This window comes from Herpailurus yagouaroundi, unplaced genomic scaffold, assembly GCF_014898765.1.
Source record: "Herpailurus yagouaroundi ecotype Mexico unplaced genomic scaffold, PumYag 142, whole genome shotgun sequence".
Taxonomy (NCBI): Eukaryota; Metazoa; Chordata; class Mammalia; order Carnivora; family Felidae; genus Herpailurus; species Herpailurus yagouaroundi.
The window spans coordinates 41,992,437-42,136,615 of NW_024412397.1; the positions used below are offsets into that span (position 1 = coordinate 41,992,437).

The following is a 144,179-nucleotide window of genomic DNA, read 5'->3' on the forward strand; positions in this document are numbered from 1 at the left end:
TTAAAGCACTGACCATGGCCTTGAAGTGAAACTCCTGAACTTGGGTATGAGTCCAGAGTTAGCCACGTTCAACTATGAGTGTGCAGCAGCTGGGAAGCTGGAGAGTTAGATTTAATTGGGGAGTCACTTTGACAAGGGATAATCAGCTTCTAATTTTGTCAGCTCAACAGGTATAGGAGTATGTTTTATGATTTTAATGTGTGCTTCCCTAATTTTTAAAAATATACTTCGCAGGCTTTGAGATTCCTCTGTTGTAAAGTACCTGGGCATACTCTGGCCATTTTTTCCTATTGAAGTTTCTGTCATGTTCCCATTGATGTGTAGGCATTCCTTGCATGTTCTAGATTATTCCCGTTTCTGTTTTAGTCATAGCTGATGTCTTTCCCAATCTATCATCTGCCTCTTAATTTTATTCACAATGTCCTTTGCTGAATAGAAAGCATGAATTTTAATCTAATCAAATATATCTTATTTTATTATTATTACTATATGATATATGCTTTTTAGGTATCATTTCAAAAATCTTTCTCCACCTGTGGATCATGTAGATATTCTCCTATATTGTCTTCTGTGGACTTTATGTCTTTGTCACTACAGGAAAGTTTAACCCATCTGGAGACCACTTTGTATGTGGTGCTAAGTAGGGAATCAGTTTTGTTTTTCTCCCATAATGATTCAGTTTTCCTAATGCCACCACTAATTAATTTCTCCTCTTCTCAGTGGTTTGTGCTGTTCACATTTTTATCAGATATACAGTTCCCACTTATGCACTGGTTTCTTTCTGAGTTCTAAGTTAAAATCTATTAGCACATTTGTCTGTTTTTGAGCAAAAAACACACTAGAAATCCTTGGCAGGCCCATCTCACATTTTAGCAACTATACTAATACATGTCCATCATGTATGAGATCAGATTAGGAACGCTCATCCTGCTAAATTTGACCCAAGGCATCACTTTAATAGCTCAATAAATATTAAAAACAGAGAAAGAATGACAAAGAATTACTTACCAAAAATATGCTCAGGTATCACTCATTTATTCATTCATTTACTCACACATTCAGCAAATACTTATTAGGTGTCTACTGTGGGCCAGGATTCATGATGGGTAGAGCTGGAGTTGGAAGGCTGAGCCATAAAAAGCAAGTCTCTGAAGTCAGGAAACTGTACAGTCTTCAATAAGAAACAAATATTAAGCAAATAATGATTCCAACAAATTTAACTTTGTGACAAGTGCTCTAAATAAGAGGCAGCTGTTTAATGAGGAAGACTTGACTTGATAGGATTTGACCTGGAAGAGGAGAAAATAAAAGGTGATATTTGCAGGCTGGACAGGATTGGTAACCAAGCTAGAGAGATGGAAGGAAGTTCCCGGTAGAGGAAAGAGCTTGCACAAAGCACCTACGGTAGAAAGGGCCTGAGTGCAAAGGTCTGAAAAAAAATGCAGATGTGTTTGTGTGTGTCAATATTTAGGAGTCAAAGCAGAAGGAGCTAGCCAACGAGAATGTGTGGGTGGAGTCTGCAAAGGAAGAAGAAAAAAGTATCCTCTAGGCTAGGTTATCTCACAGAACTGTGTATTTCTTGTCTCTTGGTCCATTTAACAGAAGGGTAACATTTCATAATCCATGAACAAACTTAACACACAATTTTCATACTGGTGATTTTTAAAATCACCAATCCTTGTAGAATGCTGTTTACGTACCATTTTGAACTTAACTCGATATTAACCTTTTCTTTTACAAAGGAGTCAGCAGGATGTAAATTTCAGATAGAGAGTGATTCTTGTCCTACCCAGTTATTTTATTTTTCCTTAGGGGTTTCCCTTGAGCATGTGGCTTGTCTTGTTCACCACAGCATTCCCAATGCTGAGAACAATGCCTGGGACATAGTAGGTTCTCAGTAAATACTTGTCATATGAGTCAATTATTAAAGCAAACAAATGAAAATTTTGTAGTTTTACGTTTTTATAAATTTGTTCATAGCATTCCTGGCACTCCATACATCAATGGCAGAGGTCACAAACCATCTCTAGTAATGTTCAACACAATTGCCTCAAAATTCTTTTATTGGATTGTTTTTATTGAGGGTGTGTTAAGTCAAAAGTACAGTAATAAGTGTTATGCCCAGAATTCGTGATCCCCAAAGACCACCAGGGAGCCGAGTCCAATGCAAAAGCAAAAGAGCCTTTATTCGAGCTAGCTCGAGCTCAATCCCCTACCTGCACCGAGGCAGCAGTGAGATACCAGGGAGAGCGAGTTTCAAAAGCACAAAGGTTTTATAGGGGTCTAGGGGCAGCCGATTGGCTGGGGAAGGGTCGTGGCCTCGGCCGATTGGCTGGGGAAGGGTCAGAGTCCTGTTACGCAGGTCGCTGGGCGTGTTTTGATCAGGAAGTTTGAATGGGTGAGCGGGAGGTTACTCAAGGGGAGGAGGCGCGATCTGAGGTTTCTGCGATTTTCCCGGAAGAGGGGTCATGTCGGGGACATAGTCACTCAAGGTGGAGGACACAGAACAAGATGGAGTCGGCCGGTGTAGGCCTGCCCTTTCAATAAGAATTGATTTGTAGTTTATTTCACACTCTATCCCTTACTAAGTTCAAAAATATACTTTGAAATGTCATGGAAATTGAGTTTGGTTAGTACATTATGCTTTATTGAGGCCAATTTTGAAAGGAGAACTTCCAAGAAACATGGACAGCATTGGAAAAATAAAAATTTTATTTATTGGAAAATGAACAGCATTCAAAAATGTTCTACCAGAAAAGGATTCTTTTAAAGAAAAAATTGTCTAAATTTTCAGAAAAGATACGACTAGCACGGACGGTGGCATCCCATATTAGTGTTGCATAGTCAATCCCTTTGTGTCAGACAAGGTGTGAGGGTCATGTTGAAGGGAAGGGGGGTTGAAGGATTTTGGTGTGGTGAGTGACTTAACCCTGGGGTTCAGCCCCAGGCCAGGAGCTGAGGTGGGTACTAGAAAAACAGGAAGTAGAGAGCTGGGGTGGGGATGAGGTGGGGTGGGGGTATGAATGGCTTGTAGACATACAGCAGCACAGGAGGGGGGATGCCCAAACTAACCAACGCTTAGGAAGCACTTAGAATATGCGAGGTCTTATTCTGTATGCCTTTCATACATCATGCTATTTAATTTTGCAACAATTCTGAGAGCACAAAATGTTCTGTGCTCATTTTGTTGTGGCTATGAGAGGCTTCCCTCTGTACATGCACCTCTAAAGTAACTAGGTGATGTCCTTTAGTTTTTCTTTTCCCTGTAAGTCTGTGCTTCCTTTGCTTTTCGGTTCCATTCTGTGCCCTACACCATGCGAGACAGATTTGCCCTGAGGATCTCCTGTGCCCACGGACCCTCCTCCCCAGGATCCAGCGGCGGGAGGATTGGCAGAAATCATGTCGGGAAGAGCTGTCTCCATGTACACCTCAGTGAGTAACTGGGCCTTCTGGTCGCCATTAATATGTTTACTTTCCGGTTTCTGAAATTAGGAAACTGGGAAGCCAGGCTGCATAGATGTGCCCCTGTGGACCTGGGGTTGCTGTTCATTCCTCTCCTTAAGGACCACTCTGATTCTGATTTTCTGCGTGTAAATAAACATCCATTTCTAGCTGGCCTTTTTAAAAAAAATCAGCCACCAGAAGTCTAAGTAGTTCAAGTTTAGAAGTGCAGGTTGACCATAGACCGCACCCAGTGTTAACTTTAATGATCTCACTTAACTGTGCGTGAGTGTTGAGTCCTGAGAGGTTCCTTGAACCATCCAAGACTTAAAGGAAGTTGCTCCTGACTTCTGGTCTGGTGCACTATTTACTATAGCACATTGGAAAACCAGTTCAAGTCAGCAGAGTCGTCTTCACAGGCAAAAGACAAGCCATTTTTTTTTAATGAGTATTTTTTATTTGTTTGTGTATTTATTTTGAGAGAGACAGTGTTGGGGGGGGCAGAGAGAAAGGGAGAAAGAAAATCCCCAACAGTCTCCATACTGGCACTGCCAGCTGTGGGGCCAGTGGTGGGTTTGAACCCACAAACCTTGAGATCATGATCTGAGCCGAAACCGAGTTGGACACTTAACCAACTGAGCCACCCAGGCGCCCCATAAGTATTTTTTTAATGTTTATTTATTTTGAGGGAGAGAGAGAGAAACAGTGCAAGCAGGGGAGGGACAGAGAGAGAGGGAGAGAGAGAGAAAAAATCCCAAGCAGCCTCCCCACTGCCTGTGCAGAGACAGAAGCAGAGTTCAAATTCAGAACCCCGTGAGATGATGACCTGAGCCAAAAGCAAGCGTTGGATGCCTAACCAACTGAGCCATCCAGGCACCCCAAAAGACATTCTTAAAAAAATTCTCCTACACCCATTTCATTGTCTCTTCAAATTTATACCTGTTATTTCAAAACTGTATTATAGAGGAATCCACTTCAGTGACCCTGTGGCCTAATCTAAACACACTGAATGAATTAGACTACTTCTTTCGGGTAAGTCCCTTATATTTCATTCTTTGTTTTAACAAAAGTCACAATACACCCCCTCCCATCACCATTTTAATAGCCTCAATTAGGTACTTCATGCGAAAGATGAAAATAAATATCTGAGATGAATTCTTTTCAGATTGCTCTTCCGCTCTTTTCTGGAATGAGGGAAGAAAACGTAAGCTACCCTTAGGGCATTAGGGGTTAAAGGGCAAGACAAGAGTTTGGAAATGTCCTATTGTCAAAGACTATGATGATAGCCTGAGTAGATTTCTAGAACCTGAAACTAGCTTGCTTCTCCGTCCTCTGGAAGGCTTCATGCTAGAGATCATGATGTCACTAATAGGATGAGGTGTGTTTATGAAATCATTGCTGGAAAAACACGAGGGTTAAAAAGTAGGGAAACAGAAGCATGTCAGCTATAGTCTCATGATGATGACCCAGGCTTATTTTACTAGCAAAGGTTCAATGACAAATTCTGTGGATATGGAAATAACAGAACAACTCATTATGTGTCATTCATGAACGAAACAGAGCATGGGACTAATGCATAGACTGTAAACCGTGTAGTGTTTGACATCACTTATGAGTTTAACTATATGGTCAGTATTATAATTTTGGCTCTGTGTATAATGGTATGGGATGGTTCATGTTCTCAGGAACTGAAATGCTGTAAGTGACGTGGTTGGCTTTTCAAACAGGTTTCTCCAAACATCCCAGAGGAGACAAACCAAATGAATTGGGACAGACAAGTTTCTCCTTTGTGGAGGGACTTCCTGGGTTTAAGTCTGCAGTTGAAAAGAGGTGCAGGAAGGAGTCAGAATGCCCTGTCCTTGTTTTCTGGAGATCTGCAAGCATAGTGCTTTTATATTTTAATTTTCCAGGTTGAGGCCTGCCATAATTCACCTAGTTGAAGTACGATGCAAGCCAAACATAAATTGCATCCCATTCTTTTTCTTGTCTTACTGCAAACTCTGGTTTCGGTGGTAGGAAAGGAAGAGAGAAATCTCCAGTAGATGTCCAGGAGTCCGCTTTAGGAGATCAGTTAGAAGAAGGTCGGTGGATGGCTTTAATTTGGGACAAGGGAGGGTCTTGGAGAACAGCAGGAGCTCACATTTAGTCAGCATCTAGGGCCTCAAGAGATCCGTTTTCTGTGTAACTTACCCTTGATTTTGTTATTATTATTATTCTGTAAACGGGATTCCCTTAATTAATTAATTAATCAATTAACGTCTTTAACTTCTGGTAATTTTGTTGCATCACTGCCATATTGGGTATGGAATTTCTAAAAACAAAAATAAGACCCCCCAAGAAAGGTGTGCCACAGATGAAAACCCTGTCTGAACGGCACTTGGATGTCTGCAGTAAATTTACTCCAGCAGAGGCCACCGAATCAACTCTCGGAACGACTTAGGCAGCCGTTCGCATAAAATCCGGGGCTCCAGCTCTTCTGGTGTCTGCGGGTCTGTGACTGACTTCCCAACAGCTGGCGGAGCAGGCAGCGCGCGGGGCGGAGTCGGGGCGCGGGAGCGCGCCCAGGTCCGCGCCCCCTTCCCGCGGCCCGGCGCGCCCCGGGAGTGAGTCTTTGTACAGTCAGGGCTTCTGCTGGGCAGGGCCAGCTGCTAATCCTCCAGGCGGCCACCGGCGCGGGAGGGGGGGGGGGGCGCATGGGGCATATAGGTGGCGTCCGCTGCTGAGAAACACCTAGCGCAGGTAAAAGGGTGGCGGCGAGAGGGAGTTCCCACCTGTTGCGCTCTTAAAGAAATGAAGACTTAAGAAAATCCCAAGGAGGAGCCGATCGGTGTCTTTCGGACGCGCCTGGAGCCCCACCCTGGGCCAGAGGAAAAGCCCCTTGAGTGCGAGGCAGGCGCTTCACCCAAAGCCAGAAAGGAAAGCGCCTCTCCCCGCGCGCCACCTCCTCCTGTGCCTCGCACTCCTCCTGCGCGGCCGGCCCTGCCTGACTCTCGCCGCGGCCTTTGGCCCCGCCGAGCCCGCTCGCCCCGGCCTCCCGGTGCAGCGCGGGTGACCTGTCCCCGAGTATTCCCATGGCGTCAGACCGCCCCACTCGCTCCCGGAGCGGAGCCCTCTGCCGGCAACTGCTGCTGACCCTCACGGTGAGTGGCCGCTCGGCTGCCGGCTCCCGCGAGAGGGCTCCTCCCGATGGGGGGGGGGGGGCGCTGGAAGCAGCGGTGCGTGGGGGTGGCGGGCAAAGCGGGGGTTAATGGGGCGCCGGCTGGTTGAACAAATGGAGCTGTTGGAATAGGGGAAGGTTGCCAGAAAGAGGCTGGCGACCTGGGCGCCGCGATCCCCGAGGGGAGGAGTAGTGTTGGCGGTAGATGTACTCAGCGCAGGCAGAGAGAGACGCAGGCGTGAGCTGCAAACGCCTTTCCAAAACCGTGGCCTCTGGGTACGAGCGGGGAGCGCTGCTCCTCCCGGTCTCTGCAATTCCCCGGGAAGGTACGGTCCACTTCTGCCCCGGTGCCCGGTTCCGGCCACGGCTGGGGCGAGCGCTGGGCGGACCGGACGGAAAGTGCGCGCCCTTGGGTCACAGAGTGCGCTCCTTTGCGGGGGTTGCTCTGAGTCTCTCTGAGCGTGTGTGTGTTGGGGGAGGGGGTGGGGGCCATCGGGAGAGAGAGTAGGGGAGTGGTCTCGACCCTCTGCACCCGGAAACGGTAGATGGGCGGGCCTTAGGAGACCCTTTGTATAGTTCCCTTTGCGTGTCTCCGAGTGCGGTTGCCAGCCCCTTAGTCTTTAGGGAAATATTCGCCCGGATCTCTTTCCCCAGAGGCATCTGGATTCCTCTACTCTAACTTCTTTCCCACTTTAAAGAACTGTAGCAACGACCCCACCCACCTAACCCTGGGAGCGAAAGGGGGTGGCCTTATTTGGGGAGGGACAGTAACCCTCCCAGGCAGAAAAGACTGGGATCACATGCGGGGGGGGGGGGGGGGCGGGGGGGATGGGTGGCAGATGCTTCAGGAATTTAGTGCGAGTGGACAGCCCCTGGGAGAGTTTGGGATCGGAGGTTTCCCAGATTGGGTTCCTAAATCCTCTACAAGGAGAAAAATTAAACAGACCAGGTGCCAAAGAGTACTCAACTCAGTAGTGTGGTTTCACGTTGAGCCCCAGGCATTGGAGCTCAAGTCCTCTGAAGGACAAGGGGACAAACCTGGAGAACAGGCAGCAGGAAGATTTCTTCTGGGAGTGCTGGAACTGGGGGGCTGAAATTTTCGGATAATTTCGCTTCTCAGTCGCTCTTAGCTTGCAGTGAATTCCTTAAAATTTTAGGTCGTGAAATTGTAGTTGTACTATCATTACAATGTCTTTCCCTAGGAATTCTATGGACTTTAAAACCCTTAATTAAATTCCCAGGGCACATTAGTATCATAGAAAGGGCCAGGTGCACAGCAGTTAATATTTTACTGTTGAGAAAACCAAGAATGGAATAAATAACGGTTGCAAAATATGTAGTTGATGACAAAGAAATACTTTCGGTTAGATCCCTAATAAAGTTGCCACTTTTTAAACCACTGGCCATTTTCTTTGAAGGAAAAAGGGTGATTAAGCATGGATGATAATAGGCCTGGGCAATAAATAGCGTTGCTTTACATATGCTTACACGCAAGTCTTTCTCTGTGTGATCTCAGATCCTTTCTAGAAGAACGTCGATAAACTGAATAAATTAAAGGTGAATAATCCTCATTCCTTGGCTTTTCTTAGTTTCAAAGCTGGATAGGCCAGAAGTGGGGTAGATAGGAAAAAAAGTGCTGGCTCTGACTCACCCCTCATCCTGCTGCATTCTAGCTGGAAGACCTCGTCTGATGCTCATATGCATGTATCTGTACAAAGTCCTGCCTGCTTCAGATGGTTCTTGTGGTGGTGAGCCTCAAGTGTGATAGATGTTCAAAGAGCATCTGAGTAGAAGATATTATTAAATAAAAAGGAGTAATTCCTCTTCACTGGGGGAACGCCCTTTACATTTCCTCCTGTTCTTGTACCCAACTAATCCTTCACCATTCTAAACATCAGCTTCTCTCCACTTCCTAATATTGCCTCACCTTGCACACGTCTTAATCACTCGAACTCTGGTTTCTACCTAAACACCTAAGGAGGCTGCTTTATCTCTGAGGTCATAAGGGATCCCCACTGCTAAATATAAACCATTCCTTATACAATTCCACCTTGTAGATTGTGTCTTTATTGAAATTCACTCCTTTTTTCTTTTGACCTTCCTGACCACTCATAATCATGCTCCCTATTACAGGTCCTGTCTGTGAAATACACAGGTGTCTACTTGTATTAAATTTATTTTGTTAGTTGGGATGTCTTCATTGAACAGTAAGTCTTTATATCTCCCTAGTATGATGTATGACACAGCATTTATTATCTTCTCAGACAATGTTGCTTTTCTTCTCGTGTCATGTATTTCAGTGAATGACACTGCTATACACCTTATTGCTCAGGTAGGAAGTCTGGAAGCTGTTTTTCCTTCTTCACTGTTCCCCTGCCCAAATCCATCATTAACTCCCGTTAAGTCTATCTTCAGAAATATCTTATGGATATCTCTGCTTCTCTCCAACACTCCTGCTATTACTTTTTGCTATTATAAATAATGTCACAGTGAATAGACTTGTGTGCATATGTCACTTCATGTATTGGCAGGTATGTGCATAGAATAGATTACCAGAAATGGGATGCCCAGACAAAAGTATAGATGACTGTATTCTTTTGGTATATATTACCAGCTCCTTCTCACCCCCATGAAGGTTGTATATTCACTAGACAGAAAGAAATTTTATGATGGATAGCATATCCCACCATTGAGGATATATATATACATATACACACACCATATATATATATATACCATATATATATAATATATATATATATATGGTATATATATATATAGAATTGTACATGTGTATATATATGTATATATATGTACAATACTATAGTATATTATAGTATAGTACTATAGTATGTACAATATGCTATATTATATATTATATAGCATGTCATACTATACTCTGTTATATTATACCATGTATATATAGTATGAGACTACTTGATCAGGCAGTCATTTGGCAAAAGGTAAAGTTGAACCCATACCTCATGCAGAACACCACAGAAAAGTCCAAACAGATGAAAGATTTAAATGCACCATATGATACAATACAGATATTAGAAGAAAACATCGTGAATTCCTATTTAAATTCGGGGTTAAGGGGGCGCCTGGGTGGCTCAGTCGGTTGAGCGTCCGACTTCAGCTCAGGTCACGATCTCGCGGTCCGTGAGTTCGAGCCCCGCGTCGGGCTCCGGGCTGATGGCTCAGAGCCTGGAGCCTGCTTCTGATTCTGTGTCTGCCTCTCTCTCTGCCCCAACCCCGTTCATGTTCTGTCTCTCTCTGTCTCAAAAATAAATAAATGTTAAAAAATAAAAATAAAAAAAATAAATTTGGGGTCAAGAAGACTTTCTATGATTCACATGGCTTAAATTTCAAAAGCCACTTATTAATATTGAGAAAACCAATTATATTCAATTATGATCATTAATATAAATATATTATAAATGTTATAAATAATATAAATCAATTATATTAAGACACACATACATAAACACTTGTCTGTGGCAAAAAAAACTGAACCAAACAAAAACATTATAAGCAAAGTCAAAGGTAACTCATAAATTGTAAAAAAAAAATTTTGCAGATCATATTTTAAAAGTCTAATCTACTAATATATAAAGAGCTCTTATAAATCAAGTAGTCCAACATGAACATGGACATGGAAAACTCCCATAAAGTAATAAAAATGGCCCATAAAAATATTTCACCCTCGCTCATAATAAGAAAAGATGAATTTAAATTTCATTGACATGTCATTCCCATTTGGCAAGCATCCAAAAGTTTGACAATACAGGGTAGGCAAGAATGTGGAGAAATAAGAACTCTCATAAATTATTGGTGAGTGTAACAAAGTTACAACATTTATGGACTGTATAGAGTTACAAAAAACACGAATAGAAACTTTTACTTTTTCCTTTCTGATTTGTATGCATCTGTTTCTGCTATTCATATGCAATATTGCGGTTTTAATTATTGAGACTTCATAGAATTTTAAATATCTGCTAGGGCTAATATCCTTTCATTGCTTTTCTTTTTCATAATTTTCCTGTCTTTTCTTAATTATTTATTTTTACTTAAGACTTTTTAAATCAGCTTGTCTAGTTCCAGAAAAAAATACTGTTAAGGTTTATATTGGGATCATGAAATTTATAATTTAACTTAGTGAAAATTGATATATTTATGTTGATTTTTTTTCTATCTAAAATAATATCTTTCTTTTTGTGTGAGTCTACTTTTGTGTCTTTCAGAAATCTTTTCAGATTTTTCTCAAATAGACTTTATATCTTTCTTGTTAAGTTTACTCCTTGGCATCCTAACTTTTTATTGCTTTTGAAAATAATTTCTTGGGGCGCCTGGGTGGCTCAGTCGGTTGAGCATCCGGCTTCAGCTCAGGTCACAATCTCGAAGTCTGTGGGTTCGAGCCCCGCGTCGCGTTATGTGCTGACAACTCAGGGCCTGGAGCCTGCCTCAGGTTCTGTGTCTCCTCTCTGTGTTCCTCCCCTGCTCATGCTCTTTCTTTCTCTCAAAAATAAATAAAGATTAAAATTTTTTTTTTTTTATAAATGTATCCATCATTTTTAGTTTGGGCATGGTGGGTTGTTTTTTTTTGTTTTTTGTTTTTTGTTTTTTTTTTCTCCTTCCTGAATGACCTAGCTGCCATTATTGGAAATGAAAATCATTTCCCTGATCCATTCTCCACACTGCTCAGACTCACCTTATTCCAATAGGAAGCTGCTTATGTAATTTATCTGCTTAAAACAAACATTTGGTTTCTTATTATCTTTAGGAAAAAAAGATCTACATATGTTGTTAACACTGTTCAGAATCTATCCCAAACCTACTTCTGTGAATCCAGTTTAAACTTTGTCCCTCTTGTAGCATCAGCCTTTCGAGATTTTGTTTTCAGATCTGTGTCATCTCTGGGTTTCACATATGCTTGTTTCTGTGTTTGGGACATATAAGCTCTGCCTCCTCTTGACATGGCTCATGTACAGCCACTCTTTAGGTGACCTCACCTGGCTTCCACACAAGGCCATCGTATAGCAACTGTACCTCCCTAGCAGAGCATTTATCCTACTTTACTGAAATTATGACTATGTCTTACCCTTGAACTGAATGTTTCACGAGGATCATGTTTACTGCTCTGTGTCTGGTACATAGAAGACATTAGGTAAATATTGGTTAAATGCATGAATGAATGGATGAATACTGTTCCCTAAAGTATTATCTTAATCTAGCCGTATCTCATCTTCTCTGCTGTTTTTACTTTAGTCCAAGTCACCATCCTCCCTCTCTTGGATTTCTACTGGAACCTCCCAACTGGTGTCCTTGTTTCCACTCTTGCTGCTCTACAGTCTGTTCTCACAGGGCCACCAGAATGAGTCTATGTAAATGCTCGCCACCTGATGCTACTCCACAACTTCTTCTTCTTCTTCTTCTTCTTCTTCTTCTTCTTCTTCTTTTCTTTAATTTTCTAAAATGTTTGTTAGCTTTTGAGAGATTGAGAGAGTGTGAGCGCCGGAAAGGCAGAGAGAGAGGGAGACACAGAATCTGAAGCAGGCTTGAGGGTCTGAGCTGTCAGCACAGAGCCCGACGCTGGGCTCGAACTCATGAACCATGTGATCATGACCTGAGCCGAAGTCAGACACTTAACCAACTGAGCCACCCAGGCGCCCCTCTCCACGGTTTCTAAACCTATGGGTGCTTCTCTTTGCACTCAGAATAAAGTCGAGAAGTTTTAGACTTCTACTTTGAGACTCTATGTGATCTACCCATGATTGTCACTTCAATGCCTATGGTATCACTCTTCCCTCACTGTGCTATACTACCATGACCACCATTTTGATCCTCTCGTACACCAGGCAAAATCCTTTCCCAGGGTTTTGTTCTGTTTTTTTTCTCCACCTGGAAGACTCTTCCCCAGTTGATGAACTGGTTTGCTTCCTCATTTCATTCAGGCTTCTGGTCTTCCCTTTGTCACCTTTTCTCTCTGCTTTATTTTTCTCACAACATTTATCTCTTGGCATTATGCGACCTTTTTGCATTGTGACTTTGGCATTATATGACCTTTGTGTATTTATTTTTTTGTCTCTCATTATAAGATAATCTCCATGGGGTCAAAGACTTTGCCTTGTTCATTGCTGAACACTACCTAGTAAGCAACCTGTAAAGGTTGGTTGAATGAATAAGTAGAAGCATGCTTTCAACCACCCTGAGCTGGACTCTTCGCTTTCTCATTCCACTCCTGTTCTCTCTAGAGGATGTGGCCAGTGAACATTCTTCTCATCTTTTAATTTCCAATCCATCCCTAATTTCCAAATGAAATGTAATCCCAGCCTTGCCTAATCCTTCCTATATAATTTGAGTTGGATAATTAAATATGTCTTGGCATATGTAGTGGAAATAAAAATGTGTATTAGAAATAAACATCCAGATTTTGATTATTTTCATTTATGTTTATAGCCTTTGTAAATACAGTGTCAGTGCTCGTCAGCAGTCTTGCTTTTGTCAAAAGCTTTGCAAAATTGTAGAAAAAATTGTGAATCTTTCAGAAGTGTGTATTATAAAGTTTTAGAACAGAATTAAATTTCAGTGTGTTCAAATATATGTTGTATTGGAAATGGTTACCATAAATCACTAACTCATTTCAAAAATCTTAAGTGATCTATTTTGTAAAATGACCTTAATGGTCATTTATGAGAAGATGTGCCTTCAACATAAATATGTATTTCAAAGTTACGTGCTTGTTTGTGTGAGGTCATAGATAAATCATCTCTACATTGCTCCGTGAAAATGAGTTGATGCTTCTCTTTAAAGCATTGGGTTTTCAGGGGCTCCTGGGTGGCTCAGTCGGCTAAGTGTCCAACTTTGGCCCAGGTCATGATCTCGCAGTTCGTGGATTCAAGCCCCGCTTTGGACTCTGTGCTGACAGCTCGGAACCTGGAGCCTGCTTCTGATTCTGTCTCCCTCTCTCTCTGCCCCTCCCCTACTCGCGCTGTTTGTCTCTCTCTCTCTCTCAAAAATAAATAAACATTAAAAAAATTTTAAAGCATTGGGTTTTTGTTTAGGATATTATTGATTTGATATCGTAGCTCATGTGCAATTGACAATTAACTGAAATACTTTGCTGGCTCTGTAATTTTTTTTTTCTCTCTTTCCTAATCACATACCTGTGCTGCCTTCCTAAGTTTTTAGTGCTCACATTGGTTGCCATTAATTCCTCGATTACTCACTAAATTAATCAGTGAAGTTACTATTAACTCCTTTTGCAGAATAGGAAAAATAGCCCGAGAGGGTAAGGAATTATTAGACTTTACATGCTTTGTGAAGGAGGGAGCCATGACTCTTGGTCTATTGTTTTATTCTTCTTCTCCATACAATTTTGTTCTGATTTTACTGCAGTGTATGTTTTTAAATTTTATTTTGCAAGTTGTATAAACTAATTTATAATTATACCAATTTATAATTTATATAAACTATGTACACATTAAAAGGATCTTTCTTTAACGTGTAATATTGATTTGGTATTTTAGATCTTAACATTTGCCTGTGATGCCTGCAAAAAAGTCACGCTACATGTTCCCTCCAAACTAGATGCTGGAAAATTTGTTGGTAGAGGTAAGAAACTGCAAAAATGTGAATAAATCCTAATTTGGTACGATCTTGTAAAATTAGTGTAATTTTTAGAAGGATAACTGTATTGGAATTAATGGTTAAAATGATATTTTATCATCTGTAATACATATGTACATATGATGTCATTCCAATAAAAGAGATACTGTCCTTTCTTGACAAACATGATGATATGAGTAGATAAAAAGGTTTAGTTTGAGTAATAATTATTAATATTTATCCTAGATGAAAGGTATGGCATATAATATACTTCTGTGAAATTGAGAAATAGCATTGGAACTGTTTCTTGAGTTTAAAGGTATTGTTTTTGTATTTTAATCCTCAGATATTTTGGCATCTTACTGATACTTATTTCCACATATTGTTTTTTGTCAATTAATTTTTTTCACATAACTCAAATGTGCAAGGAAGGAGCAGACCAGTGAGAACACAGAATATCATGACTCTTTAACAACAGATGCAAAGAGTTAAGAAATATTTTAATCTAATAGCTGCCGACTAATTCTCTAGATTCTGTTTAAGTTCAGTTCTCTCATGTGTTACTCTATAGCTAATTTCAGTTAATAAAGAAAAACTTTTTTGCGTGTTGGTTTACATATTCAAACATTAGAACTCACATGCCCTTATTTCAGGACAAATGTCTCTTTTTTAGAAGGATATAAAGTAGGTATTAGAGGGGCGCCTGGGTGGCACAGTCGGTTAAGCGTCCGACTTCAGCCAGGTCACGTCTCGCGGTCCGTGAGTTCGAGCCCCGCGTCGGGCTCTGGGCTGATGGCTCAGAGCCTGGAGCCTGTTTCCGATTCTGTGTCTCCCTCTCTCTCTCTGCCCCTCCCCTGTTCATGCTCTGTCTCTCTCTGTCCCAAAAATAAATAAACGTTGAAAAAAAAATAAAAAAAAAATAAAGTAGGTATTAGAAGTGATATCTGTGTTGATGCACAACTTAATTCACCATATGGTTTCATATGTACTTTTAAAAATGCAACATTTACAAGTGTCAGTGTAATTAATTTTAAGTTTTTGGCTTCCCGCCCCCAAAAGCATAGATTACTGTTAAACCTATGTATTATTTTGTTTTACCTTACAAATGATTGTTCTGTGTATTTTCCACAGTTAACCTGAAGGAGTGCTTTCAATCTGCAAATCTAATTCATTCAAGTGATCCTGACTTCCAAATTTTAGAAGATGGTTCAGTCTATACAACAAATGCTATTCTTTTGTCCTCAGAGGAGAGGAAGTTTACCATATTACTTTCCAACACTGACAACCAAGAGGAAGAGAAAATACTTGTCCTTTTACAGCATCAAACAAAGGTATACCAAACTATAAACATGCAGCATAATGAATTGGTTTCTGCAGGTGTAACATTACCAGGGAAGATGTGGAATCAGAAACAATGTGGGATGGTTTTGCTTGATGAAAAATGAAAACCATCATACAACTTAACAGTGTTCAAGTGGCGGAAACGGGTTTTGCCATATCAGTTATTCCAGGTTATAATTACTTTTTATTTGGGACATAAAAGGAGAAATTGGGCTACTGCAGCATGAGAAGTTGAAATCAGACACAGAGAAGCCTATCTTGATCTTTCTTGTAGAGTCGATTTCCAAAACAAGTTTTAAAACTCTGTTTCTGGAGGTCTTATGTATCTTGGCATAATTTGTACTCTTAAAAAGTAGATGACTGTTTTAGGTTGAGGTTCAGACCTCATATGAACTTATTGTATTATGACACCAAAGATCCAAATGACTTCTGTTCAGCCACTGGCCATTATTCACTACAGCGGTTTGAGAGTTATCACCACTGTTCTCTCCTCCTTCTGACACAGATCTCTCTGTTGGTCCCTGGCTCTTCCTAGTTGCTGGTGAGTGGAAGGTACATCTGCTAGATTTAGGAGATCACTCACTTCATTCATTTTCCTTGAATCTCTCTCCTCCCATCGTTTTGCATGGCAATATGGCAATGGTAACGTAGTCAATTTTATTTTTGTCTTTGTAATTTTGTTTCTAGGCTTCCCGTTCCATCTCTCTTTCTTCCATATTCTCACCAAGTTATTTCCTCAAGAGGATTGATGTGATAACAGTTAGGACCATGATTTCTTTGTTATCTTTTGGCTGTGTTGACATTTAGTTTGGTTTTCAAGCACTACCATGGGCTTACACCTTCCCAGCTCCCCATGAAAGGAGATGTGTCAGAGTTCCAATGTTTGAGAGTATATTATTCATTGGCTTTATTATTTTTTTCCTGTCTTCTAAATGTAGGTACTGAAGAAGAGGCATTCTAGAGAGAAAGTTCTAAGACGTGCCAAGAGAAGATGGGCTCCTATTCCTTGTTCAATGCAAGAGAATTCCTTGGGTCCTTTCCCACTTTTTCTTCAACAGGTACAATTTACTTTCCTTTCACTGTGAAAGTCTATGGCTTCCATTTTTTTTTAATTTGGCTAATGAGTATGCAGTTATTTCGAAAACAGTTGCATATGAATATATGAGTGAATGAAGATGTGTATTGTATGTTTCAATATATGGGTATAAATATATATCTTTACACCGTCATGCATTTTTTTGCAGTTTTAGTCATGCAAAGCCTTTTTATGAAATTGTGAAACTCATCTAGCACTCTCAAACACATGGTTCCTTAATGAATTTTCATGTTAGTAAGGGTATCACAGAGTGTAGTCTAGAAACCCCAAAACATCTTCCATTAAAGAAGATAAAATTACTGACAAGAAGACAAATGCCACGAAGGGGAAAAGACACATACATCCTCCTTGTTAATTGTTTATCCCCAAGTCCACTACTTAGATCAGACTATATCCACGTTTTCTGTCTCTTTATAACTTTTTATATCCCACCAACAAATTTAATGCAGCTGAAAGAAGAACATTTTAAAGTCGAGAAAGAAATCATTTAAAAATAATTATGTTAGTCATCCTGATATACAGTCAAGATCTTACTAAGAGTATCAAAACAACTTGGGAAAAAATTTGCTTTTTGGATCAAGTACCAGAATATCATACATGCCAGGATATTACATCATTTCTCTTCTCACCCATTCCTGCCACTCTTTCTCTTCAGCTCCTATAATAAAAAAGATGTTGACAAATAATGAAAACTAATTAAGGAAAGCATTTTCCGTGTTTTTGCCCTGCTCACAGTAACTTTAAACCTAGAGTCTCAAATCCTGTGTTGCATATAATAACAATTCACGCTTAAAAAATTGACAAAAGGGTAATTTTTCATGCTCAGAATACTTTGTTTTCTCAGACAGTTACAGTCTTAAATGTTTGGTCCACATAGGTACCATTTAGCCTTTAAAGTAGTCCTCAGGTATTCTGGAAATCTAAGATACTAAGATATTTTTCTTCTCATGCCTTGCTCTTGTAATTTCTGTTATTAGGTTTCCTTATTCTGTTACCTGTTTTTTATTTGTACATGATAATGAATTAAAGAGGGCAATTACTTATTGCAATTAAAATGGCAACATGATTGCATGAATGTATAGATGAAAGTTTTGCTGAAATAAAAATCTGTCTCTTATATATATAATATCTACTTTCTAGATTCAATCTGACACCGCACAAAACTACACTATATTCTATTCCATCAGAGGACCTGGGGTAGACCGAGAACCTATAAATTTATTTTATGTAGAGAGAGATACTGGAAACCTGTTTTGTACTCGTCCTGTGGATCGGGAGCAGTATGAATCTTTTGAGGTAAAGTCTGAAGGTTACATATTGTATTAGTAATTATTAAGCTTGGCTGCTTTATCTCTCATTCTCAATTCATTTACCCTCTTCTGTCCTCTGAGTTTGTCATCTAGGCTCTGGCAACATCCAATAGCAGAGACTTGAAACAAAAAAAACCTTTATAGAACAAAGAGCATTAGATTCTTAGATTGGGTCTTGGCATGATAGTTTTACTTTTCTTCTTTTTTTTTTCAAAAGAAAAAGGGAATACCACTCTGAAAAACAGTGATTCAGTTGGCATAAAAGGTCTGTGAACCTCTTTAGGCTACAGAGAGATATCATGGGAGGTCAGTGAACTTTGCAAGTTAGACGTCAGTATTTTTGCAACGAGAGAAGGTTAACTTATGGTGAATAGGTGAGGAGTGTGGACAGTGCTTAATCAAGATTATCCAGTCTTTCATCATCTGGTTAACTTCCCATGGTGGGAAGTTAATATGGGAGAATTTAACCTAATGTCGTATTGATTTCCCAACAGGACCTGGTCATTTTGCTTAACTCAGTTTTAATTATTTTACGTCTACTTTGGAGGAATTACTTATTCATCAGTAGACCAAATTAAGTGAATAGACTTGCAAACTTAGAATTAAATATTTATGTTTAGAATTGCTACAACATGGCCTCCTAAGTATCTGTGATGTTCTGCTTTTTCTGAAAGCTGTTATGAGAAAACTTGGAATTAGAATTCATATTATAAAAGTAAAAGAAATAAATTGTATTCCACACACAATGTATAGCCATGCATTTGCTTTATTTCTGACTTTCCTTTTTTAAATTTAAAAATTCGTAACTTAAAAATCTAAATATAACTACCAAATATAACTAAAATCCTAATTAGTAGAATATAAGATAATATTCTAGTTAACAGCACCTGGGGAATTTGGAGTCCTAAGAAACCAAAGTTAATGAAGATCCAGAAAGTTATATTTAAATTTTTTTTTTTAACGTTTATTTATTTTTTTGGGACAGAGAGAGACAGAGCATGAACGGGGGAGGGGCAGAGAGAGAGGGAGACACAGAATCAGAAACAGGCTCCAGGCTCTGAGCCATCAGCCCAGAGCCCGACGCGGGGCTCGAACTCTCGGACCGCGAGATCGTGACCTGGCTGAAGTCGGACGCTTAACCGACTGCGCCACCCAGGCGCCCCGAGAAAGTTATATTTAAAATCCGTGCACCTAAAACTTTCAAACAAAACAAAATAATAGAGAAATGAAAAGATATTCTAAGCTCGTACGTCGGAAGAACAAACATTATTAAAATATCTATACTATGCAAAGCAATCTATAGATTTAATGCAATCCGTATCAAAATACCAACAGCATTTTTCACAGAGCTAGAACAAACAATATTAAAATTTGTATAGAACCACAAAAGACCCTGAATAGCCAAAGCAGTCTTAAAAAAGAAAAACAAAGCTGGAGGCATGACAGTTCCAAACTCCAAGTTGTATTACAAAGCTGTACTAATCAAAACAGTATGGTACTGGCATAAAAAAAAAGACCCATAGATCAATGGAACAGGGCAGAAAACCCAGAAATATACCCACAATTTTATGGTCAGTTAATCTTTGACAAAGAAAGAATGAATATCCAAGGGAAAAAGACAGTCTTCTCAACAAATGGTGTTGGGAAAACTGGATAGCAACACGCAAAAGAATGAAACTGAACCACTTTCTTATACCATACACAAAAATAAATTCAAAATGGATTAAAGACCTAAATGTGAGATCTGAAACCATAATAATCCTAGAAGGGAGCACAGGCAGTAATTTCTCTTATATCAGCCATAGCAACTTTTTTCTAGATATGTCTCCTGAGGCAAGGGAAATAAAGCAAAAATAAACTATTGGAACCACATCAAAATAAAAAACTTCTGCACAGCAAAGGAAATAATCCACAAAACTAAAAGGCAACCTACCGAATGGGGGAAGATATTTTCAAATGACATATCTGATAAAGGGTTAGTATCCAAAATGTATAAAGAACTTATAAAACAACACCCAAAATACAAATAACTCCATTAAAAAAATGGGCAGAAAACATGAACAGACATTTCTCCAAAGAAGACATCCAGATGGCCAACAGACACATGAAAGGATGCTCAACATCGCTCATCAGCAGGGAAATGCATATCAAAACCACAATGATATATCACCTCACACCTGGCAGAATAGCTAAAATCAAAACACGAGAAAAAGCAAGTGTTGGCAAAGATGTGGAGAAAGGGGACTCCTCTGGCACTGTTGATGGGAATGCAAACTTGTGTGGCCACTGTTGGGGGGTTCCTCAAAAAGTTAAAAATAAAACTACCACACAATCCAGTGATTGTATTACTTGGCATTTACCCCCCAAATACAAAAGCACTAATTTAAAGGTATACAAGCACCCCTATGTTTATGGCAGCATTATTTACAATGCCCAAATTTGTGGAAGCAGCCCAAGTATCCACTGAATGGATAAAGAAGAGTGATATATACAATGAGATATTATTCAGCCATAAAAAAGAATGAAATCTTGCCATTTGCAATGACAAGGATGGAGCTAGCAAGTACTATACTAAGCAAAATAAGTCAGTCAGAGAAAGACAAATACCATATGATCTCATTCATCTGTGGAATTTAATAAACAAAACAAAAGCACAAAGGAAAAAAAAAAAAAGAGAGAGATAGTCCAAGAAACAGACTGGTAACTGTAGAGAACAAACTGCTAGCTACCAGAGCGAGGGAGGAGCAGGGAGATGGGTGAAATAGGGATTGGCGATTAAAGAGTACATTTATCATGATGAGCACTGAGTAATTTATAGAATTGCTGAACCACCATATTGTACACCTGAAACTAATATAACACTATATGTTAACAACTGGGATTAAAATAAAAAAAAAAAAAAAACCACTTAAAAAACAAAATAAAATAAGAAAAAGCCACAAAACAATCTTCAAGACTGTTCTGGGAAATAATGATAAAAGCCATTACACTCATGAAAAATGTGCAGCACTAGTGAAGAAACCAAAATTATCTATGTTATTATATTAGATAAACATAAAATGCTGTAGTATACCATGGGATTAACCACCTCTTATGGCAGTAAGGTCATGTCCACATCCCAAAACAATAACAAATGGCAAAATTCACACTGCAATGCCACACAGTTTCCAAACTAAAGCCAAAGCAAGTGTAAACCATATTTTAATTTTGCTTTTTTTCTTATTTTACTCCTTACAGCTGATTGCCTTTGCCACAACTCCAGATGGATATACTCCAGAACTTCCACTGCCCCTGGTAATCAGAATTGAGGATGAAAATGATAACTACCCAATTTTTACAGAAACAACTTACATATTTACAGTTCCTGAAAACTGCAGAGTTGGTGAGTACCTACCTTAACAATATACGGTAACTTAATGTTTTAATTCATAAGTTGAGTTTCATGGTGGCCATTGGGAGGCAGCATATCTTGCTGGCAAGAACAAGGCACTTGTCACTCAGACCTCTGTGGGTGGAATTTTACTCTGCCTTTCACTAGCTGTGACCCTGGGCAAACTTCCTAATTTTGACAAACCTTAGTTTTCTTATCTGTAAAATGGGTTATTGATATGCAAGATTGTTATGGAGATTAAATGATACATTATACACCTGGAATGCCAAGCATCGTACCTGAAAAATAGAGAAGTTATTCAGTATCTTATTTTGCCTTCCTGTGTGAGATAAAATAAATACTTTTAAGAGAATGTACTCTAAAAAGGAGTCTTTAAGTAATTGAAGTCTTAGCCTTGAAGAGATCTACTGATATTCCATAGTGATTAAATGATTGACAATATTCTGAGCATAATCATAAAGGTCATTGAAAATCATGCGTTTTCTCAATCATATTAAAATGAACCATTTCAGCTGGAAGTCAGAATGCAATCTTTGAATCTTCTAGAAAGATCTAACCGAACCAAGAATTTTGGACACATTTTTGACCATTTGATCCATTTAAGTGGAGACTTACAAATAGAAAGAAGTTAAAGAATAATTGGAATTCTTTAGTCTAGAAATACAAAGGCAATTGGAGGGGCATTGTCAACATTTATAAATTATACATTAAATACAGTAAATGCGGATACGGTCACCAAATTCCAAAATGTTCGAATGCTGGGATATTTACAAGAAATGATACTTCATATAGAAGTCTGCAAATGTATGAATTATTACTCTGACATATAATTAAGTGGTCGAAAAGTTTTTTGAGTAGATGGAGAGGAGTGAAAAAAAGGGAAAGTTGAAAATGTAAAAGGTTTGTATACTGAAGAGGATTTTTCAACATGTAGGCTCTACCGTGGGCCAGGTATGTGCAACTGACAAAGATGAACCTGACACGATGCACACGCGTCTCAAGTACTCCATCATCGAGCAGTTGCCAGCGTCAGCCACGCTGTTTTCTATGCATCCGACGACAGGCGTGATCACCACGTCATCATCTCAGCTAGACAGAGAGGTAACATAAATACTGGTAATATAAATACTGATAAAAACCCGATTATCACATGGCCATTTAATCGTAGGTCTCTGTCTAGCACCTGTAGATGTGTTTTTGAAAAAGCATGTTGTGAATCTAATTTTATAAAAGTCAGTATTTTAAGTGTGTTGATGGAGATCATTAACCTCACAGTCTGCTAATTTTGAACTGCTAATTTGTTCTCTCTTGAAATGTATGTTTTACAAGGTCAATTGTCCTAATATAAACATAATTATAGTATAGTAGTACAAACAAGGCCAAATATGAGAAGTAAAACTTTTGAAAATGTTTGGAAATTTGTTATTTACAGATAACAATGCTTCTTTTTTTTTGCCTGTGTCATCTCTTCTTCAACCATCTCATCTACATTCTTCCCCTTATATAAATTATAAGAAAAGTTAATTTCTATCTCTTTGATCTCTAATTTACCATTTTCCATTGATTGTTTGAAATCCTTACTTGGGTGTTTCACAGGTACCTAAGATGCAATATACATATAAAATTGAACTCTTCTTTCCATCTAAATATGCTCTTCTTCCAATGTTTTTGAGTTCAGGTGACATTAGTACATTTTTTTCCTGTTAATTTTTCTGTTGTCAGCTTGGATTCATGTCTTCAAAATTGTATGTGATGTCTTCTCTTGCTCCCTTGATCAAATCACTTTCCAAATCATGTTGATGTTACTTCCAAAATTATCTTCTAGTTATATTCTGTCCATTTCTGCTTCAGCTATCCTAGTTTAATGAGTCATTCACTTGGTTATTCACTATTACTTCCTTCACCAAGCATTTATTCATCTGAATTCTTTTTTTCTTTTTTTTTTTTTTTTAGTTTATTTTTGTTTGTTTTGAGAGAGAAATAAAGAGCAGGTGGGGAAGGGGCAGAGAGAGAGAGGGAGACAGAATCCCAAGCAGGCTTCTAGCTATTAGCACAGAGCCCAACACGAGGCTTGAACTCACTAACTGTGAGATTATGACCTGAGTTGAAATCAAGAATTGGACACTTGATGTTCTGAGCCACATAGGCTCCCCTATTCATCTGAATTCTTATAGTAGTTTATCTGGCCTACATACTACATTTATAATCCTTAATCTTAAAATATAGTAAATACCTGTTTGTCAGGTATATCTTTGATTCCTGAAAACTTTGTACCAGATTCATTTCTTCTTCCTCTTTTCTTTTCTCATGGATTAGAACAGTGGCCCTTAAATTTTCTGGTCTCAGGACCAATAAATGCTATTGAGGATTCCCAAGATCTTTTGTTTAGTGGGTTATATTTATTGATACTTACTCCGTTAGTATTTAAAGCTGTCAGAAGTTTAAAATATTTATTTATGTACCCATTTAAAAAATCATAAATATATTACATGTTAACATAAATAACATTTTTATAAAAGATAATTTTCCAAAACAGTAAATAATCTGCTGGGAAGACTGACATTATAATGCATTTTTCCAAGTCTCTTTAATACCTGGCTTAGCATAAGACTGGTGGATTCTCATATCTCTTTCTGCATTTGGTTTATTATAATATGTAGCTTTAGCTAAAGTATATAAAGAAAATCCAACATGATATGAAGTTAGAAAGGAGAGGAGTATTTTAATAGTTATTTCAGATCATTATGGCTACTCTTTTTTAATACTACACCAAAACTTGACAGGTTTGGTTTCATAAATATTTCATCAGTTTTTGGGTTTTTTTTTTTTTTGCAGTGTGCAGTGTGCCTTATCAATGAATTTTGTACTTTGTTACATTAAAGTCCATTTGTCTATCTTATACTGTGAGTGGATAGTTTACCCATGTATGATTTTGTAACATCATGTGTTGACCATTTGGAAAATAGTGGTTCACTGAGTTATGCAGATCCTCCTTCCATATATTGATACATTTCATATACCATATGGGAAAAAGTCACCTTCTCACCTCCACTGATACCACATTGGTCGATACAGGCTTTCTGGAATTCTCATTCTTGCTTGAAAACCCCAATTTATCATTGGTAACATAGTTGTTTTCCTTGAAGTGACAGATTCACTTTATGTATGACAAATTGTCTTTTAACACTAGTCTAAATAACTGTCAGTGTCTTTCATGTAAAAAATGGTATTTTATTTAAAAAACCCACACAATAGCTAATTCAGTTCATAAACAATCACACAGGTACTTCCCTTGAGAAGAACATCATACTATGTAATGTAGAAGAAATGCTTTATGCATATGTCCCCTTTAGACTATGAGTTGACTATGGGTTGAAATTTAAGAAATTTTAGTAAAATTCTTCTTTTTTTTACTGCATCTACAAAGACATTCCTTAGTGAAATTGTATTTTATTAAAATTTTATTTTATTATTTGTAAATTCATTTATTTTTACTGTGAGTGCGTGACAGTGAAGAAAACAGTATAATCTGCAGAATAAATGAATGAGTGAATTACTGCTACAGCTCTATAAATTATACAGATTCTTCATGGAATTTGTGTGCTCAGGAAAAGCAAATTATAAACCAAATCCTCTTTGACCATCAAATCTTAAATAGATCCTTCTATAAGTCAGTTGAAAACACAGGACTAATGAAGGAGTCTGGGAGTGTTTTCACCCATGAATGTTTTAGAGACACTTATTAATGCCAGGATTCCAGCTTTCATCTGTTGCCTTCAACCACTTAAGCGCTTTACACATCACAATTTGTCTTCCATCTCAAGATATCACAAGTTAATATTTAGGTCCCAAACTTCATTTCTTCCTTTGCTTTATCAGCCAGTTGATTGTTTTCAATAAACCTCAGTTCACTACAAACAAAATATGCATTCTCTCCTGCAAGTACACTAGCATGAGTTTTTAAATGAGGCCAGTATTTTTAACTCTATCTATATGATTGATTATGAGAGAAGAGTAAATCAGGAAAATTACATGTGTAAAAAGCATAGAGATAGAGAACTTTTAGTTTTATTTTAGGCAATACACACAGACGAGAAAGTTTAAGAAGCGACAGAATTAAGAGGAGAGTAAACATTCTTGGTGGAAGGTTAGGCTGGTTTTTTACGTATTATTTTGTCTTATGAAAAGAGTTGAGGGGCGCCTGGGTGGCTCAGTCCGTTAAGCATCCGACTCCGGCTCAGGTCATGATCTCGCAGTTTGTGAGTTCAAGCCCCACGTTGGGCTCTGTGCTGACAGCTCAAAGCCTGGAGCTGGCTTCAGAAATCTGTGTGTGTGTCTCTCTCTCTCTGCCCCTCCCCTGCTCATGCTCTGTCTCTCAAAAAATAAATAAATGTTAAAAAAAATAAAAAAAAAAAAAGAGTTGAATTATGTAAGAAGGGTATTAGTATTATCATTTTATAGAAGAGAAAACTTAGCTAAAAAGACTTTTCCAGGGGCGCCTGAGTGGCTCGGTCGGTTGAATGTCCGACTTCGGCTCAGGTTATGACCTCATGGCTCGTTCGTGAGTTCGAGCTTTGCGTTGGGCTCTGTGCTGACAGTTCAGAGCCTGGAACGTGTTTCGGATTCTGTGTCTCCCTGTCTCTCTCTGCCCCTTCCCTGCTCGTGCTCTGTCTCTCAAAAATAAATAAACATGAAAAAAATGTTTTAAATGACTTTTCCAACTGCCAGAGAGATTACATTTGTTACTTTAGAGTTAGGAATAGAACCCAAGACTTCTAAAGTTCATCCAGAAGGCATTATTATTAGAGTTGCTTTTAATCCTTTCATGCTTCAGTACTTAAGATAAATGAAACCATTATGAGAAGAAACACATTTTTCTTAAACTCTAAGTGAACGTTCTTCCATCTCTGATGAATAGAAAGCCCTAAGAACCAGATTCCATTTTCCATAGAGAGAAAAAATTACAGTTCTGGATCTTTTTACAAATGTAAATATTTAAAATCTACCTTTTTTATGTGAGGATATCTCACCTAATTATTACAAGACTGGTATGAGAGTCACTGCTATGTATTTTTCCGCTTAAAAATGTACTTTGGAAAAGAGATAAAGATTTTGATTAACTACTAGGCAATTTTAAAATGTGCTATGGCTATATCTTCTCTTTCTGGTGAGTAAAACTAAAACCAATTCTTCTATATTCTATGAGTAGCACTTTAAATTTGAGAAACTAGTGGCACCTGGTGGCTCAGTTGGTTAAGTGTCTAACTCTTGATTTTGGCTCAGGTCATGATCTCACAGTTCATGAGTTTGAGCCCCACATTGGGCTCTGCACTTACAGCATGGAACCTGCTTGGGATTCTCTCTCTCTGCCCCTCTCCTGCTCACTCTTGCTGTCTCCCTCTCAAAATAAATGAATAACAACTTTAAAACAATAAAAATAAATTTAAGAAACTACTCTATTTTAATAAATTAATAGAAAAATACGGGTGTCAGGAAATTATTCTTTTGCTAATACATGAAAACTATGAAATTTAAGTGTTCTTAAATTTTTAATGCAAGAAAATTTACAGAGTGTAAATTAGGATTTCATTTATAATGTTGCTTTTGCATAATAATTAAATTCTTTCCTTTCAGCTAATTGATAAATACCAGCTGAAAATAAAAGTCCAGGATATGGATGGTCAATATTTTGGTCTGCAGACAACTTCAACTTGCATCATTAATGTTGAAGATGTAAATGACAACTTGCCAACATTCACCCGTACTTCTGTAAGTACATGATAGTAATAAAAGAAAAATGTATGACCCAGTGTTAATTGGTAAACATGCATACCTCTCTACATGCTGCATGATTTCAAATGCAGTGTCCCCAGTCACGTGACAGTAACCCGGACTCAGGGTTTAAAATCATGTGACCATAGTCCTTGGAAATTAGAAGAACTGAGTTTACTTCCCACTGTGCTCTATTGGTTACAGTAACTAATTAAGCCTTTTTTGTTGTTGTTTTTTATTATTTTAGTATGTGACATCAGTGGAAGAAAATAGAGTTGATGTGGAAATCTTACGTGTTACCGTTGAAGATAAGGATTTAATAAATACTGCTAATTGGAGAGCCAATTATACCATTTTAAAGGGCAATGAAAATGGGAATTTTAAAATTGTAACAGATCCCAGAACCAATGAAGGAGTTCTGTATGTGGTTAAGGTAAGAATAAATTAGTAAATTAGTTATTTGTAGCTTATAATATCATAGATTAGCATACTAGGGTTTAACGAGAAGAAGAGAATTCTGGTAAATATACGAATAATGTAGATATATAGGTAAATGTAAATGTTCTCCATATCTATAATGGGATGGATATATTCAATTTGGGAAACCTTTTATAAAGGCATGATTTTTAAAATAATATATATATATATGTGTATATATATATATATATATGTGTGTGTGTATATGTGTGTGTATATATATATGTGTGTGTATATACATGTACATATGGTCAATAGTATCCACTTTATAACCAACATCTCTTAACAGTTCAAATACTGGCACAGCTTTGATGCCCACGGGGGCCAAGTCTGGGGCCAAACTTTCCTGGCCCATTCTTTCTGTAGCTGGGTCAGGGAGACTCCACTTATTTACTGAACTTCCCAAATGGTGAGTTATTCCTGGTAAGACCCACAGGGAGAGCATTTGTAGATCTGTTCATCTATATCTAGCATACATTACAACCTTAGCTTCTTGGTTAAGAATGGGAATCGTCAACCATTCAAAGATGCAGATACTTGTAAAACCTCTTTCTAATACTATTCTGCAACATCTCAGAAGACCTCACTGCTATTTCCAGAGCCAGTTAGCCCATAAAGCCACCTGAGCTCCATTTGTTTTGGACACAGTCCTAGTCTTCATTGTGCTGTATCTTTATCTAGAATGTGATTCTATCCTGGGTCCGTGTAGTTTCCCTTTTTGTACATTTTCACAAAGAGGATGAATCAAAAGTGACGAATTCTTTCTTCTTACCATGATGAAAATTAGCTGCAGTTTTGTGGGTTAATTTCTGTATTTCAAAGAGTAAAGAAATGTCCTTTGAATCTTATCTCTTTCCTCATCCAACCCCTACCCTAATCCTTGGTATTCTAAGAAAGAATCTTACCTCTGTGAAGTCTTAACACCTGACAAAATCTCTGTCTTGTAGGGAATGGCTTTACCCATTCCCATTATAACTAATATCAGGCAAGATAAAATAAAAACGTTCCAGTAAATTTGGTACTACCAGTGTTTTTTAGAAAGTACCTGGGATGGAAGAGCTAACAAAAGACAGTGTAATGTCCATGAGCTTTCCAGTTTCTTCTCTGTCCTCTCTGAAAAACATTTCAGAAAATTTGACCCATAGTTTCTACCCCAAACCAGGTACAAATAATTTTATTCATGTCAGAATGGTAGGATAAGTTGTCCCAAAAATGAATGGAGCAGAAAATAACTATTGGTTAGGTTATGGAGTTCCTAACATCTCAAGTGTTAACCTCACATACTTTTTGCAATCATTATCAGGACCTCTGATATTACTTGCAGTTGAGGAACAGTTTTTGTTTGTTTTGTTTTGCTGGTTTTGTCCACCCAAATACTGAATCAGTTGAAGGATTCTCCTCTTCCAACCACCACCTCGTTTCTGAGTCTATGTTTAATATTGTCAGGACTATTCCCGGCACGAGTTATGTATGCCACTTAGCATGGCCAAACGTTAAACGTCTTGATCTGATTTTCAACACACTTGCTTTTGTAGCCACTGAATTATGAAGAAAGACAACAGGTGAACCTACAAATTGGTGTAGTTAATGAAGCTCCGTATTCTAAAGAGGCTAGTTCACGATCAGTCATGAGCACAGCAACAGTTACCGTTAATGTAAAAAATCAGGATGAGGGCCCCGAGTGTAGCCCTGCAGTGCAAACCGTTCAAATTAGAGAAAATGCGCCACCGGGAACAAAGAGCGACGGATATAAAGCATATGACCCCGAGACGAAAAGTAGCAGTGGCATAAGGTATCTTCTTTTAGTTAACTCCAAATTTACCATGTTTTTAAAATTCATAACTTGTTTTGATGCCAGAATTTATAATTTGGCCTATGACCCATTTTGTCATTTTAATTTATCATTATTAACAGGTATAAGAAATTAACTGATCCAAAAGGGTGGGTGACAGTAGATGAAAACTCAGGATCAATCACAACTTTCAGAAGCCTGGATAGAGAGACAGAGACCATCAGAGGTGGTGCATATAATATTACAATCCTTGCATCAGGCAAAGGTAAGAACTTTGCTTTTAATCCTGCTACATCAATTCTCACCTACTTACATCCTCAGTGTTTAAGCCAACAGTATAGATTTTTAAATCAGCTGCATATATTTTCAAAATGTATTTCTCCTCCAAAAGACATAGAGCAAGTGAGAAGTTTGCTGTAATTTATTAATTCATGTTTGCTTTCTAATAACACCCCCCGTTTTGTGTAATTATAAAATAATTTAGTTATAGAAATACTCGAAACCGTGGCTTATTAAAAGTAAACAATAATTGAACATTGAGAAAGTTACTTTGGTAACTTCAATTTATCTAGTCATCTCTTTTTAAAATATTCACTGTGGAAGGAAAATTCATTGCAGGGAGAACATACTTACTGCCCCATAGTGCATTCCTGGAAAACGGTTCTGTCTTTTTACAAGAAACTATCAATATACTTGGGGGTTAGAATTCTGATTAAGGACATTATATAAAAGTAATCATAGATACGATTAATAGTATATTATAAAATTAGGAAGACAAATTCTGTGAATCCATAAAACCATATGAAATTTAAAATGTCCTGTGAGTCCTACCAAACTGAGGGAAGTATGAGCACAGTGGTTATATATGAGACCCATTTAGTACATGTTATACGTTTGACCTTTGTGCATCCATAAACAAAATATGCCAGCTCCAGTAAACATAAGTTATTACACTTTGGCTTACAAAGTTGGAACTTAGAAGTGACTTTGAAAGATGTTTTAGGTATTTCAGTCCTCTCTAAATTAATGAGAGATGGTTCATATCCATTGGCTGAATTGGAAAGGTTGTAATTATTATTAATTTAACTTTGATTAATTGAAGATTACCCTTTAAGGCCTCAGCTTCCTTTGTACGTTGTAAAGACCTGCTATTTGGTCAAAGGCAAGTGAAAAAGAAGAATGATATGAAAATCAAATCTGTTCTTTTTACATTCTTTTTTTAATGTTTATTTTTGAGAGAGAGAGAGAGACAGAGCCCAACCAGGGGAGGGGTAGAGAGAGGGGGAGACACAGAATCCGAAGCAGGCTCCAGGTTCTGAGCTGTCAGCACAGAGGCTGATGTGGGGCTCAAACCCACGAACCGTGAAATCATGACCTAAGCTGAAGTCGGATGCTTAACTGACTGAGCCAGTTAGGCACCCCTATTCTTTTTATATTTTAAATAGCACTTGGCAAATGGTTTGTTGATAGATAAGATAAAACTACTATCTGGGATTAGACATTTGGGATATAATTTTATTCTACATTCTCCTTTGTTGCAGAAGAGATTAAATAATTGAGAGATCAAATATGTGTATGGAGTTTAGATGAGTTAATCATCACTGCAGAATAGAATAAATGTGTAGTGGGGCCTTTCCCATTCATTTCTGTTGAAGAGGGTAGGGGATAAATAATTTTATGTCTATTTATTCCTTGAACGGAGATTCTACAAAAGGATGTTTTTTGTGTGTTTTTGTTTGTACCTTTTTCTAAAATCTATACTAGCTAATTTCATTTGCCCCCCACCCCCCACCCCAGCTGCTTCCTAATGAGTCTCTTTCGTGAGTGAGCACTGACCTCTGGGTCCATTTCTCACTTCCCACCCTCCTGCTTCTCTACAGCACTTACTTCCTCTTTCTGAAACTCTCTTGCAACGCTTCTGTGTATAAATTGTTCCACACACTCCTCTATTATCCACATGTTTTCTGGTACCACCATCCGCTCTCCTGAACATAGCTATTTCTTCAGTTGGCGTTCAATTTCTCTTCTTCTCAGTATCTTCTCAAATTCAGCTCTCCTGGCAGTGTCACTCAAGTATCTCCTCCGTATAGCTCAGTTTTAGGTTTCTGTGTTTGTTGTATTATTCGCGCTTTGGGGAGGAGCGTGCTTTCAAAAAATGTTTGAAACATTTACCAGGAGGGCGCCATGCACAAAAGTCACAAAACCATGGCTTTGCATGACTTCATATTTGGAATTAGTACTTATATAGAATCGCTTTGACATTAGGTGACCATTGCATGCATACGCTCCAATGAATAAGGGGATTATTTATTTAATCAACAGATGAATAACAGCTGTGAGACACTGAATTAGATGTCTAAGATCTTTGGTTTACATATTGTACACCAATATGAATGACAGTGTGCAAAAAAAACGGAGTGTATTGAACAACTCCAAATGTTTAATGGAAGGAAATTCAGGCATTCAGCACAGTAGTAGAAGAGCAAACACGGAAGAGTTTCAACTTTCAAAGACAATGCAATTAGATGCGGTCAGTAAGCCGTGTGCTTTCAACTCAGTGCGTGGACTCAAATGGAAAAGAAGTGTTCAAGACCACCAGCAGTCCCAATTTCCGGAGAGAGCCAGAAAATAGCACATAGCGTGAGAACAAGAGATTGTGAGAAGTGAAATTATTCTGCCCTGAGAAAAGTATGCCAGGTAGATGAAATACGCATCTCCCTGCTTCCTTTGTCTCCCTCTTCTTCTCCCTCTGTGTTTAGTTGTCCAAAATGAGAGATAGTTGCATTGTTTCTTGGCAGCTTGTTTCTTCTCTCTTGTCATCTCATTTCTTCTCTCCTGGTTCCCCGTTTCTTCTTGCTGGTGCATGTCCTTTACTAGTCCGTCCAATGGTGTGGTATAGGTGTTAAATCCTGCCTGACTTGCTCTGAAAAATATCATTCTCATGCTTGACTTGATAATTTGACTTGGTTTAACGTTTTGAATTAACTCCTTCTTTTCCTCAACACTGTGCAGGTCATACTCCATTATCTTGTGGCATCTCTTGTTGCTGATGTTTATCCTACTGTCAATCTCACTATTGTCCCTTTGTGGATAGTATGTCTAGATAACTTTTATAGTTCCTTAGGTTGCATTCTATAGTTTCAATACAACACTTACGGTGTGAATGTATTTTTATTTATCTAGCACGGAAGATCATGTTTTTCTTTAATTATGGGATATTCTCAGCAATTATGTATTTAAATACTGCTTCCCCGACGTTCTAGTTGTTCTCTTCTTCTAGAGTCCCTATGAGAGGAATGTTGCTGTTTTATTTCTACTGGAATTTAAGCTATAATTTCATTGTTGTTTAAGTAGTTGCCCTTTTTATGTCTTTGAAGATACTAAACATACATGTTTCAAAGATGTCTTGTGTAGGGTGAATCAATCTTCTGATGGATGATTTTGGTTTTCCTTTTAGCATTAATCTTGCTCCTTCTGGAATTTTAACTTGCAAGCTTCTATCACGTGGGAGGTGTTCGGTTGTCTCTTTGTTGTTGGTTTCTCCCTCTTTCCTGCTTCACCCCATAGGAGTCTTAGAGTTGCCCCCACCTTGTCCTTTGCTGTGCCCCACGTTTCAGAACCAGTTCTGGCCCCTGAAGACACTGCAAGTATCATAGGTCCTGTTGCCTGGGTTGAGGTTGTGACTGTAGGGCTGTGCCCCATCTTCCAGCTCTCCTAGGTTGGCAGTTTTATCTAAGACACGGCCCCAGGCAGCAGGCAGCACAGGTTTGTTCCCCTCTTCTCCCCGCTTGATATCCAAGCCCTTCTTATTAAATGGAAGAAAGAATAAGTGGTTTAGAGACAGAAGTCCTGGATTTGTGTTCAGCTTCGGGCTTCACAACTATGTTACTGGTTTGTGGCCTGGACACATGCTCACTTCCTCTTTGAATCCCCTAGGTTGTTTGCCAGCACAGTGCCCTGTACAAAGTGGTTATTCAGTAAGTTTTTATTAAATATATATAGACAGATGAGGGGCACCTGGGTGGCTCAGTCGGTTATGCGTCCAACTCTTGGTTTCTTGTCAGGTCATGATCTCATAGTTCGTGGGTTCACGCCCCAAGTTAGACTCGTGCTGACACCGAGGGACCTGCTTGGGATTCTCTCTCCTTCTCTCTCTGCCCCTTCCCCCCTGCTCGTTCTCTTGTTCTGTCTCAAAACAAATAAATAAACATAAAACATAAAATAAATCTATAGATAGATGCATTCCTTAGGCTACAGCCACTCTGATTAGTTTGGTTTGCAAGTGATTTTCTGCTTCTGGAGTCTTTCGTCCTTCAAATGGTCCTATGTACTATGTTGTTCTAATCTTCCATATCCACAGTCTTACCTTTCAGTTCCCCTGCTCCAAAACCTTACTCACTTCCTAGATGTATATTAAACTGCAGGCTCCTTAGAATGGCTTTCAAGGACCCTTGGCTCTTCTCTGAGGTTTTGAACTCCAACCAATTTGCCTTCCCCTTCATTATGTCTAGAACATGGATGTGCATGTTATACTTTCCCACCTTCCTGAATGTCCTCGTGCTTTTAAGTATACCAGAAATGCCCTTGTTCATCCTCTTTTCTCCTTTTTAAAAATCAGTCAAAACTAACCTCTATGGCGCCTGGGTGGCGCAGTCGGTTAAGCGTCCGACTTCAGCCAGGTCACGATCTCGCGGTCCGTGAGTTCGAGCCCCGCGTCGGGCTCTGGGCTGATGGCTCAGAGCCTGGAGCCTGTTTCCGATTCTGTGTCTCCCTCTCTCTCTGCCCCTCCCCCGTTCGTGCTCTGTCTCTCTCTGTCCCAAAAATAAAATAAACGTTGAAAAAAAAAATTAAAAAAAAAAAAACTAACCTCTATAACAGTTTCCATCTCAGTTGCATGGATAGTGAATAGATGACAAATCTAAATAGTTATTATCTCTCCAACCCATCCGAAAGTGACAATTTTTTTTTAACATTCCTTAAGGGCACAGCTTTGCGCTTGTCATTGATATGTCACAAGTGCCAAATTCACATTTAAAACTTTTTTTTTCCAATGTAGAATTTCCTAGTTAAAACTCAGAACATTAAAATGTTCTATTTTTATATCCAATTTTCTAGATGGGAGAACGTGTACTGGGACACTGGGAATTATACTTGAAGATGTGAACGATAATGGCCCAGTTATCCCAAAACAGACGGTGGTCATCTGCAAAACCGTCATGTCATCTGCGGACATCTCTGCAGTGGATCTTGACGATCCTATAAATGGCCCACCCTTTGACTTCAGTTTGGAGAGTGTTCCTGATGCAGGCATAGAAAGAATGTGGAGACTGACAAAAATTAATGGTACGTATTACTAAACATGACTTTGTCCTTTTCAGCATCCGGATGTCTAAAATATTTTTTTTCTTGATGTAACATGAGAATAATCACCGTGTGGGAACCACCAATAAAAGAAGGAAAGTTCCTCCATTCCGGTGTGGTGGGAGGTAGGACTCAAACTCAGGAACCATGAGACCATGACCTGAACCAAAATCAAGAGCCGGTTGCTTAACTGACTGAGCCACCCAGGTGCCCCTCTTGCACTGTTTCTAATCTCTCCTGTGTCAAGATTCTGTTAGGGGCTGTGTGAGTCCCCATTCCCCTCCCCTGTACATATCCCACCTTAGCCTGGGTCTAATGCCATCACTTCCTGACTTGCTGACCTCTCCTCCACATAGATTCTTCACTCACTAATGGTTTCCTAGGTCGTAAGGGATCACCATATGTTGCAGGTCTGTTCCCTAGGAAGTAAACTCTGAGACAAGAGTTTCTCAGGCAGAGTATTAATAAGGAATTTGCTTGGCATCAGTAGATGTGAAAGGAAGGAAAGCAGAATTGGGCAGAGAAAAGCCAAGCTGCAGCCAAGTCAAAGAACAGCTGTAGTTAACCCCACAGGGAGTCTGAGTTAATGGCCCTTCAGGGGGCCCCAAGTTGAGCCTCTCTACTCTTTCATGGCTCAGTCTGTGGAGTGGGTGCCTTGAGGGGCGTGACTTTTGGCAAAATGGCACAGACACTGAAGAAGCTTATGGCCTCCCCAAACAGCTGGGACAATGTGAGGACAGTATGTCCCTGAGTGTAGGGAATCTGGGTATGCGTCACAGTGTCCACTCTGCTGTCCCTTGTCTCTGCACTGCATTGACCTCTGACCTTTTCTCGTCTTTTATTTTCTAGTTGGGATTCTCCCCCAACTTAGTTCCTAGTCTGTACTTCTGACTTTCCCCACGAGAGGATCTATGGTGATAAGAATGGCAAAATGGAGGGGCCTCTCCATGCCAGCTGCCTCACTCACTCCATCGGCTCTTCACTCTGCGGTGCTCTCGGCATCTCCTGACTGTTCTGCCCACGGGCCCTGATGGCCTGGTCGCCCCCCACTTCAGCGTTCACGGTTCAAGATCTGCCATAAACAGAGGGTTTGCCCTTATGGTGTCCTTGAATGGTTTTCAACCCCATGCTTCCAATGAATATTCCTCTATTTCTTTTATGACAAATTAAGAAACAAAAGTTGTGAGCCAAGGGAAGGGAAATAGGAAGAGGGAAGTAAAACAAGGACACATAGAAGCTACGGCGACAAGTTAAGACCCTGTGTCCCGAATCCTGCTCTGTGGACCAGGAGCATTTTCAGTCTTTCTAAAAACAGTGTTCTGGTGTGTGTGTATGTGTGTAAGGTTATCAACTGTTCTTTCTTGGGAACAACTAACCTTATTTTTAGATTTTGTTCTTTCTACTGATTTAGTGTCAATAATATCATTTCTTTTTAGATAATGTGGAGCGAGATGGTAATTTTTTTTTTTTAATATTCCTACTTCATACAGTAAAACAGTGGCAGGATTATGTTGGTCAAAGCTTTGTTACTTTAAAGTTTTACTCATCTGTGAAGTAACCCAAAGTCTGGGAAACACCAAATCAAGAAGAACATATCCTAAAGAGGCTTTGAAGTCAGATAGGCTGTGTTAAATGCTGGCTCCACTGTTTATTAGTGACATAAATATGACCATGCTATTTATTCTCTTTGGGCCTTAATTTACTCATATGTAAAGTGGGATTATTTGAGGGAGTCAACAGGATAATGAATGCATCAGACCATGGCACATTATGCACCATCAATTTTGGTTTTGTTAATCTTAGTATTATTTCCTACACATAAACTTACCAAGTAAACCATGCTTTCTTTTATTTGGTTTTCTTTTTTAAAACGTTTATTTATTTTTGAGAGAGAGAGAGCTAGTGGGAGAGGGGCAGACAGAGAGGGAGACAGAGAATCGAACGCGGGCTCCACGCTGACAGCAGAGAGTCCGTTGCGAGGCTTAAACTCACAAGCTATGAGATCGTGACCTGAGCTGAAGTTGGACGCTCAACCGACTGAGCCACCCAGGCGCACACCATCCTTTCCTTTATAATAGACTTATTCACTGATTTCTTTACCCAAACATCCAAATTACAGCTTCAAACACCTTAAAAATCAATGGAATTGTCACACTGTGGGGGGGATTGTTCTTGGACATGCGCATGTGGTGTTTACGTTCAGGATAATATTATATCTTTGGATATGTGCTTAAGACTCAACTGGATTTTGACGTGGATATTTTCCACCCTTGACCTAAAAGCAAATACATGGTCCTATAGGACCATGAGATGCTGTAGCAGCAGACCGCTCATGCCTGCTGGTATGTTCAAGGTCAGCCACGTTCTAAGTTGTCAGAATCAGTCTCTGACAGTAAGTCACAACTGTGTGATACTGTTTGGCACAATATATGCAAACAAAGTAAGGAGAAATGTCCAGAATTTCAGACTGTTACTCTATGATGAATCGTGTATAAATGAAAATTGCACTGTATGTTTCTCTTAAAAATTTTTAAAGTGGTGATAAAGGCCAATGTCTTAACAAGCCTATTACTTGTGATTGGAAAAGGTTTGTTTATGGATGGAAAAATATATTATTCCCAAAAGCCAAAAGACATTTCTATAAGACACAGCAGGGATAAAGTTTTCTTTGCGGTATGTTTACCATCGAGGTAGATGAGAACTCTTCAGTCCTTTCCCATATTCACATGCCAGCTGTGCCCTCCTATCAGGAAGATCCATTTGTGGAGAAATTTGGTGAACATCCTAACATGGGAGGCATTTGTGACATTCTATATCACTCGGTTTTATTTTCTTTCAGATACAGCGGCTCATCTTTTCTATAAGAACGACCTTCCATTTGGACCATATCAAGTACCTATCAGAGTTAGAGACAGACATGGCCTGTCAGTCGTCACTCCATTAAAAGTGATACTATGTGACTGTGTTACTGAAAATGATTGCGCACTTCGCACAGACCCAAGGACTGGCAACGGAGAAGTGAGGCTTGGAAAATGGGCCATCCTTGCAATACTGCTGGGCATAGCATTGCTCTTTTGTAAGTCCCTGCATGAACTCAAATAAGAACCTCTGAAATAACTTTCAAGACTCATTCTTCGAATCAACACTGCTCTCTGTAGCTGGCCATTTGAAGATAGTTCTATTTCAATTTAGCACAACATATTTAATTTATATATTGAAACTACTGTTCTCTCAGCACAGACCTAAAATTCAGCGCAAAAATACAGCCCTTATAGCACGTCTTCGCGGCATCTCTGGTTAGGGCGGACTTGCCAATTGGCCTACGATTTCACCATAGGCCATCATGTGTATGTTTTCTGGAAAGCTGTCTTCATATTAGTCATCCTAAATTCGTAACTTCACATTGTTTTATGATAAACGGAAGCAATTTCTCTCATCCCCAGGTATCCTATTTACCTTAGTCTGTGGGGCTACCGGGACAGCTAAACAGCCCAAAGCGTTTCCCGATGATTTAGCCCAGCAGAACCTCATCGTGTCAAACACTGAAGCTCCTGGAGATGACAAAATGGTAAGTAGTTTGTCTTTCTAAAATAAACACAAAGGACAAACTGGCCTAACCAACTGGAATTCTCTTTCTGGGACAAGTTCTTTTGCAATCGGGTACCTTACAATATATAAAATCCCATTGTTCCTGTGGAAGTAGATAAAATTAGGTTGGTTCTCATGATGATATGTGATATTTCACTGTGGGCATAGGGTGTTACTTCACACTAAAAATCCTTCAGCCTGTCATTATTATTCCTACTTGAAGTGTTTCATGATTTCAACTTTAGGTCTTTTTTATATATTGAAACTGCTGTTTGTGCTGTAAAAATATTTCATTTAATTATTCACAGATCATCAGCATAATTATTTTAAGTTTGTTTTTTTTTTTCCTAGCAGCAGCAATAAAATGACTACAAGCTTTGATCTGTGTGGGAAGAACTTTAATGGAGTCTTTCCGGTGCTAATGTGGGTTAGAAAGAAGCCTGAGGTCAAATTTATGATCCAGCAGTGCTAGCCAGTGACTACAGAGGTCCAGCTTTGGTTTCTGGCCTAGTATGTGGATGAGGAACATGTAAATTTTCTACAAAAAGCATAATGATGATAAGAACAGGACAGATTTAGAAAACTTTAAAAAGTGTAAAACGTGTAAAAAATAATAAAATAAAACAAAACTTAGCGTTTCCTACAAAAACAAACCATGGAAAATTAGTGGCCAGAGAAGCATCTCTGCTGGTTTATTTTTATTTATTGAGATTGCAAGGATTTTATTTTTAATTAATTAATTAATTATTTGTAGGGGCGCCTGGGTGGTTCAGTCGGTTAAGCGGCCGACTTCGGCTCAGGTCGTGATCTCGCGGTCCATGAGTTCGAGCCCCGCGTCGGGCTTTGTGCTGACAGCTCAGAGCCTGGAGGCTGTTTCAGATTCTGTGTCTCCCTCTCTCTGACCCTCCCCTGTTCATGCTCTGTCTCTCCCTGTCTCAAAAATAAATAAAACGTTAAAAAAAATTTTTTTTAATTAATTATTTTTAAGGAGAGAGAGTACACATAAGCAGGAAGGGTGGGAGAGGCAGAGGGAAAGAATCTTGAGCAGGCTGCACACCCAGCATGGAGCCTGACTTGATCTCATAACCCTGAGATTATGACCTGAGCCAAAATCAAGAGTCAGAAGCTCAACCGACCGACCCACAAAAGGCACCCCAAGATTGTAAGGATTTATTATTCCAGCCAAGATGTTTATGGCAACTTTATTTCTATATTTTTGTTCTAGTTGAGGGTAACTAGATTAGACATTGAATAAAAATACCAATCGGGGAGCCTGGGTGGCTCAGTGGGTTAAGCATCCAATTTTGGCTCAGGTCATCATCTCATGGTTCATGGCTTCAAGCCCCACATCAGGCTCTCTGCTATCAGTGTGAAGCCTGCTTCAGATCCTCTGTCCCCCTCGCTCTGGGCCTCTGCCCTGTTCTCTTTCTCTCTAAAAAATACATTTAAAAAAATTTTTTAAATTAAAAAAAAAATACTGATCATGTGTTGTAGACTCTGCGTCTGGAGTTCTCAGGCAGAGAGTGGACGCAGGATTAAAATGCAAGAGAGGCTAATGTTCGGGAGGAAACAAGAGCCCCGAGTAAGGGTCCTTGCTCCATTTTTATTAGGATCAGAAGGCATACAAGTGTGATGGACGTGTGCAAAGAGACGATGAAACCGTGAACGTTAACTCATGTGTGTGAAGGAAAGGGGGTTTTGGTGTTAGGGGTCTGGCTCCAGGCAGGTGGTTATTTCTGGCATGCCCGAGGCCCTGAGTCTGTTTATCTTAGCCTGCCTAGGGACTAAAACAGTGAGATCCTGCTACCTCAGGGTCAACAAGGCATCTTTCTTTTGCTAATTAGCTTATTCCCCACAATCATTATTTCTGTGTCTGCTCTAGGCAGGTGAAGGGAATGAATTTAAACCCAGCAGGGTAAATACATCTGAGACATTGGTAACGGAATCCTGATTTTGAGGCTTGAGGTGTTGGAATGATTTAATAAGTGACGTTGTACAATACTCTAAGAAGTTTTCAAAGGAGGAATATACATTAAGCTTTCTGATTTGTCTCAAGGATAGACCACTTGACAGTTGGCGATTTCCAGGACACTGCATGAAGTCCTGGGGTTACGATAGTCAGGTGGTCAGGATAGCCAAGACAGATTTAGTTCCTGCCCTCAGAGAGCTTACCTTATAACACAAGAATTTATAACATTATTTACGTTTTGTTGTGGTGGTGGTTGTTCTCTGTACTTCCCCAATGCCAACGGTTTCCGTTTCAGTGTTCCACGAATGGCTTCACAACCCATACCGTGGGCAGTTCGGCTCAGGGAATTTGTGGCACCTTGGGATCAGGAGTGAAAAATGGAGGCCAGGAGACCATTGAAATGGTGAAAGGCGGACACCAGACCCTGGAATCGTGCCGGGGGACGGGGCATCATCACACCCTGGATTCCTGCAGGGGAGGACACGTGGAGACGGACAACTGCAGATACACCTACTCCGAGTGGCATAATTTCACCCAGCCCCGCCTTGGTGAAGTGAGTTTCCCTCGGTGTCCTAAGAATTGATTTTGATATCTTTTCAGCGTTCTGAATTGTTACAATTTAGTGGCCTCACCTTTATTTTCAATTAATTATTAATCTACTTAATTGGAAAGTTGTTTTTCCTCAATTTTGATTTAATAATGCTCAGATATTAAGTGGATATTTACTTTTCCTCTCATTTTGTTTGGTTTTTAGTTCTTACTGAAATAATGTTAGATGATACTTACTTACTTACTGGACAGGAAATGTCTTATTTATTTGGTAGAAGAACAATTGAAAAGAATCTTTATCCCAGGTTATGTGATTTTATTTTTAAAAGACAAAAGTTATCTGTGTGATGACATTCAAATTATTTTTTTTCCCATGACTTTGTGTTAATATTTCCCATGTGATAAATCGTATCTTAGAAACCAAAAGTGTGTTACGAGGCAATTATAGCCTTATGGTCAGTAAGCCTATCTGGAAAGATCTGAGCCCACCACCATTTGGGTTCAGTTTAATGGGATTTTGCATTTCACTCTAGACGTGATTATGTAAAACGAACCCTAGGATACTTGCTGCCACATATGTGATTTTTAGAAACATGCTATAGAGTGAATTTATAGAGTGATTTATGATACAGACCAATCATGTGCATTTTTTATATGTAGGAATCCATTAGAGGACACACTCTGGTTAAAAATTAAACAATGAAAGGTAAATCAAAGCAATTATTTTTATGTTAGTAAGTTTTGGTGTTTAAAATAATAATAATAAAATATATTGTGTTTCTCCCCTGGCAGAAGGTGCAACTGTGTGATCAGGATGACAACCATAAGCATGCTCAAGACTACGTCCTTACGTATAACTATGAAGGAAAAGGATCAGTGGCTGGTTCTATAGGTTGTTGCAGTGAACGACAAGAAGAAGATGGGCTTGAATTTTTGGATCATTTGGAACCCAAATTTAGGACACTAGCAGAAGCGTGCATAAGGAGATGAGTGGATTCCAATAAGTCTACAAAAGCCAGTGGCTTTATCTGTTCCCCAGCCCCCCACCCGCCCCCACTTTTTTAAATACAAGCCAGGATTTTTTAAAAATAGAAGATGCTATGTTTTGGGTTTTCCCCTTCTTTATTTTGATGAGATCTCTTTAGCCAAATGCATATTTACAGAAAAATGCTGTAAATAAGTATACAAATTACCCAATTTTTACATAGTTATAAATTAGTTGTCTTCCATCCAAGGAGATCTACAGGTAGAAAAATTAAGGAAGTCCACATTATTGTTTACATTTGGGTATAATGTCAATAACCAACTTATAGTGCAATAAAATGTAATTAATTCAAGTATATATCATAAGCTACTTGAAATATAACCTAATAGAAAATTTCAGAGAACTTGCTTTAGCATTATATTCATTTACCTAATTAATGAATTGTGTGGTGCTTAAAAACTGTTGCTGTCCTGAACATTATGAAGTGTGTATATTGCATTCTTGATAATGTTTTATTCTCACAGCATTACCTTTCTCAAGGTAAAGGGAGAGTCCCAACCAGGCATTGACTGTTAATACAATTCCATTTTGGTGGACTTTAGTTTCTAGGTTGTATTCTATACAAAATCCTGAACTGAATCTAAATTTCTCTGTTACCAACCTTGTCAGGAAAATTTAGTTTTAAAAACTGCTCTAAGAATGTATTTTTATTTCTGCAAGGCCTTGGTCTTTGGTCTCTCTCTCTCTGTCTCTCCCCCTTTCCCTCTGTGTCTGTTTCTCTCTCTCTCTACTTCTCTTTCTCTTCTCTTTATTTTTTAAATTTCTACTTGGGTTGGAGAGTCTAAATATTTTAAAAAGCCATCACTCTTCTTTTATAAAGCGAGTTATTCTGTTTTTGTTTTATGTAAGTGTATTATTCTCTGTTTTTCTCGAAATTAATGTCATGTTGATGTTATTGTTTCAAGTATCTTGGTTATTGCTTCATTATTTCCTCAACAAAGGAACTTTAATTCTGCCATTAAAACTGTAAAAATATGTCATGCTTTTATTAGATACAACATTCTGTGTTAACAAAAGGATATTTAAAATTGGAATGTGGTTATTTGGTATATAATAGCATGTTTATAGTTCATATCATTAATGCAAGGACACAGTTTATAAATGCAAAATAGTGAGGGATTTTGAAATAAGCTTTGCAGAACAGGGATCATGAAAGCTCTCTAGGAATAAGTATTTTATAACTTTTTAGATGAAATGGCTAGTTATGTCTATCTGTTTGAGAAGTCTTTTTTTTCCATATTTTAAGGTTACAGTTTTTAACAAATGTAGAGTGGGCCACACTATTTATATTTTGAAACAGTAAGACAAAATCAAACTTAACAGCCAACCAAATTCCAGGCCAGGTTTCACAGCTGATTTCAGTCAGTGAATTTTCTATGTACACTAACCACATGGACATTTGAAATGTATTTCTGTTATCTATGATTGTTAGGAATATGCCTATCTTAAATTCGCAAGGTTGGCTTATGACAATTATTCCTAAAGATTAACACTGGGTAATTATTCCATAATCAATTTATCTTTTCAATAGTCTTCTTATTGTTCAGTCAAAAATACTATTTCTTAAAGTTACTTTAAATAAAGCATGCACACAGTGTTGTATATTACTGGTTACGATAAAGAAAATCAGGTAATTTTAAAATATTATTGTATGAGTTTGTTAATCATGTGTCTGAAAGGAGCTCATAAGATTGTATTTGTCTTACTTTGAGAAGTGTCTTCTTTAGAATTGTGTTCTACATTTTTTAGAATTTTAGAGTTTGATGTGGAGAGATCATTGGTCCATGGTTATCACGTGTATATAATTTTGCTATTCTAAAGGTTGTGATGCTATGGGATATTGGTTAAGTTGCATAGTTTCTCTGTGTCTGTTTTTTTTTTTTTATTTCATCATAAAACGGGGGATAATAACTTAACTCTTTTCCTAGGGTGGCTGTAAGACATTTGAATAAAAAATGGTTTTTAAGCATGAAACTCATACAGAGTGGTCCACCTAAAAGGCACTCCTGTAATACTAAGTGATTTAAAATATATCACATGTACAACCCCACTTCATATTCACTAAAATCCATTAAGAAAATAGGATAATCGAAAGCCTGTTTTGCTTTATTTTACTTCAGAATGTTTGCCAGTTGAGAATATGTCTCTTCATAATGATTACCCGATGCCTGGGTCTTCTATATCCAATGTTTTAGCACATACATTGCACAGATTTCTGAAGCATCTGCAAAGCATTACCTAGGTTTTTTTTAAGTTTTTAAATTTATTTAGAGAGAAAGAGCATGTGCGCAAGTTGGGGAAGGACAGAAAGAAGGACAGAGAGAATCCCAAGCAGGCTCTGTGCTGTCAGTGCAGAGCCTGACTCGGGGCTTGAACTCATGAACTGTGCAGTCGTGACCTAAGCCCAAACTAAGAGTCAGGTGCTTGACCGACTGAGCCACCCAGGCACCCCAACTCAATTCCTTTTTTATCTTATTTGCATAGCACATCCTATTTGTTGCCTCCAAACTGCCAAACTTTCTGAGAATTTTTAATACAAATTTAATACAAGTTTATTCATTCATTCCTTTGCATACAGTCATTTAATGCCTTCCCAGTGTAGCCTTCTAATGCAGATTGTGCTGGTATGCGAAGGTACAAGATGAATTAGCTACTCTCCCTACCCACCCACTCTACTACAAGACAAGATAGGGTGTAGTATTGAGTGGATGTGGGTATGGAATGGTCCAATGCCTGTAAAACACATCGCATGATACCTGGCACATGGTAAGTGCTTGATATAGGTGAAAAAATTCCAGGTGATATAAAAGAACTATAGAATTCTAGGGAGTGAAGATACGCTCCTGCTACTCTCCTGCTAAACGTTTTGAGCGTGAGTGCCCTACCTCTACTGTCCTCCATTCCTCTCTTCATACATTCTTCCCACCAGTACCCCGGCTCCCATCCTTGGTGCCACTGAGCTCCAACAGTGACTCCAAGAGTGCCACGCATCTCTTCCCCCTTCTCTCCTTCCACCTCCTGTCAAAGAACACGCGACCATGGCATTCTCCTGCCTAAGGGCTTTGGAGGATAAATTTGAAATGCAAATCACATTCAAATACCAATCTTCCTGTACCCCACACATTTCTTTGCGCCTTGTTCATAATAGGGTCTCCTTTTGCAGTGTCTTTATTTACGTGTTATCCACTTCTTTGTTGCAAAAGTACTCCTTAGAAGATCTAGTTCAAAAACCACTTCTTTAGCATATGACATTTTTTTTAGTCATACAACATTTATGTGTCTAGAGCATATTGCTGTAAAATGTTCATTTTTAGGTTTATATGTATGTTCATATGTATGTTTGTGTGTATGCGCGTGTGCAAACACACATACGTGTGTATGCATGTGTGTCTGTATGTTCTGTCATATAGGAAGCTTACTGAAGACAAAGAAAGGTGTTCTCATTTGTATGCACATTGAACTCTGGCCATCAATACATTCTGATGAGTCAAATTGTATTGCCCAGGTCACAAAGGGAAAAAAAAAAAAAAAGATTACAAATTAAGTTATCAGATTCTTAGCACACCACAATAACTTTCCCTTGACATAGGTTTTCCATTAAAGATGTGATGTATATTAGATTCTGCATTGAATTCTTTTTTCAACACTGGACATCGAATACACAGAATATCAAACATATGCATTCACTACTTAGAAAGTGAGGTGGTGAGGTTCTGGAATCCCTTCTGCTTCTCCCCTTGGGGTCCTGGGAGTGGCAGATCCTATCTGTACATTGTGGTTCAGGTTAGCTAATTCCTTCCCGCCTCCAGCAACTGCATGACCTCAGAACCAGCTACACTACCCTGAAATGTAACCTTCAAAGGTTTTTCCTCATCTTCACCACTGTATGCCCAGCATATAGAACAGTAGGCTTTCCGTGTGTTTGTTATATGAATGGATGAATGGATTCACATAGGTACTGACTGAGATTGGACTGCAGCTTTGTGTAAAGAGCCATTTCTTCCTCAATGTGAAACTCACTGACCAATGTGCAAATCTTAGTTGTGACCATCATTTCATTGTCAGCAATGTTCTAACCCTAGTTTTTCTAAAGGACTGCTCACTAACTTCCTGAGGAAAAGCAATCAAACATCAATTATATTTTAGAAATCCAAGAAATGATTCTTATGGGTTTGCCAAAGCCAGGTTAATTATTTGTGACGGTTGAAAGTCAGGCCTTGACTTAAAAAGTACCTTGAGAAACCAGAAGACAAGGGAATGGTGCAGATCTAAGAACTTCCTCTGAGTTAGAGTGGGACAACATTCTGTAACAGGGCACCACAGTGCTCAAGAACACCATGAGAAGGAAACCTTTTGAGGAAAGGAAAGGACATGTGCAGCTGTGAGCCTGGGAGGCAATGACTATACTGCACTGTGAGCTGATAATGTTGCCTGAAGATAACACATAAGATAGGACTGTCCTGCCGTTATAAGGAACAGACCTATCCAGCCAATGGTGGGCAAGGCTTAGTAAATAGCAAGTCAGCTATGCTTCTGGGTTTTTGGTTTTAGGAATCATTAATATTCCTTCCTCTATTATTTATTCTCCCCAGGGTCTAGATTTCAGTCCTCAGACTGGAATCTTAATAAGTTACTATGTCTTCTTTTTTTTAAGTAAGTTCTACACCCAGTGTGGGGCTTGAACTCATTACCCCAAGATCAAAAATTGCATGCTTTACTGACTGAGCCAGCCAGGCACCACTGAAATCTTAAAAAGTGAGATCCTGTTTTTCCTGTCCTCTGTCCTCACCTTCCCCCTGCCCCTTACTACCTCAATAGTTGAACGATTTAAGTCACTTCTGCTTAACTTCTTAAAATAGAAAAAATAAATGCATCCTCCAGCTGCATTTTAAATTAAACACACAGCATAATGTCTTCATGTAAAACAAAACAACAGAGTGCTGACAAAACAGGAAATAAAAAGGAAACTAGTGTTTTGCAGATAGCTAGTGCAGTAAGCAGAACACTTTGATCTGATTTTGTTAAAAAACACATTTTATAGAGGAATATTACTGTGTCGTGGCTTTGGGACATACTCTCTACTTTTAAACCCATCTGGTATGTTTTACATTCTTGTTATATATGAGACTCAGGAGAAGAATCTCATCGTGGCCCTTTGCTGGAAGGAAAAGTCAAGGGCTGTTTTGGGCCACTCTTTAGCTCTGTGACTATACCCTCTTTCCCCAGCAGGAAATCTGGACATAGGTAAGAGGTTAGAACTATGGAGTTTCTACTAGTCATCTCTCTCTCTCTCTTTTTTTTTTAAGTTATTATGTTAAGATACAGGAGAGAGGACAGAGCAGAATATTGTTTCTTTTGCAGTTGACAAAGATTAGAGTGAACTTGTGAAAATATTTGCATTACTTTTTTGAAAGTGTGGTTTACAGACCATCTGCATCCAATCACCTTTGGTGTTTGTCAAAATAAAGATCCACTATGGAATCAGAATCACAAGGAGGACAGGGAGGAAGTATGGAAGACTTCAATTTTAGTAAGTTTGCTAGGCGACTTTTACACCCTCTCAAGTTTGAGAACCACTGATAGGGATTTACTGACTGGGTCTATGTATGGTTTGGAGGTTTATGAAACTTAAGTATTTTCAGCTGCTTTCTTCATATAAGATGCATTAAGCAAGATGCTGGAGTTATACCAAAGAGTTGAAACACACTGATTAGTAAACTTCCACACTTTCAGCAAATGAACCGTTTTAGAATGTACTCTACTCCATGATTCCCACTCACCACTTGGAGTGAACCGGTGGCATAATGTTAGGATAGGACCACGGGACCAGGACATTTAGTAAATGCTCAATAAAAATGAACTAATTTTGCTACATAAATGTGGCTAGCCAATAAGATGCGTCCAAATTATATTGTACAATTTCCAAAAATAATTGTCAAATCTCCAGAGACCAATAGTACCAGAGAGGTCAACAGCAGATGCATCTGGTGACTCTGTCCATGGTAGCTCTTTGGCAGCACTATGCCATTGTGTGGGAGCCTTGTCAGGTAGGGTGACAGGTGATGTTCACTGGGTGATTACTATGGCCAGGACGTTCAGAGGGGCCTATGAAACAAGAGAGGGGCATAAGGGGAAAGTCAAGAGTTTTCAGTCTAAGGAATGTTTCCATGGGAAGGAGGCCAACTGGAAAATTTCTAGGAACCAAAAACATGAGGGGATCTCATACGGAATGATGAGTTCAGAAAGCCAGAGGTGGAAGGTGGTGGTGGTGGTGGGGGGTCAACATACAAGCTTCAATGTAAAATTACCAGTCAAATCAGATAAAAGGAATTTATCCTAAAGAAGTAAGATGATGGGACAAAGATCCCATACACATGCAAGGATGTTTATCTCAGTGACATTAAATACGTGGATAATTGGAAATAAACTAATTGCTCCATAACAAAAAAGTAAATAATTTATAATATATTACCATAATACAATGTACCACAATTGAGGATAATGGATATAATGATCATGGACACGACTTTGTAGTCAGGAAGACTGAATTCGAGCTGTAGCTTTGTTCACACTAACTGAGTAACCTTGGAAAGTCACACAAGCCTCAGATGCCTTACATACAAAATGGGGACAAAATAGGAATAAATACATAAAGATCCTATCTTAGTGCTTGGTTCCTGAATATATCAATAAATGGTAGCTACTGTCATTTTTGTGACAATGATGATAAGGGAATATAATGCAATCATTTTATTTTGAAGACTAATTAAATAAGGACAGGCATAAAATACAGTGTTAATGAAAAAGTAGAATAATTTGCTAAATCAGTATAATCCCAAATTCATATAAATATACGATTATATGTAATATACTTAAATATTGAGTGGTAATCCCTGGGTGGTGGGAATATTTCTTCATTATATGTTTCCATGTTTCCATTTTATAATGAACATTACTATTTACAAATGGGAGAAATTAATAGAATGAAATATAGAGAAAAAATAAGCTCATAGGGGCGTCTGGGTGGCTCAATCGGTTAAGCGTCTCATGGTTTCCGCTCAGGTCATGATCTCACTGTTTCTGAGCCTGAGGCCCGCATTTAGCTCTACTGACAGTAGGGAGCCTGCTTGGGATTCTTTCTCTCCCCCTCTCTCTGTCCCTCCCTTGTTCATGCTCTCTCTCAAAAATAAATAAATAAACTTACAAAAAAAAAAAAAAAAAAGCTCATAGGCTTTAGGATTTTTGAAGATTTGCTGACCGTGAAGAAAAGCCTTAGATCTCAGCCTTACTATGTCAAGCCTACAATGAACATATTATATTCACAGTAAATGACTGAATTGGAGCAACAAAAAAATTCAGCATCTAACATTATTATATTTTAATGTTCCCTTTTACAAAGTTTTTAAAATAAACATCAGTCAATTTATTTTTATTTTTTTAATGTTTTATTAATTTTTAAGATAGAGAGAGAGAGACAGAGCATGAGCGGGAGAGGGGCAGAGAGAGAGGGAGACACAGAATCTGAAGCAGGCTCCAGGCTCTGAGTTGTCAGCACAGAGCCCGACGCGGGGCTCGAACTCATAAACTGTGAGATCATGACCTGAGCCAAAGTTGGATGCTTAACCAACTGAACCACCCAGGCGCCCCAAACATCAGTTAATTTAAATTCCCTTTTTTTTTTTTGCATAACACATATAGAAAGCATATAAAGATCATTTTTAAAATTTTCTACATAATAAAAATATTTCTTAAAGCTCCATATAGTTCATTGCACATAAGGCTTCAGAAAATAAGTTATAGGACAATAAAAGAATTTGGATAGTTTCCTAGAAATCAGAACAGGACTTAACTTGCAGATTCAGTTTTGTTTTCCACAGTTATAACTGGGCGTACTATTTCTTCCAAGAATGATAATAATTTAAGCCTTGCCAAAACATTTTAGGTTTAAGCAGGAGAGAAAGAAAACAACACTATTGCTTTCAACCATTTTGGTTTTGATTAGCTGATTCACTTATCTCCATAAGGTTTTTTAAGGGAAAGGAATAGGGGTCTAAAATTCTGGAGTGTTATCTAAGCCTTCTCATCTTAAGGTAAGTCACCTAACTCCCTCTTTGGGTATATGTTTCTTCAATAAAATGAGAAATTGTACTAGATTAAATATATAGCCACTTTTAGGTATAATTTTCTAGGGTTTTATATGAATTAAATATGAGTGAAATGGTAATTCAGTATTAGTAATACTTAAAACTAACTTACTAACTTGGAAATACTTACTAACTTGGAATGTAGTGATTGGGTTAGTTTGGTTTTAGCTCCACACCTCCATGAATCTGGTAAGTGGTCCTGATAACATGTCTTTACCTGACAAATGCATAGGTCTCTGTCTTAATCCTGGGACTCTTCTGATGCTTGGATTTGTATCATTTGTCTTAAACTGAATTCCTAAGGAAGTTCCCTTTTGATTTTTCAATACGAGTTTCTTTAGTAAAGTTGTCAATAATATTTTTGGCAATTTCTAGTCTCTTGTAACTTAGACAAAGTTCCTCCCTGAATCTCAGCATTTGTATAGGAAATTTAAGATGGCAACATTCCATCATTTGTTTTTTTAGTCATTTTACCATTTTTCCTTTAAAGGAAGTCTTATTAAGCCTTGTAAAGTTGACCCTCTAAAGAAAGGATGAACTGAATGGCTTCCCAGCAGATGTCTTGATATGATCCAGGGCTCCCTGTGCTAATGGGTAATATTGTAGAGAAGGATGGCCCTACATTCAAAAGGCATCCCATTTGAGATAGGACAGAAATTACATATAAATTCCGTTTGCATTTGAATATGTTCCATATTAGGATATCACATTCAAATAATGCTTTACGTTTTTGAAAAAGTATATTTGAAAACTAGATTCATTGCTTTCACCTAATGGTCCTCTTAACATTCTAACACAAAGTTAAGATAAAGTGTAACACTATGGATGAACTTTTGTATTCTCTTTTATTGCATAATGAGAGCCATGTAACTCCAAAATTGAAAGTATCATACTTTGCCTGAATATCCAGGAAGTTAATAAGCAAAATCCAGGACTCGATGATAGTAAATAACCCACCTCAATTGCTTTATTGATACCTGATTATTTTTATCTGCTTTTTATAATTTAATTTGATAAGCCTTTTTAAAAGTGGGTAGGATATAAACTTGAGTTAAATAAACAAAATGCTTATCAACTCTTTTTTATTCTGATAGTATAAACCATCAAAGAGAGAAGACAACATTAACATTCTAACACCTGTCTGTGAAAGTTTTTATATTTTAAGTAAAACAAATCATTATTCTAATTATTAGTAGGATGAACAAGGACACAAAAGCCTAGACACAAAAACCTAGAAGATGGCATCCAAAGATCTCTGCCTCCCAGTATTCATGCCCTTATGTAATCATCTTCTGTTGACTTTAGAGTATCTCTGGTGACTTACTTCTAGCCAACATAATTAGGCAGAGCTAAAAGAAGATCACATCCGACACTAGATTACAAACAGACTGTGTGTGACATCCACTTTGGTTACCTGATCTTTCTTGCTTGCTCTGAAGGAAGCCTCTCCCTAGAGAGGACCATGTGGCAAGGAACTGATGTCTCAAAGGAAGCTTGTCAAAAGTCACATAAGTGAACTAAGAAACAGATCCTGTGGAGCCTTGAGATGATGGCAATGTCAACTAAACACCTTTTTGCGAGTGCCTGAGCCAGAGACAGCTAGCTAAGCCATGCCTGCATTATGTAGAAACTGTGAGATCATGAATTCTTGTTTTAAGCCACTAAATTGTGGAATATTGCAAAAGTGATGTCCAATAGATAAAAAGTGATGCAGTAATAGATAACCGTGTGTGATGGTAACGCAGCATGTCATTCCATTTATGTGACATTACAAGGAAGTCAAAATTACTTAATGATTGAAAGCAGAACGCGGTTGCCTCAGCATGGGGATAGGTATTGACTTGGGTCAAAACATTTTTCTTTTTCTTTTTAATTTTTTTATTGTTGTTTTTAATTTTGAGAGAGAGAGAGAGAGCATGCAGGAGGAGCAGAGAGAGAAGGACAGAGACAGAGAGAGGGAGAGAGAGAGAATCCCAGGCAGGCAGTGCAGAACCTGATGTGGGGCTCTAACCCAGGAACCGTGAGATCATGACCTGAGCTGAAACCAAGAGGTGGACACCCAACTGATAGAGACACCCAGGCGCCCCCCAGAAAATGTCCCATATCTTGATTTGAATGATGGTAACACCAGTATATATATACATTTGTCAAGACTTATTGAAGTGTCCATTTGAGGTCTATGAATTGTACTCTATGTAAATTATACCCCAATAAAGAAAAATAAAAGGTTCCAGAAGCATCATGTTTGACCATTTGGGTGAGGTAAATTGGGACCTACTCAGGTATATAGATCAATCACATAGTTGGATCAAATGGGAAGGAAAAAACTTTCGTAGAATTGTATGTTTTCACAAGATGGAAAAGCCAGAGATTCTAAAACCAAATAGGCTTACCCCAGGACAATTATGTTGAAAACAAACAATTTATAACTTTACTTAGAATCTCTAAACAAATGGAGCTAGAATACCCAGGTCATGCTGACTTAAATTTTCGTCTTTTGTTTCCTTTTTATTTATTTATTTTTTTAAAGTCATCTCTATACCCAACATGGGACTTGACCTTACGGCCTTGAGATCAAGAGTCACATGTTCTACTGACTGAAAGAACCAGTCACCCCTTGAATTCTTGTTATTTTTGAAGTGTTCTTCTTCATTTTATTAATATAATGCTGTTGTCAAAACAGTCTCTTTCATTTTGCCTCAACAATAGCCAAGTACAAAGACCTACTGTGACCTAAGGACCACTGTTCCCATTTGTTCAAAATTAAAAGAGGGAATGAAGGGGAGGAAAAAACTCGAGGCCTTTGAACAAACTTGGGGGAAGGGGGACCTGGCATATTCCTGGCCAACTGCCATAACACAGTACTTCCTTCTATAAACAGATGAATTTTGAAGACTGTCATGGGAGAGCCTGGTGCAGCAAGGCTCAGGCCACCTTATTCTCAGGGAATCATTTATATGTTACAATATGGGAACATGGCAGAAAACAATATATCCTTTGTCTTTCATTTTGTCATAAGAACTTGTGTGTGCTTATCAATTACCAGTATCTCTGGAGAGAGAAAACCTGAATCTCATTGTACCAAATGAGAAAGGAACACGTGAGAGTGGGTGACACTGGTGTCAATTATCTTAGAAATATTACAGAAAGGCAGGTCATCGTAAAGGAGAAAAGATGTCCAAGCCATATCCATAGTGCTTGTTCCTCCCCAATTTCTTTTTGTCTCCCCTTTCTGGATGAGAGGAGTGTGGGAGACAGTGGTCTCCAGGCTCTGCCCAGACTTCGGAACAGGACAGCAGCTGAGGTCAGATAACTCGTCATTAGATGTTGAAAAGCTGTTCCAGATAATATCTGATTGCTACCTAAATGTTCTCTTGAATAGGAAATAAATAAAGTTCTTATGGATGCCTCTGAGTTTGGAATCATTTATTCTGAGACTTGTAAAAAAATACTTCTTACTTTGAGGGCCTAGCAGGGAGATTTTCGCCAAAGATTCTTGTTTAAAAGGGACATATTATAGTTCAGATTAGACCTTTCTCCAACCACCATATGAATAGAACTTGTAATCTGGGAGAGACAGCCAGTTTTATTGAACATGTAAAGAATACTGCAGGGGCACCTGGGTGGCTCAGTGTGCTGACAGCTCAGAGCCTGGAGCCTGCTTTGGATTCTGTATCTCCATCTCTCTCTATCCCTCCTCCTCTCACTCTTTATCTCTCCCTCTCTCTCAAAAATAAATAGAAAACATTAAGAAAAATTTAAATAAATAAAAATATTAAAAAATAAGGAACACTGGCAAAGTTAGTAGAAAGTAGGGGGTGCCTGGATGGATTAGTTGGAAAAGCCTGTGACTCTTGATCTCAGAGTCATGAGCATGAGCCCCACATTGGATGTAGAGATTGTATAAACAAACAAACAAACTTAAAAAACAAAGTTAGTGGAAAGTGACAACAAAATAGCTTTCCTGATACACGCTCACATACCTACTAGAAATATTACTAGCTCTTCGGTCTTTTTGTTTACATCTTTGTAAATATTCAGGAAGGACCATTGCATTAGGGTTGTTTAGAGGAGTAAGATTCTGGTATAATCTTACATAGATACATGCACGTTAAGACTACAGCTTAGCAGGGGCACCTGGGTGGCTCAGCTGGCTAAGGGTCTGATGCTTGATCTCAGCTCAGGTCTTGATCTCAGGGTCATGAATTCGAGGCCCCATGTTGGGCTTCACGCTGAGTGTGGAGCCAACTTAAAAAAACAAAGAAACAAAAACTAAGGCTTACCGTTTAGGAAATTGTGCAGCTTATAACATTGAAAGGCAAACAAATAGGACGCTTGAAAGGAACGCAAAGAACGGGGGCACTGGCTGAACAATTTAGCAAACACTGAATAGCTCATTGGTGGAAAACCTCATCTAGTGACAGAGGCCTTGAGAAACCGGGCAGGCTGAAAAAGAAGAGACAAATTAAGAATAATAAATCTTGAGCAAATAAAAATAACGAATGGATCATTGATGATCAATAAAATGAATTGATAACAATAAATCAATACATGTTGAAGAAATAATTTACTGCCCATATAGGGAACTGGTGGGAAAAGCAGTTTTCTAGTTGTGAGCTAGATGATAGGCACTTGAGCTGGGAGATATGCTGCTTCCCCGAGCTGTGGTTGAGGAACCGTCCTCTCAAACGTGTGGGAGAAAAGAAGGCTGATGGGGCAGTGAATCAGAGGATGACGTGGAGATAAATGACACAGGAGATCTGGATGTCAGCCCACTCACACCTGTAAACCTTCATGCTTGAGCAATGTCCTTTGAACAGACAAATGCGCACAATGAGCTCTTAGGAACATGAGAATGTCCAGGAGAGACGACAGCCTCACCCGCTGGGAGGAGAGTTCCACTCTGAAGTAAAGGGAAGTGAAGAATCATGGGATGATTCCACGATGGATGAGAGGGACTAAAATTTCACCTTGTACCAGAGCTTTGTTACATTCCTTTTATCTGATTCCTGGAGGGAGTTATTACCCATACAATGGAGTTTTGTTTTCTCAGGGGAAATCACCATTCCTTCCAGCCCAGTGAGAAGTCACTGGAAGACCACTTCCCTGCCTTAAAAAAGCCCATGCGCAGAAGATGTTTGTAAGGGTGTCTCAAGATTTTAGTGGGAGAAGATTTGCTGAAACTCTTATAATAGTTCTTGAATCTTTAATTAATAAGGAGAGACTGAAAGGACACTTTCTTTAAATTTTTTTAATGTTTACTTATTTATTTTGAGAGAGAGTGCGAGTGGGGGAGGGGCAGAGAAAGAGGGTGAGGGGGGAGAGAATCCCAAGCAGACCCCACCCTATCAGCATGGTGGAGGTTGATGAAGGGCTCACACCCTGGAACCGTGAGATTCGACCTAGGCCCAAACCTAGAGTCGGTCATTCAACGGCCTGAGCCACCCAGGTGCTCCTAAAAGGAGCCTCTCTGAGCCTGACACATTCTGTCTGGATTGGATGATCGTCATGGTGTTACTTATATTGGACAATTTGGAATTTGGGAAATGTACAAAGGTCCAATTTTTGTACGATTGCTGCCAAGGATATAGTGAAAAGCTACACCCCTGTGGATGGGAGTAAGTTTTCTCCTCAAGGGCATGTGTAGTCCCTCTGCCAATCACTCTGGGTAGAAATGAATTCTAGAGTGACCTGACACTGACAGACCCAGCATAGAAAAGGTGAAGGGGAAACTTCTCTGCCTGGTGGGCCAGGGTCATTCTGGTCTAGACTTGAGGTTCTCTTAGCTGCTTGGAGAATTTCCATGGGGGAAATGTACTTGCCATGGAAAGACAGGAGAAGAAAGAGGCAGACAGGGATTCTGGGATGGCTCTTTTTCTGGGCAGCAATGCAGTATCATAGTTTTTTGTTTTTGTTTTTTTTTTTTTATGTTATTCTTGACTTCAATTGTCTAGTATCCCCAAGTCTCCAGCAGTCTTTTTAAATGACCAAAAAGTCATGGCTGTTCTCAGTGGTGTTCTGGGAAATTAGTGGAGAGCCTCTAGACACACATTGGAAAGGTGATACAGGAAAAGCAGTGTCCTCTTCTGGAACCTGAGTAGCAATAGCAGGAGGTGGTTACTCTTGAAGGAAAATGACCACTTGGTTCCCAAGTATGAGGAAGGAGTCTCTCCGAAAGAGCAAGTGGGTATACTAAGGAGAGCTAACTCCCAAAAATAAAGTCTGCAAGGGCTCCCAGCATGTGAGGACACATTTGTACGGTATTCCTCACTGTTGATTCAACAAGTAATTTGCTCAATTACTGTTTATTACTGTGACCATTTATCCTAAGCAGTATTCTAAAAGGGCTTCTGAGCTACTATTCTAAAAGTGCTACATGAACTTGAGTTCATGGCAGAACTCATGTTACATCTTCAGAAGGCCTATTCAAACCAATCGTTAACTTGATTTTAATTCAAGCTTCTTTTCATACACTTCTTTCCTTACTAGCAAGTTTGTTCCAAAAATCATACAGTTGCCCTGGTTGTATTTTATAGGCGTGGTTTGAGGAGACCCACACTTGCCATGTCATCGCCCATGCAAGCCACAGAGGTGAGTAGGTGTGTGAGACCAGAGCCTGTTGCCGTTAAGTTGTGCAAGGCAGCCTTGTCAGTGGGCCGGGGGTTAGCTTCTACCTCTCTTCCACTCTTTCTGTGGCCAGAGATCCCTCCTAAGTACAGAGAACTCTTAATAATCTTAGGTTTGCTTTCTACTGAACATTTTTGAATTCACCTGGATTCCTGAAGTTTTGTACTTCAGCCTAAAATCATTTCCCATATTGATCCTTTATTATTGCTGCCCTTACCTTTATTATAGCTACTCAGACTAAGAAAGTAACAAGGGGAAATAATGCTTCTTTCCCATTTTTGTACATTATCCTTTTAGGAGTGACTTCCAACTGATTTGGCAGCTTGGGAAATGAGTATTAAAATAAAGACATTTCAGAATAACTTTTTACGCTTTATGACGTCTCATGGTGATTTAAAGTTGACTTGATTACAGAAGGATCCAGTTCTCACAATGCTCAAACTGAGGTTCATATTGTAAATAGATTTTTAACAAACTCATTTTATATTATAATTTACACAGGAAAAATAAAAGTAATTTTAATTTATCCTCAAGTCACATTTATAATTATAACTGCGTAGGAAGATTCTTCTAAGCTATAAAAATGCATTTTCATTAGAGCGTAGACCAATCTACTCATGATGGGCAAGTACATGCTATAGCAAAACAGGAAATGTCAACACGGTAATTAAAAGTACGTCTGTTATTCGGAATTTGCAATTTAAATCGAAAATATCCCCAATATGCTTTCTTATCATATTTCTGGAAGAGATTCCTATAACTTTTATTTTGTAGGAGCTAAACATGGAAGCTCAGAGTAACTGTTACATAGTCAGTAGGCTTAACAATCGCCTCAATTACCCAGTAGAGCTGAAACAAGCAGATAATAGCTATCTTATAGTTTTAGTCATTTGGATGACAGTAATAAATAGGTCAGACTCGCTCTAGTAGATAAAACTGAAATCACTGAAAAGTAAGACTACTTAGAATACAGGAAAACATTTCAAGCCTTTTATTCCCTAGGAAAGCTATAGGAAGACATAAACAGGTTATGAAGGAAGGTAATGACTTCATTAACTCACCCAAAGTGATAATTCTGTAACTGTAGTTAGCAACTGTTTTTACAGATGGAGTAGATGATTCTTCCATCTTTTCCAGGATGAAATTCAGCTCCTCAACCTGGTTTCTTATAAGCCTAGCTTTCTAACCTAATTCCCAGTCATTGGACTTCTTCTGAACTCCAGTGGTTCTGAAGAATCTCCCTTCCTGTATTCCTGATATAGGAAGGTGTTACCAGGCTCTTCAGTGCTACACCCGTATTGTTGCCTTTGTCTGGAACATGGTCCTGCCCTCTCCTTTTCTCTGTTGGTTCTTATATCAAGCATTTGTTCTCAGTTCTGAGGGTTGAGGGTTCAAAATTAAGGTGCCGGCCTATTTGACCTCTGATGAAGACTCTCTTTCTGGTTTGTAAACACCCACCTTCTCACTGTGTCCATAAGGACACTAATTCCATCAGATCAGGGCCCCACCATCATAACGTCATTAATGTCAATTCCTTCCTCATCGGCCCTATCTCCAAATGCAGTCATAGGCAGGTTAGGTCTTCACCATATGGATTTTGAGGGGACACAGTTCAGTCTATGGCATCACCTATGTTACAGGAAAGCCATGATTCACTTGTGTTTCTAAAGGCTGTCTAGGGCCAGAGGAATCTTTGAGAGCCTTTTCCTGAGGTCTTGGGTAACATGAAAATGATTGGGGCGGAGAAAAGTTTGGAGAACTTTCTCTGAGACTGGAAGGCTTCTTTCATTCAGAGGCCTCCAGAGGTGAGACAGGATTTCTGATGGGTGCCTTGGATGCCTCAGAGCTGGGACTGGAAGTGAATTTAGTGTCTGAATCCTCAGAGCCTGTGAGTTTCAGGGAAGCCCCAGACTTCGGTTTACAAGCCTACTGGATGAGCGGGGTGGGATGAATGAAGGCCATAGCACCTTCCCTGATTAATCTAGACTATCTGAGGGTTCTGACATTGGAACTTGTACATGGGCTTTGAGGAAGAGCAACGCACCTAAGAAGGAGTTCCTCCTGAATCCGACAAGTGGGGGCTTTGGGGATACAAAATTCCATCGAGAGGGAAATAACGAAATGTGTCCAGGTGTTGTTAGCTACCTCTCCATTAAAACATTTACCCTGCTGGGCTAAGATGCTAACCTTTATGCCCTCCTAGACTTTGGGTTGCTTTGGGCTGCAACTGGGTTTTGTACGTTCTCTTTCCTCCAGCCCCTCGCACAATGCCTTGGTGACCTGGGTGACATTTATTGAGTAATATTGAATATGCAAGCTTCATTTTAGAGGAGAAGCTTTTGGGTGGTAGATTTACTTTCCTTTTACCACAGACTGAAAAATGGCACCTTAGCACACTTACCATGTAATTACTAAATCAATACTTCACATAGAAGAACAAATTCTTTCTTAGAAGGTTCATATAAGGTCACAAAATTGGCGGTAAAGAAGACTCTTCATGTAATCACTCATATTTTGGACACTTCAAATGGTCAGATATCGGAGTTTCTTCTACTTGGTTTTAATTTCTGGTATACCGAATGCCAGTTTATTCAAGCCACTTGGGATAATCTTCCCTCGGTCGTTTATCTTACCATGTTAGTCAAATTTGTAAAGAATACATAAATGGTTTATTACCCGGGAGACATTGGCCGGCATTCGATCAGGAGCGGAATGAAGGGAGAATGCGCTGATGCAATGACGGAGGTGTTCCTGGCACCCCGGAGCGCCCGTGTTGGGACAGGGATCCCTGCAGGCGGATTTGGGTCCTGCAGCGGGAGCGCGCAGGCGGCGTCGGCCAGGGGGTTCGCTCCAGGAAGGTCTGGGCGGCCCGGGCCGCGCGGAGGGAAGGCGGGGCGGACGAGGGGCGTGGGGCGTGGGAAAGGCGGCAGAGGGTGGGCCTGGGACCGCTTTCCCGCGAGAGCCAGGGCCGGCGCGGCCCCGGGGGAGCGGAGGGGCAGGCTCGGGCAGCTCCCCGGCTGCCCGCGTGATTCGACTTGAGAAATAACCAGGAGGGGCGGCCCGGCGTCTGCCGCGTCCAATCCCGTCTCAGGAGCGAACACGCTCCCGGGCAGGCAAGCCTGACAGATCCAAGGGGACTTGGAGAGGAGCGGCAGCCAGGCACGCCCGCACCGCTGCACCTCCGCCCGCTCCGGTCTCTGGCCTCCCGCCCGGCGCCCGCGGCCCCCTTCCTGCCTCGCGGCCCCTTTTCCGCCCCCCGATGGCCGCCGCCGAGCGTCCGACCCCCCTGCGCGGAGCCCTCTCCGGGCTGCTGCTGACCCTCGTGGTGAGTGGGAGCCGGGATCGGGAAGGGCTGGACCCGCCCTGTCCCGCGGGGAGAGCGGAGCCCGGGCCAAGCGGACCGAGAGCGGACCGCCGCGCCTCCGCTCAGTCCTGCGGGGCAGGACCAGCTAAGTTTGGGCCTGGACGGGTGAGGGCAGAAAACGAGTCTTGGAGGGACGACTCGGGACGGGGTTTTGTGTTTGGGACATCACGGTCGCGCCCCGGCGTGTCTGCGCTCTCCTGGGCGGTCGACGGTGCCTGGGGCTCACGCCCTCCCCTGGCTCCCCAGGCTAGGGACGAAGGGGGGGGGGGGTGGCACGTCTGGGTGGAGAGCGACGAACTGTACTTGGGCAGGTGTTTCAGGATCCCTGAGTGAGCGAAACACAGGTGTGAGATGGGGTTCAGGAGGCTGCCCCACCCCAGGCTTACCTGGGATGGGGACGTTAGTGACTGGAGGGGCTGGAACGGTGCCTCTGGGTCCCGGCGTGGAGTGAACTCTGAAAACCGGCTTCCAGATTCTGCCTCCGCTAAATGTTATTCGGAGCTCACCCCGGAGTCTCCTGGCCCGAGGCGAAGTGTGCCTGAGGCACGGGGGGCGTGGGGAGGCTGGATCCTGGCTGCGGTTGGGGTCGCGGTTGGTGATGCGGGGGAGGGGGGACTGTCGGGGTGGGCAGAGAGCGTAGAGTCCGGGTGGGTGGAGTGGGGGGATAGGCGTGGGCTTGGGTGGTCCAGTGTCCAGCTCCGGGAAGGACTGCGCAAACCCAGAGTCCACCTTCGGGCCCTATGTGCCCCGGAAACCTGCCACCCAGGACCAGATTCACCTGGATAGGAAGTTAGGGACAATTCTCTGAGAATTCAGGAGACACACGGCGAAGAAGCCGGAACTCTGTCGGCGCGATTACGTGCGGAGATTCAGACTAGACCAGGGTCGCGCTCAGGCTGTGCTGTGGAAAGGAGCCGCGCGCGACCCAGCAAACCCGAATCTAAGGATGGGCCTGGGGTCGGATTCGGAGAGAACCTACCTAGCTGGGGAGTAGGTTGGCTGTGGCTACACGGATTCTTGCTGCTCCTCTGCCTTTGGGGCTAGTGGATCAAAGCTTTGTCTTCTCTTTGAATCAGCGAGTTATGAATATTGGGTTGGTATTTAAGATCTAAGTTAATTTATGGACAATGACTTGTATAAATGAGCGCGTCGCCCTGCAAGGCAGCTGTTCCAACAAAATGAGCTGATGAAATGACTCTTTACAAATAGGAACTGGTCTCAAAGTGTGATCTTTTGTAATAAATTTGAGTTTCCCAGTTTTGATGTTTAAAAGCGTGGGTTTAGTGTTGTGTGATTTTTCTGCGAAAGGGACTAGAGAATGGGGAGAGGAAACTGCAAAGGTGCTGTCTTGCCAAGATTTCCCCTGTATTCCCCCAGGGGAGGGTGTGGAATTCAAGGAACTGTTGCGGTGCCCAGAACGGGGGCGGGGTGGGCGGTGTGCGGGTGTTGGGGTGTGGCAAGGCAAACGAGTGTGCGTTACTCTAAATGGAGATAGCATCAGCTCTAGTATATGACATATTCGTTTAGGATTGCTTTAAAGAAGAATTTCCTAAAGTTTAGACTAAATGAGGAGACTTGAATACTGGAGAGTGTATATAGAATAATTTATTTCATCCGAAATCCCCAGTATACAGATACCTTGGATTTCTTCCCTGATGGGTAAATTAAGGTCTCTACTGACCATCTTCTGTTGTATTTCCTTTTGATTCATCGGACCGTCAACTTTTCAGTATAATATTAAAATCACAACACTTTTCCTTTTATAGATACCTTAACGGATCTCAAAAACAATTCCTCGTTTGAAGGGAGAGCGCTTCAAAGCAAGTCTTTAACACAAAACAGAGACTTTTAACAGGTTAGCCTTTCCACTGAGCTGGCCCATAGGCTGAGGAATCTTCCCATTTGCACCCTTCTCCATCTTTCACAGCCCTCTGTCCTCAGTACTCTGTAAACTGCCACAAAATACAACTCCTAATGGCCACCGCCACTCCCTTCCCCAGACACAAAGAAAAAGAAAACAAGAAAAAGAAAAAAGGATCAGGGTTGGGGATTGGGGGCTAGAAAATAAATATATCAGACCATCACTGGACTGTTGAAAGTGTAGTACCGAAAGTCTCTTAAAATGTTTCCCCTCTGACTGTAACAAAAATTGAAAACGAATTTGCATGAGCTCAGCTCTCTTCTGTCCCATTACAAATAACGGGATCCTTTCAAATATGCGTTTAATATTGTTCATCGCATCAAATCCACTTGGGGAATCGTTACTATTGTATATTTTAAATAGTATGGACTTGGGCACAGTTAATCTATCATTTTCCTTCAAAAGGAATTAAAATAGTTTTTTTTTGTTCTAGCATAGACTACTTTTTCCCCTTGGAATATATGAATTCTGCCTGTAATCTATGCTGACAAATGGGCATTCTAGCTTTTCCGATTTTATAGCGTTAATTAACAAGAATAACGTGACTGCTTTAGTAGACTTTTTGTTGTTCTTCTTGTTGATAACATTTGATGTAGTAATCTTTTAAAAATAAGAGTACAATAATTTCTATTAGCTTTTGCATTAGTGACAAAAAGCCTTAGGCAAATAAAGGAAGTAAATGAGAACTAGTCTATTTTAAAATCATAATCCTAAGAAAGTCAAGTTTTGGTATATATTTAGTGGGTGCATTATCAGGTATCTTTTTTTTTTTTTTTTTTTTTTTTTTTCTTAGCGAAAGAGAGCAAGCAGGGGAGGGGCAGAGAGAGGGAGAGTGAGACTACTAAGCAGACTCCAGGCCCAGAGCCCAGAGCGGGAGCCCTACACGGGGCTCAATCTCAAGACCATGAGTGAGATCATGACCTGAGCAGGAGTCCTTCACTTCACCAGGTGGGCCACCCAGGCACCCCTCAGCTACCTTTTTGAAAGTAGATTGTTGGTGTTCATATTGAGATACAGCTAGATTCTGAAACACCTGCTGAATCACTAAATACATGTAAGCCTATGCACATTTTTTGGTCCTATTGTAATCCCCTTGGCAGTTTCCATTCCATATATGGAGCCTGTGGTTACCTGTGGTTCATCATGCTTTTCATTTAACTAGAACTCTTGTCTTACAAAGAGTTTGGTTAGAAAGAAATTTAATGGCATTACCTAAGTACCGAGAGTTAGTTACAGAGAGGTCAGTCTTAACGATTTACCTTTGAGCTGGTGAGAATTTGAAAGTAGTATTTCCATTTTGCAGAAGGTAAATGCCTAGAGGAGAAATAACAGATTTAAAATTTCATAACTATTATGCTCAACTAAGAAGATCCCATTTACTTTTTGGACTTTCCATAAATTTCCATTCTTTGGCATCTTTTTCCTCTGTTGAAAAAGGATGTCATTTTAGAAAGCCTCCCTGTGAATTCACTGTAAAACTGTCCACAGGAAAAGTAAAACAATCTCAGATAACCCCTCTCACTTTCACTCTCCTTTTGGCGTTAATTTTCTTATCAAGATTTATTATTAGTATGATAGCTTTCTATCATACAATTAATAAAATTTGGATGATACTGTAAAATGAAACAAAGTAATTATTTTTCCCAGACTACATGGAGGATACTTTATATTATCTTTTTTAAAACTCCATTTGCTACATTTTAATTTAAAGTTGTGCAGCTCTCAGCTTTATAAATGAGATATATAAAGTTGACCTGGAGGATTTTGCATTAAAAGAGATGTTTTTGAACTCAAATAGTCAATCCATAATTCGTTAATCTTTTTTTTAAAGCTATTTATTTTGAGAGAGACTGACAGAGTGTGAGAGGAGAGGGACAGAGAGAGAGGAAAGAGAGAATCCCTCTGCGAGGTCAGTGCGTAGAGCCCAAAGCAGGGCTGGAACTCACAAAACCGTGAGATCATGACCTGAACCAATTCAAGTGTCCGACACTTAACTGACTGAGCCACCCAAGCACCCCAATAACTCATTAATCTTAAAATTATTTTTGGATGTTGCATTTTGTAATTGGGCATTCTTCCATACAAAATTTATTTTTAAATTAACTTTAAAGGTCATTAATTCATCATTGAAAATCTAATGGTGCCTTTACATTTTTAATTTTACATTCAATAATATGTCCAATCTCCACAAATATAGTATCAAATTATTTTATAGTTTTAAGAAGCATGACATAACTTAAGTTTATATATGAATATTATCCCTTTCAAAAATTATATTAATGAATTAATTGTGCATTATTTCTAATGATGTCCTATATAGCAATGAAAATGAATGAACCTCTCTATATGTTCAGCATGGATAAATTTCACAAATATAATTTGAGCAATGAAATCAAGTAGCATATAATTAGCATATGGCTGCATATACGTAAAAGCTAAAAATTGGCAAAATAAAACTGTATCTTCTTTAAAGACACATATACATGGAGGCGCCTGGGTGGCTCAGTCGGTTGAGCAGTCGACTTCGGCTCAGGTCATGATCTGGCGGTTTGTGAGTTCGAAGCCCCGCCCGGCTCTGTGCTGACAGCTCGGAGCCCAGGGCCTGCTTCAGATTCTGTGTCTCCCTCTCTCTGACCCTCCTCCGTTCATGCTCTGTCTCTTTCTGTCTCAAAAATAAATAAACGTTAAAAAAAATAAAAAAAAAAGACACATATACATGGGATAAAATTAAGCAGAGGCAGGAAAGTAAATGATTAACACAAAAATCATCCATTAGTGATGACCTGAGTTTTAGGGGGTGTGGGAGGGAAGAAAATGCTACTGAGGAGCGATATATAGAAACGTTGAAAATAATAGTAATATTTTATTTCTTAACTTTGAAGGTGAGTGCCCTAGTGTTCATCTTATTGTTTCTTAAAACACACATGTACGCTATATGTGTATGTAAGTATGTGTGTGTGTGTGTGTGTGTGTATATATACATATATATATATTCTTTTGTATGTATACTCTGTCTTACAAAGAACATTAAAAAAAGAAACCAGCAATAGAAATCAACAAAACCAAAAGCTATTCTTTGAAAGTAAACACAAATGCTACTATGATTGGGCAAATAAACAATAGAGAAGACACAGATAAAGCAATATTAGGAATAAAAGGAGGTACAGTCATGGAGAAGACAGATGTTTTAGACCAACAGTAATATTAATGTATTATTTCAATTAATTTGAAAATACAGACAAAATGAGCAATTTCCTACAAAATACAAATTACCAACATTGGCTCAAAGAGGTATACAAAACTTAAATAGACTTAAAACCATTAAAGATATTGAATTAAAAGCTAAATGTCTTCACACACAGATACCTTCATATATTCATCAAGTCCAGGCTTGTGGTAGGTGAATTCTTCCATAATTATATGGAATGGATAATCTCTATCTTATGTAAATTATTTCAAAGGACAGAAAAAAGTGGAACTGTCTTTAACGCATTTAGTAAGGATTTATGATATTGAAAAATAGTAGCCTGATCTCACTTGTGAACATATATTTGAAGTACTAAAATAGATACCAACAAGCCAAACCAATAACATATTTAAATTTTTTTTTTTCAACGTTTATTTATTTTTGGGACAGAGAGAGACAGAGCATGAATGGGGGAGGGGCAGAGAGAGAGGGAGACACAGAATCGGAAACAGGCTCCAGGCTCTGAGCCATCAGCCCAGAGCCCGACGCGGGGCTCGAACTCACGGACCGCGAGATCGTGACCTGGCTGAAGTCGGACGCCTAACCGACTGCGCCACCCAGGCGCCCCTCCAATAACATATTTAAAAAGTTAGCATGTCCATGCAAGATTTGTCTCAGGAATGGGAAAATGGTTTCACATTAGAAAATCTATTATTGTATTTTAAGATAGTAATACATTCAGGGAGAAAAATTATTATGTTTCAAACTAAGTAAGGAATTATTTTTATTGCTATAAAATATTCTTAGTAGACTAGGAGTGTAGGGGAATGTACTTTATTTTTTTAACATACTGAAGCATACCTAACAATACTTAATGATTGAAAAAAAGAGAAAGGAAGAAAGAAAAAATGGAAAAGAGGACAGGATAGGAAAGGAAAGGAAAGGACAGGAAAGGAGGAAGGAGGAGGGAGGGAGGGAGGAAGGCAGGAAGGAAGGAAACTCATAATGAATGGTGAAATGGTAAATGTGTTATCTTTAAAGTTAGAAACAAATCCACAATGGTCACTATAGCTGTCCCTATTCAGCAGCTACGGGAGGTCCTAACGAGGACATACATGAGATAAAATATGTAACAGCAATAGGAAAAGAGGTTAAGGATTTAAGGAAAAGAAATCTGCCATTTTGCCAGCTATAGGATTAGCTACATGTGAAACCCTACACTTCTTCAACAAACTACTGAGAAGTAGTAAAAGTAAGCAAGGACTAGTAAAAGCAAGCAAGCAAACCCTAGAAAGGGTTTTCATGGACTTGGTCAGCTGGTCATAAGAATTTTTTGAAAGAGTAGAAGGCTAAAAAAAACCAAACAAACAACAAACATAATTTAAAGGAAGATAATAAGGATTGGGTCACCAAAACAAATACTGCAATTTATAATAAAGCTATGTTAATTAAAACTATATAGTGTTGGTGTAGAGATAAACTCTGATGAAATAATGCAGAGTCCTGAAATAGATTCTATAATTGGGGTCCATGCATATGATATATGCAGCAGTATCATTATTAGTTAAGAAGGGAAGAACTACTCAATGATGGTTCTAGATAGTTGGCTATCCATATGGCAAAGGACAAGATTAGATATCTACAGTGCATCACACACAAAATAATTCCAGATGAGTAAAAGATTTAAAAGTTGGAAGTAACTTTAAAATTTCTGTAAAGAAGTATCAGATAGTGTGTTTATGACAGGGCAGAGGGGAGATGTTAATATACAAAAGTATAAACTGGAGGAAAGTTTTAATGAAACTACTTTAAAAAACTAAAGGAAACACTTAATAAATTTGACTACTTTCAAAGTGAAGCACTGATTATCAAAAGATACCACTAAAAGATTACAAAAGCAAACCACCTAAGCCTACAAGTAAAATATGATTTAAAAAAGACAAGCAATACAAAAATGACTAAATGAGAGCAACGGACGATTTACAGGAGGTAAATGACAAATTAACACAAGAAGTGATGTTCAATCTCACTAGAAATTAAGAAAATGCGCATTAAAGCATCAGCTGTAAGATTGGCAACAGTTAGAAAAGTCAAGTATAATGAACTGGCGTAGAGGATATGAGAAATAGAGGTATCTAATACTCTGGGGGACATGAAATAAATTTATGTTCACGCTGGACAACAAGTTGGCAGTAATTATTGGAATTGGAGATCCTCATATGTCTCTATCGCAGGTATGCACCTTAATATCTTGCACCTGTAAGGCTGTTTACTGTAGTGTCATTTGTAATAGAGAAAGTAGGAAACAAGAATATAATCTAAATGACCATCATAGGAGAATGAGAAAAATAAACTGTGGTATATTCACAGAAAAATCTTAAATGTATTGTTGAGTGAAAAATACAAGTTGTAAAAGGACGCATGAAGACACAAGCTGTGCACAGTATCAGCTTATACTTTATAGGCACATGCGTATATAATAAAAGTACAAAAGCCTACAAGGGAAGTATAAATGCCAACTTAGAAGAAACTATTCCTTGAAGAAGAGGAAGGAAATGGAATAGAGCATAGCCACATCTGTACATTTTAATTAAAAAAATGAAATGAAGGAGTGCCTGGCTGGCTCAGTTAGAAGAGCATGAGACTCTTGATCTTGGATTGTGAGTTCAAGCCCCATGTTGGGTGTAGAGGTTATTAAAACAAAATAAATAAACTTACAAAAAATGAAGCAAAAATTGCAAAATATTAATTTAAAAATCTGAAAATGTACATGCATATTTATTTTAGTATGTTCTATTTGATTTAAACATTTCATATTTAAATTCAAATATTTTTTTTAAACAGTTGTGATTAAAATGTATTGAACATGGCTTTCTATTGATATTCAGGAATACCAACTATAGAGCTAAAACTTATTTGGACCAATGGGTGCATTATTAAATAAAACCATTTTTCACCCATGGTGACAACTATATTCTTAGAGACAATTCAGTTGAGCATATATAATACGGTTGAATTGTTTTTAAGAACAAATAACTTATTACTTTATTGTAACAGCAATATGATTATGACTTTCTGAAAATGACTTTTTTGATTACTATATTTAAAATAAACAATACTATTACATATTGACTCTATTTTTGAGTTGTTTTCCTCGATAAATGTAGATAGATCTATCATTGATAGATCTTACATTGCAGTAATATTTAGAGCACATATTAGCATAAGATTTGATTATGCATATATGTATATGTGTATACAGTTTGTTACCACCGTGTTTTAAAATCTTTTAATTTTATGAAGGAACTTGTTTTATATTTGATTGTATCAGAAATGAAATACATTTTTGTGGTTATTATCCAGTTTTGTTTTGCTGAAGTTACATGAATTTGTAAATTTGGGATACTGCTCACTGCCGATTTGTAGAGGTGGGCGTGGAAAGAGTGATTTTTATGGTTTTTATATCATTTTTCAAAACTGCTTTTTCAAGATAATAATGTATATTCCATAAAACTCACCTTTGCTGTGTGCAGCTCAGTACAATTTAGCAAACTTAAAGAATGCACAATCATTACCACAATCTAATTTTAGAACATTTCTATCATCTCAGAAAGAAGTCTCATACTCATTTATAGCCACTCCCCAGTCCTACCCCCAGTCCTAGGCAACTAATCTAGTCTGTTTCTGTATATTTGCCTCTTTTGGACGTTTTTATAAGTGAAATCATACAGTATGTGCTCCTTTGTGTCATTTCTTTCACTGAGCATAATGTTTTTTTAGGTTTATCCATATTGGTGTCATAGCATTACACCAGCTCCTTGTCCCTTTTTATGGCTGAATGGTATTCCATTTAGATGTATCACATTTTGTCTATTCATTCATGACCTAATGGACATGTGGGTTGTTTCCACTTTTTTTTGTTATTGTAAGTAATGTTGCTGTGAATATTCATGTACAAGTTTTTCCATGGACATAGGTTTTTATTTCTTAAGGGTAGGAGTGAAATTGCTGGATTATATGTTGTATATGATTAACTTTTTAAAAAACTGCCAAACTGTGTTCCAAATTTGCCACACCGTTTATGTTTCCACCAGCAATGCATGAGGGTTCCGGTTTTTCTACATCCTCGGCAACACTTGTAATTTTCTGTCTTGTTTATTTTAGCCATCCTCATGGGTATCTCACTGTGGTTTGCATGAGTGTAGTGCCTAAGGATGTTGGGCATCTTTTCATTTGCTCATTGGCTGTTTATACATCTTTGGATAAAATCTGTTCAAATCCTTTGCCCATTTTTTGTGTTGTTTGTTTTTTATTATTATTGAGTTGTAAAAGTTTTTTTTTTTATTTTTTGATGTAAGTCCTTTATTGCTATGTGATTAGAAAATATTTTCTCCCATTCTCTAGGTTGTAATTTCACTTTCTATATGGTATCTTTTGAGAAGCAAAAGTTTTAAATTTGATTAAGTCCTATTAATTGCTCTTTTATCATTTGTGCTTTTGGTGTTATAAGACATCATTGCCTAACCTAAGATCATTAAGATTTGTTTTTTAGTTTTCTTCAACAGTTTTAGTTCTTTAGGTCTGTGATCCACTTTGAATTAATTTTACACATGGTATGAGGTGGGGGTTCAAATTCATTTTTTTAATGAGGATATTTAATGATCTCAACACCATTTGTTGAAAAGACTGCTTCTTTCCCTTGAACTTACTGAAACCTTTGCCAAAAATTGGCTAACCACAAAGGTACAGGCTAAGTTATGGGATTTCAGTTGTGTCCTATTTGTCTCTACACTTACCTTTATGCCAGTACCACTCTGTCTTGATGATTGTATCTTTGTAGTAAATTTTGAAAATGGGAAATGTGAGTCCTACGACTTTGTTGCTTTCAAATTTATTTGGGTCTTTGGGTCCCTTGCGTTTCTACAGGGATTAATTTTTAATTTTTGGAGAAATAATTTTGAGATTTTAATAAGGATTGCATTGAATCTGTTTGGTGAATTGTGGAAATATATCTTCTGATCCATGAAGATGGAACACCTGTTGTGAAAGGAAGTGGTTGCTTACTTCTGTTTCCAGAGTTTTATATTGCTAGTGTGTAGGAATGTAATTGACTTCTGTATGTTGATCTTGTATCTTGCAATCTTACTGAACTCATTTATGATTTTTGATAGTTTGTTTTAGTGGATTCTTTGGGATTTTCTATGTACAAGATCACATCATCTGCAAATAGAGACTATTTTTCTTCTTCCTTCCCAATCGAGATGCCTTTAATTTATGTGTGCATGTGCACATGTGCAATTACCCTGTCTAGAAGTTTCCATATAATGGTGAATAGCAGTGGTGAGAAAGGACATCATTGTCTTGTTCCTGATGTCAAAGGAAAGCATCCAGTCTTTTTTATTAAGTATGATATTGGTTCTAAGTTTTCCATAGATGCCCTTTTTCATGTTGAGCAAATTTCTTTTTAGTCCTAGTTTGTTGAGGACTCTTAATGGTAAATAGAAGTTGGGTTTTGTCAGTTGCTTGCATCTATTGAGATAATCATGGGCTTTTATTCTTTTTTTGTAAACAACTTTATTGAGTTAAGATTGACATACAAAAAGCTGTACAGATTTACATATACAATTTGATGAGTTTGGAGATAAGTATACATCTGTCACATCATCACCACAGCCTTTGGCATAAATATATCCATCATTTCTAAAAGTTTCCTCTCACCCTCTTTATTTCTATTATTTTTTTATGACAGAGCTCTGAACATAAAACCTATTCTTTAAACAAAAATTTTAAGTACATAATATGATACAGTTAACTATGATACAGTTACAGTTAACAGTGGATCTCTAGGACTTATTTTTCTTGTTTGCTTGAAACCTTATTCTTTATTCTACACTGTATTAATGTGACTTTTTTTTTTTAATTCTAGGTCTTCAGTTTTGCCTGTGAAGCCTGCAAAAAGGTGACATTTAATATACCGTCCAAACTAGAGGCAGACAAAATAGTTGGCAGAGGTGAGACATTTCAAAACAAGTGGTTTTAAAACAGAAATTTAGTTTCCTTATGCTGAAAAGAGCATGTTATCCAACCTTTGCCTTTTGGGTTTAGCCTTAATCTATTTATATTTAGATACAATTCAAGATGGTTTGAAATATATATTCTGTTTTTTATAATTCCATGGAATTCTGTGGTTGATTCTAGTGCAAATGTTCTAATCCACGTTTTTGTAGTAATTTGTGTTTTAACAGTTTAGAGATTACATGAAGAGTTAAATGTAGAATGTAGCCCTTTCATTACCCTAGGATTCTAAGCACTGGAGAAATATTGATAAGTAGCTGAGAAAATCAGAGCAGTATTTTTATCAATGCTAGAGCTGCCTTGAGGCACACCACAAAATGAGCCATTCCTTTCAAAATTGAACTTCATCAGCCATTTTCACATGGAGAATTTGGGGAACCTCAAACTTTCCCAACAGCTGGGAAGCTCTGCCCAGGTGGACTTGCCATGTGGTATAGGAATATTAGAAGAAAGCATCATGGTTGTTGTTTTGTTTGTTTTTGTTTTTGTTTTTGTGGGTTTTTTTTAGAGCTATAGCTTGTCCCAAAGATACCAAATTTACTTTTTCAGCAAAGTGTCTCATTTGTGGTTAAGTGCCTCATTTAATTTTTATTAAGCAAATGTCACTTTCATTCCTAAGAAAAGGAAGAAGAAAAAGGATGTAAAAGAGAGGTCAGGGGTGTTCCTTTGAGGGGATAGACCAGAAGTTACTTTGCCAAAAATGTGAAGAGAGAAATATGTCATCATTACTAAAGATGTTCACTTCTTTTTGATTACGTATTTCCATCTGTGACAGATTTGGATTAAAGTGAAAACACTTTACATGAGTGACATAGGAATCCTATGAGAAGTTATTCCTTTAGTGAACATTAATGTATCAGTTTGGTTGTTGTTAAACCGGAAAGTTGAAGAATGAGATGGATTTGATATTTCTGACCGAAGTTTTAAACCACTTACATTGATATTTATATTTTATTACTTTTTTACCTGGGAAAACTCCCAGGGAGAGGAGACTTGCATGCGGGGTTTCAGTGGGGAGCCCTGGAAAGCTCGGAATAGGAACACGAAGAGAACTAAGGGCGGAAGGGGAGCCGATGGCTTGGGGGGAGGCATGTAACAAAAAAGTGCCAGTGGGAAGAATTCAAAGAGACTTTTCTGGGGCTCCTGGCTGGCTCAGTTGGTGAAGCATGCGACTCTTGATCTTGGGGTGGGGGTTTGAGCTCCATGTTGGGTGTAGAGATTACTTAAAAATAAAATCTTAAAAAAAAAACAAAGATAGACTTTTCTTACTTGACTATTTGCTAAATTCATACTGTCTATTACTCTTTGGGCTCATGTGTACAACTTCTGGCTGAAGACAGGTGTATCTTAAAAGACTCAGACTGTGGTGTTGAGGAGAACTTTTCTGTTTGTTTATTCAGCTGTGTGTGTTGATTCAGCTGTGTGTGGGGGCGTTATATCTCGGCTTCTTCGTGATTGCCACACACACTCCTCTTTAATAGATCATTTTTATAAGTCTTTTAGAAGCACATAAAGGTTGAAAAACACTTTCATGCCTGTATACAATTGAGTTATTTTTTAATTAAAATTTTTTTTCTAACTTTTAATTATTTTTGGGAGACAGAGAGAGACAAAGCATGACTGAGGGAGGAGCAGAGAGTGGGGAGAGATAGAATCCAAACAGGCTCCAGGCTCTAAGCTGTCGGCACAGAGCCTGCTGCAGGGCTTGAACCCATGAACTGTGAGATCATGACCTGAGCTGAAGTCGGATGCCCAACCAACTGAGCCACCCAGGTGCCCAAGAATTCCTTTTTAACTGAAAGAAAAGTATCATTTTTTATACATGTGAAGAAAACTAGTTAAGCTATTTGGTAAATGCAGAGTGATTGATTTATTTCATTCTACTTCATGATTTTGAAGAAAATGTATACATTATCTTAACATGTCTTTTTTTTTTTTTTCTTTTGCATGTGTTTCTACTTTACAACTTGGAAACTTATTGCTTGCAGTTAATTTGAAAGAGTGCCTCAGGTCTGCAGACCTCATCCGGTCGGGTGACCCTGATTTCAGAGTTCTAGATGATGGATCAGTATACACAACTAGCACCGTGGTGTTGTCTGATGAGAAAAGATCATTCACCATATGGCTTTCTGACTCCAGGACACAGGCACAGAAAGAGATTAAGGTGCTCCTGGAACATCAGAAGAAGGTATTCAAAACATGTTGATATTTTCAGGCGTGCTTTTCTTTTCATTTAAATATTTCATTAAAAATTGCAAAGAGGACAAAAAGATAATTGGGTTTGTTTTTTGTTTTTGTTTTTGTTTTTTTTTTTAATTTTTTTTTTCAACTTTTTTAAATTTATTTTTGGGACAGAGAGAGACAGAGCATGAACGGGGGAGGGGCAGAGAGAGAGGGAGACACAGAATCGGAAACAGGCTCCAGGCTCTGAGCCATCAGCCCAGAGACTGACGCGGGGCTCCAACTCACAGACCGCGAGATCGTGACCTGGCTGAAGTCGGACGCTTAACCGACTGCGCCACCCAGGCGCCCCGATAATTGGGTTTTTAAGCCTCCTCTTCTCCTTTCCCTTCAGTTTGCTTTCCCTCCCTCCCTCTCTTTCTTCCCCCCTTTTCCCCACCAACACAGGCTGAACATTGGCTTTGGGTTTGGCCTTGTGAAATCTACATGGCATCATCTCCTTTGGGAAGGCTTCTTCCACTTCTAACGTCCAACGAATTGCTTTCATGTGTCCGTGTCTGTCAGTTTGGTTGCCTCTCTTTTATAAGCATTTGGAATTTTTTATTTGTGTAAACAATTTGTCTGTAGTTGTTGAGGGCACAAATTGATCCTTTTTCTGCTTATGGTCTCAGTAATACCTAATTCCCGAGTCAATAGGTGTATGTTAAATTCACGTTAGGCGCAGAGGTTCCCCGTGAATAAGAGGTTGATTTCAAGTGTCACAGTGATTCTGGTGTTAAAATAGGATGGAAATCCTGAAGTGTGTAGGTATGAATAAAAGTATACGTGGCATGGTATTGGCAGTTCTAGAATCCACATCATGAGAAACGCCATTGTGAAAGCAGTCACAAAAAAGATTAAAGGTTTAGAGTGGATTACAATGAATCCGTCTTAAGTGTATTAATGATAAAATTAATTTAAATGACTCTTTTTTTTTTTTAATTTTTTTTCAACGTTTTTATTTATTTTTGGGACAGAGAGAGACAGAGCATGAACGGGGGAGGGGCAGAGAGAGAGGGAGACACAGAATCGGAAACAGGCTCCAGGCTCTGAGCCATCAGCCCAGAGCCTGACGCGGGGCTCGAACTCGCGGACCGCGAGATCGTGACCTGGCTGAAGTCGGACGCTCAACCGACTGCGCCACCCAGGCGCCCCTTAAATGACTCTTTAGCACATCAATAAATGTTTAGTAAAATTATTTATGTATTAATTCTCAGGAAATAGATTTCTTCCTCGCAACACCATGAAATGAAATAGAAATCACTAAAAAGTCCCATCCAACTTTTTGCAGTGATGGAAATGTTCCGTAATCTGCATGGCCTGATATAATAGCCCAATATTAATGGCTACGGAGCACTCGGCATGTGGCTAGTGCCACTGAAGGATGGAATTTTACATTTTATTTAATTATAATCAATTTAAATTTAAATACAGTAAAACCTTGGTTTGTGAATATAATTTGTTCCAGAAACATGCTTGTAATCCAAAGCATTTGTATATCAAAGGAAATTTCAAGAACCATTGGCTCAGTTATGATCATGTGACGTTCGATGTCACATACTACTTGTATTGCAAGACATCGCTCATTTATCAAATTAAAATTTATTACAAATGTTTGCTCATCTTGCAACCCTCGCGGAACAAGTTACTTACTTGCAATCCAAGGTCTTGCTGTAGTCAGTGTATGGCTACAGCTACCATATTGGAGAGTGCAGATGGGAGTGATAAGGCAATGAAGAGCATGCATTTTCTTGCTCTGGTTCTTCTGAGACTGTGAGGTTTTAGCAGAAAGAACAGGTAAGGGCCATCTGTAGATTGTTATAAAGAGAATGTGTTCACTATGTGTATTTGGGAAAGAAGGAAAACTAAGAGTGCACTGATGATTTTCCTAACCTTGAAATTATGGTCAGTGTTAGAAAGATATACAAAACGAAATTCTTCAGTTTATGAAACCTTTAAAATGTGGATGCATTCTTTCTTACCCACCTAATGCAAAAAAGCCTTAAAAAATACTTCAAAAAACTCCTGAGACTGAGCCTCCAGGGAAGCATTAGGCTTATGGACTGGCTACTCATTTGTAACAACGTCGTCATAGGCTGTGGTACTTTTATTTATCTAATTTCCTTTCTCTAAATTCAGGTGCTGAGGAAAAGACATGCTAAAGAAGCCGTTCTCAGGCGTTCCAAGAGGAGATGGGCCCCTATTCCCTGTTCAATGCAAGAGAATTCACTGGGCCCGTTCCCTTTGTTTCTTCAACAAGTAGGTTTTACATTCTTTCTGATTGGGAAGGTTTTGATTCCAGAGCCTGTTTTGTTCAGGCTTCACAACTCTTTAGACATTTAAATAAGCAGATTTGATTGAAGATTTTCATGAAGTATAATAAAAGTGAGTAAAATGAGAAAATCACTAAAAAACTAAGAATAATATGAGAGAGAATGCAGCCACTGAAAGATCTTTATTAGTTTTTTCATTCGTTTAGCAGCTAATTATTGAGCACCTACTAGGTCCCATGGAAGGTACTGCTGTAAGTACAACACTAGAAATAAATTTAGTCATACCCTTGCTCTCCTGTAGGCTATAATAGTGAGGAAGAAGGGTAGGCAGGTGGTTACAATACTGAGTGATAGGTGCTGTGGTAGAGATGGTTTGGGTGATCTGAGAATTCATGGGGTCAGCACCGAGTCCTGAGATGAAATGTGGTACAAATCAAGGAAAGACTTAGAGGAGGAGACAGCAGAGGGTGGACCTGAAGGATGAAGACATTGTGCAAGTAAGTAATTGTGGAGAAGGCGAGCTCGTTGGAGGAGTCCTCCTACTTATGGTGGGGCTGGAGCAGGGAGATGAGGCAGAGGACGCAGGTAGACATTAAACCATAATGGACCATGTGTGTCCTGTTAGGGAGTTCAACTTTTTCCTAAAAACAAGGAGAAGTTTTTAATCAGGTCAAGTTTACTTTTCATAAAGATCTACATGGAACACATACAACGAAAGCCGTTGCTGAAGTAGGGCTGTGGCCTGGTGCTTGCTTTTTTCTATTATTGTGGCTGATGTTTCATTCCAGCGGTGGGACCTGTGTCCTATTTGCTGATGTTTTTAACTGTCTTTCCAGTGTCTTTCACACTTTTTCAAAAATTCTGTTCATCGCTAGACCTTATTTTTCCTTTTCAAAAAAAAAAATATATATATATATATTTAATATTTATTTATTTTTGAGTGAGAAAGAGCACAAGAGGGGTAGAGGGGCAGAGGGAGAGAGAGAATCCCAGGCAGGCTCTGTGCTGTCAGCACAGAGCCCAATGCAGCCCACGAACCATGAGATCATTATCTGAGCCGAAATCAAGAGTCAGACATTTAACTGATTGAACCACCCAGCCACCCCTCAAATTTTGTAATTTAAGCACTGATGAAGCATATTAAGACATGATTTCTGATTACCAAAGTTATACTTATCATAGCTAATTTTAGCCTTTGCATTGCTAATCTTGTCACCACTCCTCAGTCCTCATTTCCTTGACATGTGTACATTTGCCATAGCTGACCCTTCCCTCTTCCTCCAAATACTTTATTCACCTGGCTTCTAGAACACCACTCATCTGGTTGTCCATTTACCTCCCTGGCCACTCTTTCATACTATGTTTTGCTAGTTTTTCCTCATTCCCATGTTTCCTCTTCTGTAAACTTTGGAGAGCTCCAGGCTCGACCCACGAACCTTGTCTCTTGTTTCTTTGTATTCACTGCCTTGATAATCTCATCCAGTCTTGTAGCTTTGAGTACTGTTATCTATTGGAGACTTAAGACTTCATATTTCTAGGACAGACTGCCTAATTGCTATTTCTACTTGAAAGCTTAATGGATATTTCAAACTTAACATATGCAGAAAACAAAAAATTTGTTTTCTCCTAAAAACGTCCAACCGTCTCCGTTAATGACACCTCATTCTTTCAGTTGTTAGGGCATCAGAGTCTGTTTGGTAAGGTTTTAGCTGTAGAGAACATACGTCCCTCTAAGTAGTTAACAGAGAGTGGTTTATTACAGCACATAAGCCATTTATAGAATTGTGGCGGGGACTGAAGAAACAAACTTTAGGTTGAACTTTCAGGAATGAGTCTCCAAGCTACACTGCAGAATCCACAACCAAGGGACATGCTGTTTCCTCCATGATGGGGTAGCAAATAATTCAGGAACCAAAATGTCACTAAGTGGCTTATGCATGACAGATTTATTTATTTTATGTGAAAGTATGATCTAGTAGAGATATTTAATATAAAAAAATCACCAGGGACCTAGACTTTTTTTTTTTTTTTAGTTTGACCATCTCTGCAGGTTCAAGAGAGCGCATCATTCTGTGTCCACATGGGGGGACCCATTCCTTCACTTTCTAGGCACAGTCTAGATCTTGCATATATAATTTTTGGTTATATCTCATTGACGTGATCTTTTCATGTGGCCATACCTAATTGTAAGGGAGCCTGGGAAGTGTCTTTCTTTTGGGCAATCTTGCACTCAGCTATAAATTCTCATACAAAGGAACATGGGCAGAATAGATATTAGGGGATGTCAGCACCCTCTGACATAGTGTCATCTTCACGCTACGCGTCCAACCCATCGACAAATCCTGTTGGCTGTACCTTCAAATTATATACAGAAATCTAAGCACTTCTCACCATCTCTACTGCTACATGCTGTCTAACAAACCATCATTACTCCCATGAATTCTTACAGTAACCAAGTGGTCTTCCTGCTTCTTTGCTTACCTACCCACCCACCCCCATTTAGTCCTAAAAAAACACCAAGTATTATCTTTTTAAAATATAACTTACACAATATCACTCTTGTCTAAAGTCTCCAATGGCTTTCCACCTGTTTGTAGGGAAGAGTCAATAGCATTGAAATCCCTGATATGATGTGGCCTTATCTCTTACTTCTTGCTGACTACTGGCTTTCCCTGCTGCAATCACAGTGGCCTCTTTGCTGCACCTTGAACACTCCAGACACAACCCTCACCTTTGTTTTTCATGTTTCCTCTGCCAGGAAGAGTCTTCCTTGTATAGGTTATGGTTTATTGTTTTTAATTAGATTTTCTTTGGTTACTTTTTATGTTGAACATTATTTTCATTAAATTGAGCAGTTTAAAAAATCTTTTACCAAATGCTTCTTACTGTTTTGTGCGTTGGTGAAATGATAAATGTGATTATTATTTTCCCAAAGTGTATTTAATATAAAAAGATATAAATGCATAAGCTACATAAAAAAGATAGCATTTTAACAGATTTTGATTTAAAATTTTTACATCTGTGTTTTTTTCCTCTTAGGTTCAATCTGATGCAGCACAGAACTATACCATTTTCTACTCAATAAGTGGGCATGGAGTTGACCAAGAACCTTTAAATTTGTTTTTCATAGAAAGAGACACTGGAAATCTGTATTGTACCCGGCCTGTGGATCGTGAAGAATATGAAGTTTTTGATGTAGGAGTTTTATTGATATGCATGATTTTAAATGATTAAACTGTGTTTCTTCTGATACCCTATGGACTCTTTTCTGTCTTCCTTCATTCTCTTCTTAGAGTCAAAAGAAATAAGTTGTGCAGTATTTTGGAATATTTGATTTGCTCTTTATCTTAACTTCTGTTAGGTAAGCCTAAAATGAGCAAAGAGGTTTAGTTGTATTTGGATGTATATTCCAGTATATTTCCAAGAGTTGGTTTTGTTTATGAGGTGCTTTCTCTCTCTGGTCATGCTACATTTGCCTCTCTCCAGGACGTGGCCACAGTTGATTAGAAGGGTCTTCTTCTCTCCTCCCTCCTCCTCCTCCTCTTCCTCCTCCTCCTCCTTCTTCCTCTTCTTCTTCTTCTTTTTCTTCTTTTAGTTTTCTTTTTTTTCCCCTCCTTCCACTTGTGTGATTCTCTGACCATGTCTGGGAACTAGATAAGGGAGCAAAAGTGGGAGACCAAATCCAAACAAGGTTAATAAGCCAGTCTTCTGATATTGATGAGCTTACAATCAATGGAGAATAACTCAGACAATTTTCAGTGTAATATGGTAAATTCTATGAGGTCATGCTGTTATCCCTGTGGTGCAGGGGGGAATGTTCCTCCATAGGAAAGAGGGATTCTCTTCCTAGAAGAAGGAAGAGATGCTGGTAAGCAAATGTGACTGATGTCCACCACATGACATTTCTTTGCTTTTGGTTAGAAAATTTTTAACTCGGTGTTATAATCACATGCTGAATAGAAATACATTCTATTTGATATTACATTGCCCTTCGATTACTTAGCAATGTGGAAACTGGTAAATGCATTGTGTCAGAAAAACTCTTATAAATATGTGATTTATGAAGTAAAACAATAAAAGGGCTTTGCTAGTTACAAATGGAAAAATCATGGTATTATTTAGATGATGTAGAGTAGGGATTTTTCTGTTTGCAGTGAGTTTAATTGTTGTCCCCAGTATAACTTTCTGATTATGGATAGAATAAGACTATAATCTGAGTCTAATGGACAGAATTATCTCTGACTTGGCTATACTATGGGGTTTTATTCAAAGTGTAGCCCTTTCTACTAAATATTGGATGCTCTTTACTGTACTTAAAGTGTTTTTCCATTCGATGCTTGGGTGATTAAAAAAGAATTGAGTAGAAGTTTTTAGTGGTTTGTTATCGAAAAGATTTGCAAAGAAGGTAGCAGGTAAATCATAGTGTTCTCTCTTGCTAGAATCTTGTATTAATGGACCATTGATATTGTTTTTTCCTGTTTTACAGTTGATTGCCTATGCCTCAACTGCAGATGGGTATTCAGCAGACATGCCTCTTCCACTGCCCATCAGAGTGGAGGATGAAAATGACAACCACCCTATTTTCACAGAAGCTATTTATAATTTTGAAGTTCCAGAAAGTAGCAGACTTGGTAAGATAACTTTTTTAAATTGAACTTTCTTGCATATGGCTTTTTTTTTTGCCATTTGTATTTTTTTCTTTTAGGAACTGTATGTGCATTTCCTTTGCTCTTATGTTCCTTGGTGTTTATCTTGCTCTTAACTGTTTCTTTTTTTAAATCTACCTAAAAATGCTCTTTAGATATTAAGGTTATTAACCTATTGTTGCACTGCAAATATTTTCCCATTGTATTGCTGCTTTTCAGTTTTATTAAGTCTACTTTTTGAGGTACAGAGGTTCAGGACTTGCATTTAGTTAAATCAATCCTTATTCCTTTTGGACTTTATGGCAAGAGAACTTTTAAAAGTAAATGTATTATGCTAAATATCTTTGTGCACATTTTTTTGAGACATTGGGTTTTTTTTATACTCAAGACCAGATTATCCTGAGATGATATTGAACCAGTATCTACTTTCCAGAATACATTTAATCCTATCACATCCAAACAGAGTATAACCTATAGGATATTAGGAGAGTTTGGTGTGGTCTATATGGTATCAATTAATTATAAAAGCGGATAACAGTTATTTAATCTTGGAAACATATTCAATTTATATACTTTATTACACTTGATCATTTTGTGGGTTTATCATCATTCTCTCCTCTAAGACAGGACATATAGGATAGAATTACAATAAAATTAAAATTAATATCAATATTTATATTAGGTTTTATTTAAGGAGGTGTTAAATGACATCTACTGAGAACACAATTTTTTAAAGATTTCTAGTTTATATTACCTCTTTTCTCAAAACTGCTACTTTACTACTTCCAATTTAGAATGAATATGGGGATAACTCTAGAGAAGCTTACATCACATATTCTAAACACTTGCTCAGACATGGGAAGCCAAAATGTTCAGGTTAGTTGGCCCTGATGTCTTCTGAGACTTGCAACATGGAAAGTAGCCATTCACAATAACATTGAAAGAATGTGGACTCATTCATAAAGGGTGACTTTGCTAACTTGCCTATTAAAGTTTCTAGTAGTTACTTAGGTCTTCAGTATATTTTTATATCTGCTATACCCCTTTATATTTTACTTGGATAATTTGATGTAATAGATGTTAGCCTCCTTATTACTCATATGGTACAATTAAAAAAATAAAAATTGTTGGTTTGGAATTTAAAAAACCTAGTTTTTGATTTGGGGTCTGTGATTAATTCACTGTGGGAAATGGTGGAAGTCCCTTTGAGTTCCCTGACCTGTAAAAGGAGTTAATTACATTAGATGACCTATAATATTTTCAGCTTCAGAGTGACTGTGACTCTGGTACAGTTTACTTTTTTTTCAAAGAGAGATTATTAGTTTCAAAGTCTTTCTTGAGAATTCTCTTCTTTATGATAGTGATAGATGAGAACCAAGGGCAAGTACTTTGATTCCCAGATGAACCCAAGGTACTTTAAGCAACCCACACGAGAAGGTTCAGACCAGTTTGAGCTGTGATACTCTGAACTGCTGGGTGTTCTTTGAGTTTGCCTTAATTCACACACAGAATTTGGGACATGGGGTGCTCAACTAATATTTAAGTATACTGCTCATGAAAAGGGGTTTTGAAGATTTTCGGAGGATTTTCTGTGATAAGTAAAACAGTTTTTAATCCAGAGAATTAACATAGTGTTTGTGTCCTGTCAGTAAAATCTCAGGAAGAAAATATTCTGCCTTAAAAAGATTAGGAACTGGGGCGCCTGGGTAGCGCAGTCGGTTAAGCGTCCGACTTCAGCCAGGTCACGATCTCGCGGTCCGTGAGTTCGAGCCCCGCGTCGGGCTCTGGGCTGATGGCTCAGAGCCTGGAGCCTGTTTCCGATTCTGTGTCTCCCTCTCTCTCTGCCCCTCCCCCGTTCATGCTCTGTCTCTCTCTGTCCCAAAAATAAATAAACGTTGAAAAAAAAAATTAAAAAAAAAAAAAAAGATTAGGAACTTTTTTTCTATGCAAACATAGATGAATAGCATTTGTTTTCTCATAATAAGATAATTACTTCATGTCTTCATATTGATCCACTGCAAAAGTCTTGTCACTATTTGTGAACATGTAACTGGACATTCTCTATAATGTTTATCTATCTGTGTGTATGTGTGTGTGTGTGTATGTATCTGTTCATGTACACACACATATATACAAATTTTAAAGACATATTACAGGGAAAAATATTTAAAACTAATATTTCTGGCATTAATTGGTTTTTATTTCCTTCAAATACTGTATTTCAGCAAACGTGTGTGTGTGTGTGTATGCGCGCGCATGTGTGTGTGTGTGTGTGAATATCTGTGTGACTGTATATACCTATGTATTTGTTCTTCAGGCCAGCCCTTACTGGGCTATAGGCAAAGTGGATCTATGTATTACATTTCCATGGGCATTGGAACACTGACCTTACACTGGACAATACCACCTGTTTGTACTCTTTGATATGTATAATCCTTTACCTGAGCAATATTCTTACATTCCATACAGATGACAAATATTAATAGCTCCAAATGAAGAAACAATTGACCTAAATTCTCCCTGAAGGATGAATAGTATGAAATCCCTTACCGAGGATTAAGTGGGGCTGAGGGCAGTGCGGTGTGGATGCTAAGCGGGTGAAAGATAAGGAAACACGTTAAAGACTGGCACAAAAAAGAAAAAATACTGGAATAGAGACTAGACTGTGAAAGGTCAAGTTGACCACTTATACAGTTACACCCTAAGTCAGTCTTGATTTATCTATTAATCAGAAATTCAATTAAAAAATCTGATTTACCTAGGAAACATGATTTCTCTCTCCAGCTTGGTTTGTTATTGCAGTATGTGGGAATATGTGTTGAAATTATTCTTGGTTGCCATTTAAATAAGTTTTTAGTAATTTCTTACCAAATTTTTTTTAACTGTGAGCAAAGTAGAAGTGTGCCTTGATATAGAGTCTCATAGTATTTATATTATAAATTTGAAGCCCTCTTCATTGGTGCTATTGAAAGATGGAACATGTCTCATAAGAAACCCATTTAAAATTAGATTTCCACTACCATTGTCAAAATTTGAAAAGTGTAGATATTCATAAATATATTTTGTAGTTCTGCAAATTAAAGACTCTTTTCTTTTTTCTTTTCTTTTCTTTTCTTTTCTTTTCTTTTCTTTTCTTTTCTTTTCTTTTCCTTTCCTTTCTTTTCTTTTTTTTTTTTTTTTTTTTTTTTTTTTTTTTTTTTTTTTTTTTTTTTTTGTAAAACATGTAGGTACTACAGTGGGAGTGGTTTGTGCCACAGACAAAGATGAACCGGATACGATGCACACACGCCTGAAGTATAGCATTTTGGAGCAGACCCCGAAGTCCCCAGGGATCTTCTCTGTGCATCCGACCACAGGTGCCATCACCACAGTCGCTCATTATTTGGACAGAGAGGTAGCTTTCCACTCCTTAGAATATAATTTTACCAGGGGCTTAGATCCCTACCCCATTTACTGTAGTTTGCTCTCCCGTGAACTTAGGAGTTTCTATTTTCTTTTATTTAGGTGTAAGACAATAAGAATTTCCAGCCATGTTATATGCTTTTTTAAAAAATATGACTTCTGTTTCCTTATGTAAGGAAAGCCATTGGAATAGAAATACAGATCAATTGGTGTTTAGAAGGAGTGGGAACAAAATACATTTCTTATGAAAGTTGCTGCTGTGGAGTATTATTCTGTTCTTATGTGTGACTAATTGGTTTCAGCTCAGGAAAGCCTTCAATTCTCATGTAGGACAATTAATGTTGCATGCTCCATGGGTTTAGATCACATGCTGATTCCTATCCAGTTATTGTGGATATGTACTTTTTATTAGGAAGGAATTAGTTGATGGCTTATTATGAAATCTGTAACACTATTTGGATCATAGTACTAGCACACTATCAGGTATATAGCATTTTATGTTCAAATTCTTTATGCATAATTATATTCGATCTTTATAATTTCCTCATTTGACTAGATAGGTTGTTACATCCAATCTATAGAGGACAAACGTGGCGGTCAGAAAGATTGATTGACTCACCAGAATCAAATCATTGAACTCAATCTTCTAATTTTTGTTACTCTTGCTCTATTTTGTCAGCCTGTGTTTAACTCACAGACCTGAATTCCTGACTGAGGCAGATTAATCAATTTCATGTGTACAAAATAGCTCTATTAAAACACTCAGTGGTTCCCACTGCACCCTGAATAACACAAATAGAAGGATCGATATGACTTGGGCAGATAATGTACAGAAGTAATCAGTGGAATTGGTTGGCAAAGAAAAAGGAAGGGATGATGAGAAGCCATGGAAAGGAATCAAAAATAGTACAAAGGTTTTATTTGTCATTATTTTTATTTTTGGGTGTGGTCAGTACATTTTATGTGATAAAGCACGTGATGATGATAACAAATGGGAAGGTTTGAAGGAGCAAGATGAATGTGTTTTTTGTATATGTGGAAGAGGTAGAGCTGATGTAGTGACCAAGTGAAAACAAGCATTTTCCCTCAGTTTTTACACATTGACAGTGAGGCTTAGAAAAATTAAATAATTTAAGGGCACACAGCCTGTAAGATACAGATTTATGGTCACACCCAGGTCTGCTTTCCTGATCAAAAAAAGTCAACAGAGGGGCGCCTGGGTGGCTCAGTGGGTTGAACATCCTACTTTTGATTTCAGCTCTTCTCTGAAATTTTATATAGAATCTACCATCACATCCTACTAAATGCTAACTCCCAAGAAGCTGTCCTGTCACCCTTACTCTCATTGCCACTTACACTCCTCATTGCCACTGCCTCAGATGTGGATCACCTATCTTAGACTATTTCAGGAGCTTTTTAACTGGTTTCCTTTTTTTTTTTTAACTTTTAAACATTTATTTATTTATTTATTTTGAGAGAGAGAGAGACAGCGAGCAGGGGAGGGACAGAGCGAGAGGGAGAGAGAGAGAATCCTTAGCAGGATCTGCACTGTCAACACAGCCTGATGCGGCTCAGTCTCACCAACCGTGGGATCATAACCGGAGCTGAAACCAAGAGTGTCATGCTTAACTGATTCAGCCACTTATGAGCCTCTAACTGATTTCTTTGACTTTCAGCTCAGTTTACTTCAAATTATGCTGAATCTACATTAAGAATATTCTTTCTGAAACTCCAGTGTTCTTATTTTGTGCTCCCCCTATGACTCCTATAAAACTTTTCCCTATTAGCCAATTAAAATATGTCTAAATTCTTCGTATGGCTCTTTGTAATTTAACCTCTGTCTACCTTTCCAGCTTATCCCTGTCTACCCAATTCTTAAAGTGTCTGCAAATATGGAATCAAATAAAAGCGTGGATTCACACAAATGGAAGACTACACAACTGAAGTTTCATTTATAAGTTGGAGCAAATGTTTTCAAAACTAATTAAGTATTTGCTTTGTTTCCAGACTGTAGATAAGTACTCACTGATAATGAAAGTACAAGACATGGATGGTCAATTATTTGGATTGATGAGTACATCAACTTGCATCATAACAGTTAAAGATTCAAATGACAATGCACCCACTTTCAAACAAAATACTGTAAGTATATAATATCAAAATCTATGTCTACTTGTCAATTGTTATTTGTTATTTAATATAAATTAATAACATGTGTCATGCTTTGAAGTATGTATGTTTATTTTATGAATAAAATTGAAGTTTGAACAACTGACATATAAATCTCCTTGATTTACTCATAGTAGTATTTTATCCTCTTGTAACATTTGTCTTCATTTATAACGAATTTCTTTCATTTCAAAGATAATCCTTTGAGAGATTCATGGCTTTAAAATACACTAGCTAAAAACTATAAGAACCAATACTTTTGGAGTGGAAGAAATACTTTACTTTCTTTGTAAAACTTCTCTTTATAAAGTACGTTTTTAATGAGTTCTTTCTGTTTCAGTATGAAGCGTCAGTAGAGGAAAATGCATACAATGTGGAGATCTTACGCATACCTATAGAAGATAAGGATTTAATTAACACTGCCAACTGGAGAGCCAATTTTACCATTTTGAAGGGGAATGAGAATGGACATTTCAAAATCAGCACAGACAAAGAGACTAATGAAGGTGTTTTGTACGTTGTAAAGGTACAGTAATAATGGATACTTGACAACTTGGCAAGTTAACAAGTTCTCTTCAACTATTGGTTTAATCAACCAAACAGTTTCAGATCAAAGAATCCACAAGATGGAATAGAGCTTCGTCTGTTTAGTCCAACTGTTCCCATTGAATGCTGTCTTTCTTCCATAATTTTATTGCCAGTCATTAGTCACCTAGCTTATGCTTGAACATTCTCAGTTCTGAGGATCTCCACTGGCAGCTTATTCTGTTTTTGGAGAGCTCTGATTCTCAGAAGTCCTTACTTCTACTGTGCTCGAATTATTGTCCTTCTAGCCCATGTCTAGGTTCTGTCTTTAATGGTCTGGCTCTAATCCTATACAGAAGTATAATTCTTTTGAAAAGGTTGCTATGTCCATTTGAAACTTACTTTCTCTAGGATAAATATTCCTAATTCCTTTAACTATTCCTTACATGATATAATTCAGAAGCCCATAGTCTTCTCACTTACTCTCTTTCTGGAATATATGCCTGGTTGTATCTGATCCTTTATAGGTGATTTTGAGGGTGAAATACAGTGTTATATCAGACAGCATATGTCTTTATTCTATATATTGTGTTTTTGGTTGCCCTGTTTCATTCTAGGGTGCAGGTTATGAGGGCAGAGAAGGCCCTATTTGGGAAGGACCCTTGGTTTTATATTTGTTGCCCCGAACAAGAAAGAAAATTGTCCTATGGGCAGGTAAAGGAGTCATCCATTGAATAAAGCAAACTTTCCTGCCAACAACAATATGGTGTAGACTTTGATACAACAGTATCTATTTGTAGTTATTTCCTCACTAAAAATTTCCACAGATTATGTAATCAACTTTGGCAAGTTCTATCCAGATGTGAATAGTCAAATATATTTGTTCCAGGTGACTCTCAACATCAAACCTCCCTCTATTTCAGTTTTCTATAATATGATCCACTCAAATTGAATACTAAAAGCAGCCACTTAAGAAAAATGAAGTTTTATAATTGATAGTAGTAGGAAAGGAAATAAGCAGGTGGTACTGGTCATATTTTCTTTGTATTGGCCCACCTCAGTCAGTCTTCCTTTGGACTCTCCAGAAAGCAGAACACGAGGCAAGGACCTCAGTGAAGGAAACTATTTAGGAAGTGGATCCTAGAAAGCCAGAGTAAAAATGGAAAATTAAGACAGAAAAGAACAAAAAGCCAATCAAGTCTGCATTACTGACTTAGTCACCTCTGGTGTTCAATCATGCAATGAACCATGTAGAATGTACTTCAGAATTATCTCCTCAAAAAGTGGTACCAGGGCATTTGTCCATCAACTCCCATTGTTGATACCCATGCCTCACTGGTTGAAGGTTGCTTCCAGGGAACCTCAGCTCTCCTGCACTTCTGGGCGCGGCTGTGCCTGCCTGAGAGAGAGCTCCTTAGCTTTGGACCAAACTTTGAATCTGAAGAGCTGAATCTTTGTGCACTTGAGGTGTGAGTCTATCAGTATAAATGGTAGAGGTGTTCACCAGAGCTGCAGCTTAAGTCAGGTAGGCTGAGGGTCTGTGGTGTGTAATTCTTTTGAAAAAGGCTGCTATGCATCAGTTTCCAAAGCTGGACAAGCATTTGCCTCAAAATTGATGTGATTGGCAACAGATGTTTTGTTAAAGTTTTCTCCCGTACACCTTCCTCTGCATACCCCTCAACCCCACCTTTCCTTCTTTCTAGAAATAAGTCAAAGGAATAGTTTGAGATCCAAGATGGGTAGATTATGCCAGCTGCGGTAGCTCAGGTCAAAGACCCATGCTCAGACCTTTTAGAGTGTTTTGTATCTACTGCTTGGTTAGAAGGCTACTTCTCAGTTCTCTCTATTCAAGGCCATTATTAAAGACCTGTTATTATTATTTTTTAAATCACAATAATTTTATCTTGGTTCGGGAGGCCAAATCAAGTAATGCTAGGAATTAAATTTTTATTATGAGTTTTTTGACCAATACAAAATGAATTTTAGGAAGCTTTAAAAAAAATCATAGTATGTTGGCACATTTGATTTTTTTCATATTCAGAGTGGATTTTTTCTCCTCAAGGAATGTTTATCACAGAGACGTTAAGAAAGATGTTTGCACATATTTTCAGAAATAATAGACTGTATTCTAGAATAGCTCTTACTCCATGTGACTAATAAACATCTGGTGAAATATTTTATTTCTGGTGAACAGCTTCTGGGTACCATCCCAGGATTCTTTAGGAGAGAGAGCAATTACATGGTGATACTTTACTTTTTTTCACTGGTTCAGTTTAAGTTAATTGGACATATGAAGAATATAGAAAATCCACACACCCCTCCCTCTGCAAGAAAATTTATATGCATTTAATCCCGTTATCTTTAAACATAAGATAGTTGCACTGATAATTATATTCTAGTTATTTTTTTACATTTTTAAAATGTTTTTATTTATTTTTGAGAGAGAGAGAGACACAGAGCATGAACAGGGGAGGGGCAGAAAGAGAGGAAGACACAGAATCTGAAGCAGGCTCCAGGCTCTGAGCTGTGAGCCCAGAGCCCGATGCGGGGCTCGAACTCACAGGCTGTGAGATCATGACCTGGGCTGAAGTCGGACACTTAACCAACTGAGCCACCCAGTCGCCCTATCCTAGTTCTTATATCTAGGAAATTCTTTTAGAATTTTAAAAGTAGTTACCAAGTACTGATCACCTTTCATGTCAAGGGAATGATACTAAACACCTTACGTAGGTTTTAACTAGTTGTCATATCCCCTTTAGGATACGATACTATTATTATCCCCATTTTACAATAAAAAATGTAGTTTTCTTCATTTGCACAGTTTCTGTTTAAATCAATATTAGGTATGCTTTATAAAATTAATTTATTTTGCTGCTTTTCCCATGTTTTGAAATTGTAAAGGAAAAAAAAAACCTCCAAAAATATACAGGACTCCAAAGATTTATTTTTAACTTTCATAACAACCCAGTGGTTGTTCCTATCATTCTTCCCATTTTCAGATGAAGAGGCTGAGTCAAAAGAAGTAAAGTCACTTGCCCCCATTCATAGAGATAGAAGGTGACAGGTCCAGGATGCAAACTGAGACATTCCTGATGCAGAACCCTTCATCAGAGCTACTGTGCTATTCTTCCTGCGTGCTACCCTTGGGTCATGTTCCCCTTAGCTCTCCTCTTTCCCATACTTGGGTTACATGGCTTGATAAAATCATGACTTCAGTTGCACAAGGAGGTCTTCTCTTTTTGTATCTTCAATAAATTTCTACTTCTATGAGTTTACTCTTTTTTTTTAAATGTTTTTTATTTATTTTTGAAGGAGAGAGAGAGAGAGACACAGAATTTGAAGCAGGCTCCAGGCTCTGAGCCATCAGTACAGAGTCTGATGTGGGGCTTGAACCCACAAACTGTGAGATCATGACCTGAGCCGAAGCTGGACGCTCAACCGACTGAGCCACCCAGGCGCCCCATCTGAGTTTACTCTTTAAATTATCTCTTTCCTCTGTTATTATTAGCTCCTTTGGTATTTTTACCTTCCTTCTTTCTTTAAGCCATTCATAATATTCTCTAACATTTTGGGCAATACAATTTGCATTCTCTCTGGTATATCTTCCTTTCTATATTTTACGTAACCCCTTAGAAAATCTGAATTCATTACAGAGATCCTTTGGTAACTGCACTGGTCTTTAAAGTTATTGTATCCTTGGGGAGCCTGTGTGGCTCAGTCGGTTAAGTGTCTGACTCTTGACATCAGCTCAGGTCATGATTTTTTGGTCTGTGAGATTGAGCCCTGCGTCAGGCTCTGCATTGATAGCGTGGAGTCTGCTTGGGATTCTTTCTCTCCCTCTCTCTCTGCCCCTCCACCACTTGCTTTCTCTCTGTCTCAAAATAAGTAAACAAATATTTAAAAAATGTAAACGTACCTTATCTTTTACCTTGCTAAAGATTTGTGTTCGTGTACTTAAGTTATATATGTAAGTACTTTGTAACATTGATGAGGTATCTTCTATTTTAAAATCAAACACTGTATAACCAAGGCATTTTGAAATCCATCTTTCTTTCACATAGGCTATGTACTTAATAATGGATAGGAATGAACTTTATTCATTCCTCTATACCAAAAAAGAATTAAATAATCAGTAATTCAAGCCAAAGATTGCTCAAATATACTTCTTTATCTGAACAAAGCTTCCAAACATTGTCTTGTTAGTTTGTGTCTCCTATTATGCATCATATTGGATGTTAACAAAAAATACATCACCTTTTTCTTTCGACTGGCTGCGTGACAGCCGGAGAGATTACTAAAACCTATAGTGTAAAGCACTCGCTGTGGGCTTACAATGTTAAGTAAATGTTATTCTTACAACAGTTGTGCAGAGGACGAAACTTAGTGTCAGAGAGATTAAGAAACTTACCCAAAGTGACACAGCTAGGATGCAGGAGGACAGGATTTGAGTGAAGGTCTCTTTGATTCCAAGTACATGCTCTTAAGCACCATGTTCAATTGCTTTGCATAGCTATGTGATCTTGGAAATTAGCCTCTGTATTATCTATAGAATATAAATAATACTTCTCTCTGCCTCCCTAGTAGCTATTCAATTATAATAATGAAAGTGAAAACACTTGGTGAACTGTAGGATATTATTATTCTATTTTTAGAAGCCTTACATGTTCTTGGGTCTTGTGTTATAATTGTCCATGTCGGAGAACTTTTCTGGAACTGTAGACCCTGAGCTGATGCAGTCTTCAGCTCAGTCCTGGGTAATATTTCCATCTCAGCATTTCCTTTCTATTTGAGCAGTGGCAGTTGCACATGGGCTTGATGAAGAAGATACTCTTCTTGGTCATTCTCAACATAGAGAGTCCGCCATAAAACAGCACTTCATTTTCTAGTGAGATACTAGCATCTCAGTGCAGAGATAAGATATTTTTGAACATTTTTTTAGTTGATGAAACAGGTGCCTGGGTGGCTCAGTCGGTTGAGTGTCCAACTTTATTTACTGCAGGTCATGATCTCACGGTTTGTGAGTTTGAGCCCCACGTTGGGCTCACAGCTGCTAGCCTGTCAGTGCACAGCCCACTTTGGATCCTCTGTCCTCTTCTCTCGGCCCTTCCTCCACTTGCACTCTCCCCGAAAGAAATAAATATTAAAAATATGAAATAAATTGATGAAACATTAAAGCTACCGTGTGTGGAAGAGAATTCCTGGTTTTTCATTGATCGCTGATTTCATCCTACTAGATTTCCAATCTTGCAGAGTTTTAAGCCTCTAAACCAATATGCAGTGCAAACCTTGAAAAATTACATAAAGAAATTCTAAGGCTTTAGTAAGTGGCCCTGATCAAATCACTGCACCTCCCCCAGAGCAGCAGCTGTTTCCTGACTTTCTATCCATGCCTCATCTCCAGTGAATGCTTTCATTCTCTGCATGATCATATATCAACACATGTAATTTGTGAGAGTGTTAATTAGCAATAGATAAACGTATTAATTCTTTTTCCCTTCTTGCCTCTCTGTTTTCTAGAATGTTCATAAAACATTTTTAAAACGTTTCACCCATATTTTGTGGATTCTAAGATTCAGAAATTTTCTTGACTTCTTAGCAGACTTATGATATTAGTATCTTAGCTTGATAATAGCTAGGTATGGGGAAAGGTTTAAAATAAAAATGTTACTCCTCATTTTTTATTTTGTTCAATGGTCAGCCAGTGATGGTTTTGATAAGCAGAAAGAGAATCAAATAAAAAAAAATACTTCAAATTTGCAGTACAATGTAAAATAATGTTATTATGGGTTTGCTTGATTTGCTGTCTAAAAATCAATTATAATCAAAGGATTCACTTAAATATTTTTAGAGGCTGGTGAACCAATTAAGCAGCATAGTGTAGCAGAAGGATTATAGTGTGGTGGTTAAGGAAGTGGACATAGTCAATAGGAAGTAGTGAGTCAAACAAAATTGCGTTCCCCTGGAGTTAGATGCCCCTTCGGCTGGTCTGTTAGCGCTCTAAAGCAGGGTCATAAAAACACTGTCATCTCTCTGCATTGTCTCCAGGTTCAGAATAATCTTCCTTAGTAAGAATGAACTATGAGACTATAACTGGAATTGTTTTTCCACAACTCCATAAAACCATCTGTAGAAACTTTTGGACCACTCTTGCTAAAGGCTTAGTGAAGAATCACCTCTCTCTTTAGCAAATGGTAAAAGTCCATATTGATTGAATGGGAGCATAGAATTTATGCACCACTGTTCGTATTTGCAGATGCTCACTTGTTGTTTGAAATTTCGAAGGTATTTTACACTGATGCTGATATGCATGTGCTTTTTTAAAAAGCCGCTGAATTATGAAGAAAACCACCAAGTGACCCTGGAAATTGGAGTAAGCAATGAAGCTCCATTTACTCGAGATTTTGCACTCAGAACAACCATGAACAGAGCCTTGGTCACAGTTCACGTGAGGGATCAGGATGAAGGACCCGAATGTAGCCCTGCAGCCCAGTATGTACGGATTCAAGAACACTCAGCAGTGGGGTCAAAGGTCAATGGTTATAAGGCATATGACCCTGAAACTAGAAGTGCCAGCGGCATAAGGTATGAAGAAGTCTGTAACCACATACTAATAATGTATTTGTAATAATTGATACAGTAATTTATTTTAATATGTTTTATATTGCTGAAGACTTTTTATTTTATATTAATAGGTACAAAAAATTGCATGATCCTAAAGGATGGATCACCATTGATGAGATTTCAGGGTCAATCACAACTTCCAAAATCCTGGACCGGGAGGCCATGACTCCCAGAAATGACTTATATAATATAACAGTCCTGGCAATAGACCAAGGTAAAAAAAAATGTTAATTTTATTTAATATGGTATCTTAGGAGGAATTGGACAATAAGCTGCAATTATTATTGTGCAGAATTGTTGTGATGGGTATTTTTGAATTGTCAGAAATTACTTTGAAGACGGTTCCTATTTCCCTTAATCATTTAACGAGGTGAACCTTCATAGCAACAACAAGCCATTTATTTATCTTTATATCCCCAGCATGGTGGGACCTCACACGCTTATAGATCTCTTTGTTGGAGGGCAAAGAGGAAACTTAAGTCTTGGATCGGATGAGACGATCTCACCAGAATCTTCTAGATCTTTTCATGCCATTTTAAATCGAATCTTTGAGTAACCTAGCTGATTATTAGGTCACAGTGACCCTTTGCTTGAATTCTGTTGCTTAAAACAACTCAGAGTTTCTTAACCCTGGCTTCATATTACAATAACTTGGGGCACTTAAAAAATCATTTTGTAGGGGCACCTGGGTGCCTCAGTCAGTTAAGTATCCCACGTCGGCTCAGGTCATGATCTCACTGTGAGTTCAAGCCCTGCATGGGGCTCTGTGCTGACAGCTCAGAGCCTGAAACCTGCTTCGGATTCTGTGTCTCCCACTCTCTCTGTCCCTCCCATGCTCACGTTCTGTCTCTCTCTCAAAAATAAATAAACATTTAAAAAATTAAAAAAATCATTTTGTAGCATTGACTTAGATGAAATGAATCAGAATATTTGGGGAACCCAAGCATCATATGTTTTCAAAATCTTGCTAAGTGGATTAAATGTGTACCAAGATTAGAATAACTTTTTGTAGCCTTTCTAGTGCTCATTAACATCTGTACCAGAGGGGACCCCTGCGAATACAGAGTTCACACATTGATTTTTCTTGTTTGGTAGAGATCCTGGCAAAAAGTTTATTGGCAGTTGTAACTGATATTATCAATGGCAGTACTCATTTTAGATGATCCACAGGTTTCATTTATTCGTCTACATTCTTATTTACCATTTTTTCTAATATCAGCTTATTTGAGGAAACATATATCATATATAGAAGGTAATTTATTTTATTAAGAAAAAACGCATAAAACTACGCTAAATCTTTTACCTTTCTTCCTAGATGGTAGATCGTGTACTGGAACACTTGTGGTTAACATTGAAGATATGAATGATAACCCACCAGAAATACTTCAAAGTTATGTAACAATTTGCAAACCAAAGATGAGGTATACTGACATTTCAGCTGTCGATCCCGATGAACCTATCCATGGCCCTCCATTTTATTTCAGCTTGGCAGACACTTCTCCAGAAATGAACAGAATGTGGACCCTCACCAAAGTTAATGGTATTTAATGAACAGTAACGATTTATATGCTCTAAAATAACTGAGGGTGAATTTGCTTGTTTGCTAAAATATTCTCATTGACATATTTTAGAAGCCTAATTCGACAATTTACAAATATTATGATGGGGTCTTTATATTGCATATAAAATGAAAGAAATTATCATTTTTTATGAAGGCAAAATTTGCATTTACAACAAAGACAAAAAAGCTTTGCTGAAAATACTGGGCAACTTATCATTAAGACGAATTGTTTCCGGTGTGGTTTTAAAGTGACTCCAGGGAGGTGAAGAGAGAACAGAGATGGGGCGTTTAAATTTTAGTGTAAGCAAACTCTGGAAATGAGAATGTGGGTATAGGAGGCAAGCACTCTATGGTGTTCTGGAAAAAAGCATGGTGAGCTATGGACAGAGATGTTGGATGGGAGCCGTCAGGACAGCATCCTGTGATAGTGATTTCTGGGGGAGTGTAGTTCTATATTTCAGCCACCATTCACTGCTGTTTTCTTACTATCCATTCTCTTCCATACAATTGGATTTTTGTGTATGCTGTCCCTTCTGTCGAGAATACTACCCTTCCCATTTCATAGCTTGGTGTTAATTCATGAGGTTCTTATGGAGCCCCTACCATCTACTATGCACCGTTCTGACCCTGGTGATACACGTAGAGATTTACAAGACAGACATGACGGCAATTCAGATGCTCACATCTACGAAGTCTTTCTTGAAGTAGAAGGAGTAGCACCATGACCTTTTGTACCTTTATTATAGCTCCTTTTGTGTTGTGTTATCACCTGTTTACCTTTCTTTTCCAATACATGAGTTTCTCAGGATAATTGTGATTCATTTGTGTTTCGCCAGCACCTAGCCCAGTGCTTAGTAGATACTAACTGCTTAATAAGTGTTTGTTTAATAAATAATTGGTTAATAAATATGCATAAAGAAGGAAAATGCTAAGGGGATAAATAAACCAGTGTTAGAGTTTAGGTTTTAGCAGGAATGCCCAGAGAGGGGGTGGGGGGAGTGGCTATGGAATCTGGTGATGAAGCACCTTATGTAGTAGGCTGAGGAGACTGACTTTTGTACAGTCGGTGACAGCAGGAATGCACTGGGAGTGTGCCAGTAAGGAATGCTGTGCCCAGATTTGTCTTAACAAGGTGACATTGGTGACAGGACAGTTTGAAGAGGGCAGAGTTGAGTGACAAGGACAGCAGAGGTGACTATGGTACAGCTTGTGGTCTTGAGGGAGGAGAGGAATTTGGAGGATTTTACCTTAGTCACAATAGGAGATGGGAGGGTTCCATCTAAACCTTAGCAGTAATTCACTCTCCTCTGGGGAGCTCTACATTTGAGATGCAGGCAGAAATCTTTGAAGTTCTTAACAGCTGCAACAGTGTGTTTAAGAAAGGCTTAGACATTACAGATGACTTCCAGGATGTGCATGGTGCTACTTCCTCATTTCACTTACTGCAAAACTCAGAAGGTTGTGATTTGCATTGAAAATGCATGGAGCTTTTGATCAGTTGATAATAAAGTCATTACAGTAGGTATCAAGACTATTGGGGAAATATCATAGTTGATAAGAACATATTGTTATGATACAGATACATCTGTTTTTATGTAAGCCTTATACCCAGCCTGGGTGGCATTAACTAGCTTTGTGGTATTGAGATTACTTCTAGAGGGAAGGCATAATAACAAAGGGTCTATTGTACTTTGAAAAGTTACCTTGGACATAAAGATAATGGACAGATACCAGAAAATAAATGGATAAGAGAATGTTGACTTCGGACATGCTTTGTGTGTAACAATTGTTAATTCTTTATAAGTACCATAAACTGGTACTATAGAAAAATGGTTGAAGTGTGTGTCAAGAGCCAATCTAGCATCATTGGTTCATAAATAAGGATATAGATAAGTAATATTAAATACTACAGAAATGCTACTGGGTCACTCCAATGCCAAGTTATTTCTCTAAGCCTCTCTTCTAGAAAGTTACGATGGGCAACACATACATGGTAATATTAGTGCTGATAAAGGTAGCACTAAGAATAGAATAGAAGATAGAATAATAGAAGGTAGTTGTCCATTTTTATTCATTTTCATGTGGCAGGTGGTTCCTTGAGAATAACATGTTTAGAAACAAGTGTGATGAAACAAATGCTAGAAGTAAATGTCCATTAAAAATATAATTCTTTCATTTTCTTTCAGATACAGCTGCCCGTCTTTCATATCAGAAAAATGCTGAATTTCAGGAATATAGTGTTCCTATTACTGTAAAAGATAGAGAAGGTCAATCTGCAACAAAAACCGTGAGAGTTAATCTGTGTGATTGTACTCATCCAAGTCAATGTCTGCCGACCCGAAGGAGCGCAGGAGTAATACTCGGAAAATGGGCGATCCTGGCCATACTGCTGGGCATAGCATTACTATTTTGTAAGTCCTTTTGCCTACTTAAAGTTAAAATATATCACAAAAAGGGGCCCTGGGTGGCTTAGTCGGTTGAGCGTCTGATTTCGGCTCCGGTCATGATCTTGCAGTCCCTGAGTTCTAGCCCTACATCAAGCTCTGTGCTGACAGCTCAGAGCCGGGAGCCTGCTTCCTATTCTGTGTTTCCCTCTCTCTCTGCCCCTCCCCCACTGGTGCTCTGTCTCTCTGTTTCAAAAATAAACATTAAAAAAGAAACTAAAAAAATCTCTATCTCTATCTATCTATCTATCTATCTATCTCACAAATGTCTGAGTGCAGGAAAAGGTCTTTAAAAAGTAATCCTGTCCAACTGTCCAGCCGCGGTGAGTCCTCATTACAAATTGCTTTCGTGTTATTATCAGATTTCTGATGGAATATTTTCGGGAAGAAGGAACAAGATCCTTTTTGTGATACAAAATTTCATATTTGGACAGGGCTGCTTAAAGTTCCTTAGATTTTTCCAAATCTGGCAACGTATATTTTCCATTTCTTGGTCCTAGTACTACCCCTTTTAGGGCAAAATCAACACTCTAAGACTACTGCTGTATGAAAGTCCACTATAAGCCACTGTGATCTCTTGTCATCATTCAGCCACGGACTTAGGGCACTTACTCGGATCACAGCAATATCTCTTCTTGGGTGTATCTTGCCAGTTTTGGATTTTTTTAACCTCTTGCTTGTCAGTTGTGTCATTCCCAATGGTACCATATTTTATCCTTTTTTTTTTTTTTTTTTTATTTCCATCCACTCTTCCAGCCTAGATTAGCTGTTGTTCCTTTGTTCTGTGATAGGACTAGTGGTTAAGAGCAAGACCCAGGCACCAAACCATTGAGTTCGTAACCCAGCTCTATCATTTGCAAGCCATGAGACCGGAGGCGAGTTACTTAACTGTGCTTCAGTTTCCTCATCTGTGAAAGGGGGTATTTGTAGCTTCCTTTATGGGGCAGCACTGAGCATTAATTGGGTAACTCATGTGAAAAGCTTCGAACAGTACAATGCTCATTATTTTTCAAGAACTCAACAAAATCAATATACATTGAGCACCTACTATATTCCAGAAATTGTCCAGGTGCTTGGGAGTCATCAGTGAACAAAACAGACAAAACCAAATGCAAACAGTGTGCCTTGTGACAGTAAACTAATAAATAAGTGAAATGCTGTGGAGGAAAAAATAGAGCGAAATAATTAGGAGCTGTAGTGCTGTGGAGCATGTGTGTGTGTGTGTGTGTGTGTGTGTGTGTGTGTGTGTGTGTGGTGTTGGGGGGGGGTGATTAGGGCTAGTGACTCCGGTTTTCAGTGGATGGTTTGGCAGGCCTGACGAGGTTATCTTCAATGATCTTTGTGAAAGGTCAAAGAGTCAGCTAAGTACAGTACTTGGGGGAAAGAGTTTTTCAGTCAGAGGTCAGCACAAAGGCCCTGAGGTGAGAGGGTGGCTGGAGGAGTCAAGGCATGACAGGGGCACTGGTGTGGCTGGAGTGGAGTGGATCAAGAGAGTGGGGGAGGACACGGAACCAGAAAGTTTAACAAGTGGCCACATAGAACAGGCGGAGACTGGTACCCTTTTTCTGTAAAGGGCTGGATAGTATATATTTTACATTTTGCAGGCCATGTGGTTTCACGTATAACCAGGGAAATCTACCCTGCTAGTAGGAAAGCAGCCATAGAAAATATTTAAGTGATGGGCATGCCTGCGTTCCAAAAGAACTTTATTAATGGATGCTAAACTTTGACTTTCATATATTTTTCACATGTAATGAACTACTATTCTTTTGATTTTAAAAAAAACATTTAAAAATGTAAAAACCATAGTTCATGGGCCATTCAAAAACATGTGGTCATCCAAAAAATTCATGGGAAGGGGTTTGGGGCTGCAGTTTGGCCATCCTTGGTGGAGGCGCCTGGGGAACATTGTAAGGAACTGTGATTATTAACCGTTATTATTATTACTGCTAGTCTTATTGACACATATTTCAACCTCCCACAGGTATGGCATAGAATGAAAATTTGGAATAGACAAAATACGGAGTAGTTTTAATTAAGATACTTGGAGATAAGATATTCTAGAAAAAAAGTATGTTTGTCATGCTTTTCATACAGGCAAACCGTTTGTTTTGGGAATGAGTAAATCTCTTAAAGTCTCTGTCTTAAATTAATGTCATTGAATTTTTTGAAAATTTACTATTTAATCCATGATTGTGAATACTTTAACATGCATGGTAGATAGAATTCGAACCCTTAAAAGAACTGTTATCAAAATATACATATAATTAATGGGGCTGCTGGATGGCCCAGTCGGTTATGTGTCTGACTCTTAGTTTAGGCTCAGGTCACAATATCACGGTTTCATGAGTTTGAGCCCTGCAATGGGGCCTGCTTGGGATTCTCTGTCTCTTCTCTGTCTCTCCCCCTGTCTCTACCCCTTCCCCACTTGTGTTGTCTCTGTGTCTCTCAAAAGAAATAAACTTATATACATATATATATATATATATATATATACACACACATATAATTAATTCACATTTTTAAAATCCAAGCTAAATCATGGCCTATTAATTTAGAAAGGCCAAGGTAATTCATGGGACCGTGGTTAGTGGTTTTCCTCCTGTGCACTTGAGGTAATAAAAAATAAAAGATGAGTATTTTATTCTATGTATGTTAAACTTTTTTTTTTTTTTTTTAAATGCAGCTGTATTGCTAACTTTGGTATGTGGAGTTTTTGGTGCCAAAAAAAGAAAAGGTTTTCCTGAAGATTTAGCACAGCAAAACTTAATCATATCAAACACAGAAGCACCTGGAGATGATAAGGTGGTAAGTGTTTTAAATGAGTATCTCTGAATATCTCCCATAATTTCTTTTACTGATTCTCCTGAAGTTATTTTGAAATTTAGGGGTTAACTTATATTTGTAATTTGGTCAGATTTTGTAGGCATAAGTATTTTATCTGCCGATATTCAGATATTTATGTAGTGGCATTTATTAGAATTCTTAAAACATGTGTTGTTTTGGGGTGCCTGGGTGGCTCAGTCAGTTGTGTCTGACTTCGGTTCAGGTCATGATCCCATGGCTTGTGAGTTCAAGCCCCGCATCAGGCTCTGTGCTGACAGCTCGGAGCCTAGAGCCTGCTTTGGATTCTGTGTTTCTCTCTCATTCTGCCCCTCATTCATTCATGCTCTGTTTCTGTCTCTCTTAAGAATAAATAAAACATTGAAAAAAAATTACAAAAAGACATGTGTTGTTTTAATTATCATTTTTCCACCCTCTAGTGCTATGATTTAAAACTTTTTGATGTGGATTTATTATAATAACAGTGTTTCAGCTGCTCTGTACCACGTACATTTCCAGATATCATTTGTTTCTCTCTTTGATCATATATAATGGGGGAAAAACCTACTAAAAGTTCTGATGATAAATTAAGAAAATACCAAAGAGATATATATTTTTATATGGTGGAGGGTAGATTACTTGGAAGATTATTGCCACTTTCTTTCCTTATGTATTTCTTGGGACTGCTGAGGTGCTTAGTACTAGGCTTCTTCTTTGGGGGTGGGGGCACATATATTTCAAGAGTTCTTACAAGGCATATTTTTCCCTCAAAAAGATTTCAATGTACTTGTGAGCAGTTGAATCTACTTCTATGGGAAAAATAAGTAGGAACATTTCAGTAAACATTAGCACCATGACAGAGCACTGTTAGTTCAAAGACACTTGTGATACATAAGTGCATTTGTGTTGTCTGGATCAACCTGAAGGGCCTGGTGAAAGACGTACAGATCACTCTGTAGCTGAAAGAGTAAGAAGGGGTTGAAAGTGGAGAGATTGTGGGAATAGTTAAAGAGGAGGAAAGCAGCCTTAAGAATAAAACAGGAGGGGCGCCCGGGTGCCTCAGTTGATTGAGTCTTGATTTCAGCTCAGGTCATGATCTTGCAGTTAATGAGTTTGAGCCCTGCCTTGGGCTCTGTGCAGCGCAAAGCCTGCTTGGGATTCTCTGTCTCCCCCACTTTCTACCCCTTCCCCACTCACTCTCTCTCTCTCTCTCTCTCTCTCAAAAGAAATAAACATGAAATTTAAAAATAAGGAATGAAAAAGGGGATGACAAAGTTTAGGGATTACTCAACAAATAGTAAAGAAGTTGTTTTGAGATGGAAGAAATGGTGTTTTAGAATAGAAGCTTGAAACTTAGGGTTTTGGGGGAGAGGATGTAAGAGATGGGGCTATCATATGCCACACTAAGGATTTGGGGTTTATCTTCTTGGAAAGGAAGGGCCAGTGAAAGTTTTTCTGCATAGATTGGCATAATGGGAACAGCATGATGCTGAGTCAGTAGGGTGATCAGTGAGAACAGGAAGACACTAAGGATGGGGAAGTTCAAGGGTTAGAATCTTGCTATAGTTTAAGCAGGAGATAACTCTAGTAGTCTAATGATAACTGGAAAATTAAAATAAGGATAATCAGTATTTCAAATATGTAAATGATAGCTTATTAACTTTAGAGTAACAAAATAAAAAGTGAAGCCAAAGTGACAGAGGCCATAGCCAGGGACAGTGACTTCATATCAAGCCTTTGATATGTCAAAGATACCTTTCTTACTGACTTTCTCTTTTTAACCTCCTCCCACCATCATGCAAAGTCATAGCCCTCCTGTGCTTGACATGCCTCCATGTGGAGCCCTGTAATTATTTTTCCATTCAGAAAATCCATTTAGTCCCTGATAGTCCCTTGGCTCAAAGTAAGATCTTATTTTATATCTGAGAATGGAATGATTGAGATGTTCTTCATATTTGTTCTTTACCATTTGATGCTGGAGCTGATGGTATTAATTGGCCATTTCACCATAAGATACTCACACCTATTTACCTGTTCTCTGTTAGGAGCACTTCTCAGAAGGACTTGGGATTATTAATTTATACCAGAACATAATTTTAGGCATATTTTTGCAAAATGTAACAGGGGCGCCTGGGTGGCTCAGTCGGTTAAGCATCTGACTTCAGCTCAGGTCAGGGTCTCGCAGTTTGTGAGTTCGAGCCCCGTGTCGGGCTCTGTGCTGACCGCTTAGAGCCCAGAGCCTGCTTCAGATTCTGTGTCTCCCTCTCTCTCTCTGCCCCTTCCCACTCACGCTCTGTCTTTTTCAAAAATAAATAAAACATTTAAAAAAAATTTTTTTTTAATGTAACAGAACTTTGTAGTGAATGGGTAAGCTCATTTTAGTACAATGAGTAAAGATGATGTTACTTTTCGAACTAAATTTAAGTCAGAGGCAGTTCAGATGGGGTTAGGAGCTGGTTGAAAAGTCAGGACTGGAGAAGTTAAATCTGGAAATCATTGACGTGGAAAAGGAGCTGTTGATACCATGTGAGAATAAACTTTGGGCAGAGCACCTGGAGATGGTCAGGAAGGAACAGAGAATAGAATGTGAAACAAGGAACTGTGGACTCAGCTTTGGTTTTAGTTTATCTTCAAGTCTCCCGGTATTAGCTTGCGTGATCTCTGAACATGTATTTATAATGACAAAAATTATACTATCAAGGAGATTTGATAATCAGGATTTTTTTTTTAATAGAATTTCAAGGTGGCAGCAACCTAAGCAAAAAATATAGGGCAGCAGCGCCACCAAATGGCTACTTTTTAGTTCTCCTTTCTGGTATAATTTTCTAAGGCAATGAGATACTATGTATGACATTTATAGATACATTTCAGACTCTGAAATATCTGAAACTCCAAATCATCTGAACTTGAAAATCTTCCAGTTTAGTTAGAGACTCTGCATATTCAATAGAAGAAAAACAAATTGGCAAGAAGATGGCACAACGGAGCCTGATTTTAATGGAGGTCTTGTCTGAAAGTAACAGTTTATAATTAGAACTGACACCCTGAGGTTGCCACAGTAACTCGACTTCTCACCCATGGCCCAGACTTCCAACTGAGGTTCCAGCATTAAGTTACTGTTGAATCAAGTCTTTTTCATCTTCAAACATTCCCTCAACTCTGTCTGCTCTAGTTCCCTCCATGTCTCTTTTTCTTTGAAACTGAACTCTTTGAGAGATTTAATACTCGATTTCTCCATGACATTAGTTCCTGTTCATTCAGCACTTCGTGGAAATTCTTTTGACACAGATCACCAGTGGCCACTCTTTTACTTGAATCTGAGAGGTGATTACTTTGCTTGGACCAGTTCTTAAACAACTTTGATGTTTTCTCCTTACCATAATCCTCTCTGCATGGCTTCAGCGTTTGTCTTTTGGATTCCTTCATTCTCTCAGTTGCTATTTCAGATCAGTTCTGTCTTCTAATTCCTTTACCAACCCCTTAAAACATTTGTTCTTGTGTTCTGTTATTAGCGTTCTTTTTGTTTAGTCTACCATTTTCCCTGGGTGTTATAATTTATCCCTGTGACTTCAACTACCACCTATATGGTGGTGACTTCTGGAATTATAGCGTCAGCTCAGCTCCCCTACCTGAGCTCCAGACCCCATATTCATATATGCATTGTGGACATCCACAGGTTTCTTAAACTTGCCATGCCCCAAATTGAATTGTTCCCCCTCCTCTCACCCACAAACACATCCTTCATCCCAACTTCAGGGAATTATGCCATCTGGAGTTGCACAAGCAGAGCACATAGGAATAATTCCTTCCATTTGCTGCTTCATCCATCTAACTGTCAGTAAACTTTGTATGGGGTCCAGCCACTGTGAGTCATCTTTGCTTCTATTTTGGCTTAGATCCTTATCATGTTTCACCTAGAATGGTTCAGGTGATATCTGTGATATCTCTCTGATATCTGTGACACTCAACTTATTGTCTCCTTATTTGTCTTTTACATTATTGCCTAGAATGACTTTTTAAAAATATGTGCCTTGCCTGTCTGTTAAAACCCTTCTTTGAGTCTCCATAATCTTCATGATAGTCTATATTTTTTTAGCATGGCATATGGTTCTTTATATTCTCTGGCCTTTTATAACCTCTCCACTTCCTCTCTTACCTGAACCCTATGTGGCAGCCACTCTCAACAGGCTGAAGCTGAAGACCCCCAAAGCACCCTGTTGCCTTTGCCTGTAGACCTTCCTGCAGGTGGTGGTTTTTTCCTCCCATTTCTCAGTCGGAGCCCCTACTCTCAGTCTTCTCCACTTTCTCTCTCTGGATGTGGATTTTAATGTGTTCCTCAGTGTTCCTATAGCATTCTGCATTCACCTACATGTACATTCTTAAAGTGATCATCTGATTTTTCTGCATCACTGGAATAAGAGAATCTTAGAGCTGGTGAGGGATCATGCCCATCTTTGTATCCCTAGACTGGGCACACAATTAGAAAATACAAATGTCTGTTAATGAACGGATGAATCAATGAAACGTTGAATAAACATTCTCTCTCCCTTGCCTTCTTATCACTTGGGATCCATTTCCTCCTGATACAAATGGTCTTATTTTATTTTATTTCAGTGTTCTGCCAATGGGTTTATGACCCAGACAGTCAATAACTCTGGCCAAGGTTTTTGCGGTACCATAGGATCAGGAATGAAGAATGGAGGGCAGGAGACCATTGAAATGGTGAAAGGCGGACACCAGACCCTGGAATCGTGCCGGGGGACGGGGCATCATCACACCCTGGATTCCTGCAGGGGAGGACACGTGGAGACGGACAACTGCAGACACACCTACTCCGAGTGGCATAATTTCACCCAGCCCCGCCTTGGTGAAGTGAGTTTCCCTCAGCGTTTCCATTCTACGGTTTAAATATCCAAGTGTAGAACAAGAGGAAATTGAAATTAGCACACAGTTGCAGAAGTTGCTTTTCCCTATGTATCTTTTCAATGTATCTTTTCTCTTTCATTCTCTGGTCCTTCCCAGCACTGCCCTCCTCCACGCCTCCCCACCCCCATGCCCTTTGATTTTGTTACATTATTTAACATAAAAGAGATTTTAGTCCATCTGTCATATTTCTTTTTTTTTTTTTTCAACGTTTATTTATTTTTGGGACAGAGAGAGACAGAGCATGAACGGGGGAGGGGCAGAGAGAGAGGAAGACACAGAATCGGAAACAGGCTCCAGGCTCCGAGCCATCAGCCCAGAGCCTGACGCGGGGCTCGAACTCACGGACCGCGAGATCGTGACCTGGCTGAAGTCGGACGCTTAACCGACTGCGCCACCCAGGCGCCCCTGTCATATTTCTTTTAATTTCTAAAATCTCATGAGATCTGGAAGTTTCTAATATCCAACCTAAAGCCACATGTCACTTCTAGATGTAGTTTACCTCACGAATTATTTTCATATAGAAGAACGTGAAAAAAAAATCTTACTCCCTACAATCAAAAAACTCCCCCAATCAAATCTACATCTCTCTCTGGAAACAAAACATCTGCACACAATTCTAGGATGAACATTAAATAATATGAGCTGTACAAACTATATTTAATGTAAAAAGCACCATTCATATATAAAACAGTTTTATTCAGGGGACAGCAAGGATGTAAAACAAAGGAGGGATTAAATCATGATTTTTGAGTCCTGGGAGCACATCAAAATCCCCCTGGAGCTTTTAAAAGATATTAATGCCTGTGCTCCACCTTGAAGGATTTGGGTTTAATTGGTTTGGCTTATTATTATTATTATTTTAAATTTGTATTTATTTTTGAGGGTGGGGGAGGGGCAGAGAGAGAGGGAGACACAGAATCTGAAGCAGGCTGCAGGCTCTGAGCTGTCAGTACAGAGTCCAATGTGGGACTGGAACCCATGAGATGGGAGATCATGACCTGAGCCCAAGTCACACACTTAACTGACTAAGCCACCCAGGCAGCCCTAGTATTATTATTTTTAAAACTCCTCAGGCAATTCACATGTGCCACCTGGGTAGAGAACCACTGGATTGAATATTCTTCCTGGTACTAAGTTTTCTTTTTATCAGAGTGTGCCAGTACCATTGTAACACCAACAGTGGACCAGAAGCCCTTAATCCTTTAATGGATTGCAACTAGGCACCTTTCTGTGACGCGGCTATAGCGTATCGCATGTCCATAGCATATTTTTTCCCGTCAAATTCAAGTGTTAATCTCTTTTCTGTTTCTAGACAGTCAGTATTCATGTAAGATCAGGCTGGGAAGGAGTGAAGCTTAAGAAGCACTCCTAGAGGTGTTCTTTAATGTGCACATCACATAATGGGATACGAGGCTGAAGCGGTCATGAAGAAAGACACTTGATAACATAAGCCAAGGAAATAAGCTCTGGGTTAGAGAGGCAGGGGGCACACAGGTGAGGAGGAGGAGCCCGGGGGGTTAGACAAGCTGGCCAGTAACAGACTGTGAGGGTGGATGTGGCTGAATGCATGGCCTCTCCAGTGCAAAGGGCTGGTTTTTGCAATCTGGGTTATGTTGAGTATTTTTAATTTCACTAAAATGTCTTGCGCATCTCTCTATTTTGTCATGTTTTGGCTATCTCAGAAAACGTCATTCTGAAACCAATGTGATAATTCTTGCCTACTTTAAAACTGCATGTAGTAGTGGTTTTAGTTAATGTTTTTTGAATATTTACTATGTGCTGGGCGAAGGAAGAGTATTTTTCATGCGCTATTATTTCATCATTATCGTGAGATAGTCACTGTGTATATTCCCATTTTAGATGTAAAGAGAGTGAGAAGTGAGACTGAGAGATGTTTAGTGACCTGCTCAAAGTCACATACGTAGCTGGTACAGCCAGAGCTGGGACTCAAAACCCGGACTGTTCCGACATCCAACGTCAAATTCTAGGCCACCGCGCATAGTGTCACCGTTTTGTGGACTAGCCTGAACTCCAAATAGAAAGTTTAGAGTTAAGCATTTAATGATAATTTAAATATACATAAATATAACATTTGTATATATATAATTTTTTTTATTTGTATGGATTACTAGAAATGTAAGATATACTGACTTTATGGTATGGTTGTGATATCGACCAATCATGTGCATTTTTTGTATGTAGGACTCCATTAGAGGACACACTGGTTAAAAATTAGACATAAAAGGTAAATAAAATAATAAATTTTATGTTCATATGTTTAAGAATACTTAAAATAATACAACAATACAATCCTTTTTTTTTGTTTGTTTATTTTACAGAAATTGCATCTGTGTAATCAGAATGAAAACCATGTGCCATCTCAAGATTATGTCCTTACGTATAACTATGAAGGAAAGGGATCTCCAGCTGGTTCTGTAGGGTGCTGCAGCGAAAAACAGGAAGAAGATGGCCTTGACTTTTTAAATAATTTGGGAGCCAAATTTACTACATTAGCAGAAACATGCACAAAGAGATAATGTTAATGTGCTACAATGAGATGTGTTTTTGCCAGACATTCTGGACGTTTCCAAAAGGGATATTTAAAGTTCAATTTCAATTGCTAATATATACATATATACATATATGTATATATTTAGCTAGATATATATTAGAATTTCAATTTCTAATATATGTGTTTTTAACATATATATTAGAAAAATAGATATGAAGTTTTCTAAATTTTTAATTGTACTATTTACCAATTTGTAGTTTTATAGCAATTTGTTGCTTATCTTTTCCAAGAAGTTTGAAATGTTAAAACATATTTTGCCTTCTTTATTGCAAAATAAATAGACAGCTAGCAAAATCATGCTGTAACATTGGATTTAAGGTCTATAAAGGATCTGCTATTCTTTATAGATAGCTTTCCAACAAATGTGTTTAGTTAATATCAGTCCAATGATAACTATGCTGTACTTGATTGAATATAGAACAGCTATCTGGGCTAGAAATTCTGTTCTTATTCCAGATTTAAGTTAATAGGATTATATCAAACATTATGGTAAACTGTACTGCAATTTTTAGCTCTTTAAAAATTTTGTACCACTGAGTTAGTAGCTCCAAAGACCACTAGAATTTCATTTTCCTTCTGGTTGGCAACTAGATCATGAAGGGCAGTTAGTTCTGTCTGCTTGGTTACCCTAATAAGGTCTTAAAAAATACATAGCCACCATGTTAAACTACAACAGGAAATTGTAGACTGAAAAATTGTGTTGTTTTTATGCTTTTGAGTGTGTGCTTTATGGTTTGGAGAAGGATTATTATGAGGAATATATCTAAGTTTCCTTATTCTCAAGAAAGAGAACTATGTTCACTATACAGAGTTATTGTCAGTATTTGAACAAAAAACACCAAAGATCTTCTGTTGAGATTGTAATCCTAAGTATTAACATCTTTTTCCCTGAGATTCAGGACTACTGAAGATATAGAGAGAGTAGAGAGATAGATAGATACATAGATAGATAGGAGAGAGAGAGAGAGAGAGAGTGATATCCCCCACTTTTCAAAAGTTCATGTTACGCCACTTCACTTGCATGAAAACCTTGCATTACTACCTGTTTTTGCTAACCTAAAGGTACCTGAAGAAGAATTTTGCTTATATGCAAAAAGAGAGGATAGCATTTAGCGTTTACCTTGCAGTGAGCCTTATAGAGGCAGTGTGTACCCAGAGCAGAGAAGGGGGGCCCACCAAGCTCCTTCCCCCGGGGAACTTCACTCAGCATCTCAGTATCAAGCTGCCTCAGCTTTGAACTGTGTCTGTGAGCATCTCTGCTTTATCTCCATTTATTTTGTACATCACTTAGTAAGATGTGTCCTAAGGTATCAGAGAAGCCTAAGAGAGGTTAAATTTTGGGACTGGGAACACTAAAAAAATTTTCCATGTAGATGAATGGTAATTGCTTCTTTGCTTTATGCCATTTCGGTTTATGAAAGTTTTCATAGGAGTGCTCTACTTTTGGATAAGGATAAACACATACATGCACACACACACACACACACACACACACACACACAGAGACACACATATATATATATTAGTTAATGCAACATTTAAAATAAAATGAAAACCAAAAGGGAAGATGATGATATAAAGCCGAATGTATCTGACAATAGGAATCTAAAGTTCTAAAAAGAGAGAGCCTCTTATACTTAGTTCTTATGTGCTGCCTTAACTAAGCCTATTAGGAAATTGTTCATGTACATTTGGGTAATTTCTTTAAAATTGTTACAGTTAGGGGCGCCTGGGTGGCTCAGTTGGTTAAGCGTCCAACTCTTGATTTCAGCTCGGGTCATGATCTCGTGGTTGGTGAGTTTGAGCCCTGCATCGGGCTCTGGGCTGATAGCGTGGAGCCTGCTTCACATTCTCCATCTGCCTCTCTCTCTGTCCCTTTCCCACGCTCACTCGCTCTCTCTCTCTCAAAAATAAACTTAAGAACAATTTTTTAAATTGTATACAGCTAATTAAACTTCTCTGGTTTCAGTGGGAAGGGAAGAGGGAACTAGATGGAACAGTAGCCTTGCTTCACAGTTTCTTTCTGCATGCACAAATGTGGAGCCAGCTGGCAAATGGCTGTTCCAGCTCAGGCTCCCTGACTCCCACCAGCAAGTCTCCAGAGATGAAATGCTTTTCTTGGAGCTAATACTGAACGCTTTTAAAAACCTAATTCTGGTAAAAAGATTCTATCACCGTTTTCCTTCCCTTTTTCTATGAATCAACGTTTGTAAAATTTAGAGCCGATAAACCCTGCTGTGTCGGTCAGATTTTAAAGGATAAATGGAGCTGCGAGGGGGGCACAGATCTTACTGAAGGGACTGAGTGGGGCATGACCATCCTAAGATTCAAGACCTCAAACCCATCACCATCTGCTGTGTTCTGATTCAAGCCTGGGAATTGTAAAATGTCACTTCCCCACTCACTGCCCTGTTTTTTTGTTTTGTTTTGTTTGTTTTTGTTTGAAAATTTTTTCTTAAGTATTTTATTTATTTTTGAGACAGAGAGAGACAGAGCATGAGCAGGGGAAGAGCAGAGAGAGAGGGAGACACACAATCTGAAGCAGGCTCCAGGCTCTGAGCTGTCAGCACAGAGCCCGACGCGGGGCTCAAACCCACAAACCGTGAGATCACCACCTGAGCCGAAGTTGGACGCTTAACCGACTGAGCCACCCAGGCGCCCCTCACTGCCCTGTTTTAAACTGATGTTGGTGTGATTCAAAAGAAATCCAGCTCTCCCATCCACCCCCTTTCTTTAATCTCTCTCCCAATGCGATCAATAACACTTAGGTGGTGAATACTCCAGGCTGTCAATCACCCTGTAGTATGAATTAATTTCTATGAGCTTGCTTTCTTACAAGGGTGTTTTAAGTAATAGAAGAAATAGAAATTTTGAATACAGGAAAGAAAAAGACCCAGTGGTCATTCAGGAACACAGGGAACTTAGGGGGAGTGCAAGTCCACGTGTGGTATTTGGACAGTCAGCAACATGAAAACCCAGGCCTTCGAGGGCAAGGAGAGAGACCAGTAAAGAGACACCGAGTGGTAGTAGAGACAAAATGAGTTGCTACTTAAAGTTTTCTAGGCCAGGCTCCCCCTTTGCCTTCTTTTCTCAGGCCAGTGGTGGCTCCCATTTAAGTTTGGTGAAATATCACCAACCCTTTTTCCATGCCTCACCTTATTTGGAGTGTGGAATCAAGGGAAAAGCCGGCTGCATGTCAAGTCTTCAGGCATTTACAGAACGGGCCCAAACTGGCTGCGCAGAACAAATGGGGCATTCATGGGGAATACATTCTTCCTGATGTAGCCCTCTGGGCCCTGAGGTACAATGTCTTCAATTAAATGTGTGTCTCAATTTTTATTTGATTCTCAATTTTTATTTGTTGCCACTTTTCCCATTTTCTAATTCCCCCCCCAAATCTAGATTTTACAGACCTAGACTTTGAAAAGGGTACTTTTCTTTCTTCCTTATAAGGGTCTTCTTATGTCTAATGTAAACATTTTTAACATGAGGCATTCTTCTTTCCATATATATGTAAGGGGGAAATTATGCTAGTTTAGTGTAAAAATAACTTTCATTTTTTTCCAGTGAATGTTCTTGAATTTTTAATGTCAATGTACAGATTGTTTTTTCATATTTTTATAAGGAAGCAGTTAACTGTCTAAAATGCAGTGAGGTTTGGTTTGTAGCATTTTTAACAGAATTTTGAAGTTTGCTATTAAAAGGAATTGCTTTGCTTTTAAAGGAACATGGCAGGTTAAAATAAGCAAAAATTGAATGTATAAAGTAATAGTTGCAGATATAGAATGTAATGAGACTGTTAACTTGATAATCTTGTCTTTGCCGTATTTAGAGATAAGATGATTCCAAGGTGATCACGTTGTAAAATTGTGCTTAAGACTGGCATGAAAATAGACCCTCAAGACTGTCTTCATTGTGTTCATTGTATTCATTACTGGGATAATGTTTTAGGGAGTGGGTCATTATCAAATTGTCCATATATTTACATACTAAGCTATTTGGGGGGAGAGCACTATTTGGGGCATAGGTTTACAGATGATATCTATCTGTATCTCTCTAGCTGATTTTTCTTGGGTAAAGAAGTATTGGAAGGTGGTTGTAATTGTAGGGTGTTCCAGAAATAAGATGCTGATATAGCATTCTTACCTGGAGCTGTGTAGTCAAGGGGAAGCATCATGAGTTCAAAAAAAAAAAAAAAAAGCAAGCAATATTCCGATCTTTGTTCTGTCACTTACAGAGTATATGACCTTCAAGCTTTGTTCACAACCAGATTATGGTGCTGTGTACCTCACAGCAAATCTTTTCCCTAGCCGTGTATGTGTCTGCTTTCCCACAAAGGTAAGACTGACCATTTCAAAAATGGTTGTATCAAAAGCTTTACATTGTAGTGTAAACTCGAGCCATGATTTTAATTTCAGGAACTTTTATTGTGATTATTATTTTTGTGTCTAAGTATTTGTCTTTAAGAATGCTCATTGAATTTTTTTTCTTTTCTTTTCTTTTTTTTTTAAGTTTATTTGTTTATCTTGAGAGAGACAGAGACAGAATGAGTGGGGAAGAGGCAGAGAGAGAGGGAGACAGAGAATCCCAAGCAGACCCCATGCTGCCAGCACAGAGCCCAACATGGCACTCGAACCCACGAAACCATGAGTCAAAACCAAAAGTCAGTTGCTTAATGCACTGAGCCTCCCAGGTGCCCCGAATTTTTGTTTCTGATATCTAAACATTTGGTAAATGCCAAGCATCCAGCAGAATTGATATGGTCAGAGTGGTTGAGAATGGATGCCTCTAGAGTCAGACTTTTTGCAGTCTCAGTCTTAGTCTGAGTTTTCTCACCTTTTTAAAAAAATTTTTTTATGTTTATATATTTCTGAGACAGAGAGAGACAGAGCATTAGTGGGGGAGGGGCAGAGAGAGAGGGAGACACAGAATCGGAAGCAGGCTCCAGGCCCTGAGCTGTCAGCACAGAGCCCGACGCGGGGCTCCAACTCACAAACCATGAGATCATGACCTGAGCCGAAGTCGTTCGCTCAACTGACTGAGCCACCCAGGCGCCCCGAGTTTTCTCATCTTTAAAAGCAAGATAACAATACCAACCTCAAGGGGTTAATGGGACGATTGAGTGAGTTACTATATTCATAGCATGTAGAACTGAGAAGGGAAGTGGGCAAAAGTAAGAAGGAAATCCGGCAAGGGCAGATAAAAAAAGGGGGTCAACCAGATGTCCGAGACCAGATGCTCCCCTTGAATGGTTTTGATTTTGGTAATCTTGCTTACCTCCTGCACTCCTGCATCTACCAACTGCCCGAGTAGCACCACTGATAAGTGCCCCCTCCCCTTTTTCATTTTTTACCCTTGAGCCCCTACAATCCCAGCCATAAAAAGAGGCTGATGCCAAGGTTCGGGGCTCAGCCTTTGGAGATGACTCCGCTGGGTCAGCACCGGTGCAGAAGAAACAGTCTTTTCTGATTCCTCGAGTGCATGTCACTCGTCTCCTCCTGGGCACCGAGTATTTGTGGTAACAGAGCACTGCCTGTACATAGTGAAAGATGTGCAAGTGTTAGATATACAGGCAATGAATTCATGTTGTTGAATTTACTAAAATATTTAATCTCTTTTTAAGGAAAAGTTTATGCTTCTATATAAAAAAAGATCTGAATAGATTCTTTCCAGACAATGGAATTACGGTTGATTTGTATTTTGTGTTCATCTTCTACAATTAACATTGATAATATTTTATTTATTTATTTATTTATTTAAAAGAGTTAATCCCAGGGGCGCCTGGGTGGCGCAGTCGGTTAAGCGTCCGACTTCAGCCAGGTCACGATCTCGCGGTCCGTGAGTTCAAGCCCCGCGTCGGGCTCTGGGCTGATGGCTCGGAGCCTGGAGCCTGTTTCCGATTCTGTGTCTCCCTCTCTCTCTGCCCCTCCCCCGTTCATGCTCTGTCTCTCTCTGTCCCAAAAATAAATAAAAACGTTGAAAAAAAAATTAAAAAAAAAAAAATAAAAGAGTTAATCCCAGCTCTAGACAGCTTTGTTATGACTCTTGCGTTAATCAGGATTAGGGTTGGCTTGTGGACAGAAAACATGGTGGCAGCGACTTAAGCAAACACTATCCAGATTAAGTTTGTAGGTTTAGCTGTTCTTTTTTTTTTTTTTTTTTAAGTTTATTTATTTTGGGAGAGAGTGCATGAGCAGGGGAGGGGTACAGAGAGAAAGGGAGGGAGAGAATCCCAAGCAGGCTTCACACTGTCAGTGCAGAGCCTGATGCGGGGCTTGAACTCACCAACTAGGAGATCATGACCTGAGGGGAAACCAAGAGTGGGACGCTTAACCACTGAGCCACCCAGGTGCCCTGCAGGTCTAGCTGTTCTGTTTGCTTATTTTGATTTCATTTAATTTGAGCCTCAGAACTTTTGTTTTCCCCATATTGTTTTTTTTTTCTTTTAATTATGGTAAAATTCACATAACAAAATTCACCTACTTAAGGCATTTTAATGATTTTGTTTTAAAGTAATGCCCCTACTTGAACCATTTTGAAGTGTAGAGTTCAGTGTCATTCGTTCAGAATCTGGTGCAGCCATCGACACTAACGAGTTCCAGAACATGTTCATCCTTCAGTTCCCAGAAAGGAAACCCTTTAAGCTGCCAGTCCGTTTCCCCATTGTCTCAGCTCCTCGAAGCCACTAATCACCAAGCCCAGTGGTGGTTGCTCTGGGCTGGTGGAGGTGGGGAGGAAATGGGGAGTTGCTGTTTAATGGGGATAGAGTTTCAGTCGTGCAAGATGAAAACGCAACCTCGTGCTTATAGTTAACAATGCTATACTGTGCAGGTAAACCTTTGAAGGTAGGTCTCAGCTTGAGTGTTTTTCACCACGTTGGAAAACAACAATGACCACCATAAAAGAAACATACTTCCTTTCAGGATAATCTGGTTTTGCAGTGTTCTTTGGGCGAGGTCGTTTCCATGAATCCTCAAGGTAGGAGAGGCTGGGTGTTCTGCCTTTGCCTCCAGCTCTCAAGGTGTCAAGGCTCCTTTTCAGTGATCTGTGAGAGCAGAGGACACACCCTTCAGTCACACCTACCTACCTCAGCTGTGCTCCAGTACCAACCGGAAAGATACCTGGGGCTGCTCAAACCTGTGGGCAGTGCCTGAAAGCACTGTTGCTACTCTACGGGGACCTCAAGAACAGAAGGGTGTTTGGAAGCCACTTTGAAAAATGCAAACATGGGCAGAAATACCGGCAATCTATCTGTCTTGTAATTGTTCTTTGTCTCCTGAGTACATTGCAACCATAGCGGGAGGTAAATACGCACAGCGGATATTATAAGCCAGCAGTTTACGTCCGGGGAAAGCTAATAGGTCCAATATGATGCCAGAATAAACTTGAGTATTTGCTACTAACTTCCCACATGATTTGTGTTGATTTCACTTTCTTTTCAAAGTACATTAAGCTAAAGATACGCTGTGTGAGATTAGTGTATTTACATTTATTTCATTAAAAGATTTACATTCTAACCTTAATAGATTCACTTCCTGTATAGAAGTAAATCTGAGTCTATGGAGTTAAACTGCACTGCTGGTTACAGAGTTCTGCTGAGGCTGGCCTTCTGGCTTCACACACCATGCAAGTTTCTCTGACATGATGCGGCAGGTTCCAAGCTAAAGGGCAATTTCACAGAAAGTCCTAATTTCAATTTCTAATTGAAATTTCTGTGGTTTCTTCCCCCTTAATATGGATCATCACAGACAAGTTAAAGCAAATACGTAATAATATAAGGTTACTTGGGGAAAGGCAGGAAAATGGCTTAAGTATATTAGACCATAGGGAGAGAAAGAGTAGAGAGGAAAAAAATGATGTGAATTTTACTGGAACCAAGCTGGGTGGGTTCGTCAACCTTTCTGTTCTGTGATTCTAACTTGGTGAAGCTGGATGTATCTGATCGACAAGGAGAATGTGTCCCAGAGCGAAACAGGAATACCTTTTCCAGTCCAATTCTCAACACACTGTGTTCTTTACAAGGGACCCTCCCTCCCTCCCACCCTCGTGCTTCAGAAAGATCATACATCATTTTGAAGGAATTCTGTTATATATGTGTTTCCTTGGGCTACAGATAATATCCATGATCACAAATTCAGATGTACAAAATGTCAGTATTTTGTCATAATTTAATTTGTCTTTGTCTTGACACCCCCACCCAACAACCCCTATTAGGGTTCACCCTCACTCTCGTGTATTCGCAAGTCGTGTCTGAATTTCAGGGAGTTTATGCTACTTGCAGCAATTGGGAATCAGAGTGAAGGATTTCTGGTCCTGAGATCTTAAGAACCAGAATATCCCCCCACTTTTTTCACTGTATTTACTAACTCTCAAAAAACTTGTATGCTCTTATAACCCATCTTTCTGACTAGATTTGCTAAGTAATCTAAGAATCTGAATCCATTCAAATTATTGAATCAAAGTATTAGCTCAGCTAGCCAATTAGTCTAATTTCCTATCTTCAATCTACACACCAACACACATACCAGATATGTAACAATAGAATAAGATTATTATCTTGACAGATGAGGCTAAGACAACATAAGAACAATGCTCAAGGGGCACCTAGGTGGCTTAGTTCATTAAGCATCCGACTTCAGCTCAGGTCATGATCTCATGGTTCATGAGTTCAAGCCCCACCCACATCAGGCTCTGTGCTGACAGCTTGGAACCTGGAGCCTGCTTCGAATTCTGTGTCTCCCTCTCTCTCTGCCCCTCCCTGACTCACGTTCTGTCTCTCTCTCTCAAAAAATAAATAAACATTAACAAAAATTAAAGAAAAACAATACTGTAAGGAGAACAACAAAACAAACCACACACACACACACACGTATACACAAACAGAACTTTTAAATTTGAATGCAATTTCTGTTGTTCTTTTAAATGGTACAAAAATTGCTGGGCCCAGCTTGGGAAAAGACTTACCATGTAACTTGGATAAGCTTGCTAATCTCTCTGTGCTTCAGTTTATTGTCTAAAGCAAGGCTCTTCATTCATTCATTCAGTCAGTCAGTCAATCATTCAATCAGTCAGTCATTGGCAATTATTTCTTGGTCACCTACCATATGCTAAGTCTAAGTCTAGATGCTAAAGGTACAGCAGTGAATAAAATAGCCAAAGTCCGTGTTCTCACAACTGCATCCCAAGAAGATAATAAACAAATATACAAATATGTGCTTAATGTCATGCTGTAATAAATGGTACAAAGAAAAATTAAACAATAAGGAGCAGAGAATAATGGGAGATTTTTATTTTATTAAGAGTTATAGAAAGTCCTTGTGTAGGTGACATTTGAGCAAAAACCTGAAGGGAGAGATTAAGCAAGTCATGTTATAAGGGCAGGGGGTGGGAGAGAACACTCTGAGGAAAGGAAACCACTAACACAAAGGCCCTGAGGTAGGATTCTGCTTGGAATATTCCACAAAGCTAGTACAGTGGAACTTGAGAGGAAGAGTTGGAAGAGGTGGGATGAGGAGGGCAGTGAGAAACCCAATCATCCGGGGTTCTGTGATTATAATAGTGGTTTGGGATCTTTGAATAAGCGAGAGCCTATTGGGGGCTTGAGTTATAACAATGCCTACACCGTATGTAAAATGAGTTAGCATGTACACAAGATTTTCTTCTTTCTCTTCCTCTTCTTCATCACCTTATTTTCTTTTCTAAATATTCTTTTCCTCCTCAGTTTCTTTCTTCCCTTCTTTTCCTTCACTTCCTGCTTGACCTCCTCCTCCTCCTCCTTGTCCTCCCCCCCTCCCTTTCCTTTTTGTCTTAGATTTTGCCTGCCAGAATTAGAACTGGGTTTGCATCCTGACTTTGCCACTTGCCAGATCCTCGCATTTGCACATATGGTGGAGGCACCCATGTGAATGACTTGGGAATATCACAGGGAATGCATAAATAGGCATAAACCAGCTGGTCTTTTTGAGAACCTAAGTTGCTAATGTCAGCATTTGGCCTCTTGTTCCTCTTCTAACAACGAGAACCCGACTTGTCTTCTGACATGTCTTTATAGCTATGAGCCTGATCTGATTTCAGATCTGATGTTTGCCTTCTGGCTGGTTTATATGACCCTTGACGCTTTGTCTCCACCCCAAGTCAATCCATTCTGGCTACAATGCTTGAAAAATATCCCTTTTAAGCAGAGCCTGCTTGTCCTCTCTAATCTTTCATCATGACTTGGGCCTTCTATATTCCACTGTCTAGGTTTCTATTCATCTCTGCACCAGCAGCCCTATAATTTTATGTGCTGGTAGGAAGGGTAAAAGACATAAATATTCATGTTCCCAGGAGCCTACCAAATAAATATACTGAACCATCTCCTTGATGAGTAAGCAGATTTTAAACTGCAAAGATCTCAAGGAGATAAAATTTGGCAATATAGCTACATTTATTATAGATTAAAAATCATCTCCATTGTGTTTACTGACTTTCACTATAAAAAGAGATGACACTTGTCAAATTATTTTGCTAGAGAGCTAATTTTCTCTTTGGGTTTTTTTATGTGTCCAAATAATATGTTTTGGATATTTTAGGAAGACATCAATATGACTAGTGTATGATACAATGATTATTAATGCATTTTATCTATTCCTAATTATGTCAGCTGTACCCAAACTCACAGTTAATTCGGTTTTCTTTTTTTTTCTTTTCCCTTCTCTATTTAAAACCAAACGCTTTATTTCACACACCATAAAAGCTCAGTGCAATTCATGTGTGGTGGATAGATATTTATAAGTGCTTTCTTCCTGCTGCTGCTGCTTATACCAAACATGGATCAAATAAATGTACTTGAGATGGTTTCTATGAGAAAATTAATTTATTTTTCATACTTTGCCACCATTAGGTGAAAATCCCAGTTTGGGGCTATGGGCTATTTTTCAAAACTTATATTTTAAAATTAATGAGGTTAAGAATTCAGGATAGAGACCAAATATATAAGTGTCTTTTTTCCACTTCTCTTTAATTTCCTACTTAAAATAATACTTGCTAAACCTGCAGCTATCCACACTTATACCTCTGTTGGCAGGATGACTTTTTTTTTCTTCCCCAAATCAGGGCAGTTTCAAAAAAATGGGAATTTTTTTCCAGGCAGAGTTGTAGATTTTAGTAATTTCCTTATGACCCTAGAGACAGAAATAATGGGAAATGGTACCCAGTGTATTAGTTTATTCTTAATTCAAGACAGTTTTAACAGACAGATCTCTTTCCATTCTTTACGAGCACCATTGCACGGCAAGTTGGCATAATTTCTGGACTCTGAAATTTCTCAGAAGAATTTTACAAAGTACTTTTTTGGAAGTGACATAGACTCATAAATCTCTTGTCAGAGATTTCACTCTGAATAAAGTAAGAGTCCACTGGTGACTTTTAATCAGACGAGAGACATGAGTTACAATACCAGTCCCCACCTCATTGGATCGCTCTGATTACCTTGGCCAGGACAGTACTTAGAATATTGCCTGGCCCGGAGTGAGAATTCAGCAAATGTGAGCATTTGTTTGGTTGCTCAGTTTTACTAGATCTAGAATCAGAACTGGGTTTGAAGTCCCAGCTTCATCACTTCCTAGAATCCCTCATCTATGATATTGTGGAGGCTCTCACAGTGACTTGAATGACCGTAATATCATGACCCAATGAAAAATACACTGAGGGTCATATACTAGTGGATTACATTTAGAACCTTCACCCTCAGCAATTATTTGGCATCTTATCCCTAGTGATCCAAGAACCTAAACAGACAAAAAAACCTATTGGATGCTTAATCACCTGAATGTCTTGGCACAAGGGTTAAGATGCTATGTGTTAAGTAACAATGTTATACCTTACAGTGATCCTTGATCAAATTCTTTCTGTTAACCTAAAACATCCCTGCCCCTTTCAATGCGATTCATACTTTTTCTCTCTGGGAAGAGTAAATCCCATTAACATGAAATAGTAATTTATTAAGTTAGCTTATTGAGGAGTTTCCTGGGAAAGAGAGGGCACAATCACATCCCCACCTAAGATCCCCTCCCTCTCTTCAGCTTCTTACAATTAGGGTGCATCCATGCTATGCCTTCTATAATCCTGCATGGTTTACAAATATCTATAAACTAACCTGAGTCCTTGATGGTAACTAGTCACCCCACATCCCATACAATATTTGAAAACAAGTTCTAAAGCTTTTGCACGTTAGGATGAGCTCTTTCAAAGAATGTGTTTTTATTGAGACTTTCTGAGATTTTTCTCCACTCACTTTTCAACTCGCTGCTTCTTTATTCCTCAGAAGGTTTCTGATTTCAGCTGATTTTACTTGTCCTTGCATGCATTTTGTTGCCTGAGAATTACTTTTGTACATTCATTGTACATGCAACAAATTAGCATGCGTTGAGTGGCTTCAAACAGCACACATTTGTTCTCTCCACCCCATGGGGACAAGAGCTTGAGCACCGCTTAGTTACGCCCTGTGCGCAGGGTCTCATGAGGTTGTAACTAAGATGTTTGCTGGGCTATGGGCTCATCTGGAGGCTTGCTATGGAAGAATCGCTTCCAAGCTCTTTTAGGTTTTTGGCAGAACTCATTTCCTTGCAGCTGTAGAATTGAAGGTTCCCCACTTTGGGGCTGACTATTGTCCTTATTGGTTGCAGGTCCTTCAGGACGGGCAAATGTTCAAAGCCACTCTATTTCCTTGTCCTGTGGATTTCCTCAACACAGCTTCTTGCTTGTCTCTCCCTCCAGTCTGCTAAGCCACCTATTTACATAATGCAACCTAATCATGGCAGTGACATCCATGATCTTTGCCATATTCTATTGACCAGATGCAAACGACAAGTCTAATCTGCATGCAGAGGGGAGGATGACACAAAGGCATGGACACCAGCAAACCATAGGGGGTCACTTCTGGGTCTGTTACCACAGCCTGTCTCCTGGTCTCACTGAAAATGGAACTTCAGGGTTTTATGTCTATTCTGCTCTCTCTCTCTCTCTCTCTTTTTTTTTTTTTAAGTTTATTCACTAATTTTGAGAGAGACAGAGACACTGTGAATCGGGGAAAGACAGAAAGAGAGGAGAGAGAAAGAATCCCAAGCAGGCTCTGCACTGTCAGCGGGGCTCAAACTGAGGAAACTGTGAGATCATGACCTGAGCTGAAACCAAGGGTCCAGACGCTCAACCAATTGAGCCCCTATTCTGCTTTGCTTTTAATGTTTCTTATTGCTGTCTTACGAATTCCCAAAGGAAAGGTAGAAAAACACTGACTTGGAGCTCTTTGTTAATTCTGAAAGCCCACTGATAGAAATTTTAATGATTTATTGAGGGCTCCCATTTCCTTAGGCCATATTATAGTTTTGGATATGTAATGTCTTGTATCTGTGTCGTAAACCCATCGCATTTTCTGTTGTAGCTGTTCTATCTAGATGCAATTAAGATTACAATGTGCATCTGTAACGTTTAGGATGATTGGGAAGAGGAAAGGAAGAAAGAAAACTAGTATCACTGAGTACATGTTGGATGTAGAGTTTAATTCTGACATGTTACTGTACTTACCTAGGGTGTATTACCATTTTAACAATATTATGCCTTCTGACCACAAAGATGAATTTTTCATTTATTATGATATTTCTTTCAACAATATTTTTCGGTTTTCACAGTACAAGTTTTACATTTCTTTTGTTCAATTTATTCCTGGTATTTTTTTTTTTTTATGTTATTGTGAATGGAATTGTCCTCTTAAAGTCATTTCTGGATTTGTTGCAACAATAGAATTGTTTTGTGTATACTGATTTTGTGTTTTCTGTTTGTGTCGCTTTGTTTTAGGTTCATCTCTCATATACTTACATATTCTCAAAGTGGAGAATTTTGTTTTGCCTCTTTTTTTCCAATCTAGAGCTGTTTTTCTTTTGATAAGTGTATTAAGGCTTGTTACGCTTGTGTATATTGAAGGAATATTTAGTGGTAATAACATTGGCATGTTACCTCTTCTCTCTTCCCTTACATTTTTTTGTACCACAAAGTTTCAGTCAATAGTATTATCTTCCACCGTGCTTACTTTTGTACTTTAAAATGTGCTGAGATTTCTGTTATTTGAGTCGTCCTGTTCACACAATGTATTTTAAGTGTCAGCTAATGCAGGTAAAGTAATGAGTATACATATTCTAACTCCTTCTTTCTTTCTCTTTTTCACTTACAATTTTTAGCAGATTTATGGTTTTTACATTGTCAGGTCAGGTCATTCCTTTCTTACATACTGCTCTGTTACTTTAATTCTCATATCTGCTTCCTCTTAGTTCTTAGTTAATACGTTTACATATTTAATACATATACATTATAAATGTAAAATGCTTGTTGACGGTCCTTTAGCCATAGTTTTTAGCAAGCAACTCTTGGATGATGGAAGTTTGAAACCTATTAGTTTCTAGGTTTGAAATCCAATACTTTCCTGGCTATTGCTTATTATTGTATATTGAAATAAAATGTCTTACTATTTTTACTTTCATTGATACTTAGTTAGGTTGTTGCAGCTCAACCATTAGGCCTGAGACAAATAGAACAACTGAAGGCATCATTACTGTGTTTTTTAAAAATATTTTATTTTAAGGGCATCAAGTCAGAGAATATTTGAGGGCTCACAGAGAAGGTAAGTGGAAGGTAGTGATCTCAACATCTTGGCATCACTTTTTCCCATGAGCTACTTACCAATTTGCAAATAATTCATATTTAAGACTGTCTTAAATTCTTTGTTTTAGCGAAGCTTGATGTCTGGGCTTCCTCAGGGACAGTTTCTGCTGAGTTATTTTGCTTCCCTGAATAATCAATAGTTTCCCGTTTCTTTGTCTGCCTCGTGATTTTTTTGTTGTTGAATATTGGGCATTTGATTTTTATCATGTAGCAACTCTGGAAATCAGGTATTTCCCTTCTCCAGGGTTTGCTGGATTTTTAAAAAAGCTGTAGCTGTATTTGTTTTGAGACTTTTCCAAACTATGCGACATGTATTCCTTGTCATGTGTGCTCATTGAAGTCTCTGTTCCTTTAACTCATGTTCAGAAAATGCTTTGATAGAGTTTTTCTCGAATGCCAGGAGCTGAAACTGATAAAAATACACGATCAATCACTCAATAGAAAGAAACAAGGAAGGAAAGAAAGAAGAAAAAGAAAGAGAGAAAAGAGAAACAATGATGATTCCCAGTCTTTGTGGAGTAGTTTTTTGCCGTGTGTGTTAAGTGGGAATCCTTCGTTGATTTAGCTAGGCTTGCTCCAAGCCTAGGATCAGACCAAAGTTAAGGTTTATGATTTTCTCGGGACTTTTTTGAGCATGCATCTTGCCCAGGCATGCACATGTGACTTTCTAAAATCCTCTGTATAAGCAGTTGGTTTTGAATGTCCTGATATCACAGTCTCACCCCTAGATTTTCCCCCAGGCCTTAGATGGTCTATTGTATGTCTCCACCCATAATCTTTTACTCCATGTGTTGTGGGTTGTAGCTTTTACGAGGCGTGTTTACCACTGTTTCATGCCTGCATTCCAAGTTATGGGAGACAGAAACTAACAAGTCAGGCCCACAGATATCCTGCAGCTTTATTAGAACAGACAGGCACAGTCAGGTCCAAGGATTAGGGCAACTTGGTGCTGGGTTGTTGCCTCTCAAGACCAGGGAAGAGGTGGGGTGAGGGCAAAGAAAAACACAAACTTCCATGCCATTTTGGAGTCAGCTTTCTTTTGACTGGGCATTTGCTAGGTAGCAATCCTGTTTCTAAAGCTTTTACAAAATTGGTTTACTTAGCTTCTGGTTGTTTTGTTAAAGTTTTATGTGGGAAGGAGAGTTAGGACCTTCCTAGGTTGCCATTTTGCAGATGTTGGATTCTGTAAGAATTTTTAGCTACCCAAAGATTTCCAATTTTTTTCATGTTTCTCCCTACCTTCTGGCATTTTATATGTGGAAAGATGAGCTAGGGAATAAAACAAAATCAAAAGATGCATTGTTTACCATACAACAGATTAGCTTTATTTCTCATTGTGCCACAAGTAAATACTAAGTTCTAATGATTCAGGTTCAGTGATAGCATTTGACCATAGAAATTATTTATAAAATGTTTTCTGATTTGTGTAATATTTATGTAAAACATCTTATGATCCTGCCTTTGATTTTCTTGTAGAGTCTGTAAATATCTTTATATTTCAAATGTTTCAATATGCACTTCAAATATCACTTATGTTTTATTTCAAGTCATAAAATTATTTGCTTTCAATTTAAAAGAAGGAATTGCGATTTCTCTTTTATTTTTTAATTTTTTAAAATGTTTATTTATTTTTGAGAGAAAAAGAGACAGAGTGTGAGCAGGGGAGGGGCAGAGAGGGAAGGAGACACAAAATCAGAAGCAGACTCCAGGCTTTGAACTGTCAGCAGAGAGCCCAACCCAGGGCTCGAACCCACGAACCATGAGATCATGACCTGAGCCAAAGTTGGACACTTAACCAACTGAGCCACCCAGGAGCCCCACTATTTCTCTTTTTAAAAATACAATTTAAAATATCTAGTAGTATTTCCTTCATGTTTAAAATCCCTTTTCCCCCTTGTTTTTGGAGATTTCTTGTATTTCTCTTTTTAAAGAACAATGTTTCTTTAAAAGTGAAACTATAGTATGTGGACATAGGAATTGTCTTTGTGAAAGTAATTTTCAAAATCGCGTTGATTTAATGAACCCAATCAGTGTTGTAATTATAAGATGTCTTCACAAGTAGTCTTCAAAGTTGGTTTTTGCTTTCAATTACCTTTTCAATTAACTAACAAGTGCTTCATGGATAAAAATTTGTCCAAATAAGACTTTTGAGAATAAAGGGGTCATTTTGACAGAATGACCAACCAAAAACAAAGGATTAAATAAAGTAGCAAGGATAAACATTAGAGAGGGGTGAGTTGTTTTATTATTTTGATGGCCTAGAAGAGTGTGCCAACATGTTTATGCCCCAATGAGTCAATCACCACTTACTATCATGATAAATATTCTTGTGCATATGATTGGCAAATATCTCCAATTATCTCCTTATATTTTTTATGCATTGTTATAAATAAAAACAATAATAATTGGTTTATTATTAATGCATTTAAATTTAAATAATGCACTGTTTTAATAAGATAATGCATTGTTTTAAATAATGCATTTAAATAATGCATTGATTGATTGATTGATTGATACGTGCTCATTATTAAGAAATATAAACATTTAAAGAAAAGCATAAATCATAAAATACATACCATCTCCAAAGTTTATGAGTCTAAACTATCCTGGTAGGGATCTTTTCTATTGTCATGGCACCAAAATTTCACCCTCTATTCAGCCTAGTGCCCTGATAGATGAAAAGATGTGTGTGACCTTCCTGCCCAAGCTAAGGCCTCAAGGTGAACATGAACTTCCACTTCTGGCAGTTTTCTGCTCTCTGTGGCTTTTCCTTTGTAATTTCTAGGTCTGCTCACTCAAAGTGTTACCCAGTTCATCTCAGAATTGAAGGAGGTTGGTTGGGATACTAAAAAAAAATTAAAATAACTTCCTTTTATTCCCTTCGTAGTCTGTTTGGGGTAGGGTGGGGTCAGAGGATCTGCTACATTGTAAAACCCACAAATCTTTATTTATTTTGGTGTAACTTTTCAAAGTTTTGGGCATATGATTAAGCTTCATTCCTTGTTTCTCTGCAACTGATGAATTTATTTTAACTGGTTTTATCGTACATGTTAACCCTGTTTGAGAAGAAATCATTATAAATTTATCTAGATGTCATACAGTGTATCAGAATCTTATATCCGAGCTTTATTTACCAACATCAAAAGTATTTTATCCACAGGAGTGCCTGACTAGCTCAGTTGGTAGAGCATGGGATTCTTGATCTTGGGGTTGTAAGTTTGAGTACCATGTTGGGTATAGAGATTTCTTAAAAATAAAATCTGAAATAAAATTTTATCCACAAACATTCTATTCATATCATGTCAAGAATCCAAGTGTTTTCAATAATAGATGTTATAAACTATATTTAGCTTGTGAAAACAATGGTAGTGTTTGAACAAACTATTGCTTTAGTCAATTTTTAAAATATATCAAAGAAGAATTTACACCAAAACACTTATTTGAGTAAGTCAGCATGTATTTAATTTTTTTTTTTTTTTTAATTCTTACTTGCTATCTTGCTACAGATGTGCTAGCTGGAAAAAATGCTGAAAATCCAGGGGCGCCTGGGTGGCGCAGTCAGTTAAGCGTCCGACTTCAGCCAGGTCACAATCTCGCAGTCCGTGAGTTCGAGCCCCGTGTCAGGCTCTGGGCTGATGGCTCAGAGCCTGGAGCCTGTTTCCGATTCTGTGTCTCCCTCTCTCTCTGCTCCTCCCCCATTCATGGTCTGTCTCTCTCTGTCCCCAAAATAAATAAACGTTGAAAAATGCTGAAAATCTTGATATTTCAATAACAGTTCCATATTACAAATGGTTTCCTCCCAAATGGATTGCAAATTTCCATTAGAGAGGTGCCATATGAAATATTTCTAAAATATATTTATAAATATCTAAAGACCGTATTTTCAGCTACCTCCTGTAATGTGGGAGTTTTCCTTTCCACAAAGGTATGGATCTTTAATCTCTGTGTGAGATTAGTGAGGAGGGTAAGAATGTTCAAACTGAGAAGAAGAAGAATCCTTCAAGGGCACAGTTATTTTTCTGATGCTTGGAAGTAAGTGGGATGCCAGAATTGCCAGGGTGGAAGGATGTTTGATGAATAAGATAAATACATACAAGGTGATAAAGGCAACATTTGAGTATGGGACCAAGTGCTGCAGAAGAAAATTATAGGCTGATAACAGGAGAAATAAGAGACAGATATCCTAAATTGTGACTCTGAAAACCACAACCAGAGTCAGGAATTTATCCAACAAGCCAGTAAAGGCAGATGTAAAAACAACATAGCCAAGATCCTTATCCAGAAGAATAGCCTCTGTGCCAGAGTTTCAAGAAAGTACAAGAAAACTAGAATTCTGGAAGCACAAGCATCCAAAGAGATAGCATTCACACTGAGGGTTTAAATTATTTTATATTACAGTAGCATCTATAAGAACTAAGGAGAGTTTTACAGAGGCTCGATGGGAAAGAAATTTTCATTAAGAGAGGCAAAAAGAAAAAAAAATAGGGGAGGGAGGTGGAAATTCCCAGCTATAATTTAAAAAAAAATGATTTCAGGTGGCTCAACCAGATAACTTAAAACCATGAGTTTGTACTCACGTGTTGATGTGGTTATGTACTCAAAATAGCTGTGTGTGTAGAACCACAGTGAAAAAAAGTGGGAGGAAGGTGCAGCTGTCATAAAATCAAAGCATGGAAAACATCTAAAATCCAGTGGCAAGATATTAGACATTGCTTCTGGTTAAAAAGAGGAAACCGAAATTAATCTAGCCAACAAATTGGATCAGGGTGGGCACTCTGGACTTTATCAGGTAATGCCGATTGATTGTGAATGCTTCTTCGGTTTGTGTCTCAGCTGCTAAAGGACAAATTCTCTATCTTTACATGTGACTACGATCTCTTCTCCAGATCATATGGGTTTTCCCTTTCTTCTTGTAAGCTTGCTAAAAGCAAGCGTTAATAATTGCAACCACCTTTAACTTAAACAAAACGTGAAAGCTTAAAAACTATTAACCAAAAGCTTACTTGTTACAGCTGAAGGACTGTGTACATTAAGCAGAGATGGATCTCAGTCGTGTGGTGTCACAATCCCATTTTATACTCCTTTTTCTTACGATCCGCTTTGTAGACATTGATGATCTGGCATCTGCTCCTGGAATGCAAGCAGGAAAGGGATGCCAGAAACTGGTACAATCATGGTGAAGAGACATGTGGCTACAGTCTTTCGTCTGATGGCGCCAAGAATTCCTTTGAGTCATATTCAAAGGCCTGACAAGCTGTCGCTCATATTGACCCAGAACCACTCAAAACATCCTTTCTCTCTGCCTTCTGCTGTACCTTCCTGTAGTGCACAAGCTAGAAAAACAAAAGCTACATTTCTCAGACTTCATCGTATTTTGGGTTTTGGCTACAATTTAGGTTCCATCCATCAGATGGTTTTGCACAGGTGTTGGAAGGTAGAAGACAGGCAGAGGCCTGGTTTTTGTTTCTTCCATGCCTTTCTTCTGAAAATATCTTTGGAGGTGTCTTATTTTCCTCTGACGGCCTCCTGGTAATTGATGCTTCTTGACTGTGGCTTTTACTTGACAATGGTAATTTCATGAATGCGGCAGTGGTGGCTTACTCCTGGAACTAGCCATTGTAGAAACAGCTCCTATGGTACCTGGGTGGCCCTGTATTATTTCCTACATGTTCAACGTGTTCAGTTAAGTTCAATTCCATTCCATCTGTTTCCTCAGGCTTCACAAGTCTGTAAGAACTTAATTCCCTTATATCTGTTGCTAAAGCTACCTTGGATATATTCTGTTTTCCCTAAACCCTGACCCATACAGTGCCATATCTAATGATGAGTCCAAATATTTAATATTACTGCTGGCTGAGTCAGTGTGATTAAATATGGATGAAGTTAAATATTGCCTAGACTTTAGGCGTCTCTGAAACTTCTGGCGCTGGGTGCTGAAATGTGTACCCTGGCAGATATCACTAGTGTGCATGGATTGTACATTATCCACTGTATTATCCAATGCTGAGACACTTCCTTACTCTTCTTTTGGAATGGAGAACTTAAGAGACGTTTTCTCAGGTCTCGAAGATATGGTTGATGTGTCATGTGGCTCAGAAGGGCAGACTCCAGTCTCTTGTATGATAAATGTGTATACTAAGCGCTCTTCACGATGACCACTAACTTTATCAAGAAGTTTCATCCCATCTGTGGCAGGAAGACTTCTAGAATATTTCCCAGTTTCTTAGTATCCACACAGTTGGTTATGAGCGGGACATAGTGACTTGGTTCTAACCAATAGAGTAGAACAATGTTGATGAGCTATAACTTCTGTAAGTTGGTCACAAAATGTTGTAGCATCCATATTGCTTGAAGATTCTGTTGCCTTCTTGCACTTTTTGTAGTTTTTGATGAAGCAAGCCTCCATGTTGGGGATGCCCATACCCAGAAAGGAGCGAAGACCCTCATTTCAATTGCCCAGGAGGAACTGAGTCCCGCCTACAACCAGGTGAACTTGGGGGCATATCTTTTCCCACCTGAGCTTTGTGTTGATTAGAACAGAGCTGGCACCATGACGGCAACATATGAGAGATTTGAACACATAGCCAGTTAAGCTGAGCTGGATTTGTTAAGCAAAGAAACTGTGAAAAGATAGTAAATATGTGTTTTTTAAGCCACTGACTTTTGCGATAATTTTTATTCAGTGATAGATTTTTTTTAAACTTACTTTTATTTAGTTATGCTGAGTTTTTAGTAGGTATGTTGAAAAAGCACCTAACTTTTCTGTTGTCAAGCTGGGACTTCCAGACAGTTTTAAATTCCAAAGATTCACAGCAGAGGGAAAAAATCAATGAAGTAAAAAGGCAACCTACAGAATGGGAGAAAATATTTGGAAACTATATATCTGATCAGGACTTAATCCCGCAAATATATGAGAAATGCCTGTAACTCAGTAAAAACAACAACAACAACAATAGATAACTAATGACCTGGTATAAACATGGGCAAAGGACTTGAATAGACACCTCTTTAAAGAAACCACACAAATGGCCAATAAGTATATGGAAAAAATGCTCAGTGTCATTAAACATCAGGGAAATGCAGACCAAAATCTCAGGGAATATTACTTCACACTTGTCAGGATGATTATTATAAAAAAAAATAATAAGCTGGTATATAGAGAAATTAGAACCCCTCTACACTGTTAGTAAGAATGCAAAAATGGTGCAGCCACTATGGAAAACAGTGTGAAGGTGCCTTAATACATTAAAAATAGAACTACCATATGATCTAGCAATTCTGCGTGTGGGTATTTATTAAAAAATGAAATCAGGATCTCAAAGGGATATTAACACTCTCATGTTTATTGTAACACTGTTCACAATAGCTAAGCTGTGGAAACAACCCAAGATTCCATTGACAGATGGATACAGAAAATATAGCATATACATTCAGTGAAATATTTTTATTTGGACTTAAAAAAAGAAGGAAATTCTGCACTATGCAACAATATGGATGAACAATGAGGACATTATGCTAAGTGAAATAAGCCAGTCACAGAAAGACAAATACTGCATAATTCTCCCTATATGAAATGTCTAAAATAGTCCAATTTAGAGACTCACAGAGTGTAATGGTGATTGCCAGGGGCTGAGGAAGGGAGAAATGAGGAGTTGCTGTTCAGTGGGTGTAGCATTTCAGTCATGCAAGTTGAAAAAGTTCTAGAGATCGGCAGTACAACATTGACCCTATAATCAACAATACTGTACTGAACACTTGGAAATTTAAGAGGGCACGTCTCATGTTAAGTGTTCTTACCACAATAAAATCAAATTTGAAAAAATTCTGAAGACTAAAACTATTTGAAACAAATGGGGACACTTGTATTATTTTACCCATGTTTTGAAAATTGAAACTCTGTCGAGAAGGGACTGATTAAAAATAATCACTTTGAAAATAAGAGTCTCTTTCTCTCTCTCTTTTATTCGCTCTCTCATTGCATTGCTTCATAGGCCAACTGGCTTAAACTTCAGTTAGTGGTCCTATTACCATTGTTTTCTATCATAATTTTATTATGTACCTAACCTTTTTTCCTTTCTTACTTGCTGATTGATGCTTACCTTTCCCCAAGTACTTTTGAACTTCTTTCCAAGTGAGGAAGCTATGAAAACTCTCCTCTTTCTCGCTCTTTTTCTCTACTTTTTCCTACACTCTGGATGTAGTGAAGGAAGATAGTCTATTTTTGAAGGGAGGGTAACTCCCTAGGACAGGATGAATCCATCCAGAGTGGGTCAGCAGCATTTTGAGTGAAACCACTGTCAGCCTTGGGAGATGATCTCAGCCCTTTGTTGTTTATGGGGGGAGACTCCCAGGTGCTAGCTCTGAATAGTGTGAGTGGAGAGGTCGTATAATTATATCCAGAGACCTCAACTGTCAACAGTCCTGTTTCCACGTAACTACAAACATTGCTTGCCCCAAGAAGACTTGCACTCCACGTCCAACAGCTGAGTGGGATGACCAGCCTGCCAATGTCTTGGACCAGCCTCACCACAATCCTTGTCATATGAGGATATCTGCTTCATGATGTCCCCATGCCCTCAATTTCCAAGCTGACTTCTGCACACCTGGTACAGTAGGGATGTGGTTGTAAGTGGACTCTCATTTCTGTCCTTTAGGTGTTGGATTGGGTGGTTTAGTATACTTAGTCAGGAAAATTGGGGGTAGATACCACTGGAGTGTAACCAAGGCCAAAATTTAATAACATAAAGGGACATTACATAGTTAACACAACTCACTGGAAGAAATACATATTCCAAAAAAGCTGACTTGAAGTAGTCATAATTGACTGCTAAGGAATGGTGATGTGCATTTATTACTAACTGATACTCCTTTTTACACTGAGGCCTTTGAATATGACTTTTGGTCTACTTAGAATTCTCATTCCCTTACAAGTCTGATCCCCTTTATTCAAGCGAATTTCTTCTTTTTAATTAATTTTTTTAATGTTTATTTGTGAGAGAGAGAGAAAGAGAGAGAGAAAGAGAGCATGAGTGGGGGGAGGGCAGAGAGAGAGAGGGAGACACAGTATCCGAAGTAGGATCCAGGCTCCAGGCTCCCAGCTGTCAGCACAGAGCCCACCGTGGGGCTGGAACTCACAAACTGTGAGATCATGACCTGAGCCGAAGTCCCGGACGCTCAACCAACTCAGACGCCCAGGTGCTCCAAGCTAATTTGTATTAATTTTTCAAGAATCATTCTAAATGTTATAGTCTTCCAAACCTTTATTTATTTATTTACTTAAATATTTTATTTATTTTTGAGAGAGACAAAGACAGCGTGAGCAGGGGAAGGGCAGAGCGAGAGGGAGACACAGAATCCCAAGCAGGCTCTAGGTTCTGAGCTGTCAGCACAGAGCCCCATGAGGGTATCGAACCCTTGAACCGTGAGATCATGATATGAGCCAAAGTTGGATGCTTAACTGACTGAGCCACCCAGGCGCCCCTTGTCATGGTATTTTGAGAGATCCAGGAGGAAACCAGTAAAGGAAAGGGGGCTATTTCACGTTGACTGAGTCCTGTGGTTGACAGTAACATTGTGTTGGGTGGTGGTGGGTGATACACGCTGTGACCAGTAGGGAATATAGGTGGAGAAGAAGCTCCTGGGTACATAAATGGGTGGACGTGTGAAAACCCTTTCTTCCCCAATACACTAAGGAATGGATGGAACTGATTATTAGGTTAAATTCCAATTAAGTACTTTCCATGTATTATCATTCAAAGCTTGTTTCCTTCTGTACATGCCCCATGAGCCAGAGATTGGATATATCCTGGTTACGATTTACTTCTACTTACTAGCATATATTGAACTAGATAGGTATTTAAAAAGTATTGGTTAGGGGCGCCTGGGTGGCGCAATCGGTTAAGCGTCCGACTTCAGCCAGGTCACGATCTCGCGGTCCGGGAGTTCGAGCCCCGCGTGGGGCTCTGGGCTGACAGCTCGGAGCCTGGAGCCTGTTTCGGATTCTGTGTCTCCCTCTCTCTCTGCCCCTCCTCCGTTCATGCTCTGTCTCTCTCTGTCCCAAAAATGAATAAACGTTGAAAAAAAAAAAGTATTGGTTAAGTAAATGAATTGTAACTATTTTTAAGGCTTACATTAGGCACATTCCATCACTTGGGGATCCGAACACAAGTTTAATTTTCATTATTTGCAATTAGCTGATATATAATGATTATAATTTCTTCTGAAAGGCAATGTGACAATCACTAACTTGACATGATTGGTAAATTTGTAACTTAAATGTATATGAACAACCATATAGAAATATACGTGAGTAGGCGGATCAAAATCAGCCTAATATCCAACCTCTTTGAAATAGTAAACTTCTTTACCCTTAGAGGCATTCAGTATATTTAGAAAGTTGATAAATGAAATAACTTAATAGATTTTTGGAATTAAATTCTCTTAACAATTAAAGAGAATTCTAAGTTCATCCGAGTTCAGTGATGATCTACTCTAAAATTCTATTTCTGGATGTAATTACTGTTACCACACCTTTAGGCCAAATGTCCACTCCATTTCAGTCCAAACTGTGATTTAAGAAATGGCCACAAGATGGCAACATATATTGAGAAGTTATTTTTCAAGGTTATGTCCGAGTTATAGTTACACAGTGCACAAATTTTACATAAAAATTTATTTTATTTTATTTTTAAAATTTTATTTTAGATAAACTGAATTATTTACATTATTTAAAATATGTAAGAATTTTTATTTCTTTCATTTTCTTTTTCTTTTTAATTTTTTAAATGTTTATTTGTTTTTTGAGAGAGAGAGAGAGAGAGAAAGAGAGGGGGGGAGGGGCAGAGCGAGAGGGAGACACAGAATCCAAAGCAAGCCCCAGGCTCTGAGCTGTCAGCACAGAGCTCGACACAGGGCTCGAACTCATGAGCTGCAAGATCACGACCTGAGCTGAAGTCGGACGCTCAAACGACTAAGTCACCCAGACACCCCTGTAAGAATTTTTAAAAACAGGGTTCAAGTTGTTGTCTCAGGAATTTTGAAATTTTCAGGGTTAAATATTTTGGGTTGATAACTAAGTGGATTGGATAGGTAGTATTTGTGATGTTACATGCCAGTTTTGAATGTAAGACATATTATGAAACTTGAAATGTAATCTTAATGTTTTGACTTATATATTTTAAATTAGCATTTGTTGGTGCACATTAATGGCAGGATTTAAAAGCTGGATTTTTAAAAGATAAAATAGTTCTTCTTTGTAGGACTTTTCAGAGATTGAATGTTAGTGTGTATTCCTTTTCTTCAAAAAAGAGGGTATATGTAGAATTCCTTAAATGGAACATCTTCTATGAAGCATTTCCTTACAGAATAATATTTAACACCCGAGGGAAAATGCTGTCCTAAGTGAGGATTTCTAACATGACAACTAACATCATCTGAAGTGATTGTAGGCATGTGCAGAAATAGGAAATACATCTAAAGTAATAAAATATGGAATGTGGGAGTACTAAAAAAATCTAAACTAATTTTTAAAAAGATTACAATTTTTAAACTTTAAAAAGTACCTAAAATTCATGGGCTAATTCATCCAGCTTGAAGATAAATTATATCCAGTTCTGCAGAAAGATAAGGGGAGTAAAAACCCTGTGTTAATGAGCCGAAAGAACGTGATATAATCAGAATGGTTTTTGTACCGTTTAGTTTCTTTTTTATGAGAGGGAAATGGCACCAGAGACGGGAAACTGAGTACTGATTCCTAAAAAGCAAACTGTAAGACTGTCATGGACAGATATTTTACATTTCTTGGAGCTCTGCTATTTCTCACTGCAAATTCGTGTTCACACTGGTGACACCATGACCCTACAAGATACTACAGCATGAAAGATAGATGCTGTTATGTTTTCCACTGTACTCAATTGAGAAATTACTTGGTGAGGTGTCATTGCAACCACACACGGGTGGACTAAATATCACACACATTTTCTCCATGAATGAATTTGTTACCAGTTCCATGTGTTAGGAACCAAAAGGAATCCAGTCTGATTAATAACCTCTGGTGGAGGATTTTGAATTAAGTGATCAATTTTGATTTATCGTCCTATGCTGCCATCCGGTGGTTACTTGAGAAATGAATGAAGTGGGGGAAATCTCATGTGTAGAAAAAGGTTTGAGCTATTTGCTTCAGTGGAATCATAGAAATAAGGGACTCAGGCAGACCTGTGCGTCTGTCTCCAGAAGGGATGATATTCAGTGGCTGTCCTTCATTTATTTTCTCTATCTTTCACCCCTCTGAGATAAGACGAGTTTAAAATAGTTGCTGCATAATGTATGAAGGAGAAAAATCCTGAGAGGACTTAACAGTTCTGAGAAATAATTGTCTCTTATTCTTAAATATTTCCATGGAGGGAGGGAGGAAGAACATCTATTTTCACCTTAATTTTCATTTGATCTGGAGAACTCATTCCTTTCTGAACAGTTTGTCTAAACTAGGTTTTGAAAAATATCCATCATATCCATACAGTAATGAAAAAAGCAAAGCCGATCAGCAGAGAGCCGGGCTGATTTATTTTGGAATGCGACTACTTCAGGTTTTATCTTTTTTTATCTTAATGAAACATGGTGCCATTATGCAAGTGGTCTTGCTATTACCTGCAAAATAATCTACCCTGTGATGGAATGAAAGTCTCTTTGAGGCAATTCAAAGTGGAAATGCTTTCATTTATTCACAGCAGATAATGAATTATCTTCTAAAAGAAGGGTACCTTTGATCAGCTGTTTCCAATTTAAAACAAATTACTTGCTCTTTCCTTGTTGGATCTAATGAAAAAATAACTTAATAAACATTATATTGAGGATTAATTTTAATAATATTAATTCTTATTATTGTACTGATTGTCAAACCAATGAAAGTCATTAGTCAGTCAGTCTGTACTTACCAAGAACTTTTCTGTTAATTTCTATTTTACATCAATAGCTATGATGAGGTTTAGGATGTAGATCAAAGCCATAGAAGACAGAAGTGAAAGAAAATTAGAATTCTAAACTATTGATTCAGCTTTATGTTTAATTATTCATTCATATGGCCTTGATATTGCATTTCAGAAAACATTAACTATTGCAATTTTCTTATTAAATATTTAGTTCTGGCACTTTCATGTTACAATATTAACAAGGCATGACTTTGCCTAGTCAAAAAAAGAGCCATCATGCTAACTTGCTAAAGTTTATTTTATCCCATTTCTGCCTTCTAGTTGCCTACTAAATAAGGACATAATTTGTCAGATATCACTGTTGAAAATCTGGTTGTGTAGAATATCACCGTCTTTGTAATGCATGCTGAGTTTAGTAAACCTATTACAATGTAGTCACCTTATCAATTATAAGAACATGGTTACATCATCATTTTAAATGGACTTAATTTCCTTCTGTAGGGGAAAAAAACTATATGCATAACAAATCAATATAAAATGGAAAAGGTAAACAACAGCTTGCTAAATAAATAACATAAAGCAATTCTCCATCAAAGCCTCCGTAATTACTGTGTGGAACAGGCTGCCCTTAATACAACAATTAATTAATTTTTCCAAATGAATTATGCAAGCCAACATTTTCTCTTCATTAATGTTTTGTTGAAGTCATTAAGTTTCATTAATGAATAACAAAGAAGCAATTGGGTCTTTATCCTAACTGATATATATTAATGCACTTAACTTGAACTAAATGTGTTTCTCGTATGTAATCAGATTTGAATCAATCAAGTCAATTTACCAGTCAAATGTCCTTTTGGAGCTCCAGCTGCTTCATGGGGATGGCTGTTCACAGAGAACGTGCAGAAAGTGACCCAGAAAGCTCCGCAGTTCCGCCAAATACCTCATCAATTCCTAATTACAATCCTCTTGGTTTTCTAGAGGCGGCTACTAGGGCCTCACGTAGAATTCTGATTCTAATTATGATGAATGTGAATAAAAACTTAAAATTAATCAGTGCAAAACAATGACTGTTAGCTAAGATGTCAGTTCCTTTTCCAAAGAAGTAAGAGAACAAATTCATCCTAATCTTAGCTCTGCAAGAGTATAAACATAAGCAGGTATTATTGTTCCCTTTTCACAAGATGTATGTCCGAAAAGCAGCAAAGCTCATCTTGTGTTTATGCCATCGCTGTCTATACGAAAATAAAAAAAAAAAAATTGATTACTGAATTACCTGATATATGGCATCATGACCAATAATCTTACTACTGGAACAGAGCCTGACCATATCCCCTTATGCAATCTGTGGAACATCTGAACAAGAGACATTCATCAAGATAGCTGCATTTGGCCATGAGTCTGTCGTTTTTAAAAACCAGGTTTTAGGGGCGCCTGGGTGACTCAGTCAGTTAAGCGTCCAACTTCAGCTCAGGTTATGATCTCGCAGTCTGTGGGTTTGAGCCCTGAATCAGGCTCTGTGCTGACAGCTCAGTCTGGAGCTTGCTTCAGATTCTGTGTCTCCCTCTTTTTCTACCCTTCCCTTGCACTCTGTCTCTCTGTCTCTCTCTCTCTGTCTCTCAAAAATAAGTAATCGTTAAAAAATTTAAAAACCAGTTTTTAGTAGTAATTAAAATAGCTCTTTACCTTGTATTTTTTTTATTCTAATTTTTTTAAACGTTTTATTTATTTTTAAGACAGAGAGAGACAGAGCATGAAAGGGGGAGGGGCAGAAATAGAGCGAGACACAGAATCGGAAGCAGGCTCCAGGCTCTGAGCCATCAGCCCAGAACCCTATGCGGGGCTCGAACTCACGGACCGCGAGATCGTGACCTGAGCTGAAGTCAGATGGTTAAATGACTGAGCCACCCAGGCGCCCCTTTACCTAGTATTTTAAAAATAAAATCAAGCAAATCATATAAAAAATTCTAAAAAGGTTCTTTTTGAAGGGGCAGGCATACTTACTCTAAAATTTCTTTGGCAAGGCACAAGCCCAACAATCTCGACAAAGAAAAATAAAGTGGGGAGAATTACTCTACTTGGTGTGGGTATTAAGCCTTACCATACAGTTACAGTAAGACAATGTGGTGTTGGTGGAAGAACAGGCATATAGGTTAATGGATCAGAATAAAAGAGCAGAGATCCATCCACACAAATATACCTGGCTGATTTTTGACAAAGGAATAAAAACCAATTCAATAAAGGAAAAATAGCCTTTTCAATAAATGCTGCCTAAACAATTGAATATGCATGGCAAAAACATTAACAAAAACAAAACAAAAAGACCCTTGACCTAAAATATAAATCTCCTATAAAAATTAACTAAAAATAAATCACGGAGTTAAATGTAAGATGTAAAACTATAAAACTTAATTTTTTTTAATGTTTATTTATTTTTGAGACAGAGAGAGAGAGAGAGAGAGAGAGAAAGAGAGAGTGTGGGCAGGGGAGGGGCAGAGAGAGGGAGACACAGAATCCGAAGCAGGCTCCAGGCTCCTAGCTGCCAGCACAGAGCCTGACATGGGGCTGGAACCCACAGACTGTGAGATCATGACCTGAGCCGAAGTCGGATGTTTAACTGATTGGGCCACCCAGGTGCCCCTATAAAACTTTTTTTAAGAAAAAACATAGTAGAAATCTTTGGGAACTAGGGCCGGCAAAAAATTCTAAAATCACAATCTAAGTTGATAAATCGGTATTCACTAAAATGTAAACCTTTTCTCTGTGAAAACCCATGTGAGTTGGATGAAAGGAGAAGCTAAGACCGGGAGAAAACATGTCCAAATCTCATCTTCAACAAAGGACTAGCATTTAGAGTATATAAAGAACACTCACAGTTCAACAGTATAAAACCAAACAATTGCAATCAGAAAATGAGCAAAAGACGTTAATAGACCTTTTAACAAAGAAGATATGCAGATGACAAAGAGACATATAAAAGATGTTCAATATCATCATACATCAAGAGAATGCAAATTAAAACCACAAGATATCACTACACACCTATCAGATTGGTTAAAATAAAAAATGGGATAAAACCATGAAAAATAGTTTGGTACTTTCTCATAAAACCAAACATGCAACTACTGTATGTCTCAGCAATTGTACTCCTGAGCATTTATTCCAGAGAAAATAAAAGAGTGTACAAGGGATCTCTGTGTATCATTTCTTATAACTACTTGTGAATCTATAATTATCTCATTAAAAATTTCAGTAATAATAAAAAAGAAAAACAGAAGAAGTAATTGAGAGTAAATGGAAGCATATGGTTGAATTTGATATATTTTATTCTAGTCAAAGTAGTAGTTTAGTCAAAAGTTAACATCAAAGTGCACAACAAGTTATAATTAAGATAGATATCTCTCACACTTCCAGAGTTCAAGTTATATCACAAAGCTGTAAAAATTAAAAAAGCATGGTCCTGGCACAAAAATGGACACATACATCAACAGAACAGAATAGAAACTCCAGAAATAATCCCACAATTATATACTCAATTAATCTTTGACAAAGCAGGAAAGAATATCCAATGGAAAAAAGACAGTCTCTTCAACAAATGGTATTGGAAAAACCGGTCAGCTACATGCAAAAAAATGAAACTGGACCAGTATCTTACACCATGCACAAAATCAAATTCAAAGTGGATAAAGACCTAAAGATGAGGCCTGAAACCATAAAAATCTTAGAAAAGAACACAGGCAGTAAGTTTTCTGACATAGGCTGTAGCAATATTTTTCTAGATATGTCTCCTGAAGCAAGGGATACAAGCAAAAGTAAACTATTGGGACTACATCAAAATGAAAAGCTTCTGTATGGTGAAGGGAACAATCAACAAAACTAAAAGGCAACATACTGAATGGGAGAAGATATTTGTAAAGGACATATCTGATAAAGGGTTAGTATTTAAAATAGGTAAAGAACTTCTACAACTCAACATCCAGGAAACAAATAATCCAATTAAAACAGTGGGCAGAAGACTTGAATAAACATTTCTCCAAAGAAGATATTCAGATGGCCAACAGACGTATGAAAGGATGTTCAACGTTGCTCATCATCAGGGAAATGCAAATCAAAACCACAATGAGAAATCACCTTATGCATGCCAGAAATAGTACAATCAGTGACACAAGAAACAATAAATATTGGAAGAAATGTGGAGAAAAAGGAACCCTCTCGCACTGTTGGTGGGAATGCAAACCGATGTGGCCACTGTAGAAAACAGTGTGGAAGTTCCTCAAAAATTTAAAAATAGAACTACCTTACAATACAGTAATCATGCTACTGGATATTTACCCCCAAAATACAAAACATTAATTTAAAGGTATGCAAGAACCCCTATGTTTATAGCAGCATTATTTACAATAGCCAACGATAGAAGCAGCCCAAGTGTCCACTGAGAGATGAATGGATAAATAAGAAGACTAGTATGTGTGTGTGTGTGTGTGTGTGTGTGTGTGTGTGCGTGTATACATTATATATATTATATATATTATATATTATATATATTATATATATTATATATTATATATATTATATTGTGTATTATATTATATTACAGATGTAATATTATATTTATATATATACAGATGTAATATTATATTACAGATGAGACTAGAGAGTATAATGCTAAGTGAAGTAAGTCAGTCAGAGGAAGAAAATATCATGTGGTTTCACTCAGGTGGAATTTAAGAAGCAAAACAAATGGGGAAAAAAGAGGGAAAAGGAAAAAAAAACAGAGAGAGAGAGAGAGAGAGAGAGAGACAGACAGACAAACCAAGAAACAGACTCTTAACTGTAGAGAACAAACTGATGGTTAGCAGAGGGGAGGTGGGTGGGGAATGGGTGAAACAGGCCATGGGGATTTAGGAGAGCACTTGTTCTGATGAGCCCAGGGTGACGTATGGACTTTTGAATCAGTATACTGTACACTTGAAACTAATATAACATTATATGCCAACTATACTGGAATTAAAGTAAAATAAAAAAGATACATATCTAAGGACATAGACCATTTAATGTTAGTTCCAATATCTGTACTCTAAGTAATTGCTGAAAGCTTTCTTTACATGTAACTAAAGAATATATTTCTATGCTCATCCTCTTTGAACCTTCATCTTTCACCTGACTCTGCACTGCCATGAGTTCTCACTGCTTTCTTGATGACTTACTTTAAAAATTAAAAAAAACAAACTTTTTTTAATGTTTATTTTTTTGAGAGAGAGACAGATAGAGCATGAGCTGGGGAGGAGCACAGAGAAAGGGAACCACAGGATCTGAAGCAGGCTCCAGGCTCTAAGGTCAGCACAGAGCCCGACGCAGGGCTTGAACTCACAAGCTGTGACATCACGACCTGAGCTGAAGTCGGACGCTTAACCGACTGAGCCACCCAAGCGCCCCACTTTTTAAATTTTTGTACACTCTGATCCAATCTTTTTCTTTTATCAGGCCTAGTAAGTCTAAAGTTTGTTGTAATTACTCCAAGTTCAGAATTAAAAAGAGCAACTCACCATCAAAAATATTACTATAGGGTCACCTGGGTAACTCAGTGAAGCTTCTGACTTCGGCTCAGGTCATGATCTCATGGTCTGTGAGTTCCAGCCCCACATCGGGCTCTGTGCTGACAGCTCAGAGCCTGAAGCCTGCTTCAGATTCTGTGTCTTCTTCTCTCTGCCCTTCCCCCTCTTGTACTCTGTCTCTCTCTCAAAAGTAAATAAACATTAAAAAAATTAAAGAATATTACTATAGTTCATGCTAGGTAATGAACAGATATATGCAAATACTGGGTATGGGGTTCTATTCTAGGACTTATTCTTTGGAAAAGTTAACTTCGTGTTGGGAGTTGTTGGGGATGCACATGACCATCTCACCTTCTACCCTTCCTCATTTAAATTTTTTCCCCTTCCCTCTTTTTTTTTCCATTATTAATTTCTGATTTTACAAGAAAGAATGGGGAATTTAGAAATAAAGTAAAATAACTCTAAATATTAAATGAAGAACAAACAAAGCAGAAAATCTTTATGGTCGTTTTTTGATTGGTTGCTGTTGGGGTATTATGATGTAGGCATTTCATTCCTATTTGTGTGGGTAACACATGATATGTGCTCCAAATAACTTTGTTGATATGGTTTGACTGCATGCAAATGCGTTTGATCAAATTTCTGTGTTCTTTGTTTACGGTGGTCAGTTGGTGAGTAATGATAAGTATTAAATGATTAATTAGTGAGGTGGATAGATGCCACAAATCAAATTAGTGAGGTTTTCTGAAAATGACTGGTTTACATAACACAAGAATATATAAGTGTAGGAATAATGATATCTACTAGGCAAATAGCTTGATAAATAACCAAAACCCTACTTTGAAAGGAAAGACAGTGAAACTATCAAAGTAGTAGAATAAGGTGAGTGGGAGACTCTACACGAAGGAAAAATTTGACTCATCAGGAAATTCTTCAAGCAAAAGTTTAATGCTAGCATCTCTATTCTAAGATATCTTGTTCAGGAATAGACCTTGTGAAATAACGAGGCAGCATTATTACTGAACCAGGTTGCTCTAGGCTTTATATACACCCAGCATCCACCACATTCAAACTTTTTGAGGGAAAAAAGTTATTATTCTGTAGCTTTCCTGTCTTATTATCTGCCTAGTGGGCAGACTTTGTTGCCATAACTTTTTCTTTGCTAAATGCTGCCTTCAGGACTAGGAGTCCGGACCTCCATTCATCTAACTTAGAGCATAAGGTGTTGGATTAACATCAGTTCCTCCGTCCATGGAGATGACTGCAACCCCAGTGATATTTCTCATTATTCCAGGTTCTTCAGAAAGAAAGAAATGTTAAGATTTCTCATCAATACACCTTACTATTTTCTAGTTTATATACCTATAATGAAGCATCGTACGTTTTTAATTATAGGGCATCACACAAAAGATGATAGTACATCAAAATCAACATTACACTTCAGAAAGAGTAATGAGTACTTTGAGGTCCATTTAAAAAGCTTGAGCGGTTCAAGTTTGGTTGTGTTTATGTTATGGCATTTATAATGACAAGCAATCTGGATGAAAAGTAAAGGTTCTGTGAATCAACCAGATGTGTCCAAGGATCTAAATGTTCAGCCTCAAAAGACTGAGTGAATTTTTATCTTAGGATAATTAGCTTCTTGTTTGACTGTAAGATTGGGAGATTATTATACTGCCAATGCTTTGCAGCATTCAGATGACATTTAGCCATCATTTCTTGATTGTAAAGAATTAGCAGAGGGCAGTGTGTAAGAGTAGGGCTTTGGGAGTTAGATAGTACCTGGTGGAAATTTAACCTCTCCCACTTGTCAGCTGGGTGCCCTTGAGAAAATTAAGAAATTTTTCTGTCTTCATCTACACTACAAAAATTTTAATCATGTCTATCTTCTTCTGGAGTTGATGTGAGGGTTACGTACGCCTGTCTGACATAAAGTATTAAGTCAATATCAGGTAGTGCTGTTGAAGGCATGCTGTATTTCCCCCTCATATTAATATCTTTAATGTCAGGAACTGGTTTAATATCTTCCACAGGGCCTAATATACAGGAAGCCCTCAACAGGTATTTAATAAATACATTAGAACAAAATTTTGTTATGTTACATAATTTCCTCCTTTTAATATAGCTTAGGTTTTTCAGTCCTCCAAGTTCCACTTCTGGTAGTGTCCATCAATTGCTTAGTGATGTCTCCTTTGGGCAAGGAGGTCACAGCAGTTACAGTTCTTAGGAGGAGGTTAGTTGAGAAAACTAGAAATTTATTACTACCAAAAATTAAACACTGTGTCAAAATAGTACATTTTACTTTCCGTTATTCTGCTCAAAGTCCTTTCACTATAGATGAACACAGTGAAGTTTATAAGTTGCTGAAAGTTGTGTACTTCAACATTTTCTAAGAGAGTAGATCTCACGTTAAGTGTTCTTGCCACACGCACAAAAACACACATATACACAAAAAAACATGTATGCATAAAAACAAAGGGACACAAGGCTACTCTGAAAGGTGTTGGATATGTCTATTACATGGATTCATGGGTGTTTGATGATGGTATCATGGGTGATGGTATCATGGGTGTTTGCATATGTCTGAACTCATCAAATTGTACAGATTGAATATGTATAGTTCTTTGTATACCATTTATACTTCAAAAAAACTGTTTAAAAAAGAGCAGACACAGAGGGAAAAACACCATGACCCATTTGGCAAACTGCAAACAATTCAGTTTGGCTGCAATGCAGAGGAACACAAGGGAAGGAAAGGTTATGGTAGAAATGGCTTTGGATGAATAAGCAAGGGACAGATGATGGAGGGCCATGAACGTCTGGCTTTAGTGTTTGTGCTTAATGCTGGAGTCAACATTAGCCATTGAAAGGTTCTAAATCCAGATTTAAAAAAGCCCATTCTTGTAGGAAGAAGGAAAATTGGAAAGATTGAAGAATGAGACACCAGTTAGGAGACTATTATAATAATCTTGTTGAAGGGTGATTATGGCCTCAATGAGTGGGTTTCAGTGTTGGCTACCTAGGAAAACAACCTAGGGGAATTTTTTCAAAATTACTAAGTCCTGGGCTCCACTCTAATTAAATCAGAATCTCCAGGGGGTATTACTTGGCATGGGTATTAAAAAAAATCTCCAAGTGATTGTAACATGCAGCTAATTTTCAGAACTCATGGTGTGGATTATGACAATAACAGCAGAGATGGAGAGAAGGAGTTGAATCCGAGAGTTTTCAAGGCATGAATTATAGAGCTGTGCCTCTTAAAAAATAAACAGAGGATCTTACCAAAAAAAAACCATGCAGATTCTAATTTAGCAGCTCTGGGGTGAGGGCTGAGATTCTGTATTTCTAACAAGCTCTCAGATGATGTCAAAGCTTTTAGTCCTTAAACACACTTTGTTGCGCAAGATAATATATATTATTATGGGAGAGAGAGAGAAAAATGTAAGTCAAGAATAGTTTTTTTAGTTTCAACCAGGATGACTAAGAGAGTCTGATAATAAAAATTGTGAGAAAGATAATAAATTCATTTTTGAACATATTGAGTATAATGTGCCCATGAATGACATGGGAGAACATGCAAATTCTAGAGTCTGGGCTTGATGCTTGGGCA

General features: G+C 38.4%; 2 protein-coding genes across 4 annotated transcripts; both read left to right on the top strand.

The window, feature by feature from the left end:
* Positions 1-6,058: 6,058 nt before the first annotated feature.
* DSC2 (desmocollin 2) lies at positions 6,059-42,240 on the top strand. Of its 2 annotated transcripts, none has more exons than XM_040479169.1 (16): positions 6,059-6,581; positions 14,128-14,212; positions 15,338-15,537; positions 16,486-16,605; positions 17,784-17,939; positions 21,191-21,335; positions 22,279-22,445; positions 26,979-27,113; positions 27,364-27,549; positions 29,129-29,385; positions 29,508-29,650; positions 34,501-34,728; positions 37,586-37,822; positions 38,190-38,314; positions 40,599-40,856; positions 41,645-42,240. In XM_040479169.1, the coding sequence occupies exons 1-16, from the start codon at positions 6,513-6,515 to the stop codon at positions 41,840-41,842; spliced, it is 2,709 nt and encodes a 902-aa protein (XP_040335103.1). In that variant the 5' UTR covers positions 6,059-6,512; the 3' UTR covers positions 41,843-42,240. The 2 variants fall into 2 exon arrangements, with proteins under 2 accessions (XP_040335103.1, XP_040335104.1); XM_040479170.1 differs by lacking the exon at positions 41,645-42,240 and adding an exon at positions 41,513-41,552.
* A 17,445-nt stretch (positions 42,241-59,685) lies between these two features.
* Positions 59,686-108,947, top strand: DSC3 (desmocollin 3). Of its 2 annotated transcripts, XM_040479172.1 has the most exons (17): positions 59,686-59,993; positions 71,067-71,151; positions 73,204-73,403; positions 75,575-75,694; positions 78,748-78,903; positions 80,195-80,339; positions 83,582-83,748; positions 85,764-85,898; positions 86,266-86,451; positions 92,776-93,032; positions 93,143-93,285; positions 94,387-94,611; positions 96,819-97,043; positions 99,763-99,884; positions 104,514-104,771; positions 107,028-107,070; positions 107,165-107,281. In XM_040479172.1, the coding sequence occupies exons 1-16, from the start codon at positions 59,928-59,930 to the stop codon at positions 107,052-107,054; spliced, it is 2,517 nt and encodes an 838-aa protein (XP_040335106.1). In that variant the 5' UTR covers positions 59,686-59,927; the 3' UTR covers positions 107,055-107,070; positions 107,165-107,281. The 2 variants fall into 2 exon arrangements, with proteins under 2 accessions (XP_040335106.1, XP_040335105.1); XM_040479171.1 differs by lacking the exon at positions 107,028-107,070 and having other exon boundaries at positions 107,165-108,947.
* Positions 108,948-144,179: the final 35,232 nt, after the last annotated feature.

Bases quoted from the DNA above. Each gene is read 5' to 3' on its own strand.
- DSC3 (XM_040479171.1), top strand. From the start codon at position 59,928: ATGGCCGCCGCCGAGCGTCCGACCCCCCTGCGCGGAGCCCTCTCCGGG. The intron at 75,695-78,747 runs GTAGGTTTTACA...TTTTCCTCTTAG, and splicing joins TCCCTTTGTTTCTTCAACAA to GTTCAATCTGATGCAGCACA. The intron at 94,612-96,818 runs GTATTTAATGAA...ATTTTCTTTCAG, and splicing joins GACCCTCACCAAAGTTAATG to ATACAGCTGCCCGTCTTTCA.
- DSC2 (XM_040479169.1), top strand. From the start codon at position 6,513: ATGGCGTCAGACCGCCCCACTCGCTCCCGGAGCGGAGCCCTCTGCCGG. The intron at 15,538-16,485 runs GTATACCAAACT...TTCTAAATGTAG, and splicing joins TTTTACAGCATCAAACAAAG to GTACTGAAGAAGAGGCATTC. The intron at 38,315-40,598 runs GTAAGTAGTTTG...TTTCCGTTTCAG, and splicing joins CTCCTGGAGATGACAAAATG to TGTTCCACGAATGGCTTCAC.